General features: G+C 38.1%; 2 protein-coding genes and 1 pseudogene across 2 annotated transcripts; 2 read left to right on the top strand and 1 right to left on the bottom strand.

Annotated features, from left to right (window-relative positions):
* Nucleotides 1–52,343: 52,343 nt before the first annotated feature.
* Nucleotides 52,344–53,474, bottom strand: LOC127094244 (uncharacterized). Its single transcript, XM_051033102.1, has one exon. It carries the CDS (start codon nucleotides 53,472–53,474, stop codon nucleotides 52,344–52,346), a length of 1,131 nt encoding a protein of 376 aa, XP_050889059.1.
* A 14,263-nt stretch (nucleotides 53,475–67,737) lies between these two features.
* Nucleotides 67,738–69,363, top strand: LOC127094243 (uncharacterized). The gene is made up of 3 exons (XM_051033101.1): nucleotides 67,738–68,172; nucleotides 68,422–68,876; nucleotides 69,045–69,363. The coding sequence occupies exons 1-3, from the start codon at nucleotides 67,738–67,740 to the stop codon at nucleotides 69,361–69,363; spliced, it is 1,209 nt and encodes a 402-aa protein (XP_050889058.1).
* Nucleotides 69,364–94,395: 25,032 nt separating this feature from the next.
* Nucleotides 94,396–137,200, top strand: LOC127094242 (uncharacterized; annotated as a pseudogene).
* The last annotated feature ends 6,979 nt before the right edge of the window (nucleotides 137,201–144,179 follow it).

Here is a 144,179-nt window from a genome sequence, read left to right as displayed (position 1 = left end):
TTACCATAGCGGTTAATGTAAATCTTACCTTATCCTTAGTGAGTCGATTGTAAGACTTCCATACTGAAAACAGGGTTAACCCCTCTAGTACGTCGAAGCCGTCCTCGCATGGTGGATTGTTGATTCAGGTTGAGTTGTCTCCCATTGGTAATGAAAAGCCTTAATGCTTGTGTTTAAAAAATGAATTCACAAATGTTTGGAAATCTTTTAGCCGAACTACGGCGTTTTGATCCTTACCTTTGATGGAAGGTACGTAGGCAACGGGTTCATCCGTTCAAACACAAAAATAACTAACTTGTACATTCTTTTCTCATCATCCCATTCAGGTTTGCACAATATGTCAAAACAAATAAACATTTTTTATACAACAAGTGTGAAAAGGGCTCCCTAGGAGTACCTAGGACGTGATGGGTGCCTAACACCTTCCCATTGCGTAATTTATCCCTTACCCAGACTCTCTGATCTTTTATTGGTTTTCTATGTGTAAAACTTCTTAGGTTTTTGTTCTCTTTTTAACCAGTCCTTAGGATAAATAAAAGTGCGGTGGCGACTCGAATTCATTGTATACTTTGCTTATGGTTTAATCAATAAATCATATAGCGACGAATACACCGCTACAGGCTTGTACCCCAAACCTAAACGGTATTTCTTCATGCTAATGTTAATAACTTGTCCCCAACCTTCAGGACTCCCATCCTCAATAGTTGTCTTTGTACTTTTCACAGATGCGAACGACGGGATGACTTTCTCCACAAATTCCTTCACTTCCACAAAAGTGGCATTGGCTATCTCCAGAGCTTAGAAATATGTTTCTAAGTCATATTCATCAGCCGCGAAGTAACGGAAGTAGGAGAGGTGGCTAACCATGAGATCTTCTTCACTTGAGATGATTACAAGCTTGTTATTGATGAAAAACTTCATTTTCTGATGCAAAGTGGAAGTTACTTCCCCAACGGCATGTATCCAAGGTCTCCCCAATAGGCAACTATAGGCAGGATTGACATCCATGACCTGGAAAGTTATGTTAAATACACGTGGACCAATCAGAATTGGTAACTCCATTTCACTAATCATAGTCCTCTTAGACCTATCAAATGCTTTGACAATCAGTGCACTAGGCCTCATTCTGATCCTTGAAAAGCTAATTTGGCAAGTTTCCTCTTTGGTATAACATTGAGGGAGGACCTTGTATCCTCTAAAACTCTTTCTAGAGTATCCTCTTGGCACTTCACTGACACATGCAAGGCGCGATTGTGATGTTGTCCTTCCTTTGGCAACTCTCCACCATTGAAACTCAGGGTGTTACAAGTTGTGATATTGGAAACCACTCCATCAAATTGGCCAATCATTATATCTTGAGTGACATGGGCTTGCGCTAGTACTTTCAATAATGCATTCCGATGAGCCGGGGAACATATAAGTAAGGACAAAATGGAAATTTTTTATGGCGTCTGGTGCAGATAATCAACTACTTTATAATCACTATTTTTAATGATCTTCAAAAATTCAACATCTTCATTTGATTGAACCATATTTTTCTCCCTAACAGGGATTGTAGCTGTTGTTTCTTGGGTTGGTACTTGAGAGGTTACATTAAACTATGGAGGGTAAATTTGACCACTACGTGTCATTTGGCTCTTCCCTGCGATGTTTCTGACATTGGCACCATCAACCTTCAAACTCTTATCTTGTCTAACCTCTTCAGACTCTTTGTCAATGATAATTATATCACATTTCCATGGTACTGCCTTGGTACTTTCGTAGGGAAAAGGACTAGGCATGCATATAACCACGGGAGATGGGTGATTAATTGACTGAATAATATCTTTTCTTCGATAGGTTATCTCAACTGGCTTTGGTAAATTGAAAAATGGCTCAATTACAACTACTTCATCTCTTCTCACGAGGCTACTAACTTGTAACACTCCCTGGTTCATCAAGTCTTGAACATATTTTCGAACCATCTCACATCCTCTTGGATGAATGGCATATTCTTCATAATCCTTATGACAATCGCTAACCAAACCAGCTTCCACCAGTCTCGCATGGAACGCTAGCAAAGGAGTCTTGATATTTGCAACATCTTTGATCGCATCACCATCATACGTTTCTTCAACCGCATTAACAGTTCCATGTACCGGCAAAGGATTACTCTTGACATTAGGCCCCAAGTCTCTCAATGAAAGAATCTTATTTTCCACAAACTCTCACACTATATGCTTCAAATCGTAACATCCTTTTAAATCAAGCCCAGGTGCACCCTCATGGAAAGGGCAATAAGCATTTGGGTTATACCATATAGGCAAAGGATCAGGAGGTGGACCCAAAGGTCTAGGAACCACTAACCCCTTTTGTAATAGAGAAGGATATAACTCAGTATACATTATCGGAATTGGACTGCATGGAGGTTTAACACCTTGTCTTCTATTCTGAGTCAGTGCATTCTCACGAGGAGCTTGAGCTTTTGGTTGCTTATATGCTAGAGCTGCATGCGCTTGTTGATATGCAGGAGCAACCTGAGCGGGTTGATAAATTGGTGTTTGTTGAAATGGTTGATAAACAGGTACTTGTTGTTGGTTGAAATTTGGCCCAATTGTTGCCACATATGGTTATTGAACATACTGCATAGGGTATGTTGGTTATTCTTAAGTGAATTGTCGTTGTTGCTTTCTCCATGATTGACTCCTTCCTCGACTGGATGACACATCATTCGTCTCTCATTCCTTCTTTTTCTGAAGATTTCTGGGAAACTTCTTAGGATTGTTGGTTTTAGAAATTCCATCAGCATTGATCATCTTTGCGTTCTTCAAACCGAGATCAACTTTAATTCCTATAACTACCAAGTCGAAAAACCTTGCAGACACACTTCCCATCATCCTCTCATAGAACATTGGTTGTACGGTATCCATAAACCAATTGGCTAATTCTTTTTCTGCCAAAGGTGGTTCAACCTAAGAGGCCATCTCTCCCTAGTGTTACGCATACTCTTTGAATGTCTCGTTATCTTTCTGAGACATATTCAGCAGTTATCTTCTGTCCGGGACCATATCCATGTTTTATTTGTAATGCTTTATAAAAGCATCAGACAAGTCTTGGAAGCACCGGATACGACTCTGATCGAGGCTTAGGTACTACTTAGAGGGGGCACCCTTCAAGATGTCTTGAAATAAGTGGATCATGAGCTTATCGTCTTCAACATGGGCAGTAATTGTATCTATCAAAGTCAGGAGTCTTGAATTTCGCAGGAATTACAAGACCATATACTAGGCACATCTCCCTAGCGGCAACACCAAAAACTTGATCACCTTCCATTACCCTCAGCCTCTTCTCAAGAATCTGAAAATTCTCTTTAATACCCTTTATATCTTCATGCCTTTCTTCTTCTTCATCAGACATTTCTAGAGCATGTTGTTGATCTTTAAAGTAAAGTTGCACATGTGTATGAACGGTCGGAGGTGCAAATGTATGGACCATAGGGTGAGCCTCGGTGGATAATGGTAGAGGAACAGTATGTTGAGTAGATTGCACTACACTAGGGACTACTTCAGGTTGAGGTATGAAGCAATAAGGTTGACCAAAAGGAGGAAATGCAGAAGGTATCGTCCTTGTGGGTTGGGGTTCAAGCGTTGGACCAGTGATCTCTGAAATGACCATTTTTTGTGTGTCTATCTTGGCTCTGATGACTTGCAGCATCTCCATGATTTAATCCACGCTCCCTCGAAGGTCCTCGAGTTCTGAGTTGATTCTTTCTAACTCTTTTTCTTGTTTTTCCATTCTTTATCGAGTGTCGTCTCTGGTGTTGTAGTGGTGTTGACGAATCTATGTGGAACTAGAAGAAGACAACGGAATGAGCTTTTATTTGAATAATGACATGGATGCATGTATGGATGCATTTTTGTGCAAATCTCTTAGTTATCTTTGTTATTTATTTCAGCAATGTTAGGACATTTTATTTGCAAGAGTTTCGAATAAAAATAACAATGAATGAAATCCAAAATGACAACTTTCATTAATTCAAATTCAACATCAAATACAAGTGATTTAAATTCAACTTCAAGTACAAGTGATTCAAATTCAAGTATAAGTGATTCAAATTCAAGTACTAGTGAACTTAATCTCCATCTCAGCCCTTTTGATAGTAGCAAGATCGGTGGTGAGCTCTTTCACCATTCGCTTGCAAAACTTGACAAAGTTGAAAACTTGAGGAGGTGTATTTTATAGACACATGCTCCAATCGGATTCTTGGAGTTTCTCTGGAAGTTCCATCATGTTGAGGTTAGTGAATCTAGCCAAGTTGACGAACTTGCCATTACATGCAACATAGAGGTCTTGGAGCTTCTTAATGACACATTGATCTTTGTCTAGGGCCGCTCTATCCTCTCTATATAGCTCCCTCCAATACACACAATAATTCTTCAAGAGCATGTAAGTTGCATCACCCTCTTGGTTTTCCAAACCTGTAATCCTTCTATGATATTTGTTTATGTGTTATTTGACATATTTTTGTACAATTTGGGATAACTGTATTGATTGTAATGTTTGAATTGCTTGATATACAATTGCTGTTTGCTTTGGTGATCTCTGTGAGATGAGTTCTGTACCCGAACTCGAGTGCACTCTAGGATAGGAGAATGGCGTAGTCTTGTTGACTGGTGTGGAGTATTCCTTAGCCAGTTGACTTGCGAGTCCATTAACTTGGTGGAGGTCATGTTGGATTAATAATGTCACACAAGTTATTTGTGGTTAGGCATTATTCGTTCAATCATGTGCCTTAGAAGCCAAGGACCTTAGTTTACCAAACCCATCTTGGCCTATTTTTAGGACGTAGTGCGGAGGTCGTTCAGATGTAAGATCTGATGCGATTGTTACGCGATACTACACTCATAAGAGTCTCTCTTGAGAATATTTTTGGAATACGAGTATTCGTTCCTCCGATAATATCCGAGAGATGGGACGATGATTATGGGAACCTCTGGTAGAACATGTCTGGCAGGTTTAAACCCTAGTACACTCCCTTTGGGTGGTTCTTAACCAAGACTCCATGCTCGTGACTCTCAGCAAACCCGTGATTCGTGGTTGAGTCGTTCAAACATCGTTAATATCAATGGAACTTGGGCGTCGATAAGGTGTAAACCATAATTCGCCAAAATGGATGATTGATATTAAGGATGTTAGAGCCGGTTCATGTACCGTTAATATCAATGGAACTTGGGTGTAGATAAGTGTAGCGGTGTATTCGTCGCTATATGATTTATTGATTAAACCATAAGCAAAGCATACAATGAAATTTCGAGTCGCCACCGCACTTTTATTTATCCAAAGGATTGGCTAAAAAGCGAACAAAAGCCTAAGAAGTTTTACACGTAGAAAACTAATAAAAGATCAGAGAGTCTGGGTAAGGGGTAAATTACGCAATGGGAAGGTGTTAGGCACCCACTACGTCCTAGGTACTCCTAGGGAGCCCTTTTCACACTTGTTGTACTAAATTGTTATTTGTTATGACATAAACATTGTGCAAACATGATTGGGATGGTGAGAAAAGAATATACAATTTTATTGGGTTTGAACGGATGAACCCGTTGCCTACGTACCTTCCATCAAAGGTAAGGATCAAAACGCCGTAGTTCGGCTAAAAGATTTCCAAAAGTTGGTGGGTTCAATTTTAAACACAAGCACTGAGGCTTTTCATTATCAATGGGAGAAAACTCGACCAAGACCAACATCCACCATGTGAGGATAGCTTCGACGCACTAGAGGGGTTAACCCTGTTTTCAGTACGGAAGTCTTATAGTCGACTCACTAAAGATAAGGTGAGGTTTACATCAACCACAATGATAATTGAAACCTATGGCTAATGCATGAAAAGATTAACAATGGACAAAGCCAAAACAATTGAATGGGTGAAGTTAATTGATTGTGATTGTGAAAGTAGAGTCAAAGTATGATTAAGATTAATTCAAAAGAAGTATTAAGAAATGGATTTTGAAAAAAAGAGTCAAGGACTTGGGTCCAGGTTTTTAGTTTGGAAAACATGAAGATGTTTGCACAATATCTATGTTAAGTTTGAAATCAAAGTGTGAAAAGGTTTAGGACACAACGAGAGATGAATGGATGAAGATGGAAAGTAAAACTTCTCAGGAGGTTCACCTCTTGAAATCATATAGGAGATGATTCAAGTGTGTCCTTTGGAATGGGCAGTTAATAATAATAAAATAAACAAACAAATGATACCGGATGCCACTCAATGGTCTTACTCCAATCTCACAAAGAAAACGGATACCGAAGACCAATAGATGGATTTACACCAATCTCCTAAAACAGAAATGGATATCAGAGGCCACTCAATGGTCTTACACTAATCTCCTCAAAAGAAAACAAGAAAGAAATATGGAAATCAACTGCCAATCTATCTGGACTTAGGTTAACTCCACATATGATCATAGGAAAGCAAATGCCAACTTGCGGGACTTACAATTGCATCCTCTCATAAACAAAGAAAGCAAAACATGGATGTCAGATGCCAATCTGTCTGGGCTTACTCTGACATACACAGTATGATCCTAGGAAAACAAATGCCAACTTGTGGGGACTTACAATTGTATCCTCATATACAAACAATGCAACAAGCAAAGATAAGATGAGTGGCCTATGTGATGGTCTTATACTCACTTCCATATCATAGGAACAATGGCTAAAGCAATGGACTTACAATTGTCCTCAATGGGTAAACAACAATGATAATGTCACACAGACAAAGGAGATGATCATGCATTAATGGGCAATTAATGATGATAAATGCATAAAGCATACAAGCAAACATGTGCATATGAGATAAACAATCAATCAATGAATATCAAACAGCACACTCTATAGCCAAACAAGGAGGCTCACACAAGAGGATTAGGCACTAAGGCCAACTGGAATAGGGTCAAAGATTTGCTCTTAACCTTGCCATTGAGAGGCTAAGGTGAAGCAGATGAAAGGAGATGAGGGGTGTGCCTCATTGCTCTTATCCCTGATCAGGGAGAGCATATCAGAAAGTGTGGGAGCTCAGAAAGATGGAGCTCTTTCCACATTATTGACTCGATAGATCTTGGGTTTTGATCTCAATGCTACAACCATGTAATGGGAGCAAGGAGAAGACTCACTGAATAGTAGGGGATAGGTTGCTTATCCCTTTGATCTACCAATTGCCTTACTTGAAGGACTTTTCCTGCTTGGGACAAAATTAAACACACACAGGCATTGCCTCTTAAGGAGGACTTCAGACAGTTTGCCCAGCCAAATAACAGGCCGGGTCTCCAGACTACATGAAGAAAGAGGGATTACCTCAAAGCAAATTGCTAAATAGCAAAGCAAAGCAAGTCTAAGCAACTAAAGCAACTAAGGGTACCTGAAATAGTCACACAAATCAGTACACAGTTCAACAATTTAAACAAAAGGAAAGAAATCAACAGTTAAATCAACAAACAGAAGTGCAAAAGCACAAGACCCAAATCAGATGAGTCAAACCACCTACAAAACAAAGGTTAACTCATGCTAAACAAACAAACTCAATCAAATTGGCAATGGTTTCTTTGAGGCAAATGCTCATCCTGAAACAAATGAACTCAAACATAAGCCAAGAGACCACTAGGGCAAGCCTAAGGTCAAAATAAATGATAAAAACCAAGACAGCAAGCAATATCCAATCATAATCAAATTCAAACATTTAAAAAGCAAACCCAATTGGTTTCAAGTTCATATCATGCATCATCATCATTTCAAAGACAAAAGAAGTCAAAGCATGGCAAATGAGGGCACATAAAAGTCAACAGCAAGACTAAGCTCAAAAGCAAACACAATCAATTCCAAAAATCCCCAAATAATTCATACTCAATCACAATCCACATAATGACATGCATATAAAATTTCAGCTCAATTGGATCATGGGAAGAGGGTCAATTAAAATCAGGAAGTCAAAACAATTTCAAGCATGCACAAAGAAGTCAAATATACATGTATCAACTTCAAAAAATCATAACTTAATGCCAACAGATGAGAAATGGATGGGATCAACACCAATGCAAAGCTCAAGATGTCTAGTATGCACATGTAAAATTTCATGATCATACAATAAGATATGAGAATTTCCCAAATGAAATGGCAAGATGTGTCACATAAAGTCAACATCTGACTAGGCAGGGAAGAAAAACCTCAAACAAATAGGAAATGGCATAATTAAATCCAGGAAACTTCACACATAAACTAGACATATGAGAGAAGGTTCATGCAAAATTTCACATTAATTGGAAGCCAGGAAGCATGTCAACAAAAATCAAGAAATTGCATATCATTGGTGTGACACAAATTGTCACACCCTACTTCAAAAATTCATATCTCAACAACCACATATGATAAATTCAAGAACTCTACATCAAAACAAACATGAATGAGTGTAGGTTAACCACAAAAATTTTCAGGGGCATTGGATACATCATCACAATTTCACAAAAGAAATGGCAAAAGGTACAAAATGTGCATACATGTCAAGAAACCTAATACCATTTAAAATCCAGCCAACCAAAAAATCAATAAAAATCATGATAAAAAAGTAGACATTCATGTGAATATGATGGAAAAAATTTCATGAATTTTGGAATTGAAATGAGTGAAATGTGATTTTTAGAAGTTGAGTAACAATTTGGAATAAAATGAGCAAAAGAACATGATTCAATGGTCAAAGTGTTGACCGAGTGGCATTTTTGTGAATACCACACTCATTAGGCAAAACGCAGCATACAGGGGAGGCAGAACGAAATGTTCTGATTGGCCATCACCAATGAAACAGTAACATGAGCAAGCAATACACGTGAAAACACCAAGTTCTGGAAAATACCTAGGGTTTTGAACAGTAACAGCATTCTTCATCAACTCCAACAATCGTGGAATACAAACATGCCCAGAAATCGACAGCAAGCATATCAATCGATTCAGCAAACCAAGCACAAGCATAATCCAAACATGGTTTTCATGAAATCATCATCATCAAAGCAAATCGACTAAAAGCATATTTGAGCATACAAATGGAAATCCAGATTTCTCATGCATGACACAATCATTTTAAGTGAGACAAGTTGCAATGGATTCAGCATCAAAAGACCTACCAGAAACATCTCATGATTTTGGAAAAAAAGAGGGTCGAAATCTTACTTGGATTTGAAGCAAATGGCAAAACAGTGATGGATTGATGATGCAAGCTTGAAACAGGTCCCCCTTATGCTTTGAAATGATGAATACTTGAAGCTATTTGGCTCAGCAAGGCTTGGAATCTTTCAAATCGATTTTCACCATTGTTATGCTTTGGAGAAAACAGAGCTCGAAAGTGCTTTACAGTAGGAGAATGGAGCTTGAAATGGTATCCAAATGATGTCCAGATGATGAAACAAACAAGGTTGCTCGTGGTTCTTTGGAGTTTTTGCTAAGAAATTGCAAATCGTGAAAATGCAAATTGAGAGAGAATGAGAGTTTTTTTCTGTGTTAGGGGCTGCAGCTAGGGTTGCAATTTGCTGAAAATGAAGTTATATATGTCTGTTTAAGGTTGATTAATGATGTGCTAAGCTTGGTTAACTTAAATGAAGCTAAATGCTAATTTGCTAATTTTCAACATGGTTCATGGAGGGTGTAAGGTTCTGGCCAAGTTTGGGCCTTGAGCATGTTTTAAACAACATTCTAAACAGATCCCAAATGGCCAAATGTGTTAAAAATTGCTAAATCAAAAAGTCAACTTTTTTCACACTTGAATTCAAATAAGACAAGTCAAAAAATGCCATTTTGCATGGTGAGGTTTTGGTGAATGATGAATGCATTTTTGGAAATAGGGGAACAAATAGAGCTTGTAGGAAAAAACCCCACCAAAATTGGCTAAGTGGTTCATGAAATATGGCCTTTTGAAGTTCAAGATTTTGTGAAAATGATTTGATCATATCTTGACAACCATGCATGGGAATTGAGAGTTCTTGGACTTTTTGGAAATGGGAGAGCAAGATCTTCAACTTTCATGTTGGGCAAAAATTCATTTGAATCTTGTATCATGATGTAAGTTTAAGATCAAGAAGTTTCCATTTTTGGTAGTTAAAATTACAGGTCCAGTTTCCATTTTTGGAAATTTTCTGATTGGCTTCAAATTCTTCAATGATGTTGTTTGCCATGATACATGAGGCCTATTGGGACATGAATAAGCTCTCTCAAACCAAATCCATCCATCAAAACCACAAAATCAACCACAGTTGACCAAGTTTGACTTTCTAGGGTTTCTGACTGATTGTGCATGAACTGGTGACTTCTGAACATCCAACCCTTGACTTAAACACTTCAAAAGGACATCCAAGTCATGTGAACAAATTGGACCAACCCTAGGGCCTTGGCTCCTTGAGAATTGTGCTTGCTTGCTTGGTTGACTGATCTCCTGATCAATTTGACCTAATTCTCTTGATTTGCTTGCACTTGAGGCAACTGGGACAATGCAATGCTATGCAATGGACCATGATATGCTATGACCTAATATGAAAATGTATGTACAATGATAGGTGCAAATTTGAGGTGCTACAGCTGCCCCTATTCAATCAGCTGGGAACCCGAATGGATGAGAGCAACGGCTGTCAGACTTTCAGGGTAAACAGGGATTGAATACAAAAGAACCGTAGAAATTTGCACCGACTGGCTATAATACAAGAAGAACCACGTCATTTACCGATGACAACTGCATGACAACTTCAGAAAAGCGAAACCATTTACCGATGGTTGAACAACTAGAAACTTGATATTTACCGATATCAACTTCAGCAAGACCATTTACCGATGGCTGTTGGGAAAGCAAATTCTGAAAAATAAAACCATTTACCGATGGTTAAAACTGGGACCTTGATATTTACCGATATCAACTTCAGCACGACCATTTGCCGATGGCTGCTGGGAAACAAATTTGATGTAGAAAGGAAGTAAGACCATTTACCGATGGTGGGAAAGCTTGATATTTACCGATATCAACTTCAGCAAGACCATTTACCGATGGTTGCTGGGAAACAACTTTGATGTAAAAGGAAGCAAAACCATTTACCGATGGTGGCTTCAAAGAAACTTGACATTTACCGATGTCAACTTTAACAAGGCCATTTACCGATGGCTGCTGCGACTGGGAACTCGATATTTACCGATATCGAAGAAAACTGGGCCATTTACCGATGGCATCTCCGCTTGGGGAGGAACAAAATCTTTGTGGTGATACCAGACAAGACGTTTACCGACGACTTCTGGGGATTTTGATTTTATTAACAAGAGAACAAAGAATGACCAGACATTTACCGATGACTGGGATGAGACTCGATGTTTACCGACATCGAAAGATGATGTTTACCGACATCAAAAAGAAATGACCAGACATTTACCGATGACTGGGGTGAGACTCGATGTTTACCGACATCGAAAGATGATGTTTACCGACATCAAAAAGAAATGACCAGACATTTACCGATGACTGGGGTGAGACTCGATGTTTACCGACATCGAAAGATGATGTTTACCGACATCACAAAAAGAATGACCAGACATTTACCGATGACTGGGGATGAAAAATTTATTGGTGAGAGACAAACAAATATTTGCAACTGGAAACCAGATAGGACATTTACAGATGACTCTACTGGGGATTTCTGTTGGGGATTATCAGACATTTACCGATGACTGAAGGAAAGACTCGATGTTTACCGACACCGAAGCAATGGCGTTTACCGACACCAAAAAAAATGACCAGACATTTACCAATGACTGGGTGAGACTCGATGTTTACCGACACCGAAACAATGGTGTTTACCGACACCAAAAAGAAAGAAAACACACGCGGGTGCTGACATGACACTTACCGGTATCACCAGGAACGACATCTTAGATATGTCAAGGCAAGACTGATCACTTGCTGAGGGGGTCTCACTGGGGAGAAATAAACTTCTGTCACCATCGGGTGAGGAAATAAACCTCTGTGGGGATAGCAGTTCTGAATGCTGTTTGAGCAACTGTAGCTGATTTGCTGTGCTGATGTTGAACAAAACGATCCGCCTCTGTCGGGGATACAGTCTGATGGAGTTTCGAACACATGAATGCACATGTTTGAATTTTTTTATGGCGTAATGCTCCATATGGAATGGAAATGCTACGCAGTTTTGAAGATGCAATGATTACTATATGCAATGCGGTATGATGAGAACTCCGCTGGGGGAGTATACAGGACGACTGTGATGAGAAATCTTCAAGGCAATTCCGCTGGGGGAAAACGAAGCAAATGTTAGGGAACCAACAAAACCCAATCCACTAGGGGAAGCCAAGGCAACTTGCTGGGGAGTAATAAAGCAACTCTGCTAGGGGACAACAACGGTAAACTGCTGGGGATAGCCCAATAGATCCACAAAAATTCCGCTTGGGGAAATAAAAACTCTGCTGGGGAAGCTAAACCAGGCAACTCTCTGGGGATAAGGCTCATACAAACCTCAGATAAAAATAGACTCTGCTTTGGGGAATAACTGCTACTCCGCTGGGGATGACCCACAATATCCACAAGTAGCATCAAACTCAGTTGGGGATGCGGATATCAATCTGCTATGGACACTCGTCCAATCCACTGGTAGGATGAACTCTGCTGGAGAGATAACTGCTTCGCTGGGGAAGGCTTAAACAATCCATAGTTAGGGAAATAACTCTGTCTGGCGACTTTACTGGGGAAAATACTCATAGGCGACGACCTGCATAACGGAATAACAGATGCCCCGGGGAGTACATGGACAAGATACGCTCGAGTGTCCTCAACATTCAAAGTGATTTTCAAATATTTTAATCTTTCTGCACGTCATTATTGAGCCTTCATGTTTTTATATGCAATGTTTATCAAAAATTCGGACGTTTTTGCAAACAAAACAGTAAAAGTAAAAACAAGAGAGCAATTTATCTGAATAACGACTTTTATTGATTGAAAATGTGCCTGAAAAGGCAAATACATTGGGAAGCAATTCCTAGGAAGAGGTAATTGCGCACAAAAGGAAAATAAACTATCCTAATGGCAATGTGAACACGGCATCCACTGTTTCCCAACTCCGTTATAACTCATAGATCATCAGTTTCCTCCCAATTCCTCGCTTTCTGAGAAGACTGACTGGACCGATCACATCTGTCGAGATGGCAACTGACGAAGCATGATGAAGTACAGATAACTCAGACTGTAGTCTTCTCTTTAGTCCCTCTTTTGGCTGGATCGCCCTTTCGGGTTTTCAATCCACCGGGATACCCATTTTTGCCTAAGCCGCCCTTGCGGGTTTTCGACTTACCGGGTGTACAATTTTTCATTTTTTATCCCTAACTTTTGCCCGAACCTTTTCTTTCTATTTTTGGTTCGCCGGGATGCCCATTTTTGCCTGGACTCTTTTATTCTTTTTGTCCAGCGGGTCAATTTATGCGAAGTATTTTTTGACTACATCTGAGTTAACAGGGGAAGGAAAATCTTCACCATCCATAGTTGTAAGCATCAAGGCTCCACCGGAGAAGACCTTCTTCACAACATATGGACCTTCGTAATTAGGAGTCCACTTGCCCCTGTTATCTGTACCGGGAGGAAGGATCCTCTTCAAAACCAGATCGCCAATTTGAAATGTCCGAGGACGCACTTTCTGATCAAAGGCTCGCTTCATCCTTCTCTGATACAACTGCCCATGGCACACAGCTGCTAACCGTCTTTCTTCGATAAGGCTTAACTCGTTAAACCTTGTACGAATCCACTCGGCTTCGTCCAGCTTGACATCCAATAATACCCTCAGAGAAGGGATCTCCACTTCTACTGGTAGGACTGCTTCCATACCATACACAAGGGAGTAGGGGGTTGCCCCGGTCGACGTACGCACTGAGGTACGGTATCCATGTAAAGCGAAAGGCAACATCTCATGCCAATCCCTGTACGTTACGACCATCTTCTGCACAATCTTCTTGATGTTCTTGTTAGCTGCCTCTACAGCACCATTCATCTTTGGTCTGTAAGGAGAAGAATTGTGATGTTCGATCTTGAAATCTCTGCACAAGTCTTTCATCATTTTGTTATTGAGATTTGAACCATTGTCAGTGATGATTCTCTCAGGAACTCCATAACGACAGATAATTTCTTTCTTGATGAACCGGGCAACCACTTGTTTGGTGACGTTGGCATAAGAAGCTGCTTCTACCCATTTGGTGAAGTAATCGATCGCAACCAAGATGAAGCGATGTCCATTAGAAGCAGTAGGCTCGATCTTCCCAATCATATCAATGCCCCACATGGCAAACGGCCAAGGCGAGTTCATGACATTCAACGGGCTTGGTGGTACATGTACCTTATCAGCGTAGATTTGACACTTGTGGCATTTCCGAGCATATTTGAAGCAATCGGATTCCATAGTCATCCAGTAATATCCGGCTCTCAGCAATTTCTTCGACATTGCATGACCACCAGCGTGGGTACCAAACGAACCCTCGTGCACCTCTTGCATTAACATGTCTGCTTCGTGTCTATCCACGCATCTGAGCAGAACCATGTCAAAGTTCCTCTTGTATAGCACATCATCCCGATTCAGATAAAAGCTTCCAGCCAGCCTTCTCAGGGTCTTCTTATCATTCTTCGACGCACCCTCAGGATACTTTTGAGTCTTAAGGAAATTCTTGATGTCATAGTACCACGGTTTTTCATCAATCGCCACAACAGACTCGGCTGCAAACACATATGCAGGCCTCTCGAGTCGATTCACCGCAACATACGGCACATGATTCCACCAATGAACTTTTATCATGGAAGATAAAGTAGCCAATGCATCAGCCATCTGATTCTCATCTCGAGGGACATGATACAACTTCACCTTCTTGAAGAACGTCAGTATTCTTCTGGTGTAATCTCTATACGGAATGAAATGTGGCTGGTTTGTATTCCAATCTCCATTGACCTGATTGATCACTAGAGCCGAATCTCCAAAAATGTCAAGTGTTTTGATCCTCAGATCAATGGCTTCTTCTATCCCCATGATACAAGCCTCGTACTCAGCTTCATTGTTGGTGACGTCGAAAGTCAATCTGGCAGAGAAAGGTATATGAGCACCTTTGGGATTGATCAACACTGCCCCAACACCGTTACCGTTCATATTCACAGCCCCATCAAACATCAGTGTCCACTTGTCATCAGGATCTGGTCCTTCCTCGACAAGCGGCTCTTCACAGTCTTTCATCTTCAAATACATGATGTTTTCATCAGGGAATTCAAACATCATAGGCTGATAGTCGTCGATCGGTTGCTCGGCAAGATAGTCGGACAAAATACTACCTTTGATGGCCTTCTGTGACGTGTACTGAATGTCGTATTCCGTTAAGATCATCTGCCAACGGGCAACACGTCCGGTGAGAGCTGGCTTCTCAAAGATGTATTTTACTGGATCCATCCTAGAAATCAACAGAGTAGTATGGTTCAACATATACTGCCTTAGTCGGCGAGCAGCCCAGGCCAAAGCACAGCAAGTTTTCTCGAGCAGTGAATATCTTGTTTCACAGTCGGTAAACTTTTTGCTTAGGTAGTATATGGCATGCTCTTTTCGACCAGACTCGTCATGCTGCCCCAATACACACCCCATCGAAGTCTCGGTGACTGATAGGTACATTATCAATGGTCTCCCTGGAACTGGAGGAATCAGGATTGGAGGTTTCTGTAAGTACTCTTTGACTTTGTCAAATGCCTTCTGACAATCATCATTCCATTTGATCGCCTGATTCTTTCTGAGCAGTTTGAAAATTGGTTCACATGTGGCAGTTAGATGAGATATGAACCTTGCAATGTAGTTCAACCTCCCTAAAAACCCACGGACTTGCTTTTCCGTCTTCGGTTCAGGCATCTCTTGAATAGCTTTGACTTTTGCTGGATCCACCTCAATCCCTTTCTCACTGACAATGAAGCCTAGCAGCTTCCCGGATCTCACCCCAAACGTACACTTGTTCGGGTTCAGCCTCAGTTTGAATTTGACCAGTCTGTCAAACAACCTCTGCAAATTTACCAAGTGCTCCTCTTCTGTCTGCGACTTCGCAATCATATCATCCACGTACACTTCGATTTCGTTGTGCATCATGTCATGAAAGAGAGTCGTCATTGCCCTCTGATAGGTAGCACCGGCATTCTTCAGCCCGAATGGCATCACTTTGTAGCAGAACGTGCCCCAAGGTGTAATGAATGTCATCTTTTCCATGTCCTCTGGCGCCATCTTGATCTGGTTATAGCCTGAGAAACCGTCCATGAAAGAGAATACCGAGGATCGAGTCGTATTATCCACCAATACATCAATGTGAGGTAATGGGAAATCATCTTTCGGACTCGCCCTGTTCAAATCTCGGTAATCGACACACATTCTGACTTTGCCATCCTTCTTCGGTACGGGAACAATGTTGGCAACCCACGGTGGGTAACTGGTAACAGCCAAGAATCCTGCATCCCACTGCTTCTGAACCTCTTCCTTGATCTTGACAGCCATATCAGGACTAGTTCTGCGAAGCTTCTGCTTGACCGACGGGAACTCTTCTCTGAGAGGTAATCGATGCACCACAATGTCTGTATCCAACCCAGGCATGTCTTGGTATGACCAGGCGAATATTTCCACATATTCTTTCAGCATCTCAATCAGCCTCCTCTTGACAGAGTCTTCTAAAGCAGCCCCGATCTTGATCTCTCTTCTGGCGTCCTCAGTACCCAGATTAACAGTTTCCAACTCCTCCTGATGAGGTTGGATGACCCTTTCTTCTTGCTTCAGTAGTCTGACCAATTCTGCAGGGAGTTCACAGTCTTCCTCACTCTCCTCTTCAGCTTGGTAGATGGGATTGTCGAAATCATACTGAGCCATAACAGAGTCGTTCACAGTGGATGCCAAAAGATCACTTCTGCATGTTTAATGTTTTGTTTTTAGAAAAAGATTCCAATAAAGTCACGAAAAACAAAAACATTGCCATTTTTATTATTTTGAAAAAAGTGAAAAACCAAAAAAAAGAAAGACAAAGATCTCAAAATTTGATTGCAAAACGTCCTTTATTTATAAACATTGTAAACATGATGTGGCCCTACAATGTACCACTACGCCTTGGGCAGAACGTAGGGTTTTCATGCAAAAATGAAAAAACAAAAGAAAATTACTCTGTCAGTAGAGTAACTTGGACCACTTCTTCAGCCGTCCAATTGTTGATAGATTCGCCTGGTGCACAAGGGCGGACCCAGACATCCAAATCACAGTCACAATCTTCACCATCAGTAGCAAAGACATCCCCATGGTTCATCAGCCCAGCGCTGGTAAAGGTGCTCGGACCTACTTGTACGCTCTGCTCTGCTTGGAGAGGCTCATACCCAATGCCGAATTTGTCTTCTTTAACCGGCAAGTCAACCATCTTGCCCCAGCCCTCAGCTCTACCGGAGTCAACCACCTCCTTGGCTTGCTTGTACGATGTAATCGAAGCACCTGGCTTCCTCTGTTCAGCACAAGCTACCCCCTCAAGCGCCACAGTCTCAAATGCCTGGCACAGGGTTTCGTGGATCTCGCCATCTACCTCAACATACTTGAATGAGGAGAGATGACTCACCAGAATCTCTTCTTCGCCACACACGGTCACAATCTGACCGTTCCAGACATACTTGAGCTTTTGGTGGAGAGTCGACGAGACTGCCCCAGCCGCGTGTATCCACGGACGCCCCAACAAACAGCTATAGGCAGGCTGAATGTCCATCACATAGAAGATGACATCGAACACTTCCGGACCTATCTTTACCGGCAAGGTGACTTCACCAAACACAGACCGTTTGGATCCGTCGAAAGCACGCACAATAAGGTCACTGGGAGTGAGCACAACTCCCTCGACATCAATCTTCTTCAAGATCTGCTTGGGTAGGACATTCAGGGACGACCCGGTGTCTACCAGCACGTGAGATAAAACAGCACCTTTGCACTCCATAGTGATGTGCAAGGCTTTGTTATGATTACGTCCCTCAGGCGTTAGGTCTAGGTCAGTGAAACCTACACCGTGCCTGGTACTCACATTGGCTAGTACACCCTCCAACTGGTTGACGGATATCTCTTGCGGGACGTACGCCATGTTCAGCATCTTCAACAAAGCGTCCCGGTGTGCCTCAGAGCACATCAGCAAAGAGAGTATTGAAATCTTTGACGGAGTCTGGTTGAGCTGATCTACAATCTTGTAGTCACTCTTTTTGATAATCTTCATGAACTCCTCAACATCTTTTTCGAAAGAACCCTCAGCCTCCTTCTGAGCCGGTTCCTCGTCAACCACAGCTTGCTTGCCCTTAGCCCTTGCGGATGCCTCAGCAGTAGCATCCCTCAAAGGCTGAGGAGCAAACAGTCGTCCACTCCTAGTGAAACCTCCTGGCCCTCCGACATTGTCCACCACAGGGCTTGCAACCGCAGGAGTTCTCACAGGAGCACTGATAGTAACAGGTGCTTGCACAGCTGGTCTTGTCTGATTACCAGCCCTTCTATCATTGCGATAGGCGTTGTCATACCTCCAGGGAACTGCTCTGCTATTTTCAACTTGCCTTCTGCCAGGCGCAACAATAGTAGTTGGTGCACTGATGGTTACCGGAGCTGGAATGGTAACTGGAGTATTGCTCGTTGTAGGTGCACTGACAACCCCACGCCCTCGTCCTTCAGACGGCTTGAAATATATGGTGACAGTAGACACTGCCCCATTCTCTTTAACGGCCCGGCTGAACTGGAGACAGCCCTCATCAATTAATCTTTGAATACCAGCCTTCAGCTGGTCACAACCATTGGCAGCTTCTGAACAACTCACACAGCCCTCGTTACAACCCGGGTCAACACCCCCCTTCAGCAAACGGCCCTTTACTGTCAACAGAGAAGTCTGAATGTCTTCAACATTAACCACCAAGTCTTCAGCCTCTCCTTCTTCAACATTGTTAACCCTATGCCCACCATGCTGAGGCATAGGATTGTTCACCACGTTTGGCACTGGAGCGAAATTGATTGCTTTAGCATCAATCAAGTCTTGAACCTTATGTTGCAAAGCCCGACATCTTTCAGTATGGTGGCCTGGTGCCCCAGAGTGAAAATCACAACGGACATTTGCATCATAACCCGGAGGCAGCACTGTTGGAGGAGCCATTGTACGCAATTCCACAAACCCTAACCGGGGTAGTTCGGGTAACAATTCGGCGTACGTCATGGGCAACGGGTCAAATCTTCTATCAGGCTGCAACCTTTGCCTCTGCTGATAAGGACGTTGCTGCTGTTGCTGCTGTTGTTGCGGTTGTTGTTGAACTCTCTGTTGTTGTTGTGGACGAGGTTGAGGTGCAGGAATAGTCACTGCAGCCACTGGACGATACTGATCTCTGTTTGCATTGGCTCTGTACACACCCCCTCTGTGCTGTACAGCATTGGTCTCTCCTTCTCTACGGCGAGGTGCCCCAGAGAAGGGTTTCTTCGAGGACGACGAAGAACCTGCGTCATGAATCCTCCCAGCTTTGATTAAACTTTCTGTTCTCTCGCCACAGATGACGACGTCAGAAAAACTTCCGAATGGGCAGCTTCCCATCCGGTCCATATATACACCTTGCAGAGTACTGATGAACATGTCAGTCAACTCCCTTTCCAGCATAGGGGGTTGAACTCTCGCAGCTAGTTCACGCCACCTCTGGGCGTACTCCTTAAAGCTCTCGTTATTCTTCTGACAAAGACTCGGCAGCTGAGTCCTGGTCGGAGCCATGTCCATGTTGTGCTTATACTGTCTGAGGAACGCCTCACCCAGATCTCTCCAGCATCTAATGGAATCCCGCTTCAACTCCATATACCAATCCAAAGACGCCCCAGATAGGCTGTCTTGGAAGAAATACATCCACATCTTCTCATCATCAGTGTATGCGGATATCTTTCTGTAGTATGCTTGCACATGGGTGCGAGGGCAGGAGGTACCGCTGTATTTGTCAAATGACGGTGCCTTGAATTTGTGCGGGATTCTCAGTCCTTCTACCAATCCCATGTTTGTAACATCAAAACCGAGGGAGTTTTGACATTCCATTGCCCTGATCTTCTCAGCAAGGGCCTCAACTTTACGATCTCTCGCATCATTTCTGCCCAAAATGTCGTCGTCTTCGCTGAGCATAGTGAATAAATCCTCTTGTCTGTCAACAATCGGAATTCTGTTACGGACCGGAGCATGGATGACTCTGGCACTAGCAGCATCTGGAAGAATCGGTTGACCGTCGACTCGAATACCCCTCAACTCTTCACCTACGGCATAGTTGTTGACGGGAATAGCAGCAGCAGGAGTGTCAGGAACTGGATTTCCTTCTGGCAGAGCCTGGTTGGGTGGCGGAATTACAACTTCTTGCCTCTGAACCAGTGCTCGGAGTTCTTCTTGTCCTTGCGCAACCCCTTGCATCATGTGAATGAATTGGGCCATGTTAGCCCTCATCTCAGCTAACTCGGCTTGTACTTGGTCCATATTGCGTTGATGGTTGAGTCGCGTTGAGTAGCGGTGCGGCCTTTGATCAGCTATCCTGTCTGGACACAGGAATCAAGGTGAGAAGATGGCACGAGAACACCTGTTTATGCAAAGATGATGCATGCAATGCTTGTGCAAATGCTTTGTTTTCAAGGAACCCTTAGGGTATTATTTGCAGTATTTTGAATATTTAAACATCTTAATTGCTCATGGAAATATTTCATTCAATATATTGAGACAAAGAAATACAGCATTTTTGATTCATTACAAAGAGAAAAGGTAAATGACATCCTATGGATCCCTAGAAGCTCGGGATGCTGGAAGACGAGAAGTGCACAACTTCTTGATCTCTCTCTCATAGGCAGCCTCCATGTCAGCTTTCTCTTTTGCAAGTCGATCATACCTCCTCTTCCAGAATTTGGATGACTGAGGAAGCAGAGAAGTCCAAGTGTCGTTCAGATCGTCGATCACTCGGTGCTCGAGAAATTCAATCATAGCGTCCTTCTCCTTGAGCTGCTGCAGCAATTCCTCTCTTTCACGGATCCAAGCACGCAAAAGGTCTTCTTCTCTCAACTCCTCTACACGTTGGGTAGGGAGGGTTGAAGGCCCAGCCATATCCAACGGTGTAGGTCTTGGATGATCATACGGCATCAGGTAGGTAGCAGCCCTCTGTCTGACCCAAGAGGTGTATGGCTCCAAAGCAATGCAATTCTTTGGACCCAACTCATTCCTACTCTTCTTATGAATACTGCGCCATGCACGGACAAATCTGGCTTTCAGGCCTTGGGGATCTTTACCCTCCTGGAAGAACACACCTTCTAACAGAATGTTATTAGGTTTATCCTTTAGGGGGAACCCAAGCTGACGACGTGCAAGAATAGGATTGTAGGTAATCCCACCACATGTACCAAGAAGAGGCACGTTAGGGAATTCACCACAATAGTCGATGATCTGAACGGTATCATACACGCGACCATACCAGGTGATATCATCATTGGTGAGAGACATGAGTCTCTGAGACCACCGTAGACATCCCTTGTTCTCCTTGAAAGCAACTGTCTGCGGCAAGTGCGAAATAAACCACTTGTACAGCAGGGGTAAACAGCAGACAATAACTCCTCCATTCTTCATATTCCTTAGGTGCAAAGAGACATAAGCATCATCTAACAAAGTCGGAACTGGATTAAGAACTGAGAAGATCCTAATGGCGTTCATGTTCACGAACTTGTCGAAATTAGGAAACAATACCAATCCATAGATGAGCAGCACAAATAGAGCCTCAAAGGCATCCTCACTCATGGCCTTCCCATAAAAGGCGGCTTGGGCAATGAGGAACTCGGAAGGAAAACCCTGAATTCCACCTTTGGTAGTCAGGTTAGCTCTAATCAGATCTTCATCTATGTGCAACAAGCTAGCAATCTCTCGAGCAGATGGAATATCCTCTAAGCCACTGAACGGCACTTGATCCAGAATCGGAATCCCAATGAGGTGAGAATATTCCTCCAAGGTCGGCAATAGCTGGAAGTCTGGAAATAAGAAGCAATGATGCAACGGATCGTAGAACTGAGCCAAGGTACTCATCAACCCTTCGTCGACCTGAGTGGTGAGCAGAGGCAGAAGCTTCCCATAGCGAGCTTTGAAACCCAAGGGATCTAATACATATGATGTCAGATTCCTTAACTCTTTTACGTCGGGCTGCTTAAAGCTGTACTTCTTTGTATGCCTCTTTAGTCTTTCCATGTCTGAAAATTTTGCCAAATGACCTTTTAAGTTCCTTGAAAATTTTCTTTTTCTGATGACATGAATGCGAATGAATGCGTGAATGCATGAATGCAACAAACACACTCAAGGATCAAGCAAGGCACACCACACAAAGGTCGTGGGAAAGCTCTATGTATCCTTAATATCAATCATCCATTTTGGTGGATTTAGGTTTTCACCTTATCGACACCCAAGTTCCATTGATATTAACGGTACATGAACCGGCTCAAACATTCTTAATATCAACCAGCCGCTTTGATGGATTTTAGGTTTTACACCTGATCCGGGATCCATTGATATTAACAATGTTTGAACGACTCAACCACGAATCACGGGTTTGTTGAGAGTCACGAGCATGGAGTCTCGGTTAAAAACCACCCAAAGGGAGTGTACTAGGGTTTAAACCTGCCAGACATGTTCTATCAGAGGTTCCCATAATCATCGTTCCATCTCTCGAATATTATCGGAGGAACGAATACTCGTATTCCAAGAATATTCTCAAGAGAAACTCTTATGAGTGTAGTATCGCGTAACAATCGTATCAGAACTGACATCTGAACGACCTCCGCACTACGGTCCTAAAAATAGGCCAAGATGGGTTTGGTAAACTAAGGTCCTTGGCTTCTGCGGCACATGATTGAAAGAATAATGCCTAACCACAAATAACTTGTGTGACATTATTAGTCCAACATGACCTCCACCAAGTGAATGGACTCGCAAGTCAACTGGCTAAGGAATACTCCACACCAGTCAACAAGACTATGCCATTCTCCTATCCTAGAGTGCACTCGAGTTCGGGTACAGAACTCATCTCACAGATCACCAAAGCAAACAGTATTTGTATATCAAGCAATTCACACATTACAATCAATACAGTGATCCCAAATCGTACAAAAATATGTCAAATAACAAAAAGCAGTATAGCACAACAAAGGTGAAAAGTAGGCACTACCGCCAAGGATGTGTTAAATCCCCAGCAGAGTCGCCACTTTTCTGTAGCGGTGTATTCGTCGCTATATGATTTATTGATTAAACCATAAGCAAAGCATACAATGAAATTTCGAGTCGCCACCGCACTTTTATTTATCCAAAGGATTGGCTAAAAAGCGAACAAAAGCCTAAGAAGTTTTACACGTAGAAAACTAATAAAAGATCAGAGAGTCTGGGTAAGGGGTAAATTACGCAATGGGAAGGTGTTAGGCACCCACTACGTCCTAGGTACTCCTAGGGAGCCCTTTTCACACTTGTTGTACTAATTGTTATTTGTTATGACATAAACATTGTGCAAACATGATTGGGATGGTGAGAAAAGAATATACAATTTTATTGGGTTTGAACGGATGAACCCGTTGCCTACGTACCTTCCATCAAAGGTAAGGATCAAAACGCCGTAGTTCGGCTAAAAGATTTCCAAAAGTTGGTGGGTTCAATTTTAAACACAAGCACTGAGGCTTTTCATTATCAATGGGAGAAAACTCGACCAAGACCAACATCCACCATGTGAGGATAGCTTCGACGCACTAGAGGGGTTAACCCTGTTTTCAGTACGGAAGTCTTATAGTCGACTCACTAAAGATAAGGTGAGGTTTACATCAACCACAATGATAATTGAAACCTATGGCTAATGCATGAAAAGATTAACAATGGACAAAGCCAAAACAATTGAATGGGTGAAGTTAATTGATTGTGATTGTGAAAGTAGAGTCAAAGTATGATTAAGATTAATTCAAAAGAAGTATTAAGAAATGGATTTTGAAAAAAGAGTCAAGGACTTGGGTCCAGGTTTTTAGTTTGGAAAACATGAAGATGTTTGCACAATATCTATGTTAAGTTTGAAATCAAAGTGTGAAAAGGTTTAGGACACAACGAGAGATGAATGGATGAAGATGGAAAGTAAAACTTCTCAGGAGGTTCACCTCTTGAAATCATATAGGAGATGATTCAAGTGTGTCCTTTGGAATGGGCAGTTAATAATAATAAAATAAACAAACAAATGATACCGGATGCCACTCAATGGTCTTACTCCAATCTCACAAAGAAAACGGATACCGAAGACCAATAGATGGATTTACACCAATCTCCTAAAACAGAAATGGATATCAGAGGCCACTCAATGGTCTTACACTAATCTCCTCAAAAGAAAACAAGAAAGAAATATGGAAATCAACTGCCAATCTATCTGGACTTAGGTTAACTCCACATATGATCATAGGAAAGCAAATGCCAACTTGCGGGACTTACAATTGCATCCTCTCATAAACAAAGAAAGCAAAACATGGATGTCAGATGCCAATCTGTCTGGGCTTACTCTGACATACACAGTATGATCCTAGGAAAACAAATGCCAACTTGTGGGGACTTACAATTGTATCCTCATATACAAACAATGCAACAAGCAAAGATAAGATGAGTGGCCTATGTGATGGTCTTATACTCACTTCCATATCATAGGAACAATGGCCAAAGCAATGGACTTACAATTGTCCTCAATGGGTAAACAACAATGATAATGTCACACAGACAAAGGAGATGATCATGCATTAATGGGCAATTAATGATGATAAATGCATAAAGCATACAAGCAAACATGTGCATATGAGATAAACAATCAATCAATGAATATCAAACAGCACACTCTATAGCCAAACAAGGAGGCTCACACAAGAGGATTAGGCACTAAGGCCAACTGGAATAGGGTCAAAGATTTGCTCTTAACCTTGCCATTGAGAGGCTAAGGTGAAGCAGATGAAAGGAGATGAGGGGTGTGCCTCATTGCTCTTATCCCTGATCAGGGAGAGCATATCAGAAAGTGTGGGAGCTCAGAAAGATGGAGCTCTTTCCACATTATTGACTCGATAGATCTTGGGTTTTGATCTCAATGCTACAACCATGTAATGGGAGCAAGGAGAAGACTCACTGAATAGTAGGGGATAGGTTGCTTATCCCTTTGATCTACCAATTGCCTTACTTGAAGGACTTTTCCCGCTTGGGACAAAATTAAACACACACAGGCATTGCCTCTTAAGGAGGACTTCAGACAGTTTGCCCAGCCAAATAACAGGCCGGGTCTCCAGACTACATGAAGAAAGAGGGATTACCTCAAAGCAAATTGCTAAATAGCAAAGCAAAGCAAGTCTAAGCAACTAAAGCAACTAAGGGTACCTGAAATAGTCAAACAAATCAGTACACAGTTCAACAATTTAAACAAAAGGAAAGAAATCAACAGTTAAATCAACAAACAGAAGTGCAAAAGCACAAGACCCAAATCAGATGAGTCAAACCACCTACAAAACAAAGGTTAACTCATGCTAAACAAACAAACTCAATCAAATTGGCAATGGTTTCTTTGAGGCAAATGCTCATCCTGAAACAAATGAACTCAAACATAAGCCAAGAGACCACTAGGGCAAGCCTAAGGTCAAAATAAATGATAAAAACCAAGACAGCAAGCAATATCCAATCATAATCAAATTCAAACATTTAAAAAGCAAACCCAATTGGTTTCAAGTTCATATCATGCATCATCATCATTTCAAAGACAAAAGAAGTCAAAGCATGGCAAATGAGGGCACATAAAAGTCAACAGCAAGACTAAGCTCAAAAGCAAACACAATCAATTCCAAAAATCCCCAAATAATTCATACTCAATCACAATCCACATAATGACATGCATATAAAATTTCAGCTCAATTGGATCATGGGAAGAGGGTCAATTAAAATCAGGAAGTCAAAACAATTTCAAGCATGCACAAAGAAGTCAAATATACATGTATCAACTTCAAAAAATCATAACTTAATGCCAACAGATGAGAAATGGATGGGATCAACACCAATGCAAAGCTCAAGATGTCTAGTATGCACATGTAAAATTTCATGATCATACAATAAGATATGAGAATTTCCCAAATGAAATGGCAAGATGTGTCACATAAAGTCAACATCTGACTAGGCAGGGAAGAAAAACCTCAAACAAATAGGAAATGGCATAATTAAATCCAGGAAACTTCACACATAAACTAGACATATGAGAGAAGGTTCATGCAAAATTTCACATTAATTGGAAGCCAGGAAGCATGTCAACAAAAATCAAGAAATTACATATCATTGGTGTGACACAAATTGTCACGCCCTACTTCAAAAATTCATATCTCAACAACCACATATGATAAATTCAAGAACTCTACATCAAAACAAACGTGAATGAGTGTAGGTTAACCACAAAAATTTTCAGGGGCATTGGATACATCATCACAATTTCACAAAAGAAATGGCAAAAGGTACAAAATGTGCATACATGTCAAGAAACCTAATACCATTTAAAATCCAGCCAACCAAAAAATCAATAAAAATCATGATAAAAAAGTAGACATTCATGTGAATATGATGGAAAAAATTTCATGAATTTTGGAATTGAAATGAGTGAAATGTGATTTTTAGAAGTTGAGTAACAATTTGGAATAAAATGAGCAAAAGAACATGATTCAATGGTCAAAGTGTTGACCGAGTGGCATTTTTATGAATACCACACTCATTAGGCAAAACGCAGCGTACAGGGGAGGCAGAACGAAATGTTCTGATTGGCCATCACCAATGAAACAGTAACATGAGCAAGCAATACACGTGAAAACACCAAGTTCTGGAAAATACCTAGGGTTTTGAACAGTAACAGCATTCTTCATCAACTCCAACAATCGTGGAATACAAACATGCCCAGAAATCGACAGCAAGCATATCAATCGATTCAGCAAACCAAGCACAAGCATAATCCAAACATGGTTTTCATGAAATCATCATCATCAAAGCAAATCGACTAAAAGCATATTTGAGCATACAAATGGAAATCCAGATTTCTCATGCATGACACAATCATTTTAAGTGAGACAAGTTGCAATGGATTCAGCATCAAAAGACCTACCAGAAACATCTCATGATTTTGGAAAAAAAGAGGGTCGAAATCTTACTTGGATTTGAAGCAAATGGCAAAACAGTGATGGATTGATGATGCAAGCTTGAAACAGGTCCCCCTTATGCTTTGAAATGATGAATACTTGAAGCTATTTGGCTCAGCAAGGCTTGGAATCTTTCAAATCGATTTTCACCATTGTTATGCTTTGGAGAAAATAGAGCTCGAAAGTGCTTTACAGTAGGAGAATGGAGCTTGAAATGGTATCCAAATGATGTCCAGATGATGAAACAAACAAGGTTGCTCGTGGTTCTTTGGAGTTTTTGCTCAGAAATTGCAAATCGTGAAAATGCAAATTGAGAGAGAATGAGAGTTTTTTTCTGTGTTAGGGGCTGCAGCTAGGGTTGCAATTTGCTGAAAAATGAAGTTATATATGTCTGTTTAAGGTTGATTAATGATGTGCTAAGCTTGGTTAACTTAAATGAAGCTAAATGCTAATTTACTAATTTTCAACATGGTTCATGGAGGGTGTAAGGTTCTGGCCAAGTTTGGGCCTTGAGCATGTTTTAAACAACATTCTAAACAGATCCCAAATGGCCAAATGTGTTAAAAATTGCTAAATCAAAAAGTCAACTTTTTTCACACTTGAATTCAAATAAGACAAGTCAAAAAATGCCATTTTGCATGGTGAGGTTTTGGTGAATGATGAATGCATTTTTGGAAAGAGGGGAACAAATAGAGCTTGTAGGAAAAAACCCCACCAAAATTGGCTAAGTGGTTCATGAGATATGGCCTTTTGAAGTTCAAGATTTTGTGAAAATGATTTGATCATATCTTGACAACCATGCATGGGAATTGAGAGTTCTTGGACGTTTTAGAAATGGGAGAACAAGATCTTCAACTTTCATGTTGGGCAAAAATTCATTTGAAGCTTGTATCATGATGTAAGTTTAAGATCAAGAAGTTTCCATTTTTGGCAGTTAAAATTACAGGTCCAGTTTCCATTTTTGGAAATTTTCTGATTGGCTTCAAATTCTTCAATGATGTTGTTTGCCATGATACATGAGGCCTATTGGGACATGAATAAGCTCTCTCAAACCAAATCCATCCATCAAAACCACAAAATCAACCACAGTTGACCAAGTTTGACTTTCTAGGGTTTCTGACTGATTGTGCATGAACTGGTGACTTCTGAACATCCAACCCTTGACTTAAACACTTCAAAAGGACCTCCAAGTCATGTGAACAAATTGGACCAACCCTAGGGCCTTGGCTCCTTGAGAATTGTGCTTGCTTGCTTGGTTGACTGATCTCCTGATCAATTTGACCTAATTCTCTTGATTTGCTTGCACTTGAGGCAACTGGGACAATGCAATGCTATGCAATGGACCATGATATGCTATGACCTAATATGAAAATGTATGTACAATGATAGGTGCAAATTTGAGGTGCTACAATAAGGTGAAAACCTAAATCCACCAAAATGGATGATTGATATTAGGGATACAATGAACTTTCCCACGACCTTTGTTTGGTGTGACTTGCTTGATCCTTGAGTGTGATTGTTGCATTCATGCATTCATGCATTCATCTGCATTTCATGTCATCAGAAAAAAGAAAATTTTCAAGGAACTTAAAAGGGTTTATTTGCAAAATTTTCAAACATGGAAAGACGAAAAAGGCATACAAAGAAGTACAGCTTTAGACAACCTGATGTGAAGGAGTTAAGGAATCTGACATCTTATGTATTAGATCCCTTGGGTTTCAAGGCTCGGTATGGAAAGCTTCTGCCTCTGTTGACTACTCAGGTTGATGAGGGATTGATGAGTACTCTAGCTCAGTTTTATGATCCTCTGTACCACTGCTTCTCTTTCCCGGACTTCCAGTTGCTGCCTACTTTGGAGGAGTATTCTCATCTTATTGGGATTCCGATCCTGGATCAGGTGCCGTTCAGTGGCCTAGAGAGTGTCCCGACCGCTCGAGAGATTGCAGCCTTGTTGCACATAGATGAATCGCTGATTAAAGCTAATCTGACTACCAAAGGTGGAATTCAGGGTTTTCCTTCCGAGTTCCTCATCGCTCAAGCTACCATCTATGGGAAGGCCATGAGTGAGGATGCCTTTGAGGCTTTATTTGTGCTGCTCATCTATGGATTGGTGTTGTTTCCCAACTTCGACAAATTCGTGGACATGAACGCCATTAGGATCTTCTCGGTTCTTAATCCCGTTCCGACTTTGTTGGGTGATGCCTATTTCTCTTTGCACCTGAGGAATGCAAAAGGTGGAGGAGTTATTGTCTGCTGTCTACCTCTGCTGTACAAGTGGTTTATTTCGCACTTGCCGCAGACACTTGCTTTTAAGGAGAACAAGGGATGTCTACGGTGGTCTCAGAGACTTATGTCTCTCACTAATGATGATATCTCTTGGTATGATCGCGTGTATGATACTGTGCAGATCATCGATTATTGTGGTGAATTCCCTAATGTGCCTCTTCTTGGTACATGTGGTGGGATCAACTACAACCCTATTCTCGCACGTCGTCAGCTTGGGTTCCCCCTAAAGGATAAACCTCATAACATTCTGTTAGAAGGTGTGTTCTTCCAGGAGGGTAAAGATCCCCAAGGCCTGAAAGCCAGATTTGCCCGCACTTGGCGCAAGATCTGCAAGAAGAGCAGGAATGAATTGGGTCTGAAGAATTGCATTGCTTTGGAGCCCTATACCTCTTGGGTTAGACAGAGAGCTGCCGTGTACTTGATGCCATATGACCATCCGAGACCTACACCGTTGGATGTGGCTGGGCCTTCAACCCTCCCTACCCAACGTGTAGAGGAGTTGAGAGAAGAAGACCTTTCACGTGCTTGGATCCGTGAAAGAGAAGAATTGCTTCAGTAACTTAAGGAGAAGGACGCTCTGATTGAATTTCTCGAGCATCGAGTGATCGATGATCCGAACGACACTTGGACTTCTTTGCTTCCTCAGTCTTCCAAGTTCTGGAAGAGTAAGTATGATCAGCTTGCTAAGGAGAAAGCAGATATGGAAGCTGCTTATGAGAGAGAGATCAAGAAGCTGCGCAATTCTCGTCTTCCAGCATCCCGAGCTATTATGGATCCATAGGATGTTGTTTTCCTTTTCTCTTTGTAATATGATCAAAAATGTTGTACTTCTTTGTCTCGATTATATTGAATGAGATATTTTCCATGAGAAATTAAAATGCTTTAAAAATTCAAAATTTGCAAATAAATACCCTAAGGGTTCCTTGAAAATGAAATAAAGCATATGCACAAGCATTACATGCATCATTTTGCATAAGCAGGTACCTTGTTTCTGGTCTTCTTGTTCTAACTCTGTGTTCTTCATTTATTTTGAAGACAAGCTGACTCACCGGTACTATACTCGAGCCAATTCTGCAAGAGTTATGGATCAGCTAGAACAAGAGAACAGAGAATTGAAGGAATAGGTCGCCAGACTTGGCGCTTTGATGGAGCAACTTCTCGCTGCTCAGAATCAGCCTGCTCAACCGCCTGCAACTCCTGTCCAGAGGACAGTTATTTCTGAGATCGTTGTTCCGACTATGCCAGCCGCCAGTGCTCATTTCGCGTCTCACGCAATGCCAGCCGGGTTCCCTTGGGGTATGCCTCCGGGTTTTATGCCTGATCTACCTGCTCCAACCTTTGCTCACATGCCGGCATCTAGCCCGGTCCCTGTCGCTGCTCCTCCTGTCGTGCATACCATGCCGAGGGTAGACGACACCATCTATCATTCCGAGCCGTCTGAGGGCCCGGACGTTAATGAGAAGATGGACGCCATGAATGACCAATTCCTTGAGCTGAGGAAGGAATTGAAGACCCTCAGAGGTAAAGATTTGTTTGGCAAGTCTGCTGCCGAGTTGTGCCTTGTTCCCGGTGTCAAGATACCGATTAAATTCAAAGTACCTGACTTTGAAAAATATAAAGGGAACACATGCCCTCTTGCTCACCTGGTCATGTACGCCAGGAAGATGTCAACCCAAATAGATAATGATCAGCTTCTGATCCATTATTTCCAAGACAGTCTGTCCGGTGCTGCGCTCAGATGGTACATGAGTTTGGACAGTGCTAATATCCGATCCTTCAATGATCTTGGCGAAGCCTTCGTCAAGCAATATAAGTACAATATCGATATGGCGCCTGATCGTGATCAACTCAGGGCCATGTCTCAGAAGGACAAGGAAAATTTCAAGGAGTACGCCCAAAGGTGGCGAGAGCTGGCTGCTCAAATTACTCCCCCGCTAGAGGAGAAAGAGATGACTAAGATCTTTTTGAAGACTCTTAGCTCATTCTATTACGAGCGGATGGTAGCAAGCGCTCCCTCTGATTTCACCGAGATGGTGAACATGGGGATGCGACTTGAAGAAGGTGTCCGTGAAGGACGGTTAGACAAGGATGAGAGCTCTTCTTCTAAACGGTATGGGGCGTTTAAGAAGAAGGATGGGGAGGCACATGCTGTGCAATCCCATACCAAGCCCAGAAAACCCTCTGTTCCGAGGAAGCCAGCACGGCATAACAACAATCAGCATCAGGTGGCTCACATAGCACCTGTTTTTAGAGACAGTGCTCAGCAACAACAGCCTTACCAGCAACAATATCAGCAGCCTCAGCATCAGCAACAACAACATCAGTATCAGCAACAATCTCGTCCACAGCAGCAGGCCTACCAGCCTCGTGGTAGTACAACTAATCAAGCTAACATGAACTATGATAGGAAGAAGATCAGCTTCGATCCAATTCCTATGTCATATGCAGAGCTTTATCCTTCCTTGTTGGAAAGGAAATTGGTTAGTCCAAGAGATCCTCCGGCTATACCGGTCAACCCTCAGTGGTGGTATAAGCCTGACCTGCACTGTGTCTATCATTCTGGTGCTCCAGGCCATGATATAGAGAACTGCTTTCAGCTGAAAACCAAAGTGCAAGATCTGATGAGATGTGGTATTCTGAGTTTTGAGGACTCAAGCCCAAACATTACCAAGAACCCATTGCCCGCGCATGGGAAATCTGTTAATATGGTTCAGGGGTGCCCTGGGAAGTACAAGGTCAAATATGTAAGCCATATTAGACAATCGTTGGTCGAATTACATCGGTTGTTGTGTCAGTACAGCCACATGGAGTATGACCACGACAAATGCCGCATCTGCTCGGTCAACCGTTTGGGTTGCAATCAGGTACGCCGAGAACTTCAAGAGTTGTTGGACGAAGGTACCATTGAGATTCTCCAGAATCGCAATGTTGATGAGGATGAGCCGGAGGTGAACGTTATTTCACCAGTGTTCAAGTTGCCCGAGCCTGTTGTTATCCGATATGATAGCAGTAAGCCGAAGGTCTCTCCTTCATTGGTCATTAAGCCTGCAGGCCATGTGCCTTATGTTTTAGACAAAGCTGTGCCATTCAGATACAATCCCGTTGATATGCAAGATGGGGTAGAAATGCCTTTGCCCTCAACGTCCGTGACAAACATTGCTGATGTGAGCGGGCTGACCCGTAGTGGTCGCGTATTCTCTGCACCTCCCAAGGCTCCTGTTGTTTCTGATACTGCTGAGCGTCCGGTGGGGACTGCTGTGAATATTCAGAATCCGGCACTTGCTGTTGCCGAACAACCCTCCTCCTCTGTACAAAAGGCTCCTACTTCTTCAGTTGGCCCGAGTGGAATTATGAATGAAGAATCTGATGAGATGTTGAGGCTCATCAAAAAGAGTGAGTACAATGTTGTAGACCAGCTTCTACAAACGCCATCCAAGATTTCCGTGTTATCTCTACTGTTGAATTCAGAACCCCATAGGGAGGCTCTACAGAAGGTTTTAGATCTGGCGTATGTTGATCACGACGTCACTGTCGAGCAGTTCGATAGTATTGTTGCAAACATTACTGCTTGCAACACTTTGAGTTTTTGTGACGCTGATCTCCCTGAGGAGGGAAGAGACCACAACATGGCTTTACACATCTCCCTGAATTACAAATCTGATGCCATGTCCAACGTGCTGGTGGACACTGGATCATCTTTGAATGTATTGCCAAAAACCACACTCTCCAAGTTGTCATATCAAGGGCCTCCCATGAGGCAGAGTGGGGTTGTTGTGAAAGCATTCGATGGGTCGCGCAAAACTGTGATTGGGGAAGTTGATCTCCCAATCAAAATTGGACCAAGTGATTTCCAAGTTACCTTCCAGGTAATGGATATCCACCCATCTTATAGCTGTCTCTTAGGCAGACCATGGATTCACAAGGCTGGCGCCGTGACATCCACCCTACACCAGAAGCTGAAATTTGTGAAAAACAAGAAACTGGTTGTGGTAGGGGGAGAAAAGGCTCTCCTGGTTAGCCACTTGTCTTCTTTCTCGTATATTGACGCTGAGGATGAAGTTGGAACGCCGTTCTAAGCTTTATCTATTGATGAACCAATCGAGAAGAAGTCTCCTTCATTTGCTTCCTACAAAGATGCGAAACTGGGCATTGAATGTGGTGCAGTAGCTGGTTTAGGGAAGGTGATCGAGCTTGAAGACAATAGATCCCGGGCTGGCATTGGCTTCTGTTCTGGGGCATTTAATGAGCAAGGTTTGTTCAAGAGTGGAGGATTCATCCATGCTGATCAACCTGAGGAAGAAGCTGCTGCTATCTTGGAAGAGGATGCAGAGGATCTGAACAATTTCATCATACCTGGTGGTGTCTGCCACAATTGGGTCGCTGTAGATGTTCCTATAGTCATCCATAGATCAGAGTAATTGTTCATTTTGTTCAAAACCCTTCTCCCATGCCAAAAGGAGAAGTGATGATATTGTTGGCAGCATTTAATACAATGATGTTTCATTCAATTAATGCATTCTTAAACATTTGTTTTTCCATTTGTTTTCACTTTTTGCTTTTGCATGAAATCAGTGATCACAAAAAACCCTGAAAAACAAGAAAGCAATCTTTTCATCTGCATAAATGATTTGCTTGTTTAAAATTCAAAAGCTTTTCATTATCCAGAATTATTATGCAGGGATTTCTAAACCCATTGAACATAATGATCCAACGCCATCTCCCAATCTTGAATTCCTTGTATTCGAAGCAGAGGAAGATGATGTTGAAGGGGATTCCTGACGAGATTACCCGTCTTCTTGAGCACAAAGAGGCTCATTCAGCTGTATCACGAGAATCAGCAAAACAATCAAACTGGGGCATTACAAATGTAATGTAAACAAAAAAGAGAAGAGGGTGAAAAAGATGAAAAAATCAAAAATCAGAAAAAAAAATTCAAAAATTTTTTCAAAAGAAAAAAGAAATATTATACCCTCAAGTCCCAAGTTGACTAATGCTGAATGGATTCAGAGTCGTTATGACCAACTGAATTTGATCGAAGAGAAGCGACTGACTGCCATGTGCCATGGTCAGTTATATCAGCAGAGAATGAAGAAAGCATTCGATAAGAAGGTCAAGCCTCGTGTGTTCCGAGAAGGTGACCTCGTGCTCAAGAAAGTTTTGTCTTTCGCGCCCGATTCCAGGGGCAAGTGGACTCCAAACTACGAGGGTCCATATGTTGTTAAGAGAGCCTTTTCAGGCGGTGCTTTGATGCTTACAACAATGGATGGGGAGGATTTCACTCGTCCTGTGAATTCAGATGCAGTCAAGAAATACTTTGCCTAAAAAAAAGAGAGTATATGCAAATGAAAAACAGAATAGCTCGCTAAGTTGAAAACCCGAAAGGGCGGCTTAGGCAAAAATGAGCGTCTCGGTGGAGAACCCGCAAGGGTAATCCAGGCAAAAATTAGAGACATGAAAAAAGGTATATTTGCATCCCGCTAGATTGAGTACCTCACCCTGGGGCAATCTAGGCAAAAATTAGGGATTTGGCAAGTAACTGCATCCTGACAAGATTTTCTGTTCCACAGCTGTCTGTTCGTCAGAAGGTTCTCGAGTCGTCGTCAACCGAAGCTTCGCATACATCGAGGTTCAAATTGGTAGAGAAAGGATCATTATGTTCAATGTAGCCCTCTTCCAATATATATCACTAATTTCAAACTTGTACAGATCTATGGAGTCTTGCCATTTGCAGGCTACCATTCCATCAAATCAATTTGAGCTTTTTATCCAATTATTTGCATTCTAATTTGTTTCAATTCAACAAATGTTTTGCATGTTTTAATTGATAAAATGTCATTGTTTTAAACAAATGAATTTTCAAAATTGTTGTTTTAAACGAAGTGAACATTCACAATAACAAAAGGATACTCAAGAATCTCTCAGTGCTCTCCCGAGGGTGGCATGATTTCCAACAGGTAAGACATTCGTTCATATTCCTGGCATTGGTTGTATCCTCTTTCTCCTGCTTTATTGTTGGGGTTGTTCCCCAAACAGAGCTTTCGTTAGGGTTGTTCCCTAAGCAGAGTGTTGTTGAAGACTTCGTTTTCTTCTCCAGCAGTATTCTCCCCCCAGCATGGGTGTTCTCCGTTTGGAAGTTTCGGTAGTTGGTGGTTTGAGACCCCGGTACCCTGTCACTCTCCCCAATGCAATTGCCAGCGGAGTTGTGGTTCTTTCTCCTCAGCACGGATGCGTTCCATTTGAAGATTCAATGGTTGGTGGATTGATATCCCGGTGCTTTACCGCTTCCCCCGGCATTGTCGCAAGCTGAGTTGTTGCTTCTTTCCTCAGCACAGTCGCTAGTGGGATCTGTGATATATCCCCAGAATAGAGTGCTTGTGGAAGACGTCGTTTTCTCCAGTAGTACCTTCTTCCCCGGCCAAGTTTGCCAGCGGAATTGCTATCTCCCCATCAGTGCGCTTATTCCTTCAGCAGGGCAGTGATTGTGTTCCTCCTCAGCAGTTCTGGATTTTCTCCTCAAAAGAGTCAGTATTTGGTGGTTGATCCCCGGCTCTCTTCCATATTTCCCAGTGGGTTCCTCAGTGGACTTCCCCAGTGGATCTGCCTGTAAATTTGTGGTTTGGCGGATCGTGTGTGTGCAAAACCCCCAGTGGAATGGGTATTCCTCAACAGAGTCAGGATTGCATCTGTGATATTCCCCTCAGAATCTCCGCCAGGGTTGGAAACCTCTGTTTTCCCCAGTAGGGTTGGTTGGTGACCTATCATGCATAGATTTGGTTGATCTCCTGTTGCTTTTGATCCCCAGTAGAGTGGCTTGTCGCAGAATCTACTTGTGTGATCTTTTCTTCCTCCTCGGTGGGTTGTTCCCCAATTGATCTCCTGTTGCTTTTGATTCCCAGGTAGAGTTGCTTGTGCAGCCAGATTCTACGTGGATGATCTGTTCTCCCTTTGTGGGTTGTTCTCCAGTGGAGTTATTGCGGAGTTGCCTTCGTGGTAATTCTTGCTTGTGCAGCGAACTCTTGTGCTTCAGTTGATACTGAGAATCCCCTGCAAATGTTTTGGGATTTCTCCCATTCCCCAACAAATTTGTCTTTGTGGCCGTTGTTGCCTGTTGTGACTTTCTGTACTCCAGTTGGGATGATTGTTGATCCATCACTCAGAGATTTTGTGGTATCTCCGATCTCTTGCCTCCCCGCAGATCTTTGCTTTTCAGCTTGAAGATCTCCAGCAGATTGGCTTTCCAGTTGGACCTCCTTGGTTTTCCCCTGGAAATATAGTACCGGGCGTGTGATTCCTGGGCCTGTTTGTGTTAGAACTGTCTGTTTTGTCAGCATTCATCAAACATAAATCCCGCATATTCATGCATACTCATAAACATACAGATATTCATGTCGCATTTTTGCCATATATCTTTGTTTGTTGTTCCCTGCTATGGTGATATAGATCTCTTTATAGATCTCCCAAAGCGGATGTCGGGTGTTCAATCTCTCCAAATAGAGTCAGCCCTTAAGCAGAAAGTGTCTATCCTTTCCTGCCTTTCCCCACTGAGATATCTCCTCGTGGATGACGGTTTCTTCCGTTCCCTCCCAACATATATATCGGGATGGATGTTCCTATTTGAGTTATATCCTCATTAGGACAAGTCTTGATTCAGTCCGCCTTTTTGGTTCAATCCTAAATTGCCCTTTTTCAACTGTCTCTTGCGCTTCCCTGTGGTATAAATAAATAGTTGCTTACAAACCGGCGCTCATTCATCTTATCCTCAGTGGAATGTTTTTGGCCTCTGCCTACAAACCAGCAGTTGTAAGTCCTATCTTTGCGGTCTTCTACCTACTACCCGGTAGTTGTAAATCCTTTTTTCTCACTCTGTTCCTCAGCAGAACTTTTTGGCCTCTGCCTACAAACCAGCAGTTGTAAGTCCTATCTTGGCGGTTTTCTACCTACTACCCGGTAGTTTAAACCCTATTTTTCTCCCCTAACGAAGTTAACTTTGTTGTTCATCCCAACCGATGACAATTCCCTTTCTGTGGTTTTCTATCCAATCTCTGGTAGATGTAATCCCCTCTTTGTGGTTATCTTCATCTAGTATTCGATGTTGATTTTCCTTCGCTTGGATGAGTCGCTTGAATAAGCACTTATATCCCCAGCAAATCTTTTGTGGATAATTGCCGTATGCTAGCAATTTTATCCCCAGCAGGTCCCTTCACCGTTTGTCAGTGATTGTGTTCCCCGGATCATTGATTTTCATCAATGTATCCTCAGCAGATCGCCTTTCATTTACCCGTTTGCTTGGTAATGATTGTTGCTCCTTTGATTGGTCATCATTATATACCTAGTTTGGTATCCCGATGCCTTTCTTTTCGGATTTTTATCCTATAAACAACCTACAACCCGGTTCAGGATAATCTTCCTTTCGAGGTTATTATTCACGTTTTGACGGCTATGAATAATATATATCATGCACTCCTCAGTCGAAACCTTTCGTGTTTCCCCAGTCGAGTAAGATTCGTTATTTCCCTTTTGCGGAATCGAATGTTTGTTGTTGGATAATTGCCGGATGCTTGCAATTTATCCCTTTGAGTTGTCTTTCGTCTACCCGGATGCTTGGTATCGATTGTCTCTCTTTGGTTAGTCACCTATTATATACTTCGGTATCTCTGGTGTCTTTTCCTTTCGAGTATATTATTCACGGTCTGCCGGTAATGAATAATATGTCTCATGCACTCTTTGGTTGGAATCCTTTGTTGATCTTCCCCCAGTAGAGTAAGATTCGTATTCCTTGTGGAATCAAATATCCATCCTATAAACAAGTCTGTTGTTCTAGCTTTCTTCAGGATGATGAGTGTCTTGGAACACAAACCAATTCACATTTCCGGATCTTTATCCTATAAACAACCTACAACCCGGTTCAGGATAATCTTCCTTTTTGAGTGTACTATCCACGTTCTGACGGTAATGGATATTATGTCTATTTCGCTCGTGGGTTAATCTTTCGATTGTTTTCTCCGCAGAGTAAGATTCGTGTTCCTTGTGGAATTGAATGTTCATCCTATAAACAAGTCTGTTGTTCTAGCTTTCTTCAAGGTGATGAGTGTCTTGGAACACAAACCAATTCACATTTCCGGATTTTTATCCTATAAACAACCTACAACCCGGTTCAGGATAATCTTCCTTTGAGTATACTATCCATGTTCTGACGGTAATGGATATTATGTCTCTTTCGCTCTTGGGTCAATCTTTCGATTGTTTTCTCCGCAGAGTAAGATTCGTATTCCTTGTGGGATCGAATATCCATCCTATAAACAAGTCTGCTTTTCTAGCTTTCTTCAGGATGATGAGTGTTTTGGAACACAAACCAATTCACGTTTCCAGATCTTTATCCTATAAACAACCTACAACCCGGTTCAGGATAATCTTCCATGCGAGTATATTATCTACGTTTTGACGGCTATAGATAATATATCTCATGCGCTCTTTTGTCGGATCCTTTGTTTGTTTCCCCAACTGAGTAAGATTGGCATTCTTTACAGAATCAAATGTCCATCCTATAAACAAGTTTGCTTTCGCTTTCTTCAGGATGATGAGTGTTTTGGAACACACACCAATTCACGCTTTGGTCGGTCACCTGTTACATACCTACAACCCGGTATCTTTGGTGTTCCTTCCTTTCTGCTCCCTATTATGACCTTGGTCTCCTGTGGAGTCAGATTTTCCTGAGTTTATGTACCTTTTTCAGGTCTTTCTCAGATGTTTGGTTGATTGATATCTCTCACCCTTATACCGGTCTTAAATATTCATTCTTCCTGAGTTTGTTACTCACTAACCGGTAACATCTCATCCTTCGGTTTTCCCTGGAAAGTCTTTTCTGGATTTCCCCAGCGGATTTGTGTTCCTATTCGTGGTGCTGTATTGGTGTTATCCCCAGTACATGCATTTTGTGAGTCAGCTTGAGTCTTTCCAATGCAAATGTTTTCCTTTAGAATTTCTTTCTCTCCCCAGTTTGAGTCCTTTACTTCCCCGGTAAGGTCTCCAGTCCGATTTCTGTTATCCCCTAATCAGAGTCGTGTCTTGCGCACGTTGTGTTAGTTTTGTTTTCCCCAAATCAGAGTCGTGTCCTGCTCACGCTTTCTTTTTCTTTTTCTTATCCCCAATAAGAGTCCGCAAGAGTCTTGTTAGAGTCTCTGCTCCTGGTGAGTGTATTACTCCGATGGATCGTCTATTCTTCTGTGTGAATCATATTCCCCACAGAGTTTGTATCTTTTTGCACGCATACATTTGCATCATGAGGTCTCTTAGGGACCAAAATTTGTCTCATTACTGTTATTTAAGCCCATTCTACCGCGTCAAGATGAAGATTTCTAAACTTCACTTCTCCGGGTAGAATGACCTTAAATAGGGGCATCTGTAAGACCCCAATTTTTGCCCTAAGATCCCCATGGCATCATATCATATCATATCATTGCCTCAAGGATCACTGTACACCTTTGCCTCCTTTCTTGTGGGTAGGTTATCTTCTGAGTGTGGTTCTTGATCACCAAGCATGTATTGCATTTGTATATAATTGCTTTTCATTTGTTTACTAACCAAAAGTACAAAAATATTGTCATCTAACCTTGTTACTTGCAGCTGAAGCAATCAACAGTCAATCAGTCAAGCAAGTCATTGAGCAATAGATGGTGGCCATTCTTGAAGAATTTGGGTACCATGATCATGCATCAAGAGTTCACATGAGTTGTGGTATCATTTGGTATCTAGATCTCAAGAGAAAGAGGCTTGAAATTCATCAGAACATGGCTCAGTCAACCAAAACCCTAACAAAGTCAACTGTGGTCAACTGTGCATTTAATCAGGGATTTGAAGGTGTGAGATGGTTGGAAAGGTCTCATTCATGTCTATATAAGTCTAAATTAACATTTCAAACATCATCATTGAAGGATTTGAGGTCAGACAAGAAGTTTCCCAAAATAGCAAATGACCTGTAATTTTCAACTGCCAAAAATGGAAAGTTCTTCTCCTCAAAATTACATGTCCAAGCAAGCTTCAAATCAAATTTTGTCCAACATGAAAATTGAAGATCTTGCTCTCACCTTTCCAAAAAGTCCAAGAACACTCATTTCTCATGTGTGGTTGGCAAGTTATGATCAAATCATTTTCAAAAGTTTTGGAACTTCAAGGAGGCATAACTCTTGAACCATTTGGCCAAATTGTGTGATTCTTTTTTGAGCAAACTCCATTTGACATGCTCTATCATGATGCATCATCACATTTCATCAAAAAGCATCACATAAAAAGGTCATTTTTCAAGTGAACCAATTAAATTTTGGTGGGAAAAATAGTGATTTTCAAAAATACATGGAATTTTCATGCCAAGCCAATTCAAATTGCTTCTAAACATGATTTGTGATTTGCTTAAACTGGTTGTGCACTGTTCCATTGGTTCAAATTGAGAAAGGGCAATTTTGCCAAATTACATAACAAGCTTCATTCACTAATCCATTCCAATTGTGCTAATCATGTTTAAACAGGTGATTAACAAGGACTATATAGTCCTAATCATAACAGAAATTCCAAATCCACAATCACAATCTCAAAATCAAAACCAAAATTCTCTCAAATTCTCTTCACACTTTTTTCACTTTTTTGGATCGAAATTCTTCATTCTTTCTGTTTTCTTTGGTGCTAACCTTCATCTTTAGGATTCATTGAAGAACTGTTGAAGGCAATTGGTGGAAGAAGCTCGAAGAATTGGCACTGTTGAAGCACGGGATCTTCCATGGCAGTTTGAAAGTTCTTCATCATCGAGCACTGTTGAGCTAAAAGACTCACTCCATTCACCTTCCTAATCATCATTGGACTTCTGTTTTCCACTTCCAAGCCTCGAAATCACCAGAATCAAGAACTGCACATTCATAACATGAGATTTCAAAACCTTCGATTCTTGAAATTAACATGTGGCTTAGGTAGATCGTGGAACATAGGTTACACTGCAACTTAGATCATGAATTTTCATTAGGTATTGATAAATTTATGTGGATCTGAACATTTGAATGTGAAACTTATTTAGCTCGATCTGGTTAGCATGAGTAGATTTAGGTTAGATGCTTGCTGGATTGATGTTCTACATGATGAGACGTTTCGATTGGTATATGGCATGATAATTTTTGTGATGATTTGCTGTTGACCGGTATGAACATGAAGAACACGATGATGTGTTCAAAATTTTCGTTCCAGATCGCGTTCAGATCTTTTTCGCCTGGCCTTGTGTTCAAATTCTTGTTTCCCGCGCCATCTAGCCATTCGCACGCTGACACATCACTTAATGAAACGCAGAGTTTCATTAAGTGAACGGCTTAATTACAACATTGCCACTGCCAGCTTTTAAATTCATTTTAATTGATAAATGTTTATTTCATTTCATGATTAAACTTCAAAAATTCATAAATAATTCTTGGATGATCCAAATTGTCTGGGGATTTTTGCATTCATCTCCATTTTTCATCTAGTTTTTTATGAGCATGATAACACAAGTTGTGCATGGATGGTTTTTAGTTTGGTCTAATGTCTTTGTTCATGTGTGTTTTTTGCATATGTTTTGCCATTTCATTCATGAAATCTTGATGCTTGCTCCAAAATGCTTGAAATTTTATATGCATGATCTAGACTCATTCCTGGTAATTTTGGTATATGGTTTGCTAATTTTGCATTTCTGGATTGAGAGATATGATGTGATCTTCATGAGTGTGACAATGTATGTCACACTAGGTTTTGTCCAACTTCTTGATTTTTGTTTCCATGCTTAGGCTATGCCAATTGCTCTAAACTTTTGCATGTGATTACTTCTGTATGTCTAGTATGAGCATGATTTTTTGTAGATTTTTTAGATTCATTTCCTATTTGATTGGGATTTTTCTTTGCTGTTTGGTCATTTGTGAACTCTTTTTGAGTGTGGAACTTCCATGCTTTGTGAAATTCTCATGCCTTATCATATGAAGCTGGAATTTTGTGGATTGATTCTTAACATGTTTAACTTCATTTTGGATTTGGTGTGGTTCATTTATCTTATGCCATTTCTGTTTTACACTTGCCTAAAGTTGATACATGATTTGTGGCCTTGGTTGGGTTTGTTTTTGCATACCATGATTTGTTGATTTTAATTTCTATACTTCCTTTGGTCCAAATAGCATGAAATTTGGTATGTTGCTCATTGAATGTGTTCTGTTTAAGCTTGAATTTTCTGGGAATTTATTGAGCTATATTGGTATTGGTTTGATTGTGATCATTCTGTTTGCTCCAATGTGATTCCAAAATGCATAGTTTGACATGTTTAGCTTATGAAATGGATTTGGTGCTTAGTTTTGATGTGAGACCAACTGGAATTTGTTCTTATTTGATAAATCTTGATTTTGAGCAATTTTCACTTGCTGTTTTAAATTTTCTCCCCTCCTTTGACCCTAGGCTTTGGCCTAAGGGTTCACTTCTCACATTTGAGTTGTTTTTTCAGGTTAAAGAAGCAAATGCTTTAAGGAGATTAATTCAAGTTGATTGATTTTGGTTTATTTGATTATCATGAACTAACTTGGTTTGTTTTGTAGGATGCTTAGCTCACTTGCCTTGAGCTTGTGCTTTGCACATGTGATTGATTGTGTTGTCTGTCGGTTCTTATGCTGTTTGTTTTGACTTTGTGACTTGAATACTGATTATATTTGATTGATTTCAGGTACCATAGTTGCTTTAGTTCCTTTGAGAACTTGCTATTGCTTTGCTTTGCTTAAGCATTAAGGTAGACTCTCTTGTCTCCATGTAGTCTGGAAGACCTGGCTTGTTATTTAGCCAGGCAACTGTCTGAAGTCCTCCTTAAGAGGCAATGTTTGTGATTGTTTAACTTTGTCCCCAAGCAGGAAAAGACCTCACATGAGGCAATTGGTAGACAAAAGAGATATGTAGCCTATCTCCTACTATTTTGTGAGTCACTCACCTTGCTCACACCACATGTGTTGATGCATAGTGAGTAAAAACCCAAGATCTATCGAGTCTAACTTGTGGAGAGAGTTCCATCTTTATGAACTCCCACACCTTCTGATATTCAATGCTCTCCCTGACCAGGGATAAGAGTGATGAGGCACACCCCTCATATCCTTTCATCTGCTTCACCTTGGCTCTCAATGTCAAGGTTAAGAGCACCATTTACCCTATCCCAGTTGACTTTTTAAGTCTAACCCTTTGATTGAGCCTAATTGTTTGGTTATAGTGGGTGCTAAATGACTTTGTTTGATTGATTGCTTGTTGCATTTGTACATGCTTGCTTGCTTGCCTTGGTGCACTTATCATCATTGATTGTTCATTATTGCATGATCATCATTGCATATCTTATGGTTTGTTTGAGTTTACCCATTAAGGACAATTGTAAGACCATGTTCTTTGGCCTTTGTTCCTAGGATTTGGAAGGGATAGAGTGTAAGACCATTTCACTTGGCCACTCATGTCCATTGCTTAGTGCATTGTTTGTTTGTTGTATGTGAGGGTGCAAGTGTAAGACCATGTTGTTGGCTCTTGTATTCCCATGATCATCCTTTGGAGGTTGGTATAAGTCCAGATAAATTGGCATCTGACATCCAAGTTTTGTTTTACTTTAGGAGATTGGTGTAAATCCATTTATTGGTATCCGACATCCGCTTTTGCTTTTGTGAGATTGGAGTAAGACCATTGATGGCATCCGGTATCATTCTTTTGTTTTAGGAGATTGGTGTAAACCCATTTATTGGTATCCGGTATCCGCTTTTGTTTGTGAGATTGGTATAAGTCCATTGATGGCATCCGGTATCACCTTGCTTTTATTTGCTCGATTGTTTGTTGCTTATTCCTAAGGACACACTTGAATCATCTTCTATATGATCTCAAGAGGTGAACCTTTCTAAGAAGTTTTACATTCCATCATCCATACCCTCTTTGTCCTAAACCTTTTCACATGTTGTTTTTTCTAAAAACTTTGACTTGTTGTGCAAACATCTTCATGTCTTTTCAAATTAGAAACCTGGACCCTAAGTCCTTGACTTTTCAAACTCCATTTCATAACACTTCTTTGAATCAATCCTAATCATACCTTGACCATATTTTGTGAATAATCGTAATCAATTAACTTCACCCATTCAATTGTTTTGGCTTTGTCCATTGTTAATATGTTTTCATACATTAGCCATAGGTTTCAATTACCATAGCGGTTAATGTAAATCTTACCTTATCCTTAGTGAGTCGATTGTAAGACTTCCGTACTAAAAACAGGGTTAACCCCTCTAGTACGTCGAAGCCGTCCTCGCATGGTGGATTGTTGATTCAGGTTGAGTTTTCTCCCATTGGTAATGAAAAGCCTTAATGCTTGTGTTTAAAAAATGAATTCACAAATGTTTGGAAATCTTTTAGCCGAACTACGGCGTTTTGATCCTTACCTTTGATGGAAGGTACGTAGACAACGGGTTCATCCGTTCAAACACAAAAATAACTAACTTGTACATTCTTTTCTCATCATCCCATTCATGTTTGCACAATATGTCAAAACAAATAAACATTTTTTATACAACAAGTGTGAAAAGGGCTCCCTAGGAGTACCTAGGACGTGATGGGTGCCTAACACCTTCCCATTGCGTAATTTACCCCTTACCCAGACTCTCTGATCTTTTATTGGTTTTCTATGTGTAAAACTTATTAGGTTTTTGTTCGCTTTTTAACCAGTCCTTAGGATAAATAAAAGTGCGGTGGCAACTCGAATTCATTGTATACTTTGCTTATGGTTTAATCAATAAATCATATAGCGACGAATACACCGCTACAGGCTTGTACCCCAAACCTAAACGGTATTTCTTCATGCTAATGTTAATAACTTGTCCCCAACCTTCAGGACTACCATCCTCAATAGTTGTCTTTGTACTTTTCACAGATGCGAACGACGGGATGACTTTCTCCACAAATTCCTTCACTTCCACAAAAGTGGCATTGGCTATCTCCAGAGCTTAGAAATATGTTTCTAAGGCATATTCATCAGCCGCGAAGTAACGGAAGTAGGAGAGGTGGCTAACCATGAGATCTTCTTCACTTGAGATGATTACAAGCTTGTTATTGATGAAAAACTTCATTTTCTGATGCAAAGTGGAAGTTACTTCCCCAACGGCATGTATCCAAGGTCTCCCCAATAGGCAACTATAGGCAGGATTGACATCCATGACCTGGAAAGTTATGTTAAATACACGTGGACCAATCAGAATTGGTAACTCCATTTCACTAATCATAGTCCTCTTAGACCCATCAAATGCTTTGACAATCAGTGCACTAGGCCTCATTCTGATCCTTGAAAAGCTAATTTGGCAAGTTTCCTCTTTGGTATAACATTGAGGGAGGACCTTGTATCCTCTAAAACTCTTTCTAGAGTATCCTCTTGGCACTTCACTGACACATGCAAGGCGCGATTGTGATGTTGTCCTTCCTTTGGCAACTCTCCACCATTGAAACTCAGGGTGTTACAAGTTGTGATATTGGAAACCACTCCATCAAATTGGCCAATCATTATATCTTGAGTGACATGGGCTTGCGCTAGTACTTTCAATAATGCATTCCGATGAGCCGGGGAACATATAAGTAAGGACAAAATGGAAATTTTTTATGGCGTCTGGTGCAGATAATCAACTACTTTATAATCACTATTTTTAATGATCTTCAAAAATTCAACATCTTCATTTGATTGAACCATATTTTTCTCCCTAACAGGGATTGTAGTTGTTGTTTCTTGGGTTGGTACTTGAGAGGTTACATTAAACTATGGAGGGTAAATTTGACCACTACGGGTCATTTGGCTCTTCCCTGCGATGTTTCTGACATTGGCACCATCAACCTTCAAACTCTTATCTTGTCTAACCTCTTCAGACTCTTTGTCAATGATAATTATATCACATTTCCATGGTACTGCCTTGGTACTTTCGTAGGGAAAAGGACTAGGCATGCATATAACCACGGGAGATGGGTGATTAATTGACTGAATAATATCTTTTCTTCGATAGGTTATCTCAACTGGCTTTGGTAAATTGAAAAATGGCTCAATTACAACTACTTCATCTCTTCTCACGAGGCTACTAACTTGTAACACTCCCTGGTTCATCAAGTCTTGAACATATTTTCGTACCATCTCACATCCTCTTGGATGAATGGCATATTCTTCATAATCCTTATGACAATCGCTAACCAAACCAGCTTCCACCAGTCTCGCATGGAACGCTAGCAAAGGAGTCTTGATATTTGCAACATCTTTGATCGCATCACCATCATACGTTTCTTCAACCGTATTAATAGTTCCATGTACCGGCAAAGGATTACTCTTGACATTAGGCCCCAAGTCTCTCAATGAAAGAATCTTATTTTCCACAAACTCTCACACTATATGCTTCAAATCGTAACATCCTTTTAAATCAAGCCCAGGTGCACCCTCATGGAAAGGGCAATAAGCATTTGGGTTATACCATATAGGCAAAGGATCAGGAGGTGGACCCAAAGGTCTAGGAACCACTAACCCCTTTTGTAATAGAGAAGGATATAACTCAGTATACATTATCGGAATTGGACTGCATGGAGGTTTAACACCTTGTCTTCTATTCTGAGTCAGTGCATTCTCACGAGGAGCTTGAGCTTTTGGTTGCTTATATGCTAGAGCTGCATGCGCTTGTTGATATGCAGGAGCAACCTGAGCGGGTTGATAAATTGGTGTTTGTTGAAATGGTTGATAAACAGGTACTTGTTGTTGGTTGAAATTTGGCCCAATTGTTGCCACATATGGTTATTGAACATACTGCATAGGGTATGTTGGTTATTCTTAAGTGAATTGTCGTTGTTGCTTTCTCCATGATTGACTCCTTCCTCGACTGGATGACACATCATTCGTCTCTCATTCCTTCTTTTTCTGAAGATTTCTGGGAAACTTCTTAGGATTGTTGGTTTTAGAAATTCCATCAGCATTGATCATCTTTGCGTTCTTCAAACCGAGATCAACTTTAATTCCTATAACTACCAAGTCGAAAAACCTTGCAGACACACTTCCCACCATCCTCTCATAGAACATTGGTTGTACGGTATCCATAAACCAATTGGCTAATTCTTTTTCTGCCAAAGGTGGTTCAACCTAAGAGGCCATCTCTCCCTAGTGTTACGCATACTCTTTGAATGTCTCGTTATCTTTCTGAGACATATTCAGCAGTTATCTTCTGTCCGGGACCATATCCATGTTTTATTTGTAATGCTTTATAAAAGCATCAGACAAGTCTTGGAAGCACCGGATACGACTCTGATCGAGGCTTAGGTACTACTTAGAGGGGGCACCCTTCAAGATGTCTTGAAATAAGTGGATCATGAGCTTATCGTCTTCAACATGGGCAGTAATTGTATCTATCAAAGTCAGGAGTCTTGAATTTCGCAGGAATTACAAGACCATATACTAGGCACATCTCCCTAGCGGCAACACCAAAAACTTGATCACCTTCCATTACCCTCAGCCTCTTCTCAAGAATCTGAAAATTCTCTTTAATACCCTTTATATCTTCATGCCTTTCTTCTTCTTCATCAGACATTTCTAGAGCATGTTGTTGATCTTTAAAGTAAAGTTGCACATGTGTATGAACGGTCGGAGGTGCAAATGTATGGACCATAGGGTGAGCCTCAGTGGATAATGGTAGAGGAACAGTATGTTGAGTAGATTGCACTACACTAGGGACTACTTCAGGTTGAGGTATGAAGCAATAAGGTTGACCAAAAGGAGGAAATGCAGAAGGTATCGTCCTTGTGGGTTGGGGTTCAAGCGTTGGACCAGTGATCTCTGAAATGACCATTTTTTGTGTGTCTATCTTGGCTCTGATGACTTGCAGCATCTCCATGATTTAATCCACGCTCCCTCGAAGGTCCTCGAGTTCTGAGTTGATTCTTTCTAACTCTTTTTCTTGTTTTTCCATTCTTTATCGAGTGTCGTCTCTGGTGTTGTAGTGGTGTTGACGAATCTATGTGGAACTAGATGAAGACAACGGAATGAGCTTTTATTTGAATAATGACATGGATGCATGTATGGATGCATTTTTGTGCAAATCTCTAAGTTATCTTTGTTATTTATTTCAGCAATGTTAGGACATTTTATTTGCAAGAGTTTCGAATAAAAATAACAATGAATGAAATCCAAAATGACAACTTTCATTAATTCAAATTCAACATCAAATACAAGTGATTTAAATTCAACTTCAAGTACAAGTGATTCAAATTCAAGTATAAGTGATTCAAATTCAAGTACTAGTGAACTTAATCTCCATCTCAGCCCTTTTGATAGTAGCAAGATCGGTGGTGAGCTCTTTCACCATTCGCTTGCAAAACTTGACAAAGTTGAAAACTTGAGGAGGTGTGTTTTATAGACACATGCTCCAATCGGATTCTTGGAGTTTCTCTGGAAGTTCCATCATGTTGAGGTTAGTGAATCTAGCCAAGTTGACGAACTTGCCATTACATGCAACATAGAGGTCTTGGAGCTTCTTAATGACACATTGATCTTTGTCTAGGGCCGCTCTATCCTCTCTATATAGCTCCCTCCAATACACACAATAATTCTTCAAGAGCATGTAAGTTGCATCACCCTCTTGGTTTTCCAAACCTGTAATCCTTCTATGATATTTGTTTATGTGTTATTTGACATATTTTTGTACAATTTGGGATAACTGTATTGATTGTAATGTTTGAATTGCTTGATATACAATTGCTGTTTGCTTTGGTGATCTCTGTGAGATGAGTTCTGTACCCGAACTCGAGTGCACTCTAGGATAGGAGAATGGCGTAGTCTTGTTGACTGGTGTGGAGTATTCCTTAGCCAGTTGACTTGCGAGTCCATTCACTTGGTGGAGGTCATGTTGGATTAATAATGTCACACAAGTTATTTGTGGTTAGGCATTATTCGTTCAATCATGTGCCTTAGAAGCCAAGGACCTTAGTTTACCAAACCCATCTTGGCCTATTTTTAGGACGTAGTGCGGAGGTCGTTCAGATGTAAGATCTGATGCGATTGTTACGCGATACTACACTCATAAGAGTCTCTCTTGAGAATATTTTTGGAATACGAGTATTCGTTCCTCCGATAATATCCGAGAGATGGGACGATGATTATGGGAACCTCTGGTAGAACATGTCTGGCAGGTTTAAACCCTAGTACACTCCCTTTGGGTGGTTCTTAACCAAGACTCCATGCTCGTGACTCTCAGCAAACCCGTGATTCGTGGTTGAGTCGTTCAAACATCGTTAATATCAATGGAACTTGGGCGTCGATAAGGTGTAAACCATAATCCGCCAAAATGGATGATTGATATTAAGGATGTTAGAGCCGGTTCATGTACCGTTAATATCAATGGAACTTGGGTGTAGATAAGGTGAAAACCTAAATCCACCAAAATGGATGATTGATATTAGGGATACAATGAGCTTTCCCACGACCTTTGTTTGGTGTGACTTGCTTGATCCTTGAGTGTGATTGTTGCATTCATGCATTCATGCATTCATCTGCATTTCATGTCATCAGAAAAAAGAAAATTTTCAAGGAACTTAAAAGGGTTTATTTGCAAAATTTTCAGACATGGAAAGACCAAAAAGGCATACAAAGAAGTACAGCTTTAGACAACCTGATGTGAAGGAGTTAAGGAATTTGACATCTTATGTATTAGATCCCTTGGGTTTCAAGGCTCGGTATGGAAAGCTTCTGCCTCTGTTGACTACTCAGGTTGATGAGGGATTGATGAGTACTCTAGCTCAGTTTTATGATCCTCTGTACCACTGCTTCTCTTTCCCGGACTTCCAGTTGTTGCCTACTTTGGAGGAGTATTCTCATCTTATTGGGATTCCGATCCTGGATCAGGTGCCGTTCAGTGGCCTAGAGAGTGTCCCGACCGCTCGAGAGATTGCAGCCTTGTTGCACATAGATGAATCGCTGATTAAAGCTAATCTGACTACCAAAGGTGGAATTCAGGGTTTTCCTTCTGAGTTCCTCATCGCTCAAGCTACCATCTATGGGAAGGCCATGAGTGAGGATGCCTTTGAGGCTTTATTTGTGCTGCTCATCTATGGATTGGTGTTGTTTCCCAACTTCGACAAATTCGTGGACATGAACGCCATTAGGATCTTCTCGGTTCTTAATCTCGTTCCGACTTTGTTGGGTGATGCCTATTTCTCTTTGCACCTGAGGAATGCAAAAGGTGGAGGAGTTATTGTCTGCTGTCTACCTCTGCTGTACAAGTGGTTTATTTCGCACTTGCCGCAGACACTTGCTTTTAAGGAGAACAAGGGATGTCTACGGTGGTCTCAGAGACTTATGTCTCTCACTAATGATGATATCTCTTGGTATGATCGCGTGTATGATACTGTGCAGATCATCGATTATTGTGGTGAATTCCCTAATGTGCCTCTTCTTGGTACATGTGGTGGGATCAACTACAACCCTATTCTCGCACGTCGTCAGCTTGGGTTCCCCCTAAAGGATAAACCTCATAACATTCTGTTAGAAGGTTTGTTCTTCCAGGAGGGTAAAGATCCCCAAGGCCTGAAAGCCAGATTTGCCCGCGCTTGGCGCAAGATCTGCAAGAAGAGCAGGAATGAATTGGGTCCGAAGAATTGCATTGCTTTGGAGCCCTATACCTCTTGGGTTAGACAGAGAGCTGCCGTGTACTTGATGCCATATGACCATCCGAGACCTACACCGTTGGATGTGGCTGGGCCTTCAACCCTCCCTACCCAACGTGTAGAGGAGTTGAGAGAAGAAGACCTTTCACGTGCTTGGATCCGTGAAAGAGAAGAATTGCTTCAGTAACTTAAGGAGAAGGACGCTCTGATTGAATTTCTCGAGCATCGAGTGATCGATGATCCGAACGACACTTGGACTTCTTTGCTTCCTCAGTCTTCCAAGTTCTGGAAGAGGAAGTATGATCAGCTTGCTAAGGAGAAAGCAGATATGGAAGCTGCTTATGAGAGAGAGATCAAGAAGTTGCGCAATTCTCGTCTTCCAGCATCCCGAGCTATTATGGATCCATAGGATGTTGTTTTCCTTTTCTTTTTGTAATATGATCAAAAATGCTGTACTTCTTTGTCTCGATTATATTGAATGAGATATTTTCCATGAGAAATTAAAATGCTTTAAAAATTCAAAATTTGCAAATAAATACCCTAAGGGTTCCTTGAAAATGAAATAAAGCATATGCACAAGCATTACATGCATCATTTTGCATAAGCAGGTACCTTGTTTCTGGTCTTCTTGTTCTGACTCTGTGTTCTTCATTTATTTTGAAGACAAGCTGACTCACCGGTACTATACTCGAGCCAATTCTGCAAGAGTTATGGATCAGCTAGAACAAGAGAACAGAGAATTGAAGGAATAGGTCGCCAGACTTGGCGCTTTGATGGCGCTTTGAGTTCACGGATTTTAGCTTCATAATCGAGTATAGCTTCTCTCTTCCCCACAAAAGACCTCTCCAATAATTTGTCCAACTCTTGAATTTTGAGGTGGGCTTTTTTGAGCTCCTCATTCTTGGTTTTGAACATAGATTTCGTACCTATGAGAATATCATCAAGCTCATCCTTCTTGTCTTCAAATGTTCTTGCTCTCTTGTTGCTAGCTTCAAGATATCGGTCCGTGTCTTGACGTTCATCCTTCAGATTTTCATTTTCCAAAGTGGTTTGATTAAGCATAAGTCATAACTCAAAGTTTTCTAATTCAAGCTCCTTAATTTTGACATTGAGCTTCTCAACGTATTCAGGTAGTATAGGTTATGGCTCGGGAACTAGAGGAAAAATTGAGGGATCAAATGGAAATGGGATCTTAACCACTTGAACTCTCTCTCTTAGCCAACGAGTGTAAGGTTCTTTCACAAGGACATTCCTCTTCCCAAACTCCTTACCCCTTCTAACAATTGTTTTCCAGGATTTCTTAATCTTCTTCACAATTGGGTTGTCCGCATCAATGTCATGCAAAATGAAAGGCTCTAATGCTTCAGATTTTGGAGGACCGCTCATGGAGTAACCGTGTTGAATCATGGATAACATAGGGTTGTAGTTGATGCAACCCCTAGTCCCTTTCAAAAGTACATTGGGAAAGTCTCCAATGCTAACAATAATATTCGGGGTCTCCAAATATCTGATATACCATTTGACATAGTTGGTAGCAAGGGAAGCTAACTTTTGAGAGGGTTTAAGTGTTTTGGAGGTGTAGGGTCCTACTTCGGGCATGTGAGGTCTGAACCAAGCATGCAAAAACTGTTCGTAACATAAAAGGGTTCCCCATTTCTTCTCATGAAGCTTATGGAGGGTGTAGTAGATATCAGCTAGGAGATAAGGTACTGGATTACCAGAGAGGAAGATTCTTACAGCCACATGATCCACGAAACTGACAAGATTCAGAAATAGTACTATCCCATAAACCAATATGACTATCATGGCATGGAATGCTTTCCATTTTCCATCTTTCTCCAACTTCACAGCTTGTTCTTCTAAAAACCATATAGAAAAACCACTTAAGACTCCCTTCTTATCCCAATTACTTATAACCAATTGGACCTCCATACCCAAAACTGAAGTTATTCTTTTGGCAGTGATACCTTCACCAAACTTGGGAAATAGATCATGGTCCCTCAAATTCCGGCCCACAATTCTCTCAAACTCTTCCAAAGTAGGAGCTGAATGGAAGTCAGAAAAGGTGAAACAACACAGAGATGGGTCATAGAATTTAGCTATACTCACAGTTATCATTAGTTCCATCTTTTCATTCGAAATACTCAGGATCCTCCCATAATCGTCCATGAATTCAGTGAGCTTGATCACTTTGGCACTCAACTTCTTCAAACTGTCAAGGTTTACTTTCTTGTACTTGAATTGGAATGTGCTTCTTCTTTTAGGATTCATTTTCTCTTGCAAATGACTTAGATCCCTGAAACAAATGGAAAACGACTGAGAGCTTTGCTTTCTATGCATATGAAATGAACGTAGATGAAATGCAATGTTTTTTAATACAGGTTCAAAGATTCGAGGTAACGAATGAATCTGATTGCTTTCCAAAACAAGGTTCTTGTCGGGTATGATCTAAGGCTTTTACGAAGGACCCCAGAGTCACAGATCCACAAGAATGTTTGATGATTGCGGAAAATTATGTTCGCACATCAACTCTTTCAAGGGAATCTATTCTAGGTGAGATTTTCGTATTGATCCTAACGAGGTATTCACCTCACGAATCCATACTACGTAACCATCAACTTCGGTTCTAGACATGGTTCTCAGAGTCATAGATTCACAAGTATGTTTAACGCTTGCAACAAATTCTTGTCGCGTACCAACTCCTTCGTGAAAATATATTCTGAGTGAGGTTTTCATATCGATCCTAACGAGGTTTTCACCTTGTGAATCCATACTATGCAACCATCATTATTAGTTGGCCAAAAAGTTTCAATGTTCTAAAAAGTCCTTAGAGTCATGGACCCCTTTGAAAACATCGAAGCTAACAAGGCATCCACCCCGTTCAACAACACTTTCAAAAGGATCTTCTCTAAGTGAGGTTCTCATGCCGACCCTTACGAGGTATTCACCTCATGAGTACGCATTATTCAACCATCATCCTATCTTATGTTTCCACTCAAGACTTGGGTAGGAAGTCTTTACCTCAAGGTTTTACAATCAAATATCCAAGTACCAATGGTCCAATAGAGCCATATCACAATATAACAATAATGAAAGCAAAAGATAAAGAAAAGCCACACAACTAAACAAACATAAGCACACACAACAACCTAACTAGGCCTGACTCACTTAGGGATGAGAGAGTCCCCAGCAGAGTCTCCATCTATCGTACCTCGAAAAATGAGAACAACCTCACGAAGCGCAATTACACGCTCACGTGATGGACTTAACAGAGTCGCCATAGATCTCTATTTATTCCCATTGAGGGAAAGGGAAAATGTTGAATAAAACCCCTAAAATAAGGACAAGGATATGATCATCGCAACCAATATCAGAGTTCGGGAGTCGGTTACGCAAGGGGAAGGTATTAACACCCATCACATCTGTTGTACTCAATGGGAACCGTCTGGTTAGTTGCGTATGTTAGTGTTCGTTTAAAATTTAGGCTTCTCGATTTATTAAGAGGGTAAATAAGAGGACAAAAGGTTTATTTTTTATTAGTGGGTCTGACAAGATTTCGCAATCCTACTCCTACTTATCTCAAAAGAGAAGTCAAGGCAACATAGTTCTGGGTAAAAAAAAGTTTGTTTGCTGGTCAATTTTAGAGAAAGTTATCTTGTATTAATCAACGAAAAACATTATTTTACCCAAAATAGATGAGGAGCAGATGTTTGCACCACATTGAATGGATTTACAAATCACATTCACGCCACTTATCTCAACTCAACAGTTGTGGATGAAATATTATTTTGTATCATCTTAAGACAAAATATCTTTCATTTTTTAAAAGGTTTTCTTAGGTTGTGCCAAAAGTCAAAAAAAGTTTGAATGAGTTTGATATATTTTTGGTGATGGTGAGAGCTTGGATTAGCGAGATCTCCATCTCGATTCCTAGTCTCAGGAGCTCGTGGTATTCACCTCATTTCGTTTCCATCTTTATTAAAAAAATGTTATGAATTTTTTAAAAGTATTTTGAAGTTTGATTGAGAAAATGCACTAGATGTTGATTGAGGTTTGTTTATGGTTATGAAAAAGTTCAAGTGGTTTTATGGTTTGAAAAATGATTTGAATGTGGATGGTTGATAAATTGAGATAGTGGGAACGGTTTGAAAAGAAAAGTTTCAAATGGGTTAGTTTTGAGATAATTTTGAAAATAGCTTGACGTTGGATCAAGCTTTTCACTTGCCTTGCAAAATAGTTTTGAAAATCATTTTGGGTAAGTGATTAGAAATGAATTAAAATCGATGGTTAAATATGATGAATACAAATGGTAACGGGAAGGGCGCGAATTGGATCACAAAGGGATGCAAATTCAAATATAGTGACACAAACTCAAGCACAAGGCGTAAATCAAACGCCACAAGAACCGAACGTACATACAAGCATTTAACAATGATAAAAAATAATAAAAGATTAAAAAAAATACAAGAGCATACACAATATTTATAGCACATATTCATAACAAATGAATCGGAAAAAATAAGGTGGAAAGAAAAGTGCACAGATTAAAATCATGACGCAAAGACGCGAATCAAAGTCGCGTACGCGAAGACGTGCAAAGGCTACCACAAGAAACTTAATTCGATATAAATATAACGATGTTGGGTCATTGTTCTTAACACAAATCGAAACATGCGAATCGCTAACGCATAAGCGTCATTGCAAGTCGAATCAATAAATAATAACATAATAAAAAAACAAATTAAAACATAAAGTTACAAATCGAAACACGAATTTATAAGCACACAAAAAAGACGATCACCGTTATGTTAAACCATCGGACACGTGTACAAAATTGAAATACAATGATAATTAATTAAAAGCATCACACATAAACCGATAAAGTCAACCAATAGCTTGCTACACTTAACGTGATTATTGCAATATGGATCAAAATTGTGCGGATCTAAATTTATCAAAAAGAAACGTAAAGAAAAAGTAAATCTAACATGCTAAAAAAAACCAATAGTGTTGCTAGCGCAAGAATCCGATCATCGCAAATCACATTGAGAAACTATAATATAATAAAAGTTACAAACGAAACACGAATGGTAAGCGCACAAAAAAAGTGGATTGACATTTTTTTAAACCATTGGACACGTGTAAAATCAAAATACAACAATTAACAAATATAGAACCGCATATAAAGCAATAAAAATAAATCATTAGTTTGTTACACATAACATGATCATCGCAATATAGATCAAACTCGCGAGGATCTAAAGTTATCAAAAAGAAACACAAAGAAAAAAATGAAATAAAACGTGTTAAAACAAAAAAAAAATCTGGAAAATATTGCTAACGCAAGAATGTGATCATCGCAATCGAATTGAACCAACACAAATGTCACGCATCACGCACACTAATATGCAAACAGTGTATCGACATGATTCAATCTGAATAATCTAATAAAAACATAATTAACATAATATATATATATATATATATATATATATATATATATATATATATATATATATATATATATGTATATGTATATATATATATATATATATGTGTGTGTGTGTGTGTATGTGTGTATATAGCCTAAACTGATATGCATATAAATCTAATGAAAATAAAAAGTGAAAAATGAGTGTACGAACTGTCACCGTAAAATTTTCTCAGATTTCCTTTATTGTTCCTTTTTTTTCAAACGTTGTGTGACTCTAATTGAGTTGGTTTTCTCTCCTCCCTTCACTCTCAGCATCACCAATATATATACAAGTCAGTTTAGCATTTTTAATAATTTTGAAAATCCACAAATGTCTTCTTGTACTGGAAGACTCTTCATTTTCCCTTTCTCATCTCGAGCTTTTTGAGCTCTTGTCTTCTTTTCTTTAATCTTTTTTCTTTTCTAACTCTTCTTTTCAATTTTTCATTTTCAATTAAATCTCCCTCTTTATTTTCTTGTTCTACTCCCTTCTCACCTTCTTCAATCTTCTCTTCTTGTCTTTCTATCACAACTTTCTCTTTCTCAGTATTATCACCAATGCTTCTACAAATTTCTCTACTACTCCGAGTTATAATAGATTTGCAATGCTCCTTCATATTAGTTTGAGTGTTTGTAGTAAACGTACCTCCTTGTTAATCAGTTAATTGCTTAACTATTTGACCAACTTGGATTTCAAGGTTCTTGATGGCCGCATAAGTGCTCTTTTGATTTGCAATAGACATTTGCATAAATTGAGTTAGAGTGTCCCCTACCTTTGAATTTTTATCTTGTGGTTGAGGATTTTGATTATAATTCTAATAAGGATTTTGTTTATTGGATGGTCCCGCTTCTAGTTTCCATCCTTGGCCATAATATGCATTTTTCCCTTTTTGATAACCAGGATTACCTTGATATGGTGCTTGCCTCTGTTGATATTGATTTTGATTTCCCATATAATTCACCTTTTCATTCACCGGAGAACAATAACCTGTTGGATGATCTCCATTGCACAGTTCACAGTATGTTACCTGTTGATGTTTACTTGAGACTTCATGCGTCTCCTTGAGTTGTTGCGGAAGCTTCGACATTTGTTTTGTAAGTTCTTCCACTGTTTGAGTTAACACTTTGTTTAAAGCCAAAATTGCATCATTTGTTCCCAATTCAATGATTTCAACTTTCTTTTATGAATGGCCTCTATTGTGTTAAACTTGGTGATCATTGAGTGCCATTTTATCAATAATTGCAATTGCATCTTCAACACTCTTAGACATTAAAGAACCACTTGCAGTTGCATCCAAAATAAGTTTTGGTTGTGGTAGAAGTCCATTGCGAGAGATATGAATTTGAGTAAGCTCATCAAGGCCATGGTTGGGAAATCTTCTCAACATCGACTTGTATCGCTCCTATGCTTCACAAAGTGTTTCAGTTGAACCTTGAGAAAATACAACAATTGTCGTTTTGGCCTCCATAAATTTGTTGTCCGGAAAGTACCTATAAATAAATTTTTCCTCAAGAACATTCTAATATGTCATAGTCTGAGTTGGTTGGTCAAGGTACCATTCTTTTCCTTTTCCTATCAATGAATGAGGGAATAATCTCTTCAACACTTGTTCTTCTTTTGCTTCATGAGCTCCAACTGTACTGGAAATCTCATAAGATTTGGTAAGGTGGGTATATGGATCTTCATGATCAAGCCCAATAAAAGGGTTTGCATACAATACCTGAAGCAGACCAGTCTTCATCTCTGAGTTCCTTGCATTTAGTGTAGGTCTAGCAAAATGAGCATTACTTTTTGGGTTATTTTGACAAGGCCCTCGAACAACTTCTGGTTCAGCCATGACTTCTTCGATTTTTAGAGTTGTTGAAGAGGTAGAACTAAAAGTTTTTTCCTGCTGGTTCCTTTGTTTGGCTAGTTGCTTTCGCTTTTTGGCTAGTTGCTTTCTCTTTTTGTCCATGTTGTTGTTTCTACAAGTTGTTATTTCTATTTCAAGATAAAAAGAAGTTGATCTTTCGATGTACTTCCTCGCATACACGGAGTTCTAAATTCTAACCACACAAATGAACAAACATGAGGGATAACAAGTATAACAATATACAATTTATAAAAGTGCAAAGTTACTTAAAGTAATAGAAATTATTGATATGCTTATAATATATATATATATATATATATATATATATATATATATATATATATATATATATATATATATATATATATATATATATATATATATATATATATATATATATATATATATATATATATATATATATATATATATATATATATATATATATATATATACGCCAATCCCTAGTAATGGTGCCATTTTGATAATAACCACTTTTGAAGGGGAAAGTATTTTGTATCGTCTCCGTGGGGATTAGTGTGATATCATTGTTGTCCAACAGTTAGTACAATTTTAAGAAAGGTTCAAAAGAGTTTTTATTGCGGAAAGTCACGATTGGTAACAAGCTAAAGCAACAATAAACTCTACGAAACTAACAAGTAGAGAAAACATGTCAAGATTGGGTTTTATTAACCTTTTTCATATGTATTCAACTAATCTAGTATGTGAACATAGTTAATCATCTATATTATTACGTATCACTCTTCAACACCGTTTATGTCTAACTGATGATGTGAGTTTTACCGTATTGCTTAATCGATGTTATCTCTACCTATTAAGAAATATGATAACATTAAGACTTGATACAATTGAACATCAAACCCCAACTCCATCTCTAGACTTGGGTATTAGGGAGATTATGATCTTAGGTCCATATTTGAAAAATATTTCTCAATAATGATTCAAACCCATAAATTTAACATGAAAATAAAGATAACATCAATATTGATTCATAATCTGTTCACAAAATAATGATCAGAAGAAATACATACGATTACGGTTAATTACATCCGATCCTGACACAAGAGATTTAGCTACACAGCTTAATGGTAGCTTTCTCATAAGAAAATAGAAGAGATGAATATGCATCAACGTTGATTAATCGAAGATTATTGCGTATCCAACTCCAATTTGACTTGATTCTGAGTTTTCTCTCTTTGGTGATGTATTTCTCTCTCTAAAATAATGGAATGCCCTAAAATTATGAACTGAAAAGCTATTTATGTTGTACTACTAAAACCACTCACATTCAGCCCCAAAGGATATGCTTAGCACAACTACAAGCCAAAACAGGATAAAACGCAATAAATGGCGCTTAGCGCAACCAAATGGTGCTCAACGCGGATTCCTAGGCAAGATGGCTCTTAACCCACACAAATGGCACTCAGCGCAGAGCTCCCTGGAAATCATGCTTTGAATGCGCTTAGCACGATCCTGTTGACGTGGTTTTCTCCTAAGAATGTAGGTTGAGCCAATTCTATGTCTTTTATGACCAAAGCTCATTCCATGCAAGCATACCTACAAAAAAGGTTACAATTAAGAAAACTTCACATTATCTATATGATAAACTATTAAAGCTAGATATTTAGATCAAAGTTGAGGTTTTGCTACTAGAATCTTATGAAACAAGTTAATAAGTGTCAAGTTTTTATGTATAAATTCACCACAAATTGGCACTTATCAATGAGTTTAGTAAAAATGGAGATCATAAAAGTGTACATTGCATTTCAGATGTAATGGCTTTTAAACAGTGGGTCGTTTGGAGTGGATTTGCATTGGATTAGGGTAATACCCTAATTTATACCCCTAAGATCCCTTATCATTTGTATCATTTGCATAACATCAAGGTCATCAAATACTTTTGTGTATATCCTTATGCTTTGCTAACCCCACAAAAATACAAAAAAAATTATATGTCTTGCTTTGCTTTGTTTGCAAGTTAGGGTTTTGGCATCAATAAGTGCAAGGGATGGATCAATAAAGGCTTAGTGTGATCATAAATATCTCAAGGTGATCAAGAGTCTCCCTCCATCAACAATCAAAGTTTGTACTCACCTCAATTCAAGTTCATCAAGCCACAATTCATCTGACACTCCAAATTAGGGTTTTGGTCAAAGTCAGCTTAATGTTGACTCTTTGACCAAAGCATGATCCTATGGCTTGAGGCATGATCCAAGGACTTCAAATGTATCCTCATAACCCACTCATACAATTCAAATGGCTTAAGAGGTTAGATTCATGAACAGATGAAAGTTTGAACACAATTGATGAAAAGTCAACATATGCTTAAAGTCAAAGTTTGACTTTTAAGATTTTTGGTCAACTATGGACTTTTCAAGTCAAGGATTATGAAAATATGATCATTGAAGTCATTTGATCAAGTTTAGTCAAGTAAGTCAAGGTTACTTGCAAAAAGGACAAAGATGGAGAATTTGAAATTTTTACTAAATCCCTAAAAATCATGTCCAAGTACTCAACTTTCCAAGGCCAAAACTTGTGATTCAAGCCACCATTTTCTTTGCTTTAATGATCATATTAAAGGCCTTGCTTCATACTTCAACTTTGTCCTAGGTGATAAAACCTCAAAAAATGCACGGATAAGGATATATGGGGCCATGAAGTGGATGATTCATTTGTTTGTCAAGTGGAAAAACACTTGGTGAAATTTTCAGCATGCTGACCTAGTCAAGTGACCAACTTTATGCCAATTTTTCACCAATATCCCAACTGATAAGAGAAAAGTGATCAACATGAAACTTATAGATCATGATTCCATCTTTCCAAAATGTCCAAGATCAATAATTTACCATTCTTGAGCTAAGAGAATTGAATTTGGGACGACAGCTTCATGGAATGGTTCATAGGTCGAATTCCAAGCCAAAGTACATTACAAATCCATAAGTACATGTACTTCTTGCTTCCAAATCCCACCTTATCATAATATTTCACCCACTTTTGAGCTAGTATCCAAGTAACTAAACCAATACACAATGAACTATTTCATTTGTTGCATAAAATAGCTTTAATCCAACAAGAAGTACCATTGAGCTCCCAAATGCACTTGGATCTGATACATACCAACTCCAAACCTCAAGTAAACTCCTATGCTTCAGCAAGGACAGCATAAAAAACTTCGTAAACTCCTTTCTTTTGCCATGCTTCCCACTTGGATAATTGTGCAAAAACCAACCAAGCAAGCAATGAAGTATAAGCCACAATTATTTTATGATAGATGAGGCTTCTTGAACCCTCAAGGATGCCTATAAATAGAGGACAAAGCCTCATCTATCTACACACCAATATTACCAAGCAAAAATCCATTTTTGCAAGCTTTTGAACTTAACCTCCATTTCTCCCATTTGGCTTGAGCATTCTGCAAACCAAAGAGTCGAACCATCTCTTGGGAACTCATAGACATTGTGAGGGACATCAAACAGCAGTTGGAAGTGGTATTGAAGAGGCATTACACCTTGCTCCAATAAGTATATTCTTGCACTTCGAAACTCATTATACATGCGTCATTTCCATGTGATTTTTGAAGCAAACATGTAGCATTTATTGTGTTAAGGTTGATCACTAACTCACATGCCATTCATCTTGCTGTTTATGTGAATTTAAGTTGCATGAAACCTAAAGTTTCAGTTCTGGTTTTGGCCTTCGTGCATCTTCATCTTTGAGTATTAACTAAAACCTATTTTACCATTGTGTTCCTTACATTTTTCTAAGCGATTTTGATCTTTATTTCATGAAAAATGGTTGAGAAATGAGAGAGATATGTTTGTTTAAAAATATGGTAAAAAAATTGAAAAAAGAAAACAAAAAAAAGAATGAAAAGCGTGAGGTTGATGATGATATTGAGTTGGCATTGAAAAAGTCAAAGGAAACGTGTTATATAATATATACAATTGTTTGCATTTTAATTAACAGATGTATCGCCACCCTAGTTGTAGAAGAGCATGTCTTAAGTCACTTATAATCAAAAGGTTTGGGGTTCAAATCCCCTTCACCCCAGCCTTTGGTTTTTATTTTTCCAAACAGCGCATGTAGCCCTAACACCGTGGGTTCGAACTTGGCCAATCTAATGATTACTTCTCTCAGTTTGTTTAAATGTCCATTATTTTTACAAACTTTAAAAACCCATAACTTCATGATCCCTTAACCTTTTTGATCCATTATTTTTGCCATGTGTTCATAAGAATGTCTATTTTATGATGATACCAAAAAATCTCAAAAAAATATTATTTATTTCACCACTTTTTATTGGATGGAAAACATGTGCTTTTTTTAAGTGTTTTTAAGGATCCTAATCAATTCCTTTGATTCATCTCTTGGTTGTTCTTGTTGTTGAATGCTTGTATGATTATAGCACACTCTTTCTAGTGTTGATTGTTGTCCTTAACATGTTTAAACTTGATTATTTTCATATCATGTCTAAATTGATTCACCTTGAAAACATGCTTGAATGAATGGTTAGGAGATTATTAGAGTTTCCACTTGCTTGTTTCTTATCCATGCCATGATTAAGGTTTAGGTCTAAACTTGTTCCTAACATATTCTTGCCTCATGCTTAACTTTTATGCATAGTGATCCACTTAGGATTTTACTTTGTCCATACCATGTTCATATGATCCATGTTTGAATGTATTTTTTTTGTCACAACTTGACTTGACAGCCATATATCTTGATGGTGATACTTGTCTTATGTGGTTTGATACCCTTGTGTTGAGTAATGTACACTTGTTTAAATCATGTCTTATGATTCTATCCCAATTTTTGATGTTATATCCATATATTGTAATTGTTTATCACTCCATTCAAGTATTTCCTTTCATAAACTCCCATGATGATTGAATATGCATCTCATACTTGTTCATGTGCTATCTCTTGTGGTGTTATGAAAACCTTTGTAATGTCTTGTTTATGATCATCATACTTCAAAAACATGTAAGTAGCTTGTCCATGGATTACCAATTTATGCATATTTATGTATCTCAATCCAAGGGAAAGGATCTTATGTTGACTTTTTAGTCATATACTGTCTGTTTGTTTGTTGACTTTATTTGTCCATCCATGCATTAACCCTACCCTTTTTTCAAACTAAAACACCCATTCAAACCTTGACTTACTTTTAGTCAATGGATCTTTCAGCTACACTTCAAAATTCTTTATTACACATGAAGCATTTCAAACATAAACCTTGACTTACTTTTAGTCATTGGATCTTTCAATTACAAATTCGTTAGTACACATGAAGCATCTCAACTCAAACTTTGACTTACCTTCAGTCAAGTAACACTTTCCAAAACATTTTTTAAACTTTTATTCTCCCATCCAAAAAATGCAAACTCTTAAAAATATAGATAAAATCAAAAGGTTCATGTAAAGTACTACAAATGCTTAGGGTGCTAATACTTTCCCTTTGCATAACCAACCCCTGTACCTTTGATCTCTACTTGCTTTGCTCCTAGTTTTACTATTTTGTATGCATTTTTATTTTGGGTTTATTTTGAATCTTTTCCACTTCCTTTGGAAAAATAAAAGTTCGGTGGTGATATCAATATTTTGCGAGTCAAGTTAATCCAATAGCTTGGTCTCCGATTCTCACCGCGACAGAAATGACGACTTCACTGGGGACCACTTCCCAAGAGGGTTATACCTATTTTGTTTTCACTTATGTTTTATTATTATTTTTGTTTATATTTTCTTGGGTGATATTTGTGTTAAGATAAGTCTTAACCCAGACTTGAGTGCATATTAAGATAGGAGGGTGGTATAGTCAAGTTGGCTTGGGTGGAGTAATCCCGAACAAACTAACTTAAGAATCCCCCAATCAGTGGAGGCCCCTTTAGGGATGGTATTTGTTGAACGATCAATCGTAAAGACATTTTCTATCTTTAACCTAGGAGCCCAAGAAATTGATGACTTTAGTATCCCTTTATCCTACTAAGACTTGTTAAGACGTAGTGTGGTGACTATGAAGGTGTAAACCTAAATTAGTTAATACACGATACTATACTCGGATGAGTTTCTCTTGAGAATATTATTGGTTGACAAGTAATTGTCCAAACGGGTAATATCCGAAAGATGGGATTATGATTCTAGGAACTTTCTTAGAACCTTGGTTCCTATCTTGATGATAAACCCTTAGCACTTACCCTGTTGGGATGGTTAGACCCATGGCCTCATGCTCGTGAAGTCAAACCTATGAACCCCGTGTATTTGATATCTTAATCATGTTTGTTGATCTTGATGTATTTGTGCATTCATACATTCATGCATTCATTAACATCATCTTAATTAAAATCTTCAAGGAACTTAAAAGCATTTGTTGCAAATATCATAGGAATCTTTCACTATGGATTTTATAAGAAGAAGAACTCAAAAGTACACTTTCAAAAGTCCAAAATTGGAAGATTTAAGAGATCTAGGATCTTTGGTAATTAATCCTGAAAACTTCAAAGGCAGATATGGGAGACTTCTACCTCTTTTGAAGACCAATATGGTGGAGGGGATTCTTACTACATTGGTTCAATTCTATGATTCATTGTATTGGTGCTTCACCTTTCCAAATTATCAGCTTGTGCCTACCTTGGAGGAATTTTCTCACTTGATTGGCCTACCCATCCTTGATCAAGTTCCCTTTTCCGGTTTAGAAGAAATTCTAAAGCATCAAGATATTGCAGAAGCTACTCATTTAAAGATGTCTGAGATCAAAGCTAATATGACTACAAAAGGATGAATTCTTGGCTTGCCTGTTAAATTCTTGATAGAGGAAGCTCATTATTTTGATTGCATGAATAGTATGGATGATTTTGAGGCTATTCTTTCCTTGATCATCTATGGATTGTTACTCTTCCCTATAGTTATGGTGAGTTTCCTAATGTACCTCTTCTTGGTACAAAATGGGGCATTAACTACAACCCGATTTTGGCTCGCCGTCAGTTTGGATACCCAATAAAGGACAAGCCTAACACCATCTTCTTAGAGAGTTTCTTTTTCAAGGAAGGAGAAGACAACAAAGCGTTCAAAGAATAGATTATGCATGTCTGGCGCCACGTCCATAAGAAAATAAGAGAAGTTCTAGGAAAGCTAGATTGCGTCTCTTTTGAGCCTTATCTCCAATGGGTACAAACTAGGGTCGTCAGTTTGAAAATTCCTTATCCTCGACAAGAGCCTTTGTCTTTAACTGTTAAAGAACCTTCTTTTGTTTTCATGATTGACACGGAGAAACTCAAGATTGCTTTGACTAGGGTGCAACGAGAAAGGGATGCTTGGAAGAACAAGTATCAGATTATTCACGTAGAGAATGAAGAGCTTCAAAGACACTTGAAGCAGAGGAATGATGAAGAGCTTGCTAACAAGAAAAGAATTGTGCAAGAGGATTTATTTTCCTCTAGCATTAGGTCAATTCCTAGTTCAGATAATCCTCCTACTTCAGGCGCTTGGAAGGTGATTGTTGACAAGCTAGTGGTTGAAAAGGCTCAAATGAAGGATCAAATCAAGGAGCTTAATAGGAAGCTACAAAGAGGGATTGGATCTTCTTCTCAGCAACTTCCTTAGGATTCTAGCTATTTTCCTTATATCTTTTGAAAGTGTACTACAAAAAAATTATAATCTTTCTGATATTAATGAAAGGAGTTTTTAGCTATCAAAAGAGTAATGCTTATCTCCATGATGTTTGCAATAATTGTGTTTATTAAAGTTCCTTAAAATACATTTTCATTTTACATCATGCATCATTCTAAACATTGCATTTTTTGCATTCCCAAGACTTAATCATGTCTTTCACTCTAATAGACAAACTATTTCACCGGTACAACACTTGAGCTAGTCGTCAAAAAAGGATGGAACAACTTGAACAGGAAAACCATGATCTCGCAACAATGATGAAAACACTGGTGGCTTCTCATAATTATCCACCCCCAGAGACTATTCAAAGAACTATAATTTTAGAGGTCGTATCTATGCTCGTTTTTGTGGCACCTGTGGACGCTCCTCAATATCATATGCACCCCAACTTCCCTTGGGGCATGCCACCAAATTATATACCGGAAAGTTACCTCCCACAAGTTCTTGAAGCTCCCGTAGTGCCTGTTATCATGTATGTTCCACCTTCTGTGATACACACTACTTCATACCACGAAGAGCCCGTCTTTCACGCCACTCAAGTGAGAGTATGGGAGTATATGAGAAAATGGATTATTTCCAAGATCAATTCGCTGAGATGCAAAGAGAGATTAAAGCCCTTAGGGGAAAATATCTATTTGGGAAGAATTCCCATGCTCTCTGCCTTGTGCCAAATGTCAAAATGCCTTCCAAATTCAAAGTATCTGACTTTGAAAAGTACAAGAGGGATTCTTATCCGAGGATCCACTTAACTATGTATGCCCGAAAAATGTCCACTCAAACTGACAACCACCAGTTGTTAATTCACTACTTCCAAGATAGTCTGACTGGTGTTGCTCTCAAGTGGTACATGAACTTGGGTAGTGCCCATATCCGCACATTCAATGATCTAGGTGAAGCTTTCATTAGGAAATACAAGTACAATGTCGACATGACGCCAGACAGAGATCAACTCTTAGCTATGTACCAAAGAGACAAGGAAACTTTCAAGGAATATGCACAAAGATGGCGTGAGGTTGCTGCCCAGATTTTTCCTCCTCTGGAAGAAAGCGAAATGGGTAAGATTTACTCGAAGACTCTAAGTCCTTTCTACTATGAACGAATGATAGCAGGCTCACCGAGTGACTTCACCGACATGGTGAATATGGGGATGCGTATCGAGGAAGGTGTTTGTGAGGGATGATTGGTTAAAGAAGGTGGTTCATCTAGTGGTATCAGAAAGTTCGGAGTTGGGTTCCCTAAGAAGAAAGAGCAAGACGTCGGTGTGGTGGTACATAGAAGACCAAGGCAAAGATATCAACAACAACATATTACAGCAGTAGGTTCATCCTACCAACCATATTTCTTACGACAATCTCAACCACAAGTTCAACAACGACAACAACAACCACAATTTACACAACAACAACCTCAGTACATTCAGCATAATACCTCGCAACCGCAACAACGACCTTAACAACATGCCCATCCATAATACAATAATAACCAAGTTCAAAGAAGGCCACAATTTGATCCAATACTTATGACTTACACAGAACTATTCCCATCTTTGGTCGACAAGAAACACATTCAAACTAGACATCATCCCCCTGTTTCGGAGAAACTACCGTATTGGTACAAAGCTGGCCAATTTTGCGCTTACCACCAAGGGGCACCGGGACACAATCTAGAAGACTGTTATGGTTTGAAGTCTGACATCCAAAGATTGATCAAAAGCGGAATTCTTTATATTAGAGATGTCAATCCAAATTTACAAGTCAATTCACTACCTCAACATGGAGGAGCTTCTATCAACATGGTGGAAGGTTGTCCTGGTACTTTCAGAGATTATGATGTATGTTATCTAGAGGGAGATTTGGTTAAAATTCACCTTAAATTGGGTGAGCTCATCTATATGACGCCACATAACTATGCGGCTTGCGGACTTTGTCGTTCAACTCTTCATGGTTGTCGCATTGTAAGGGAAGACTTGCAAAAAGAAATAGAGAACGGGCTTATCTGAGTTGATAGAAACCGGAACTTCAATCAAGTTAATATGGTTGAGGACTGTCAGGGTAATTACCAAATCTACGATGTGAGATTTGTGAGAGGGTATTTGGTTGAGATGCACAAAATTTTGTTTCGGCTTGCTTTTGTTCCATCACATGATTATACCACCTGTGAAGTTTTTTCGATAAACCCACGTGCATGTTCCCTTGTATGACAGAATACCCAAGGATTGTTGGATGCAGGAACTATCACTGTTGTCCATCCCATAAATCTCGAGAACAATGTCAATGTTATAATCCCTCAGTTCAACATTCCTGAACCCTTGGAGATCACATTCGATAGTCACAACTATGCAAAGTCACCTTTGGTTATCTACTTATCAGGCCCAGCTCCGTACCAAACTGACAAAGTCGTACCCTACAAGTACCAAGCTACCATGATCAAAGATGGGAAGGAGGTTCCTCTTCCCTTTATGCCTTCTGTCGTCAACATTACCGATGTAAGTGGGGTCACAAGAAGCAGGCGTGTATTCACTACGGTATCACCAAGAAATGTTGAAGCTTCAGTTGGGAAGAAAATGCAAGTTGAGGCATCGACTGTGAGCAATAAGCCTGGTGTTATGGAAGAGTCCAGTAGGGCTAGTACCAATTCAGAATTTGGTGAGGTTTTGAGGTTAATCAAGAAAAGAGAATATAAAATTATGGATCATCTCCTATAAACCCCTTCCAAAATATCTATTTTATCCCTGCTGATGAGTTCTAAGGCTCATAGGGAGGATCTACAAACGGTTCTTGAGCAAGATTATGTCGACCATAATGTAACGATTGACTAATTTGACAGCATCGTCGCCAACGCAACTGCCTGCAACAATTTGAGCTTTAGTCATGAAGAACTCCCAATAGAAGGCAAGGATCACAACATGGCTTTGCATATTTCCATGAATTGCCTTACTGATTATCTATCCGGTGTACTGGTAGACACAGGTTCTTCACTCAACGTCATGCCAAAATCAACTTTGTCTAGATTGACTTTTCAAGGAGCTCCTATGAGATCTAGTGGGTTTATTGTCAAAGCTTTTGAAGGCTCCAAAAAGATTGTCATCGGCGAAGTGGATCTCCCCATGAACATTGGCCCACATACCTTTCAAATCACCTTTTAAGTGATGGATGTCCATGCTTCTTACAATTGTTTGTTGGTTCTCCCTTGGATCCATGAGGCAGTGGTTGTCACTTCAAATCTTCACTAGAGGCTCAAGTTTGTAAGAAAAGGGAAGCTAGTCACAGTATATGGAGAAGAAGCTTTAGTGGTGAGTCACTGTAGCGGTGTATTCGTCGCTATATGATCTATTGGTTAAATCATAAGCTATGAGATACATTGAAAATTTCGAGTCGCCACCGCACTTTTATTTATCCAAAGGATTGGCTAAAAAGCGAACAAAAGCCTAAGAAGTTTTACACGTAGAAAACTAATAAAAAGATCAGAGAGTCTGGGTAAGGGGTAAATTACGCAATGGGAAGGTGTTAGGCACCCACTACGTCCTAGGTACTCCTAGGGAGCCCTTTTCACACTTGTTGTAAAAATTGTTATTTGTTATGACATAAAGATTGTGCAAACATGATTGGGATGGTGAGAAAAGAATATACATTTTTTATTATTATTGGGTTATTGGGTTCGAACGGATGAACCCGTTGCCTACGTACCTTCCATCAAAGGTAAGGATCAGAACGCCGTAGTTCGGCTAAAAGATTTCCAAAAGTTGGTGGATTCAGTTTTAAACACAAGCACTGAGGCTTTTCATTATCAATGGGAGAACACTCGACCAAAAACAACATCCACCATGCGAGGATAGCTTCGACGTACTAGAGGGGTTAGCCCTGTTTGAAGTACGGAAGTCTTACTGTCGACTCACTAAGGATAGGCAAGATTTACATCAACCACAATGATAATTGAAACCTATGGCTAATGCATGAAAAGGTTAATGGACAAAGCCAAAACAAGTGAATGAGTGAAGTTGATTGATTGTGATTATGAAAACGAAGTCAAAGTATGATTAAGATCAATTTAAATAAGTATTATGAAATGGAGTTTTGAAAAAAAAGGTCAAGGACTTGAGTCCAGGTTTTTAGTTAGAAAACATGAAAATGTTTGCACAACACTTATGTCAAATTTAAAAGATATAGTGTGAAAAAGTCTAGGACATAATGAATGATGAATGGATGAGGATGGATAGTAAAACTTCTTAGGAGGTTCACTTCTTGAAACCATATGGGAGATGATTCAAGTGTGGCCTTTGGAATGAGCAATGGATAATAATAGACAAACAAAGCAAAGAAAGGCGGATACCGGATGCCAATCAATGGTCTTATACCAGTCTCCTAAAACAAAATGGGATGTCAGATGCCACTCAATGGTCTTACACTAATCTCCACAGGCGAAGAAATAAAAGGCGGATACCGGATACCAATAGATGGATTTACACCAGTCTCCTAAAACAGAACAGGATATCAGAAGCCACTCAATGGACTTACACTAATCTCCACAAAAGAAAAACAAAGAATGAAACATGGAAGTCAACTGCCAATCTATCTGGACTTAGGTTAACTCCACAGTATGGTCCTAGGAAATCCAATGCCACATCACAGGGACTTACAATGGATCCTTACATACAAGAACAAAAGCAACAATATGATCACAGGTATGCAAATGCCAACTTACAGGGACTTATAATTGCAACCTCTCACACAAACAGATAAAACAAACTATGATCACAGGAAAGCAGATGCCAACTTACAGGGACTTATAACTGCAACCTCACATACAAAACCACACAGGTCAAATTATGATCACAGGATAACAGATGCCAACTTACAGGGACTTATAACTGTATCCTCACATACAAACAGACAAACAGAAGATAAGATGAGTGGCCAAGATGATGGTCTTATACTCACTTCCATATCATAGGAGCAATGGCCAATGGATGGTCTTACAATTGTCCTCAATGGGCACACAACAAATGACAATATCACAAAGACAAACGAGATGATTATGCATTGATGAGCAATTAATGATGATGATAAATGCATAGCATACAGGCAAGCAAGTGCATATGAAGCAATCAATCAATCAATGAATATCAGACAGCACACTCTATAGCCAAACAAGGGGGGCTCACACAAGAGGGTTTGACTTTAAAAGTCCACTGTAATGGGTGACGGTCGCTCTTAACCTGGCCATTGAGGGACTCAGGTGAAGCAGATGAATAGGAGATGAGGGGTGTGCCTCATTGCTTCTATCTCAAATCAGAGAGAGCATCAAAGAAAGTGTGGGAGTTCAGAAAGTAGGAACTCTCTCCACATTATTGACTCGATCGGATCTTGGGTATTTATCTCAATGCTTCAACCAGGTACTGGGAGCAAAGAGAGGACACACTGAATAGTGGGGGATAGATTGCTTATCCCTACCTTCCACCAATTGCCTTACTTGAAGGACTTTTCCTGCTTAGGACAAATATAAACAAACACAGGCATTGCCTCTTAAGGAGGACTTCAGACAGTTTGCCCGGTCAAATAACAGACCGGGTCTCCAGACTACATGAAGAAGAAGTAATTATACCTCAAAGCAAATGCTAAATAGCAAAGCAAGCAAGTTCAAAGAACTTAAGCAACTAAAGTACCTGAAAAAGTCAAGCTCATTAGTAAACAAATCAACAATCAAAATCAAAGGAAATAAACCAAAAGTCAACCACAGAGGGACCAATTGTGCAAGGCACAAAGACTCAAGCATATGAGTCACCTACAAAACGAAGGTTAGCACATGATAAACAATTCAACTCAAACAAATTTGAATGATCCTCAAGGCATTGGTGCTTAACCTGAAACAGATGAACTCAACATAAGCTTAGAAGACCACTAGGACTAGCCTAGGGTCAAAGATGAAAGAAAAAGGTCAAGGCAGCAAGAAAAAGTCAACCCAAACCAAGTCTAAACATTCAAGAAGCATTTTCAATTGGATTCATAATCAAATCATGCATCATAGTCATTTCATATGCAAAATAATGCAAAGCATGGCAAGAGAAGCATACAAAAGTCAACAGCAAAGACTTCATTCAAAAGTCAACTCAAACAATCTCAAAAATCATGAAATAAATCACACTCAATCCTAACATCTAACATAGCAAGCATGTCAAATTTCATGGCATTTGGATGAGAGGAAGGCAGTCAAGTAAAATCATGAAGTCAAACCAAATTCAAGTAAGCATGGTGAAAGTCAACAAGCATGGGTCAACTTCAAAAAATCATATCAATTTGAAAACAGAAGAGAAATGAATGAGATTAACACCAATGCAAAGCTTAAGGAGTCTAGTTATCACCTATGAAATTTCATGATCATACAATAAGATATGAGAATTTCACAAAAGATTTGGCAAGGCATAGCACAAAAAGTCAACAAATGACCAAGCATGGAAGAAAATTCTCAATCAAATGGAAAACAGCAAGATTAATTCCAAGAAAATTCAAACACAAACTAGACATGTGGAGGATCATTCATGCAAAATTTGGAGTCATTTGGATGTAGGGAAGTGTGTGAACAAAAATCGTGAAAATGCATGATCATGGTGTGACACCAAATGCAACACACAACTTCAAAAAATCATAACTATCAATCCACAAATGATAAATGCACAAACTTTATATGGAAATGAAGGTCAATGTGTCTAGTTTCACCACAAAAAATCTCAAAGGCATTGGATATAACATGAGTATTTCACAATTGAAATGGCACAATGTATCATTTTGGCATACATGTCAAGAAAATAATTATCATTAAAAATCCAGCCAATGGAAAAATGATTAAAATTCATAATAAAATTCTAGACACATTCATGAGTATGAGGGAAAAATTTCACAATTTTTGGATAAAAATTGAATTGAAAATGAATTATGGAAGTTTGATGAATAATTGATGAAATATTGAACATGAAAGCATGGCAAATTGGTCAACTAGGAGTCAACCGATGGCAGACTAGTAATTTCTGCCAACTTAAATGAAACGACACAGCATAAGGCAAAGGTGATGAAATGTTCTGATTGGCCACTAGCCAACAGTAGCTCGGCCAATCCATTATTCATGTTCTGGGTTTCTAAAACCCTAGGGGTTTCTAACATGGCAAAGGCATCATGTTCGATGTCCATCATCATCATAAAACAAAACAACCAACAGCATGGCACTCAGTTTTTGATCACAACAGCAACAGACTAAAACAAATCATGAAAAAATTCTGCATGCTCATCATAACAGCATCATTCATCACTCAAACAAAATTCAAACCAAACATCATTCACAAGCAAGGTATGGGGATGTTCATGCTGCAACCTCAAACAACAGCCAACAACACAATTCAATATGGTTTTTTCTGGAAATTTTCGAAGGTCAAAACAAACAGCACACATTCATGTTCTTCATGCAAGCATCAACATGAAACAAATTTCGAATAACCATCACAACAGCATAGTATTGACAAATCACATGAGCACGACTCATGCACCAACAGACCAACAGCAAGAAAGAAAATACTGGACAGTTGAGGTTTAACAGCAGCAGGGTTCAGCAAATAGCAGCAATGGTATTCATCATCATGTGCTCATCATGAACAACAGCAAGTAAGGTTTCCAAGGAGTTTCAAAATTGGTTGCAAGGTTTTGTCAGCAATAGTATCATGTGTGCATTAACATCCAAACAAAACAGACAACAGCATGGTAGTAACAAAATTCAATAGCAGACCAAACACAATGTAATAGCATACCATTAACACTCAAATGGCATCCTAACACAAACAAAAGAGCACAATCCACGTGGATTTCTGAGCATGTTCAAGGTTCAAACAATGACAGCAGGGCAGCAACAGCATGGTTACATGTATTCATCACTAATCATCATTCAAATATCAATCATGAATAACAGCATACATCATATTCAAGAGATTTCCTGGGCGGCTTATGGTTTAATAGCAGCAAAGTTTATGTTGTCACCAACATCAAAACAAAATGTCTCGACCAAAACACTCAATCAGCATGGTAATGGTATAGCAACATCATTCAGCAACATTTATCAACCATGAACAAAATAAAGCTAACCAGCCTCAATGCTCATGCAATAACTAACATCAACTAACATCACTCAACAACAGCATAAGCACATATCATGAGATTTTCTGGGCAGGGCAAGGTTAACAGTAGCATGTAAACATTCAATTATCGTGCATTCGACCAAGAACAAAAATCCCAGAATCACCAATCAAGCATACAAATAGCATCACCAAACGTTCAGTATTACAAACATGGCATTGCTTTTCATCAAATCATTATAACCAAGCCAAATCGAGGGAATATGCATTTGTTCACCAAAATGAAAATCAAGATATCTCACAGCATAGTCATCTGTTTAATGTGATTCAAAGCTTAAATCAAACTACTAAGTGAGACCTACATGGAACATGGCATGGCTTAATGAATGATGAAGTTCGAAATATTACCAAACTTGAAGCACAATGGTGATGCAGTGGTGTTTTGAAGCTGTTGTGCTCGAACAGTCCCTCCTCGTGCTTGGCAATGAAGGATACTTGGTGTAGACAAACTCAAGAATGCTTGGAAGATCTCACAGCTCGATTTGCTATTTGTTGAGCTTTGAGAAAACAGAGTGGGAAAGCTGTTACAGCAAGGGAGTTGAGGTTGGGAAAGCTTCAAAATGTGGTTTGAATGACGAAGGGATGAAGGTGGTTCAAGGGTTTCCAAGGGTTTGGCAGAAAAATTCACTCGAGCCCAAAAACGCAAATGAGAGAGTATGTGTTTTTCTGTTGGTGGCTGCTAAAGACTAGGGTTGGAAATGCAGAAGAATGGCTTAAATATCATCTGTTAATCATCACTTAATCATGTGGTAAATTGGTTTAGCTTAATGAAGACCAAATGCACTTTTGCTAAGTGGAAGAATGTGGAATTGGAGGGGTAAGTTAGTGGTCGAAATGGGCCTGGACAGGCTGTACAAGACATTTGCAAAGGCTGTTTTTATTCTGCTGCAGAATGCTGTACTGCTTGTACTCTTATAAAGCCAAATGCACAATTTTGCCAACTTTGCATTTTGATCCAAAATGTAGTAGAATGATGGTGTAGACATGATTTAAGGCTTGAGACAAGTCACAAATGATATATGAAACATTTCCCAATTGGCAAAATCAAGAAAAAGTCAAAGAAGCCAAAAGTCAAAGTTTGGTCAAACTTTGATTTTAAATGCAAAAGGTCCAAAAATGCCATTTTGAATGGTAAGGTTTTAGGTCATGAAATTTATATTTTTGGAAAGAGGATGAAAAATGTGGCTTGTAGGAAAAAACCCCACCAAATTTGGCCTTATGGTTTGAGAGATATGGCTTGTTGAAGTTCAAAAATTGGTGAAAATGATTTGATCATATCTTGACAACCACACATGGGATTTTGATGTTCTTGGACTTTTTGAAAATGGGAGAACAAGATCTTCAACTTTCATGTTGGGCAAAAATTCATTTGAATCTTTTATCATGATGTAAGTTTAAGATCAAGAAGTTTCCATTTTTGGCAGTTGAAATTACAGGTCCACTTGCTATTTCTGGAAAATTTCTGATTCTACTTGATTTTCTTCCATGATGAGGTTGAACATGATAGATGAGGCTTATACAAGCATGAATGAGTTCCTTCAAATCAATTCTATCCATCAAATCACTGATTAAATCAACTGTTGACCAAGTTTGACTTTTCTAGGGTTTTGAGTGACTGGACCACTTCTGATGAATTCCAAACCCTAATTCCTTGAGAACTTGTTTTCAAATGATGTCCCAAGTTGTATGAACCTTTGATTATTGATCATGGTGCCCAAATTCTGCAAGAATGGCCACCATCCATTGCTTTGACTGATCAATGACTGACTTTGACCTAATTTCTGATGATTGCTTCAACTGCAAGCAACAAGGTTAGACAGACAATATTTTTGTACTTTTTGAATGATAAACATATGAAAGCAAAGATATACAAATGCAAAGTATGCTTGGTGATCAAGAAACAAACCCACAAGGCAATCTATCCACTAAGAGGAAAGCAAAGGCATGCAATGATCCTTGAGGTCATGATATGATATGATATGGGCCATGAGGGATCTTAGGGCCCAAAATTGGGGTCTTACAGATGCCCCTATTTAAGGTCATTCTAGCCGGAGAAGTGAAGTTTAGAAATCTTCATCTCGACGCGGTAGAATGGGCTTAAATAACAGTAATGAGACAAATTTTGGTCCCTAAGAGACCTCATGATGCAAATGTATGCATGCAAAAGACACAAACTCTGTGGGGAGTATGATTCACACAGAAGAAAAGACGATCCATCGGAGTAATATACTCACCAGGAACAGAGACTCTGACAGGACTCTAGTTGGGGATAATAAAAGAAAATGTGTGGACAATACACGACTCCAAACTGGGGAAAAATAAAACTGACATAATGTGATCAAAACACGACTCTGATTAAGGAAAACAGAAAAACAGACTGGAGAACTCACTGGGGAGTGAAGGACTCACACTGGGAAGAGGATTCCAAATGGAAAATAAATCCATTGGAAAGACACAAGCTGACTCCTGAGGAGAAGCAACAAAAAGTCCCATTGGGGAAGTAACAAAGCAAATGAGATGTTAACGGTATAAGGGAAACAAAAACAGGAAGGAACACCAAGGATACCGGGTTGTAGGTATGTAATAGGTGGCCGACCAAAGACGTGAATTGGTGTGTGTTCCAAAACACTCATCATCCTGAAGAGAGCGAAAGCAAACTTGTTTATAGGATGGATATTCAATTCCACAAGGAAAATGAATCTTACTCTGAGGGGAAAACAACAAATGATTGACCCAAGAGTGAACGAGACATATTATTCATTACCGGCAGACCGTGAATAATATACTCGAAAGGAAAATTATCCTGAACCGGTTACTGGGTTGTTTATAGGATAAGATCCGAAATCGTGAATTGGTTTGTGTTCCAAGACACTCATCATCCGAAAGAAAGCGAAGGCAAACTTGTTTAAAGGATGGCTGAAAAAACGTGAATTGGTGTGTGTTCCAAAACACTCATCATCCGAAAGAAAGCTAGAACAGCAGACTTGTTTAAAGGATGGACAAAAAAGCGTGAATTGGTGTGTGTTCCAAAACACTCATCATCCAAAACGCAAACTGGTTAAAGGATGGGCAAAAAACGTGAATTGGTGTGTGTTCCAAAACACTCATCATCCGAAAGAAAGCTAGAACAGCAGACTTGTTTAAAGGATGGACAAAAAAAGCGTGAATTGGTGTGTGTTCCAAAACACTCATCATCCAAAACGCAAACTGGTTAAAGGATGGGCAAAAAAAACGTGAATTGGTGTGTGTTCCAAGACACTCATCATCCGAAAGAAAGCTAGAACAGCAAACTTGTTTAAAGGATGGCTGAAAAAACGTGAATTGGTGTGTGTTCCAAAACACTCATCATCCGAAAGAAAGCTAGAACAGCAGACTTGTTTAAAGGATGGTCAAAAAACGTGAATTGGTGTGTGTTCCAAAACACTCATCATCCGAAAGAAAGCTAGAACAGCAGACTTGTTTAAAGGATGGACAAAAAAACGTGAATTGGTGTGTGTTCCAAGACACTCATCATCCGAAAGAAAGCTAGAACAGCAGTCTTGTTTAAAGGATGGACAAAAAAGCGTGAATTGGTGTGTGTTCCAAGACACTCATCATCCGAAAGAAAGCTAGAACAGCAGACTTGTTAAAAGGATGGGTATTCGATTCTACAAAGAATACGAATCTTACTCGACTGGGGAAGATCAACAAAGGATTCCAACTAAAGAGCGCATGAGACATATTATTCATTACCGGCAGACCGTGAATAATATACTCGCATGGAAGATTATCCTGAACCGGTTACTGGGTTGTTTAAGGATAAAAATCCGAAGACGTGAATTGGTTTTCACTTCCAAAACACTCATCATCCGAAACACAAACTGGTTAAAGGATGGATATTCGATTCTACAAAGAATGCGAATCTTGCTCAGTTGGGGAAAATCAACAAAGGATTCCAACTAAAGAGCGCATGAGACATATTATTCATTACCGGCAGACCGTGAATAATATACTCGCATGGAAGATTATCCTGAACCGGTTACTGGGTTGTTTAAGGATAAAAATCCGAAGACGTGAATTGGTTTTCACTTCCAAAACACTCATCATCCGAAACACAAACTGGTTAAAGGATGGATATTCGATTCTACAAAGAATGCGAATCTTGCTCAGTTGGGGAAAATCAACAAAGGATTCCAACTAAAGAGCGCATGAGACATATTATTCATTACCGGCAGACCGTGAATAATATACTCGGATGAGACATATTATTCATTACCGGCAGACCGTGAATAATATACTCGAAAGGAAAAGACACCAGAGATACCGGTTACTGGGTATATAATAGGTGACTATCCAAAAAGAGAGACAATCGATACCAAGCATACGGGTAAACGAAAGACAAATCAAAGGATAAATTGCAAGCATCCGGCAATTATCCAACAAGAAAATATTCGACTCCGCAAAGGGACATAACGAATCTTACTCGACCGGGGAAACACAAAAGGCTTCGACTGAAGAGTGCATGAGATATATTATTCATTACCGGCAGACCGTGAATAATATACTCGCATGGAAGATTATCCACAACCGGTTACTGGGTTGTTTAAGGATAAAAAACCGAAAAGAAAGGCATCGGGATACCAGAATAGGTATATAATGACAACTAATCAAAAGGAGCAACAGACATTACCAACAAAAGGGTAAATGAAAGGCGAACTGCTGAGGATAAATTGCAAGCATCCGGCAATTATCGACAGAAGACTAGCTGGGGATACACTGGTAAACAACCAATGATCCGGGGAACAAATCACTAGCATACGGTGAAAAGACCCACTGGGGATAAAATTGCTAGCATACGGCAATTATCCATAAAAGACTTGCTACGGATATAAGTGCTGATCTGAACAACTTATACAAGCAAAGGAAAATCATCATCAAAGACTAGATGAAGATAACCACAAAATTAGGGTTTACATCTACCGAATACGGGGTAGAAGACCAACAACTCCGCGTGGGGATAGAACAAATCACAAATCCGCACGAGAAATCAAAATAGGGTTTATAACAAACCACAAACTGCTGAAGAGCAGGAAAATAGGATTTACGACTACCGGGTATGAGGTAGAAAACCAAAAAACTCTGGCTGGAGAATAAAAGGTGTATAACCACAAATTCTGTTAAGAAAGCCAGGAAAGATAGGACTTACAACTACCGGTATGAGGGTAAAGGCCCAAAAACATTCCGCTGGGGAACAACCCACTGGGAAGCACAAGATATCTGACAAATAGCCGATTCGGGATCGATCCGAAAAGACAGACTGAATCAAGACACGTCCTAATGAGGATATAACTCAAATAGGAAAATCCATCCCAATATATGTGTTGGGAGGAAACGGAAGAAACCGTCATCCACGAGGATAATCTCAGTGGGGAACTGCAGAAGGAAAGACGACATGTTTCTGCTTATGGGGTTGACTCTATATGGAGAGATTTTAAACACCCAACATCTGCTTGGGGAGATCTGTAAAGAGATCTATATCACCATAGCAGGAGACACGACAAACAAAAGATATATGGCGAAAAATGCAACATGAATATCTGAATGTTTATGAATATGCATGAATATGCGTGATTTATGTTTGATGAATGCTGACAAAACAGACAATTCTAACACAAACAGGTTCAGGAACCAAAACGTCCGGTATTATACTTCCAGGGGAAAAACCAGCTGGAGAGCCAATCTGCGGAGATCCACATGCTGAAAAGCAAAGATCTGCAGGTACTGCTGAAGAAGCAGAGGATCGGAGATATCAGGAAACAACCCAATCAGGGTACAGAAAGTCACAACGGGCATAACAGCCACCAAGACAAATCTGTAAGGGAACAAGAGAAGTCCCAAAGTATATCTGCAGGGGATCCCAGTGTCAACTGAGAAACAAAGAGTGCACTGTACGAATTGCTGTAGAAGCAAATCCACACAACTCCGCTAGGGAACAACCCACTGAGGGAGAATGATATCATCCAGATAGAATCTAACTGCATAAGCAACTCTACTGGGGAAAACTGTCGGCTACTCTCTTGGGGAACAAACCACTGAGGGAGAATGATAACATCCAGATAGAATCTTACTGCATAAGCAACTCTACTGGGGAAAACTGTCGGCTACTCTCTTGGGGAACAATCCACTGAGGGGGACCGATCAGACAAGTAGATTCTGGACGAACCACTCCACTTGGGGAATATACAGCAAATTGATCACAACAAGTAGATTCTGCAACACAAGCCACTCTACTGGGGATCACAAACAGTCAGGAAAATAAATCCGTTCACTGGATGCTAGAGCCATCATCTGACCATATTGGGGATTGAAAGAGTATTCAACGAGCGAAACTGCCACAACAAACAAATCTGCAGACTATGCTGAGGAAAAAGATGGTTGAAATACGGGGACATCAACCCAAATCAACCACTGAGTAGGAAAATAAATCCATGCTCTGCTGAAGAGAAAAACTCTGATGGAGAGATAGCAAAACTTCCGCAGACGACTTCGCCGGGGAAAAGGTAAAGTACCGGGTATCAAACCACTGACTTACCAAGTCTTCAAAAGAAACAAACGCGCTGAGGAAACAGACAAATCCTGCTGGCACACTGCATGGGGAGAAGAGGTAACAACTCCACTTGCAACCCTGGTGGGGATATCAATATCAGCTCTACTCGCGACTCCGAGGGGAGTATCAATCAATCAGTTACACTCATGACTGTGCTGAGGAGACAAATAAAGTCTGGGGGTATACGACCCACTGGAGAAAGTGACGGGGCACCAAGATGACAAACCATCAACCGCCGAAACTTCACAATAAAACACCCATGCTGGGGGAAACTGCTGCTGGAGAAACGAAGCCTTCAACCACAAATCACTTGCGACTGTACTGGGGAACAGCTCCAACAACAAATCTGTTTGAGGAACAGCCCCAACAAAGATCTGGAGAAAGAAGATACAACCAAACCAGGAATATGAACCAATGTCTTACCTGTTGGGAATCATGCCACCCTCGGGAGAGCACTGAGATATTCTTGAGTATCCTTTCAATCTTGTGAGTGTTCACTTTGTTTAAAACAAAAATTTTGAAAAATTTGATTTGTTTAAAACAATGACACTTTATCAATTTAAAACATGCAAAACAATTGTTGACTTGAAACAAATAAGAGTGCAAATAATTGGATAAAAAGCTCAAATTGATTTGATGGAATGGTAGTCTGCAAATGGCAAGACTCCATAGATCTGTACAAATTTGAAATCAGTGATATATATTGGAAGAGGGCTACATTGAACATAATGATCCTTTCTCTACCAATTTGAATCTCGATGTATCCGCAGCTTCAGTTGACGACGAATCGAGAATCTTCTGACGAAATGACGACTGATGAACCAGAAAGTCTTGTCAGAATGCAGTTACTTGCCAAATCCCTAATTTTTGCCTAGATTGCCCCAGGGTGAGGTACTCAATCTAGCGGGATGCAAATATATCTTTTCTTTTTCAAGTCTCTAATTTTTTGCCTGGATTACCCTTGTGGGTTCTCCACCGAGACGCTCATTTTTGCCTAAGCCGCCCTTTCGGGTTTTCAACTTAGCGAGCTATTCTGTTTTTTTTCATTCTCTTTTTTTATTTGCATATACTTTTTTCTTTAGGCAAAGTATCTCTTGACTGCATCTGAATTCACAGGACGAGTGAAATCCTCCCCATCCATTGTTGTAAGCATCAAAGCACCGCCTGAAAAGGCTCTCTTAACAACATATGGATCCTCGTAGTTTGGAGTCCACTTGCCCCGGGAATCGGGCGCGAAAGACAAAACTTTCTTGAGCACAAGGTCACCTTCTCGGAACACACGAGGCTTGACCTTCTTGTCGAATGCTTTTTCATTCTCTGCTGATATAACTGACCATGGCACATGGCAGTTAAACGCTTCTCTTCGATCAAATTCAACTGGTCATAACGACTCTGAATCCATTCAGCATCAGTCAGCTAGGGACTTGAGGGTATAATTTTTCTTTTTTCTTTTGGAAAAATTTTGAAAAAATTTTCCTGGTTTTTTTGATTTTTTCTTATTTTTCACCCTCTTTTCATTTTTTTTTTTCTTTTTTTTTTTTTCTTTTTTTTTAAATCCCCAGTTTGACTGGTTTGCTGATTCTTGTGATACAGCTGAATGAGCTCTTCTCTTGTGCTCAAGAAGAATGGGTAATCTCGTCAGGAATCCCCTTCAACATCATCTTCCTCTGCCCCAGATACAAGGACTTCAAGATTAGGAGATGGCGTTGGATCATTATGTTCAATGGGTTTAGAAATCCCTGCATAATGATTCTGGATAATAAAAAAGCTTTTAAATTTAAACAAGCAAATCATTTATGCAGATGAAAAATGTTGTTTTTGTTTTTCAGGGTTTTTTGTGATCACTGATTTCATGCAAAAGCAAAAAGTGAAAACAAAGGAAAAACAAATGTCTGACAATGCATTAATTGAATGAAAACATCATTGTATTAAATGCTGCCAACAATGTCATCACTTCTCCTTTTGGCATGGGAGAAGGGTTTTAAACAAAAGTGAACAATTTACGCTGATTTATGAATGACCGTAGGAACATCCACAGCGACCCAATTGTGGCAGACACCACCAGGAATGATGAAATTGTTCAAGTCTTCTGCATATACTTCCAATGATAGCAGCAGCTTCTTCTTCTGCAGGTTGATCAGCATGGATGAATCCTCCACTTGTGAACAGACCTTGCTCATTGCATGCCCCAGAACAGTAGCCAATGCCAGCCCGGGATCGGTTAACCAGGAATAAATCCATCAACAGGAATAAATCCATCAACAGGAATAAATCCATCAAAAGGAATAAATCCATTAAAAGCACTTGGGCTGGCAAATTCCCCTTCTGAATTCACAATTCTCTTGCTCAGGATGATCCATCAATCTGGCAGAATTGGCTCTGGTATAATACCGGCGAGGTGCGTCTTCAAAATGAATGAAGATCGCAAAGGTCAGACCACAGGACGGGAGACCGGAACAAAACACCTGTTTATGCAAATGATGCATGAAGTGTTTATGCATATGCTTGTTTTTTATTCAAAGGAACCCGAGGGTTTTATTTGCAAACTTTGAAATTTTAAGCATTTTGATCTTACATGAGAATATCTCATCAGATATATCAGGTGAAAAAATTTTCCCGGTTTTTTCATGTTTTGAAAATTTTTGCAAATAAACTCCTTTGAGTTCCTTGAAAATTTTCTTTTTCTGATGATATGGATGCAGATGAATGCATGAATGTATGAATGCAACAATCACACTCAAGGATCAAGCAAAGCACACCAAACAAAGGTCGTGGGAAAGCTCATTGTATCCCTAATATCAATCATCCATTTTGGTGGATTTAGGTTTTCACCTTATCGACACCCAAGTTCCATTGATATTAACGGTACGTGAACCGGTTCTAACATTCTTAATATCAACCAGCCACTTTGATGGATTTTAGGTTTTACACCTGATCCGGGATCCATTGATATTAACAATGTTTGAACGACTCAACCACGAATCACGGGTTTGTTGAGAGTCACGAGCATGGAGTCTCGGTTGAGAACCACCCAAAGGGAGTGTACTAGGGTTTAAACCTGCCAGACATGTTCTACCAGAGGTTCCCATAATCATCGTTCCATCTTTCGAATATTATCGGAGGAACGAATACTCGTATTCCAAGAATATTCTCAAGAGAAACTCTTATGAGTGTAGTATCGCGTAACAATCGTATCAGAACTGACATCTGAACGACCTCCGCACTACGGTCCTAAAAATAGGCCAAGATGGGTTTGGTAAACTAAGGTCCTTGGCTTCTGCGGAACATGATTGAAAGAATAATGCCTAACCACAAATAACTTGTGTGACATTATTAGTTCAACATGACCTCCACCAAGTGAATGGGCTCGCAAGTCAACTGGCTAAGGACTACTCCACACCAGTCAACAAGACTATGCCATTCTCCTATCCTAGAGTGCACTCGAGTTCGGGTATAGAACTCATCTCACAGATCACCAAAGCAAACAGCAAATGTATATCAAGCAATTCACACATTACAATCAATACAGTGATCCCAAATTGTACAAAAATATGTCAGATAACAAATAATAGCATATATCACAACAAGGGTGAAAAGTAGGCAATACCACCAAGGATTCTGGTGAGGTTATCCCCAGCAGAGTCGCCACTTTTCTGTAGCGGTGTATTCGTCGCTATATGATCTATTGGTTAAATCATAAGCTATGAGATACATTGAAAATTTCGAGTCGCCACCGCACTTTTATTTATCCAAAGGATTGGCTAAAAAGCGAACAAAAGCCTAAGAAGTTTTACACGTAGAAAACTAATAAAAAGATCAGAGAGTCTGGGTAAGGGGTAAATTACGCAATGGGAAGGTGTTAGGCACCCACTACGTCCTAGGTACTCCTAGGGAGCCCTTTTCACACTTGTTGTAAAAATTGTTATTTGTTATGACATAAAGATTGTGCAAACATGATTGGGATGGTGAGAAAAGAATATACATTTTTTATTATTATTGGGTTATTGGGTTCGAACGGATGAACCCGTTGCCTACGTACCTTCCATCAAAGGTAAGGATCAGAACGCCGTAGTTCGGCTAAAAGATTTCCAAAAGTTGGTGGATTCAGTTTTAAACACAAGCACTGAGGCTTTTCATTATCAATGGGAGAACACTCGACCAAAAACAACATCCACCATGCGAGGATAGCTTCGACGTACTAGAGGGGTTAGCCCTGTTTGAAGTACGGAAGTCTTACTGTCGACTCACTAAGGATAGGCAAGATTTACATCAACCACAATGATAATTGAAACCTATGGCTAATGCATGAAAAGGTTAATGGACAAAGCCAAAACAAGTGAATGAGTGAAGTTGATTGATTGTGATTATGAAAACGAAGTCAAAGTATGATTAAGATCAATTTAAATAAGTATTATGAAATGGAGTTTTGAAAAAAAAGGTCAAGGACTTGAGTCCAGGTTTTTAGTTAGAAAACATGAAAATGTTTGCACAACACTTATGTCAAATTTAAAAGATATAGTGTGAAAAAGTCTAGGACATAATGAATGATGAATGGATGAGGATGGATAGTAAAACTTCTTAGGAGGTTCACTTCTTGAAACCATATGGGAGATGATTCAAGTGTGGCCTTTGGAATGAGCAATGGATAATAATAGACAAACAAAGCAAAGAAAGGCGGATACCGGATGCCAATCAATGGTCTTATACCAGTCTCCTAAAACAAAATGGGATGTCAGATGCCACTCAATGGTCTTACACTAATCTCCACAGGCGAAGAAATAAAAGGCGGATACCGGATACCAATAGATGGATTTACACCAGTCTCCTAAAACAGAACAGGATATCAGAAGCCACTCAATGGACTTACACTAATCTCCACAAAAGAAAAACAAAGAATGAAACATGGAAGTCAACTGCCAATCTATCTGGACTTAGGTTAACTCCACAGTATGGTCCTAGGAAATCCAATGCCACATCACAGGGACTTACAATGGATCCTTACATACAAGAACAAAAGCAACAATATGATCACAGGTATGCAAATGCCAACTTACAGGGACTTATAATTGCAACCTCTCACACAAACAGATAAAACAAACTATGATCACAGGAAAGCAGATGCCAACTTACAGGGACTTATAACTGCAACCTCACATACAAAACCACACAGGTCAAATTATGATCACAGGATAACAGATGCCAACTTACAGGGACTTATAACTGTATCCTCACATACAAACAGACAAACAGAAGATAAGATGAGTGGCCAAGATGATGGTCTTATACTCACTTCCATATCATAGGAGCAATGGCCAATGGATGGTCTTACAATTGTCCTCAATGGGCACACAACAAATGACAATATCACAAAGACAAACGAGATGATTATGCATTGATGAGCAATTAATGATGATGATAAATGCATAGCATACAGGCAAGCAAGTGCATATGAAGCAATCAATCAATCAATGAATATCAGACAGCACACTCTATAGCCAAACAAGGGGGGCTCACACAAGAGGGTTTGACTTTAAAAGTCCACTGTAATGGGTGACGGTCGCTCTTAACCTGGCCATTGAGGGACTCAGGTGAAGCAGATGAATAGGAGATGAGGGGTGTGCCTCATTGCTTCTATCTCAAATCAGAGAGAGCATCAAAGAAAGTGTGGGAGTTCAGAAAGTAGGAACTCTCTCCACATTATTGACTCGATCGGATCTTGGGTATTTATCTCAATGCTTCAACCAGGTACTGGGAGCAAAGAGAGGACACACTGAATAGTGGGGGATAGATTGCTTATCCCTACCTTCCACCAATTGCCTTACTTGAAGGACTTTTCCTGCTTAGGACAAATATAAACAAACACAGGCATTGCCTCTTAAGGAGGACTTCAGACAGTTTGCCCGGTCAAATAACAGACCGGGTCTCCAGACTACATGAAGAAGAAGTAATTATACCTCAAAGCAAATGCTAAATAGCAAAGCAAGCAAGTTCAAAGAACTTAAGCAACTAAAGTACCTGAAAAAGTCAAGCTCATTAGTAAACAAATCAACAATCAAAATCAAAGGAAATAAACCAAAAGTCAACCACAGAGGGACCAATTGTGCAAGGCACAAAGACTCAAGCATATGAGTCACCTACAAAACGAAGGTTAGCACATGATAAACAATTCAACTCAAACAAATTTGAATGATCCTCAAGGCATTGGTGCTTAACCTGAAACAGATGAACTCAACATAAGCTTAGAAGACCACTAGGACTAGCCTAGGGTCAAAGATGAAAGAAAAAGGTCAAGGCAGCAAGAAAAAGTCAACCCAAACCAAGTCTAAACATTCAAGAAGCATTTTCAATTGGATTCATAATCAAATCATGCATCATAGTCATTTCATATGCAAAATAATGCAAAGCATGGCAAGAGAAGCATACAAAAGTCAACAGCAAAGACTTCATTCAAAAGTCAACTCAAACAATCTCAAAAATCATGAAATAAATCACACTCAATCCTAACATCTAACATAGCAAGCATGTCAAATTTCATGGCATTTGGATGAGAGGAAGGCAGTCAAGTAAAATCATGAAGTCAAACCAAATTCAAGTAAGCATGGTGAAAGTCAACAAGCATGGGTCAACTTCAAAAAATCATATCAATTTGAAAACAGAAGAGAAATGAATGAGATTAACACCAATGCAAAGCTTAAGGAGTCTAGTTATCACCTATGAAATTTCATGATCATACAATAAGATATGAGAATTTCACAAAAGATTTGGCAAGGCATAGCACAAAAAGTCAACAAATGACCAAGCATGGAAGAAAATTCTCAATCAAATGGAAAACAGCAAGATTAATTCCAAGAAAATTCAAACACAAACTAGACATGTGGAGGATCATTCATGCAAAATTTGGAGTCATTTGGATGTAGGGAAGTGTGTGAACAAAAATCGTGAAAATGCATGATCATGGTGTGACACCAAATGCAACACACAACTTCAAAAAATCATAACTATCAATCCACAAATGATAAATGCACAAACTTTATATGGAAATGAAGGTCAATGTGTCTAGTTTCACCACAAAAAATCTCAAAGGCATTGGATATAACATGAGTATTTCACAATTGAAATGGCACAATGTATCATTTTGGCATACATGTCAAGAAAATAATTATCATTAAAAATCCAGCCAATGGAAAAATGATTAAAATTCATAATAAAATTCTAGACACATTCATGAGTATGAGGGAAAAATTTCACAATTTTTGGATAAAAATTGAATTGAAAATGAATTATGGAAGTTTGATGAATAATTGATGAAATATTGAACATGAAAGCATGGCAAATTGGTCAACTAGGAGTCAACCGATGGCAGACTAGTAATTTCTGCCAACTTAAATGAAACGACACAGCATAAGGCAAAGGTGATGAAATGTTCTGATTGGCCACTAGCCAACAGTAGCTCGGCCAATCCATTATTCATGTTCTGGGTTTCTAAAACCCTAGGGGTTTCTAACATGGCAAAGGCATCATGTTCGATGTCCATCATCATCATAAAACAAAACAACCAACAGCATGGCACTCAGTTTTTGATCACAACAGCAACAGACTAAAACAAATCATGAAAAAATTCTGCATGCTCATCATAACAGCATCATTCATCACTCAAACAAAATTCAAACCAAACATCATTCACAAGCAAGGTATGGGGATGTTCATGCTGCAACCTCAAACAACAGCCAACAACACAATTCAATATGGTTTTTTCTGGAAATTTTCGAAGGTCAAAACAAACAGCACACATTCATGTTCTTCATGCAAGCATCAACATGAAACAAATTTCGAATAACCATCACAACAGCATAGTATTGACAAATCACATGAGCACGACTCATGCACCAACAGACCAACAGCAAGAAAGAAAATACTGGACAGTTGAGGTTTAACAGCAGCAGGGTTCAGCAAATAGCAGCAATGGTATTCATCATCATGTGCTCATCATGAACAACAGCAAGTAAGGTTTCCAAGGAGTTTCAAAATTGGTTGCAAGGTTTTGTCAGCAATAGTATCATGTGTGCATTAACATCCAAACAAAACAGACAACAGCATGGTAGTAACAAAATTCAATAGCAGACCAAACACAATGTAATAGCATACCATTAACACTCAAATGGCATCCTAACACAAACAAAAGAGCACAATCCACGTGGATTTCTGAGCATGTTCAAGGTTCAAACAATGACAGCAGGGCAGCAACAGCATGGTTACATGTATTCATCACTAATCATCATTCAAATATCAATCATGAATAACAGCATACATCATATTCAAGAGATTTCCTGGGCGGCTTATGGTTTAATAGCAGCAAAGTTTATGTTGTCACCAACATCAAAACAAAATGTCTCGACCAAAACACTCAATCAGCATGGTAATGGTATAGCAACATCATTCAGCAACATTTATCAACCATGAACAAAATAAAGCTAACCAGCCTCAATGCTCATGCAATAACTAACATCAACTAACATCACTCAACAACAGCATAAGCACATATCATGAGATTTTCTGGGCAGGGCAAGGTTAACAGTAGCATGTAAACATTCAATTATCGTGCATTCGACCAAGAACAAAAATCCCAGAATCACCAATCAAGCATACAAATAGCATCACCAAACGTTCAGTATTACAAACATGGCATTGCTTTTCATCAAATCATTATAACCAAGCCAAATCGAGGGAATATGCATTTGTTCACCAAAATGAAAATCAAGATATCTCACAGCATAGTCATCTGTTTAATGTGATTCAAAGCTTAAATCAAACTACTAAGTGAGACCTACATGGAACATGGCATGGCTTAATGAATGATGAAGTTCGAAATATTACCAAACTTGAAGCACAATGGTGATGCAGTGGTGTTTTGAAGCTGTTGTGCTCGAACAGTCCCTCCTCGTGCTTGGCAATGAAGGATACTTGGTGTAGACAAACTCAAGAATGCTTGGAAGATCTCACAGCTCGATTTGCTATTTGTTGAGCTTTGAGAAAACAGAGTGGGAAAGCTGTTACAGCAAGGGAGTTGAGGTTGGGAAAGCTTCAAAATGTGGTTTGAATGACGAAGGGATGAAGGTGGTTCAAGGGTTTCCAAGGGTTTGGCAGAAAAATTCACTCGAGCCCAAAAACGCAAATGAGAGAGTATGTGTTTTTCTGTTGGTGGCTGCTAAAGACTAGGGTTGGAAATGCAGAAGAATGGCTTAAATATCATCTGTTAATCATCACTTAATCATGTGGTAAATTGGTTTAGCTTAATGAAGACCAAATGCACTTTTGCTAAGTGGAAGAATGTGGAATTGGAGGGGTAAGTTAGTGGTCGAAATGGGCCTGGACAGGCTGTACAAGACATTTGCAAAGGCTGTTTTTATTCTGCTGCAGAATGCTGTACTGCTTGTACTCTTATAAAGCCAAATGCACAATTTTGCCAACTTTGCATTTTGATCCAAATATGTAGTAGAATGATGGTGTAGACATGATTTAAGGCTTGAGACAAGTCACAAATGATATATGAAACATTTCCCAATTGGCAAAATCAAGAAAAAGTCAAAGAAGCCAAAAGTCAAAGTTTGGTCAAACTTTGATTTTAAATGCAAAAGGTCCAAAAATGCCATTTTGAATGGTAAGGTTTTAGGTCATGAAATTTATATTTTTGGAAAGAGGATGAAAAATGTGGCTTGTAGGAAAAAACCCCACCAAATTTGGCCTTATGGTTTGAGAGATATGGCTTGTTGAAGTTCAAAAATTGGTGAAAATGATTTGATCATATCTTGACAACCACACATGGGATTTTGATGTTCTTGGACTTTTTGAAAATGGGAGAACAAGATCTTCAACTTTCATGTTGGGCAAAAATTCATTTGAATCTTTTATCATGATGTAAGTTTAAGATCAAGAAGTTTCCATTTTTGGCAGTTGAAATTACAGGTCCACTTGCTATTTCTGGAAAATTTCTGATTCTACTTGATTTTCTTCCATGATGAGGTTGAACATGATAGATGAGGCTTATACAAGCATGAATGAGTTCCTTCAAATCAATTCTATCCATCAAATCACTGATTAAATCAACTGTTGACCAAGTTTGACTTTTCTAGGGTTTTGAGTGACTGGACCACTTCTGATGAATTCCAAACCCTAATTCCTTGAGAACTTGTTTTCAAATGATGTCCCAAGTTGTATGAACCTTTGATTATTGATCATGGTGCCCAAATTCTGCAAGAATGGCCACCATCCATTGCTTTGACTGATCAATGACTGACTTTGACCTAATTTCTGATGATTGCTTCAACTGCAAGCAACAAGGTTAGACAGACAATATTTTTGTACTTTTTGAATGATAAACATATGAAAGCAAAGATATACAAATGCAAAGTATGCTTGGTGATCAAGAAACAAACCCACAAGGCAATCTATCCACTAAGAGGAAAGCAAAGGCATGCAATGATCCTTGAGGTCATGATATGATATGATATGGGCCATGAGGGATCTTAGGGCCCAAAATTGGGGTCTTACAGTCACCTATCGTCTTTTTCTTTCGTCGATTCCGAGGACGATATTAGAACCCATATTCAAACTCTATATATTGTTGATAAGAATGTATGGAGCTTCCATTCGTTCCTTCAATGATGCATGCCAGTTAGTCAAAGATGGCTCAACGAGTAGATGGGGACAAGTTGTGAGTCTCTCCGAAAACAAATTTCATGAAGGCCTTGGCTTCTCACCTACATCTTTAAAGTTTTCTCAACAAGATGCGGTTCTCTGTCCTATTCAAGAAACTTTCCGAAGTGGAAGATTCATCAATCCTACTCAACCTGAAACAAATGTTATCATTAAAGAAGACCCCGAAGAGGATGCACAAAGCTTCGTGATGCATTGGATGGTCTGCCAAAATTGGATAGTTGTTGACATCCTATGATTTTTCATGTTTCTAAATTCATCAATGTCACACCCATTGAAAGCAATGACTATATGCCCTCTCCCAACTTTGATTTCCCTGTATTTGAGGCCGAAGAAAAAAGTGATGAAGAGATTCCAGATGGGATCTCCCGGCTACTTGAACAAGAATAAAAGGCCATTCGGCCTCATAAAGAGCCAATAGAAGTGATTAACTTGGGTTCTGATGAAGATAGAAAGGAGGTCAAGATTGGGGCATCGCTTATCCCGGATGTCAAGGAGAGAATGATAGATCTTATCAGAGAATATACAAATGTGTTTACTTGGTCTTATCAGGACATGCCAGATCTTGATACTGATATTGTGGAGCATCATTTGCCGTTGAAATCAGAATGTACGTCGGTCAAACAGAAATTAAGAAGAACACACCTAGACATGGCTCTCAAAATCAAAGAAGAGGTTCAGAAGCAGATTGATACTAGTTTTCTTTTTACATCTGAGTATCCTCAATGGTTGGCAAACATAGTGCTCGTTCCAAAGAAAGATGGTAAAGTTTGAATGTGTGCCGACTACAGAGATTTGAATAAGGCCAGTCCAAAAGATGATTTCCCTTTGCCTCATATTGATATGTTGGTCGATAGCACGGCCAAATTCAAGGTCTTTTCTTTCATGGATGGATTCTCTGGGTACAATCAAATCAGGATGGCACCCGAAGATAGGGAGAAAACATCATTTATTACACACTGGGGAACATTTTGCTACAGAGTGATGCCTTTCGGTTTGAAGAATGTCGGCACAACCTATCAACGAGCCATGACAACTCTCTTTCATGACATGATGCATAAGGAAATTGAGGTCTATGTGGACGACATGATTGCTAAGTCCAAGATTGAAGAAGAGCATGTTGATTATTTACCAAAGTTGTTTCAACGTCTGAGGAAGTACAAGCTCCGTCTGAATCCCAACAAATTTACTTTCGATGTCCGTTCAAGAAAGCTCCTAAGCTTCATCGTCAGTCATCAAGGTATTCAGGTAGACCCTGATAAATTCAGAGCCATTCAAGAAATGCATGTACCAATAATAGAGAAATAAGTCAAAGGATTCCTCGGACGTTTGAATTATATATCCCGATTTATATCTCACATGACTGCTACTTGTGGGCCAATTTTCAAGTTTCTTCGCAAAGATCAAGGTTATGTGTGGACTGAAGACTTCCATAAAGCTTTTGATAGTATCAAGGAGTATTTCCTGGAGCCTCCTATTCTGATTCCTCTAGTGGAAGGAAGACCTTTGATTATGTATTTGACCATATTAGAAGATTCCATGGGTTGTGTGCTCGGTCAACAAGATGAAACTGGAAGAAAGGAGCATGCCATTTACTATTTGAGTAAGAAATTCACAGATTATGAGTCTCGATGCTCTATGCTCGAAAAAACTTGTTGTGCTTTAACTTGGGATGCCCGCCGTCTCCGCCAATATATGCTCAATCATGCTACTTGGTTGATCTCCAAAATGGATCCAATCAAGTACATCTTTGAAAAGCCTGCTTTAACTAGAAGAATTGCTCGTTGATAGATGTTGTTGTAAGAATACGATATTGAGTACCATACCCAGAAGGAAATAAAAGGAAGTATCTTGGCTGACCATTTAGCTCACCAGCCAATTGACGACTATCAATCCACTCAATTTAACTTCCTTGATGAGGATGTAATGTACTTAAAAGCAAAAGATTGTGATGAACTATTGCCAAGTGATGGGCCAGATCTAGAATCCCGTTGGAGCTTGATATTTGATGGAGGTGTTAATGCTTATGGAAATGGAATTGGGGCAATCATTGTCACTCCTCAAGGTTCTCATACTCCATTTACCATAAGATTGACATTCACTTGTACGAACAACGTGGCAGAATATGAAGCGTGCATTATGGGTCTTGAAGAGGCTATCAACTTGAGAATCAAAATTCTTTATGTATATGGAGATTCAGCTTTGGTGATTAATCAGATCAAAGAAGACTAGGAAACCCGTCAGCCTGGTTTGATTCCTTAAAAGATTATGCGATGAGGCTGACAACTTTCTTCAACCAAATTGAAGTTCATCATATACCTCGTGAGGAGAGTCAGATAGGAGGTGCTCCGACAACTTTATCCTCCATGATTATTGTGAACCGGTGGAATGATCTGCCCATAATAAATGTTATACGCCTTGACAGACCTGCTCATGTGTTCGTTGCATAAGAGGTTGTTGATGACAAACCATGGTATCATGATATTAAATGCTTTATTCAAAGACAAGAGTACCCACATGGGGCATCAAACAAAGATAAGAAGACTCTTAGAAGGTCGGATGGTACCTTCTTTCTGAATGAAGACGTGTTGTACAAAAGAAACTTTGACATGGTCTTGCTCATATGCGTGGATAGACACGAAGCAGACATGCAGATGACGGAAATTCATGAAGGATCCTTTGGTACCCATGTCAATGGACATGCAATGGCTAAAAGGATGTTAAGGGAAGATTACTATTGGCTGACAATGGAATCTGATTGCTGCAAATATTTGAAGAAGTGCGATAAATGTCAGGTTTATGCTGATAAGATTCATGTGCCTCCAACTCTTCTCAATGTTATCTCTTATCCTTGGCCTTTCTCTATGTGTGGAATTGACATGATTGGTGTGATAGAACCTAAAGATTCGAACAGACATCGCTTCATTCTAGTGGCCATTGATTACTTTACCAAGTGGGTCGAGGTTGCATCGTACGCCAATGTGACCAACCAAGTGGTGCTCCGATTTATCAAGAATCAACTAATTTGTCATTATGGTGCTCCAAGTAAGATCATTACTGATAATGGATCAAACTTGAACAACAAGATGATGAAAGAAATGTGTGCATAGTTCAAGATTGAACACCATAACTCATCTCCTTACAAACTGAAGATGAATGGGGACGTTGAAGTTACGAACAAGAATATAAAAAAGATCATCCAGAAAATGGTTGTGACTTACAAGGACTGGCATGAGATGCTCCCTTTTTCTATACATGGGTATCATACATCCGTCCGCACTTCAACTGAGGCAACCCCTTTCTTCCTTGTATATGGCATGGAAGCAATGCTCCCTGTGGAAGTTGAGATCCTATCAATGAGAGTCTTGATGGAAGAAAATGTCTGAAGTTGAATGGTGTCAAAGCAGATTTGATCAGTTGAATTTAATTAAAGAAAAGAGGATGACAGCTTTATGCCATGGTCAATTGTATCACCAAAGGATGAAGAAAGCTTTTGATAAGAAGGTTTGACGTCGTGTGTTCAGAGAAGGAGACCTCGTGCTCAAGAAGATCTTGTCTTTCATTACTGATTCTAGGGGAAAGTGGACTCCTAATTATGAAGGATCATATGTTGTTAAGAGAGATTTCTCAAGTGGGACTTTAATCCTTACAACTATGGATGATGAGGAGCTCCCTCTTCTTGTGAATGCTGATACAGTCAAGAAATACTTCGCCTAAAAAATAAAATTAAAACAGCTCGCTAAGTTGAATACCCGAAAGGACAGCTTAGGCAAAAAAGAGCGTCTCGGTGGGCCAAAAACCCGAAAGGGCGGTCCAGGAAAAAGTTAGAGACATAAACAGAAAATGATTATCCTAGTAGATTGACACCCGCAAGGGACAATCTAGGAAAAAGTTAGGGATTATAGCAAGTAACTACATCAGGCCATACTTGATCAACTTAAAGCGACCTCGCCCATCAAAGTTTTCTCAATCAAATTACTCTCTCTAGAAGCTCGAACATGATGGATTTCAAAGTTGATAGGGAGAATAGTGGCCATTGCATTTTAATGTAGCCTTTTCCTGTATTTACCATTTTTTTCATCTTTGTAAATCTATGGAGTCCCACCAGTTGTGGACCACCATTCCTTCAATAAAATTTGAGACTTTATCCATTTGTTTGCAACTCTTATTTTACTTCCTTCACGCAAAATGACTTTTTACTTTTGATGAGAAAATTCTTGAAACAAAAGCTTAAAATATTTTGTTCTTGCTTTTAAGGAGAGTGTGTGTGTTTCTTTTAATTTATGAACACAATAAGAAATGTCAACAGTAATCCCATAAAAGGTTGGATCCTGATGTGCGGAGCTCAATGCTTTCTTAAACTAATGTCTTTATTATCCAATGGAATTGTAGAAGTGGATGATTTTTACTTCTTTAGGAGACCTTCCCTCCATTTGGAACCATTATGTTGGTATCCCCAGAGAAGATTGGGCTTGAAGGCAACTTTACTCCATTAACGACTTCTTGTTTTATCTCCAGTGAGGCTTCCATCCTGTTGAGATTAACTGAGTGTTCATTTGTACTGAGATGTTTATTTCATCTCCAGTTCATCTACTATTGCATGCTTTGTCAGCATAAACATGAAACGCATTCACGCATGCCTATATGTCATACGTAATTAAATTCATAGGTCATATTCATATTGCATCCCCTATGTTTCTTTACTTAACTTGGCTGCGTTTATCCCCCAAGTGATATATATTACCTCTCTTCACTAGAGTCGTCAATCTTAAGCATAAAGTGTATACCCTTTCTAAATCCCCGTTGAGTTTATTCCTCGTGGAAGATTTTGCTTTAGCTCTCCTTTCCATACTTGGATAGGATAAATCCTCAGTTTGAGATCATTCCTCACTGAGAAGAGTCTTGTTTGACTATCCCTCTCCAGTTTATTCCTGGATTGAACCTGATCTCTGACAGGTATGATATTGAATCTCTCCATACTATAAAAACCTAGATTAATGGTACATTTATTTTGTACCTTCAAATACTCCGATCTCCGGTGAATAAAACATGTTTATGGTTTCCCATCAAAGAATAATTTTGTTCCCCAACAGTGTTCTTGTAACACTCCCATTGAAATCCCTACCTAACAACAAGTGGCAGTCTCTTTATTTGAGAAGCTTGTTTTGTTCCCGAATTTTTGTTTCGAATGATAAATGGCAGTCTCTTTTCTGAGAACTTTGTCTCTTCCCAGTGAAGTTAGCACACATATCAACTTCCTTATTCTTCCATAAAATGGTTATCTCTCCGAAAAATTCTTGTCAAAGAAGTTTGTTGGAGCTCTTTCACCCTTTTCAAGTGGAATACTTGATTAAAGAAGAAACTGAGACCCGTTCGTGGAATACAACCCGAATCATTTGTTAAAGTTTATTTACCCTTTTCAAGTTGAATACTTGATTAAAGAATAAATTGAAACCCATTTGTGGTATACAACCCGAATCGTGTGGAAATTTATTCGACAACAAGTGGCGGTCTCTTTATTTGAGACGCTTGTTTCGTTTTGGATGACAAATAGAAGTATTTTCGAGAAGTTTGTCTATCCCCAGTGAGGTCCTTTCACCAAATGGTTATCTCTCTGGAAAGTTTATGTCAAAGAATTTTGTTGGAGCTCTTTCACCCTTTTCAAGAGGAAGTCTTGATTAAAGAAGAAACTGAGACTCGTTCGAGGCATACAACCAGAATAGTTTGTTGAAGTTTATTTATCCTTCTCAAGTGAAATACTTGATTAAAGAAGAAATGGAAACCCATTTTATAGCATACAACCCGAATCATGGTTGAAATTTATTATTCAACAACAGATGGCAGTCTCTTCTCCGAGAAGTTTGTCCATTCCCCAGTTGAAGTTTATCAACATATCAATTACTCTTCCGTCAAATGGCTATCTCTCCGAAAGAATTCCGTCAGAGAAGTTTGCCAAAAATTATCACTTTTGCTTCCCCAGAGTGAAGTTAAAAATGACTAATGGCAACTTCCCCAGTAAGCCCGTTATCAAAAATCATCCTCATTCAAATGGCTATCTCTCCGGAAAATTCCCGCTAGAGAAGTTTGACGAGATTCCTTTCAGATGATGCTATTTTCTCTTTACTTGAGAGATTTATTTTGAATATCCCCGGTTGAGTCATTGGTTCCCATCTCCCATCTAGTGATCACCCTTTTCTCAAATGAAAGTCTATTAAAGAATAAAATGGATCCTTTTTCCACTATTAGAAGTTGGTTCTCATTCAACTATCAGAACTTACTTTCTCGTTCCTCGGTGGAGTGTTAATTTTACCCCCAGTAATTTAAACACTTTCCCCAGTTTTTTAGACTTTGGTGATATTCCCTGGTGTTAGTCCCTCTTCTCTCTGCTTGGTTTCTCCAGCAGTAGTGTCTTTTGTGGCATCATAACCCACAGACTTCAGACTCTTGCATTCATATCATATCATAAGCATCATTACGGTATCTTAGGGTCAAAAATTGTGCATTTTAATATTCAAGTTCCTCCAATCTCGTCGAGACGAAGATTGTAACCTTCATATCTCCGAATGGAGGACACTTCAATAGGGGCATCTATAATACCCTAATTTTTACCCCTAAGATCCTTTATCATTTGTATCATTTTCATAACATCAAGATCATCAAATACTTTTGTGTATATCCTTATGCTTTGCTAACCCCACAAAAATAATATATATATATATATATATATATATATATATATATATGTGTGTGTGTGTGTGTGTGTGTGTGTGTGTGTGTGTGTGTGTGTGTGTGTGTATGTATGTGTGTGTGTATGGGTGTGTGTATGTGTGTGTGTGTGTGTGTGTGTGTGTGTGTGTCTTGCTTTGCTTTGTTTGCAAGTTAGGGTTTTGGCATCAAGAAGTACAACGGATGGATCGATCAAGGATTAGTGTGATCATAAATATATCAAGGTGATCAAGAGTCTCCCTCCATCAAGATCAAAGTTTGTACTCACCTCAATTCAAGTTCATCAAGCCACAATTCATCTGACACTCCGAATTAGGGTTTTGGTCAAAGTCAGCTTAATGTTGACTCTTTGACCAAAGCATGATCACATTGCTTGAGGAATGATCCAAGGTATTCAAATGTTTCCTCATAACCCACTCATACAATTCAAATGGCTCAAGAGGTTAGGTTCATGAATAGATGAAAGTTTGAACACAACTGATGAAAAGTCAACAAATACTTAAAGTCAAAGTTTGACTTTTAAGATTTTTGATTAACTATGGACTTTTCAAGTCAAGGATTATGAAAATATGATCATTGAAGTCATTTGATCAAGTTTAGTCAAGAAAATCAAGGTTAGTTGCAAAAAGAACAAAGATGGAGAATTTGAAATTTTTACCAAGTCCCTAACAATCATGTCCAAGTACCCAACTTTCCAAGGCCATAACTTGTGATCAATGCCACCGTTTTCTTTGCTCCAATGGTCATATTAAAGGCCTTGCTTCATACTTCAACTTTGTCCTAGGTGATGAAACCTCAAAAAATGCACGGATAACGAGATATGGGGCCATGAAGTGGATGATTCATTTATTTGTCAAGTGGTAAAACACTGTGAAATTTTCAGCATGCTGACCTACTCAAGTGACCAACTTTATGCCAATTTTTCACCAAGATCCCAACTAATTCTAGCAAAGTGATCAACATGAAAGTTGTAGATCATGATTCCATATTTCCAAAATGTCCAAGATCAAGAATTCCAAATGCTTGAGCTAAGAGAATCGAATTTGGGAAGACAACCTCATGAAATGGTTCATAGATTGAATTCCAAGCCAAAGTACATTACAAATCCAAACAAATCCACAAGTACATGTACTTATTGCTTCTAAATCCCCCCTAATCATAATATTTCACCCACTTTTGAACTATTATCCAAGTAACTAAACCAATACACAATGAATTATTCCAGTTGTTGCATAAATTAGCTTTAATACAATAAGAAGTACCATTGAGCTCCCAAATGGACTTGGATCTGATATATACCAACTCCAAACCTCAGGTCAACTCCTAAGCTTCAGCAAGGACAGCACAAAACACTCCATGAACTCCTTTCTTTTGCCATGCTTCCGACTTGGAGAATTGTGCAAAAAACCATCCAAGCAAGCAATGAAGTACAAGCCATAACTATTTTATGATATCTGAGGCTTCTTGAACCCTCAAGGATGCCTATAAATAAGCCTCATCTACCCACATACCAAGCAAAACTTCATTTTTGCAAGCTTTTGACCTTAACCTCCATTTCTCCCATTTGGCTCGAGCATTCTACAAACCAAAGAGTCCAACCATCTCTTAGGAACTCATAGACATTGTGAGTGACATCAAACAGCAGTTGGAAGTGGTATTGAAGAGGCATTGGACCTTTCTCCAATAGGTATAATCTTGCACTTCAAAACTCACTATACATGCATCATTTCCATGTGATTTCTGAAGCAAACATGTAGCATTTATTGTGTTAAGGTTGATCATTAACTCACATGTCATTCATCTTGTTGTTTATGTGAATTTAAGTTGCGTGAAACCTAAAGCTTCAGTTCTGGTTTTTGCCTTCGTGCTTCTTCATCTTTGAGTATTAGCTAAAACATATCGTACCATTGCGTTCCTTACATTTTTCTAAGCGATTTTGATCTTTATTTCAGGAAAAATGGTTGAGAAATGAGAGAGAGACGTTTGTTTGAAAATCTAAAAAAAAAGGATGAAAAAAAGAAAACAAAAAAAAAGAATGAAAAGAGTAAGGTTTATGATGATGCTGAGTTGGCATTGAAAAAGTCAAAGGAAATGTGTTATATAATATATACAATTGTTTGCATTTTAATTAATGGATATCGCCACTCTAGTGGTAGAAGCGTATGCCTTAAGTCACTTGTAACCAAAAGGTCTGGGTTTTGAATCCCCCTCGCCCCATCCTTTAGTTTTTATTTTACCCAACAGCACATGTAACCCCAAGAGTGTGGGTTCGAACCTGGCCAATATAATGTTTACTTATCTCATTTTGTTTAAATGTCCATTTCTTTTACAAAATTCAAAAACCCATAACTTCATGATCCCTTAACCTTTTTGACCCATTCATTTTGCCATGTGTTCATAAGAATGACTATTTTATGATGATACCAAAAAATCCAAAAAAAAATTATTTATTTCACCACTTTTGATTGGATGGAAAGCATGTGCTTTTTTTAAGTGTTTTTAAGGATCCTAATCAATTCCTTTGGTTCATCTCTTGGTTGTTCTTGTTGTTGAATGCTTGTATGATCATATCACACTTTTTCTTGTATGGATTGTTATCCTTAACATGTTTAAACTTGATTATTTTCATATCATGTCTAAATTGATTCACCTTGAAAACATGTTTGAATGAATGGTTAGGAGATGATTAGAGTTTCCACTTGTTTGTTTCTTATTCATGTAATGATTAGGGTTTAGGTCTAAACTTATTCCTAACATATTCTTGCCTCGTGCTTAACTTGTATGCATAGTGATCCACTTAGGATTTTACTTTGTCCATACCATGTTCATATGATCCATGTTTGAATATCTTTCATTTGTCACAACTTGACTTGACAACCATATATCTTGATGATGATGCTTGTCTTATGTGGTTTGATACCCTTGTGTTGAGTAATGTACACTATAAATCATGTCTTATGATTCTATCCCAATTTGTGATGTTATATCCATATATTGTAATTGTTTATCACTTCAATCAAGCATTTCCTTCATAAACTCCCATGATGATTGAATATGTATCTCATACTTGTTCATGTTCTATCTATTGTGGTGTTATGTAAACCTTTGTCATGTCTTGTTTATGATCATCATACTTTAAAAACATGTAAGTAGCTTGTCCATGGCTTACCAATTTATGCATCTTTATGTATCTCAATCCAAGGGAAACGATCTTATGTTGACTTGTTAGTCATATATTGTATGTTTGTTTGTTGACTTTATTTGTCCATTCATGCATTAACTCTACCCCTTTTTCAAACTAAAACACCCATTCAAACCCTGACTTACTTTTAGTCAATGGATATTTCAACTACACTTGAAAATGCTTTAGTACACATGAAGCATTTCAAACACAAACCTTGACTTACTTTTAGTCAATGGATCTTTCAATTACAAATTCTTTAGTATACATGAAGCATCTCAACTCAAACTTTGACTTAACTTTAGTCAAGTAACACATTCCAAAACATTTTTTTAACCCATTTTATTCTCCCATCCAAAAAATGCAAACAACTCTTAAAAACATAGATAAAATCAAAAGGTTCTTGTAGAGTACTACAGATGCTTAGGGTGTTAATACCTTCCCTTTGCATAACCAACCCCCATACCTTTAATCTCTACTTTCTTTGCTCCTAATTTTACTATTTGCTATGCATGTTTATTTTGGGTTTATTTTGAATCGTTTCCCTTTCCTTTGGAAAAATAAAAGTTCGGTGGTGATATCAATGTTTTGCGAGTCAAGTTAATCCAATAGCTTGATCTTCGATTCCAACTATGACAATTAGGCCTTAACGTTTTGGCCATTGGTCGATCTAGAACATAAGATTTGAAACTTGATTAAAAATTTAAAAAACCACAAGAGAAATTTGGCTAGCTACCAGAGTTGTTAAATAATGAGACAAAAAGATGGTTGAATAAGTTGTTCGTACTTCAGGTGACTTTAATGCATACAAATACATAATTAAAGGTAAAATGTGTATTAATTCATACAAAAATCTATAATTACACAAATAAAATGTTAAGACCATGAATTTAATGATCATTGTCATACAAAGACAAACATACTTGCAAACATTCATCGACGAATAAATCAAATAAATAGATTATTAGAAGGTCTTAATACAAGGGTTCATATCAACCATGACACTTTTATGATTTTATTTGGCGAGAAACTAAAAGTTGCACAAAATTATTAGCACATAAAATCATAGAGAATGAATGACTACTTATTCAAAGCAAGACGTATCTAAGATATATAATTTCCTACGAATCTTTAAAAGAGGTTTTGATGTGAGTTGTTTTGCAAACAAAAAAAAATAGCAAATTGACTTTCTTGTCAACATATTCAAAGATCACATCCCTTTTTTCTACATTACCCCTAAGGAAATTATGTTGTATTTCTATATGTTTAGTCTGCGAATGTATCACAAGATTTTTAGTCAAATTTATGATACCATTGTCATCACACTTAGGTTAAATGTAATATAATTTAAAGTCAAAGTCAAGAAGTTTTTCTGAACCAAATTATTTGCAACAACTCATGGCTACCACACACTCAACCTTGACAGTCGATAAAGTAATGCTAGTTTAATTTTCACCTAAGCCATGAGACCAAGCAATTTCCTAACAAGTGGAAAATGTCACTAGTGATTTTCCTATCTACTTCGCAACCCTCAAAATCGCAATTGAATTTTTTTACTAAACAGCATTCACTCTCCTTGAGGAACCATAAAATAAACTTAAGCGTAACTCTCAAATATCTAAGAATACACTTAAGGATTTTAAAGTCTGTCTCCTTAAAATAGGATTAAAACTTCGCACACATGTAGACACTAAACATTATATCAAGTTGACTTGCACTTAAATAAAGTTTAAAAAACGATCATCCCTTAGCATTTTTGTTATCTCAATATCACTCAAATGATTTGAATCATAGGAAACTTTATCTATCATATAAGAATAAAATATATTATGGAAAAGACCAGATTGCCCTTCTGCATTCTAAGCCCTTCACGTATGCTTCTTTTCCCCAACCCATGTGCCGTTTATAATTTTAAATCTCCCTTCTTACTTTCTCTCTCCAATGCCTACACGTCTTCTCTTTTCCCTAGCCCATGTTGCCACTATATCCCATTTAATGCTTTACTCCTATAGATTTTCCTTTTTGCATTAGGCACACTCCTACATCAATTTTTTTAATATTCCTTACATTAATTTTGGAAGATTTTCATTCTCATATGTCATTTAAGATGAAATTTTCTAATATCCAGTATAAAGGGTTATTTTGTTTTGAAATGTTTTGAAGGGTCCTTTTGAAATTTGTTGATGTTCACTACTTCCGCCATTTCGTTCTCCCTTTTTCACCAACCTGCATTCCCAACCCATTTTTGTCAACTATTCCTTCGTTTCATCTTTTCTTCCTCCATCCTTATCTGCTTAGATCTATGAAACACCGACAATTATGTTGTTGTTGATATTTTTTGTTGTTGTTGTAGGTTTCGATAAATTAGATCTTATTGATCTAAATTGTTTCATCAACGAGTTGTTAAGAAGCTACATGGGTTAGTTACACCGTAATAACATCCTTTTGGGTTTTGTTTTGTTTATGTTTCATGGTTTCGGATTATCTGAGAAGTTAGATATATAGTTTAATTATGTGAATCTAAGTTTTTGCTCTTATTTTGCATAAAGTATGTATGAGATTTGAAGCTGAAAAATACTGTAAAGGTTTGTTAAAGGTTATTGCCATTGTTTTCACAGTTTATGTGAGTTTATAACTTTCATAAACTATAAGTTGTCATGTGTTAGACTGTGTATGTTTGTCTGATTTAGAATTCCCACTAACTCTTTGATGAAATGCAAATCTTTTGTTTGAATGAATGTTGCACGACGAGGATGGTAAATTATTTGAGTGTTGGAACTAATATTTTTGTTCCAACCAGATTCATGTTTAAGTGTCTTCCATAATATGATGGCTCAATCCTCAATCACTATTTGAGGAGGTTCATGTCTTGCCCTTTTGCAATCCTATTTCTAATCCTCCAATGTTCGCTGATTGTTGGTGTAACTGCACTTCTGAAATATATTAAGAGTTTATGAACACAATTTTATAACTTTTAATATATTAATAATATTTTTTAACATAAACTTCAAGATCTCTTACAATTTTCTAATAATATATTAAGAATTAATGAACACATTTTTTCACTTTTAATGTCTTAAATCAACATTTTGATGTCTCTATTGTTGTTTTAACAATTTTCTTTCATGTCTTTATTCATATACAACAATAGGGTTTTGCTATTGGTAATGGATTGACCAACCCAAGAATTCAGGGCTTGTGGTACATAATTTGTTACACATCTATTTAGTACAAAGTATTGTCATCAAACTACTATTTTCTGTAATTTGAAGTTGACAATACTAAACTGAAATATATGAGTTTCATATGATATTATTTTTTTATAGTTTATGTTTGATTCCTAGAGAGTGAAGGTGGAAATAGTTGCAATACAACCTCAAACCAATGTGAAGAGATATTTTTCGACATTCTTTCCATTATAGGAAATACTAATCTAAGTGATCATAATAAACAAAACTTGTTGTATTTTAAGTAAATTTCAAGTTACATTTTAATGAAGTTGATACAACGTAAACTACATTATTATGACATCCGTAGTTGTGTTATGATTTTTCAAAGTTTGAGACACTTTTAAATAAGAAGACAGTTAGGGATGCTTTAGGTGTTGGGGACATATAGTTTGTTTCATGCAACAATGCATTGCATAGTGCATTGAATTAAGATTTGATGAGAAACTATGAAGTAGATATTCCAGCACGTCTTGAGTATGGAACCAAGGTTCTTATATATATTGGATAATTTGATCTTATTTGCAATTGGCTTGGTGAGTGATATATCCTAGAATTATAGGATATTTTATGCCATACATTATGATGCTAAATTGTTATCATATGACCTGAAATTCAAATTGGATTCATGTTGTAACACCCTAAACCCCGCACGTAATTTTAACATATAATTTAATTGAAAATACGACTACAAGGGTGTCACGCACATCAAAAATCAATTATGCTCCATAACATAGGTTACAAAACTTATCACACAACACATGTCATCGCCTACTCGCTTTCACTTAGGGTATCATTGCAGCGGAATCAATCAAATAATTTATAATTGCATTCAAGGTATAAAATCTCATAACTTTAAACTTCATAATGCAATAAAAAATATCATGATGTTCACATCATCACCATTTAAACCTCGTCGAAAACACAACGACAAAAGAAATTAAAACAAAATGTTCTTAGCCCGATGTTATATTGACCAGAGCAAGACCCTACTAAAAGAAACGACAACTATGGGAAGCCACTCCGAGAGCTACCTTCCACTTACTGTAGTAAAACTATTCATGAGTATCTACATGATGCCCATGTAAAGGCAACATTCAAACAGAAGGGGTGAGAATACACTTCAATAATCAACGGTGAAAAACAAGTGGAAGTAAATTATTATATAACATCAACATACACGGTGTTCAATCAACACCAACACACCAAGTATTCTCATCCAATAACACATCATCAACAATCAACATAATGCAACACTTATGCAATACACTTAACACCGACTCGACATGCATGTGGTACCAAATATGAACATTCTGGTTCATCTCACTCCATGATCCCCACCATAGGATCGATTCCCTTTTGGAACCAGAGCACACTAAAATTGATACCATCACCCTAGGTAACGCTTCACTAATCCCCCATAATGGGAATTAGCTAATCGCGCTCGATCCGTCACCATATGATTGAGGCTCACCAAAACTGGACAGAAGTTCGTACATCATGATACATGACTCTCAATTAACATGCATTAACACATCAAGGTTCACCACAAAGGATTTCCCTACACATATATCATCATTCATGTATCACATCATTCTTAATGCAATCATCAAGTCATGCTATAGTGTTATTAACATCAACAAACAGCAACAACTCATCACACATTATTACATGGCATTCATTCATATCACTTTACCCAAGAATGACAACACATAATCGCATTCTTTGTAACAATTCACTAATTAACCAAACAAATCATCATAAACCTCTCTACGGTTGACAATTGACTACTATGAGTGTAACTTAGCCTTAGGAAGCCTATAAGTCCTTTGAAATATGTTAGAAAAGGTTTCATGCTGAAAAAGTAAGTTTTTAAGCGAAAAAGTAGTCTATGTGTCGACACATATGATCCATAGGTCGACACATAGAAGAATTTTTTTTGTCTATGTGTTGACACATACGAGTTACAGGTCGGCACATGTGATACGTTTTTAAAGCATGTACATTCTGAGTCATGTATCGCTTGCATGTGTCGACTCATGACCTTCATAGATTGACACATGACATTCTATGTCAACACATGACCTTCATAGGTCGACACATACTGCAAAATTTTCCAAAAATCGGTTTTTTGACCACCTAAACACTCGCAAATGCATCAAAAACTCATACCACGAAAATCCACCGATTAAAACTCATTTTTCTATGGTTATAGACTCTTAATTTATCATTTTAGTCATAGTTTTCAAGATTCAACTTAATATTACATCACACATCATTATCTTTAAATCATCAAGAACACAATCAAGGTTAAAAACCTTCAAAACATCAATCAATGGCATATCATGATCAACAACATCAAAATAACATATTCAGACATATATTACATAGATTTCACCCTAATTCATCATACAATCAAAAGTGATAACACAATAATTTAAATCTACAATACCCAATCCTAAGGATGTTAATGGTTCATCCATCTACCCCACATGTTCTAACTGTGAGGGCAAATATGCCTAGTCCTTATTTTAATGATGTTAAACCTCTCTATTCGCCCACGTCGTGTCTTTGAATAATATCATCATAGCATAGAAAGCATTCATCCTTTAACATGTTCAAAATATAGGTTCCGGGTGTTCAAGCATATAGGAGCATATCTTATATGTGAATCATGCACTTAATCATAGTAAACATCCTAGGTTCATAAGATATCGGCTTAAATTGGCCATAATATGTTGCAAAACTCATTTTTGGAAGTTTAACCTCGATGAGTCGACTCATTACTCGGAGCAAAACCTTCGGGTCCGAACAGGTCGACTCATAGGTCAACTCACTTCTGGAAAACCTGAATGAGTTGGCTCATGCACTCTTTAGGTTGACTCATTTCCCATTCATATTGCCACGGGTCCGAAAAGGTCAACTCATAGGCCGACTCAACCATGTAATAAACTATGTTTGAGTCGACTCATCCCCTGTTTGAGTCGACTCGGCTCATGTTTCACTTAATTTTCTACTATGTAACTTTGTGAAATTTTTCTGTTATGTTAGTTATTATCCACACATCATATAAATATTCAAATGTCTCTTCTACAACATTTTAACAAGAAAAGTGAAAGATATACACCAAAGTGCTCATCATCTTCATTCTTCATTGCATTTCTCAATAATCACACATAATAATCTTTGTTGAGCATTTTGCATTGCAGCTGTGATAACGTCCAAATAAGACTAGATTATCTTAGTTTGGGTTGAGACTTTGTGTGGGTTTTTATTGAATAAAACCCTTGAGGTTTTGTCCTCCAAGATATGGGGTTTTCTGCACTAACCTTTGCTTCACAGATTCAGCCGAGTGAAAAGTTTAAAGAACGGAAGGTTCGGTCAAACAAGTAGCGGTAAACGGAGGATTGTGAAGAAAGCTTAGAGTTCAAGCAACTTGCGTTCGAAATCAGTTGATCTGAAGTTTTGTAGAACGAGGCGTTCTTCCAATAAGGTAGCGTTAAACGGAGGTTCATTCGAAGTGCTTGAAGAACTTGGTTCAACTCGAATCAAGAGGAGAGAATAGAATAGGATTTGCAACAACTCTAGGGGTTGATCGCCAGTGATCATTTGTTCTCTTGTATTGACTTTGTTGCAATGTGTTAATAAAAACATCTCAATTCTAGATTTAAAATTGAGGGCAGACGTACCCTAAGCAAGGACGATAGGGGAACTGCCTCAACAAATCCGGTTTTGTTCTCTATATCCCTTAACTCTTTAAATTCTTCATTAATTATTTTCTGTGTGAAATTAATCGTAAAATCAATATCGCTTGATTGATGTGCATATCAACTATTTGATAAATTGTTTGAGTAAAATTCTGCACATTCAACTTGAGTGAAATTGATACTTGGTGTGAAGTGCACACCAAGTGTTCGACAAAATTAATTTCGCACAAACTTAGTAATATTTTCCTTGATCTCTTATTGTGTTGAGCATTATTAAAGGTAACGATATCAAGGATCATATTAGTTAATTGATTGATTTATATAGGGTTTAATTTTCTCTATCTTAAGTAATTCCACTCGGTTCACGTATATCTAATCTTTCCATTAATGGGATCGTTTAGACGATTTCAATCTAGGGTGCTTCCGCAACCATTGAAAACATTTTTAAAAAGCGCTTAATTTCAAAACTGATCTATTCAACCCCCCTTCTAAATCGGTTCTATCGTCTAACAAGTGGTATCACGAGCGCCGGTTATTCTAGTGCTTCGCATATAACTTTTTAGAAAATGAGTAACGATCCTAAAGGGGCGTACAATAGGGCGCCTATTTTTACCGGTGAAAAATATAGTTATTGGAAAGATTGTATGCGTATCCATATCAACTCTATTAATAGGAAAGAATGGAAAGTCATCCAAGATGGTCCTATAGAAATAACCATGACCAATGCGGATGGCTTTGTTGTACCTAAATCGGAAGCACAATGGAATGAAGAAGATGAGAAAAGGTACAACTACGATTAGAAAGCTAGAAATATGCTCATTGCCGCTTTAGGTGTTGATAAGTACTATAGGGTTTCCCATTGTACTAGTGCTAAAGATATAAGGGACTCATTGCAAATTACCCATGAGGGAACCAATGATGTCAAACTAGCTAAAATCAACACCCTAACTCAAGAATTTGACCTTTTTCATATGGAAGATGGTGAAACCATTGCCGATATGCAAAAAAGATTTTCTCATCTAATCAATCGGTTAAATTCTCTTGGTAGAAATACCCCTAATGATGTTGCTACTAATAAAATCTTAAGATGTCTTAACAGGGATTGGCTACCAAAAGTCACCGTGATCAAGGAAGCCAGTGATCTAAGAACATTGGACATGACGACATTGTTCGGCAAGCTTCAAGAGCATGAGCAAGAGCTCGTGAATTTTGAGAAACATGAGAAGAATCAAAAGAAGGAGAAGAAGGAGAAAGACAAGAACACCGAAAGGAAGTCTTTTGCGTTAAAGGCTTCAAAATACAAGTCATCCACCAATGATGTGTGTGAAAGTGAGTAAAGTGATGATGACAAAGATTCGAATGAAGACATGGGGTTGTTCGTTAGGAGGTACAACCGATACCTTGAAAAAATGAAGTCCAACATTCGGACAAATCTTGTCAATTACAGAAGGCAATCAAAATTTCCAAATCGAGAGGAAAGCAAGACAAACAAGTCAAAAGGATCATGCTTCAATTGCGGAAAGACCTGTCACTATAAGCCGGAGTGTTCCTTATTGAAGAAAGACAAAGGAAAAGACAAACGCCATAATAAACCAAGCAAACCTGGAAGAGCATACATCGCATAGGAGAGCGATAGCGAGCCCTCAAGCGATGACAACTCAAGTGATGAAGAAGAAATTGTCAATCTTTATCTTACAGCTCATCAAAGGAAGAAAAAGAATGTAAGTCATTCCAAATATGATCATACTGATAAAATGTCTTATGCTGATTTGTAAAATTCCTTTAGTACTCTACATAATGAGGCCAAGGAAGCTTTTAAACGCTTGGCCTCTAATAAGAAAATTTTCAACCATTTAGAAAAGAAGATTTCTGATTCTGAAAAGGAATTAGAAACCCCCAAGAAATATATGATAGAGGCTACTAAAGGCAAAATGGAAGATGATAAGGGATTTTGGTTTAGATGGGGTGGATGTGAAACCTGTCATATTTGGCAAAGAGAGGTTAGAACTCTCCAAGCTAAATTAGACAAGGCTTTACAACCCAAAGTTACCTTTGTTATTGATCAATCACACTTTAGAAGCAATATGAATAATCCTTATCAAAAATACACTTATGTAGTTAAGGATCAAGCTAGCAAAAGCAACTTTCATTCGAACTTAAATTGTCTATATTGTTGCAAAAAGGGACATACTATTGTTAAATGTCGATTTAGGAGATTTCTAGTTCCTAAAGGAATTTTTAATAGTTGCCCAAATGCAACCAAAGTTTCACTCACACACTAGGACCCAATGAAAATTGGGTACCTCCTTCCCTTGTTTAAATTTGTAGGTGGAATGTCTTGAGGATACGGAGAGAACATGGGTTCTCGATACTGGATGCTCAAGACACATGACGGGTGACTCTTCCTTATTCTTTGACTTTGTGGCTAAGAAGAAAGGGTTTGTGACCTACGGTGACAATAAAAAGGGAGCTATACTCGGAAAAGGTAGTGTAGGTAATCCCTCATCTACTACTATCTCAGATGTCCTATTAGTTGAAGGCCTTAAGCACAATCTCATTAGCATTAGCCAATTATGTGAAAAAGGATATAAAGTCTCATTTTCAAAAGACTGTTGCATGATTGAACATAATGAAAATAAGAACGATGTGCTTAAGGGTTGGAGGGAAAACAATGTATACATGCTTAACTTGAATGAAGTATCCTCGACAAGCGCTAAATGTATCGTCTCCATGAGTGAAGACTCGTGGCTTTGGCATAGGCGATTAGCGCATGTCAACTTTGACTTGCTTAACAAAGTTGTATCAAAAGATCTAGTAGTTGGTCTTCCCAAAATCAAATTTTCAAAATATCACATATGTGATGTGTGCCAAATGGGAAAGCAAACAAGGTTATCGTTTAAATCTAAAAATGTTGTTTCCATAACGAGACCTCTTGAACTTCTCCATATGGACCTCTTTGGGCCATCTAGAATTAAAAGTCTAGGTGGAAACTACTATGGTTTTCTCATAGTGGACGACTACTCTAGATTTTGTTGGACTATATTCTTGGCAAGTAAAAGCGACATTTTTTCTACATTTGAAAATTTTGCCAAGATGTCTCAAAACAAATTGAACACTAGTATAGTTACCATTCGAAATGATCATGGAGGTGAATTTGAAAACCACCTCTTTGAGCAATTTTGTGAAACAAACGGAATTGATCATAATTTTTCTGCTCCAAGAACTCCACAACAAAATGGAGTTGTGGAACGTAAAAAACCGAATTTTAGAAGAACTTGGAAGAACTGTGATCAATGAAAACAACCTTCCTAAATATTTTTGGGTTGATGCCATAAACACGGCATGCTATGTACTGAATAGGATAGTCATTCGTCCTATTCTAAACAAAACCCCTTATGAATTGCTAAAGGGAAGGAAGCCAAATGTTTCACATCTTCATATCTTTGGATGTAAGTGCTTTGTGTTAAACAATGGTAAAGAAAACCTTGGTAAATTTGACTCAAAAGCTGATGAAGGTATCTTTCTCAGATACTCTCAATCTAGTAAATCATATATATATATATATATATATATATATATATATATATATATATATATATATATATATATATATATATACAACAAAAGATTACTTATTGTTGAAGAATCAGTGCATGTTTCCTTTGATGAGTCTTATCCAAAAACTATCGGAGAAGGTAGTTTTGTTAATGGTGTAGGTGTATCTTTGGAAGACATAATAAAAGACCACGAAGAAAATCGTGTTGACACCCATCCGGAAAAAGCTGAGGAGGAGCCGGATCTTAATTCCAAAAAGAAAGAGGAGGATCATTCCATCAATAACAATGACCTTCCTTTGGAATAGAAATCTTCCAAGGATCATCCCATTGATAATATTCTAGGAGATATCTCAAAGGGAGTTACAACACGGTCTAAGATAAGTAGCTTTTGTTATCACTTTGCTTTCGTCTCTCAAAATGAGCCTAAAAACTCCAAAGACGCAATACTCGATGAAAATTGGTTTCTAGCTATGCAAGAGGAACTTAATCAATTTAAAAGAAATGAGGTGTGGGATCTTGTTCCCCCTTAGCGAAACCATCGAGTAATCAACACTAAATGGGTGTTTAGGAACAATTTAGATGAAAACGGAGTCATAACTCGCAACAAGAATTGCCTTGTTGCTCAAGGGTATAACCAAGAGGAAGGCATAGACTATGAGGAAGCATATGCTCCGGTTGCCCGACTCGAGGTTATACGCCTTTTGCTTTCCTATGCTTGTTTTAAAATTTTCAAGTTATTTCAAATGGATGTCAAAAACGCTTTCCTTAACGGTCACATAAATGAAGAGGTCTATGTATCTCAACCTCCCGGATTTGAAAACCATGAGCATCCAAACTATGTTTATAAGCTCAAGCGGGCTTTGTACGGCCTCAAACAAGCCCACAGAGCATGGTATGAGTGTTGTAAGACCCCAATTTTTGACCCTAAGATCCCTCATGGCATCATATCATATCATTGCATAGCCTCAAGGATCATTGGACACCTTGCTTCCTTCCCTGTGGGTGGGATCTTTCCTGAGAGTGGTTTTGGATCACCAGGCATTGCTTGCATTATATATCATTGCTTTTCTTGTTTAATCACTAACCAAAAAGTACAAAAATATGTCATTAACCTTTGTTACTTGCAACTTAAGTAGTCAACAGGTCAAGGCATACCAAGTGAATCCTTTGTGCAAGATATGAGGGTTCCATTGAGATATGGATCATGTGATCATTATATTTGAGCTTATATAAGCTAGAGGTTCATTTTGGAGCAAATTTCCCAAGTGGTTGAAGCTCAAATTCATCAGGCATTGTCAGGTCATCTAAGGACGAATGCAAGTCAACTAAAAGTCAACTGAAGGCTTTGAGTGTGGGAATTGAATTTCTTCATCCCATTCATGTTCAAACAAGGCCTATTCATCATGTCAAACACCTACATTGAAGATTTTGAGGTCAAATCAAAAGTTTCCCAAAATGGAAGACCTATAATTTCAAGTTTCCAAAAATGGAAAGTTTTTGGACCAACTTCAACTCAACTTTCCAACATCAAAAAAGCTTCAAATGAATTTTTGTCCAACATGAAAGTTAAAGATATTTCTCTCCCATTTCCAAAAAGTCCAAGATCATGAGCATCTGATGAATGGTTGAGGAGATATGGTCAAATGATTGCCAAGTGTGCATGGAACTTCAACAAGCCATAACTTTTGCTCTAAAACTCCAAATTGAGTGCCTCTTTTTGTATTATGCTCCTCATGACCTCTAATTTCCAAATCCATTATCACATTGCATGAAATTTCATCACATGACCATTTGCTCATTCATGCTCATTTTGGAGGGAAATTTGCAAATTTGAATTTGGTGCATCATATGAACAAAATACCATTGCCATTATGCTTATGAGATGATTTTAAGTGAAATTGATCATGCATGTGGTACTGTTCACGTCCAATTCTCCATGCACCTCCACACTTTCCAATTTTGGTCATGCACCTTATTTTTGCTAATCTTTAATTAACCAATGCCTAATTACATTTTCGGTTGGATTAACACATGGTATAAATGCTAAATCATAACAGAATTGTTCATAACATCACATTCTAGATCCAAAATTTCTCTTCCCTCCAAATTTTTCTCTCCATTGAAATTTGAAATTCTTCCACATAACACTTTGATTTTATTGCATATTTGTGTTCTCTGATCATCATTGAGTGCAGATCAAGGTGTGGATCGAAGGTTTTGGTGAAGAATTAAGCACATGAAGCTCAAGAACATGAAGATGGAAACTGACTTTTGAGCTAGATCCAAGCATCTCCAAGCTTCAATTCATACATCAAACGTCATAACATCATCTCAGGACTGGATTTGGATACTTGCAAGGCCTGGATTCTGCAATTTTCAGTGACTGCTCTTCAAGAGGTTAGGTTTTCGAGTCTCTTAATTATCCTTTTTATGTGCATAATGTTGTAGAGCTTCTCATGCTAAGAATTCTGGTATAGATTTCATAAAATTTGGTTGAGAAATGGTTGAGTTATGTTGAGTAGAAGTTTGGTAGATCAAAATGTTTTTCTTCTATTCGCATTGATTAGGAGGAATTATGTTGATTTGAGCCTGGATTTGGAAAGTAGGATGCAAGAGCTTTCGATTGGTATACTTGTTTGTGAATTCTGGAAAAAAAATTGAACGCGTGCACTGTAGCTCCGTCGTCTTCGCGAAGAAGACGGTGGAAACCACCGCTAGCGCCTCCGTCTGCAATTTTGTGAGCTGGCTAGGGTTTTTACAGCGTGTGCATCCACGCAAGCGCTTGTTGGCCATTCTATTGGCCTATGTTCCTTTGACCGCTTCCACATGGCCTTTGACTCGCTGACTGTAAGCGCCACCTCATTAATAAAACTACTGCGTTTTGCCTTAGACCACCCTTCGATTCCTGGCTATTGCATTCTGTGGTTTTATTTTCATTTCAAGCGCATTTTAATTGCTACCGAGTTCAATTCTGGCCGGTTCCACATTTTCAAATTAATTCACATTTCTTCTTTCCCTCCGATTATCATGTACATATTTCACATTTATTTCAAATATTTTCATCACATTTAAAAAATCACCAAAAATAGAATATGCATCCAATTAATTCCAAAACTTTTGCTACATGTTCATATGGATGTCTATTATTTTGTGATGTTGATTTCATGATTTTATCATTTCTGGAATTTTGAATGTGATTGATTCTTTGGACATGTATGCAAATGTGATATGCTTCATTCATTCTATTGTGAAATGCTCAATAATTATCCAAATGCCATGAAATTTTACACACTGATTCCCAACATGTTGCATGATTTTTGAGGCTTGGTTGTGCATTTTTAGCATTTTTCATCTCTGTTTTAGACACATGATTGCATGGTGTGACAATCTGTGTCACACAATTTGATGTCATACTTGTGCATTTTCATTTCTAGTTCAAATGAACTCTGTTGATTCTAATTTTTGGCATGATGATTGTGTTTGATATATTGTATGCACATAAAAATTTCCATGATTGTTTGATTCATTTCTGTTTTAATATGGAATTTTGATTCTTGATGTCCAATTGTGTGCTTTGAAATTGTCTTTGCCATAGCTTGCTCATGAGATGACTTTGCTTGATGCTTTTGACTTGGTCCTTTTTAGGACATATTCTTACTTGTTTAAATGAGCTTTATGTTGAATATTGGTTGCTGTTTTGACTTTTTGATTTACCTTTGACCCTAGGCTTTGCCCTAGGGGTTTGTACTCACAATTTGAGCTTTGCCTTTCAGGTTCAAGCAATTAGTCCTAGTGGATGATGTGATCTTCTTGCTTGAGATACAATTTGCTTTGTTTAACTAATTTTGGTTGTGTTGTAGGTCCTTGGGTGGCTAACTCACTTGAATGAGTGCCTTTTCTGACTTGCATGTTGTGTATATTGGTTGTCTCACTGTTGACTGTCTGTTTAGTTTGTCTGAATGTGAATATTGACTTGTTTGATTTTCTTACAGGTACTTTAGTAGCTTTAAATCATTACTTGAGTTGCTTTGCTTTGCTTGTGGTTGGTTTACCACTTAGGTAATTTCTCTAACTCCATGTAGTCTGGAAGCCCTGTCGTTTCTGTTTGGCAGACATTTGGCTGAAGTCCTCCTTAAGAGGCAATGTCTGTGATTGTTTATATTTGTGCCATGTACTTCAAGTCCTCCTAAGTGAAGAGGCAATTGGCAGATAGAAGGGATGTGCAATCCATCCCCTGCTATTCAGTTGAGTCTTTCATCTTGCGTGCACTATGTGTTGATGCATTTTGAATAAATACCCAAAATCTTGTATATAGAGTCAGTCATTGTGGAATAGAGTTCCTCATTCTGGACTCCCACACCTTCTTTGATTCAAGCTCACCCAGGCCAGGGTTAAGAGCTATGAGGTCTAACCCTCATCTCCCATTTCATCTGCTCACCCTGACGGTCAATGTCAGTGGTTAAGAGTCTCAACACCCATAAACAGTATTGGCTTGTTTGTCAAGGTCGATATGACCCCTTGACTAATGCCCAACTTTGATTGAGCCTCTTGGTTGCGTATAGCGTGTGATAATTGATTGATGTGTTTGCTTGTTTACTTACTTGTGCATCCTTCATGTTGCTTTTGCATATTGTTTGCATTTTGTCTTTGCATTTGTTATTAGCTTTGTTTGAGGAGTCAGATGTAAGACCATTGATTGGCTATCTGTTTCCTATTCCTTTCGGGGAGCTGGATATAAGACCATTGATTGGCACTCCATTTCCTTTCTTATGTTGTTTTGAGGAGTCAGATGTAAGACCATTGATTGACTATCTGTTTCCTATTTCGTTTTATTTTGTGGAGTCAGATGTAAGACCATTGATTGGCTATCTGTTTCCTGTGTTATGTTTCTTTTGTGGAGTCAGATGTAAGACCATTGATTGGCTATCTATTTCCTATTTTGTTTTGTTTGAGGAGTCGGGTGTAAGACCATTGATTGGCTATCTGTTTCCCATGTTGCTTTGTGGAGTTGGACGTAAGACCATTTATTGGCACTCCGTTTCCCATTTGTTTTCGGAGTTGGATGTAAGACCATTTATTGGCAATCTATTTCCAGTTTTGTTGCTCTCTTATGAGACCTTGCTTATTTGCTTATTGCTTTGTGTTGCTTAATTCCAAAGGAACTTCCTTGAATCATTTCTATGATTTTGAGAAAGCAATCCTGCCTGTGGCTTTGTCCCTTAACCTTAACCCTCACCCTTTTGTGATTAACCTTGAACCTTGTTTTCATCTTTAACCCAAACCATAAAACTTTTGTGTAAATATTTTCACTTGTTTTCAAAACTAGAAACCTGGGCCTTAAGCCTCTGATTTTCAAACTTCATTTTCACTAATACTCATTGTGAATGAACTTTAATGTCAACTTTGACTTCATTTTTTGTGAATAATTCTAATTGGTTAACTCCACTCACTCAACTGCTTTTGTGGCCTTGTCCACTTTCTTAATCAAGTTTTCATACATTAGCCATAGATCTGAATTATCATAGTGGTTGATGTAAATCTCACCACATCCTTAGTGATTGAATTGTAAGACTTCCATGCTTATTATAGGGTTAACCCCTCACTAGCGTGTTGAAGCTGTTCTCGCATGGTGGATTGTTGGTTCAGGTTGAGTTTTCTCCCGTTGATAATGAAAGACCTTAAGGCTTTTGTTTAAAAATCAATCCATTCACTTTTTGGAAAATTTTTAGCCGAACTACGGCATTTTGATCCTTATCTTTCATGAAAAGGTACGTACGCAATGGGTTCATCCATTCAAACACAAAAATAATAAAAATTGTATATTCTTTTCTCATCCCTCCAATCAATGTTTGCACAAAATAATTTCATAAACAAATAATTTTACAACAAGTTGTGAAAAGGGTTCCCTAGGAGTACCTAGGATGCATTGGGTGCCTAACACCTTCCCTTTGCATAATTACCCCCTTACCCAGATCTCTGTACCCTTTTTATTAGTTTTCTTTGTAAAACTTCTTAGGCTTTTGTTCGCTTTCTAGCCATTCCTTTGGATAAATAGAAGTGCGGTGGCGACTCTATCTTTGTATGCTTTGCTTTTGATTTAGTCAATAAATCATTAAGTGACGAATACACCGCTACAGAAAAGTGGCGACTCCACTGGGGAATAAAATCGTTCCTAGTGGGTTTGCCTACTTTTCACACTTGTTGTATTATATTTGTTTATGACATATTTTTGTGCAATTTGGGATTACTGTATTGATTGTAATGCTTGAATTGCTTGATATATCAATTGCTTGCTTGCTTGGTGATCTCTGTGAGATGAGTTCTATACTCGAACTCGAGTGCACCTTATGATAGGAGAATGGCATAGTCTCGTCGACTTGTGTGGAGTTATTCCTTAGCAAGTTGACTTGCGAGTCCATTCACTTGGTGGAGGTCATGTTGGATTAATGATGTCACACAAGTCATTTGTGGTTAGGCATTATTCTTTCAATATGCGCCGTAGAAGCCAAGGACCTTAGTTTACCAAGCCCATCTTGGCCTATTTTTAGGACGTAGTGCGGAGGTCGTTCAAATGTCAGATTTGATGCGATTGTTACGCGATACTACACTCATAAGAGTCTCTCTTGAGAATATTTTTGGAATACGAGTATTCGTTCCTCCGATAATATTCGAAAGATGGGATGATGACTATGGGAACCTCTGGTAGAACATGTTCGGCAGGTTTAAACCATAGTACACTCCCTTTGGGTGGTTCTTAACCGAGACTCCATGTTCGTGACTCGCAACAAACCTGTGATTCATGGTTGATCCGTTCACACCTCCTTAATATCAATGGAACTTGTGTGTTGATAAGGTGTAAACCATAATCCACCAAAATGGATGATTGATATTAATGATGGTTGAACCGTTCATATATTGTTAATATCAATGGAACTTGGGTGTTGATAAGGTGAAAACCATAATCCACCAAAATGGATGATTGATATTAAGGATAATATGAGCCATCCCATGACCTTTGTCTGGTGTGCTTTGCTTGATCCTTGAGTGTGATTGTTGCATTCATGCATTCATGCATTCATCTGCATCCATATCATCAAAAAATAGGAATTTTTTTCCAAGGAACTTAAGGGGTTTCTTTGCAAAAAATTTCAGACATGGAAAGACAAAGAATTATCCAATGAGATATTTCCATATGCGATAAAATGATTAATATTTCAAAGTTTGCAAATAAAACCCTCGAGTTCCTTTGAAATAAAAACAAATCATGTGCACCAGCATTTCATGCATCATTTGCATAAGCAGGTGTCGTTCTCAGCCTCTGGTCCTGTGGTCTCAGTTGCTCTTCATTTATTTTGAAGACAAGCTGACTCATCGGTACTACACCAGAGCCAACTCTTCCGGATTAATGGATCATCTTGAGCAAGAGAACCGTGAGCTCAAAGAGGAATTTGACAGACTAATTGCTTTTGATGGATTTATTCCTGGTTAGCCACTTGTCTTCCTTCTCATACATTGATGCTGAGGATGAAGTTGGAACGCATTTCCAAGCTTTATCTATAACCGAGCCTGTTGAGAAGAAAACTCCTTCATTTGCTTCCTATCGAGATGCGAAACTGGCCATTGAATGTGGTGCAGTTGCCGGTCTAGGAAAAATGATTGAGCTTGAAGATAACAAATCCCGGGCTGGCATTGGCTATTCTTCTAGGGTCTTCAACGACAACGGATGGTTCAAGAGTGGAGGTTTCATCCACGTCAATCAAGCTGAGGAAGCTGCTGCTATTCTGGAAGAAGATGCAGAGGATACTGACAACTTTGTCATCCCTGGCGGGATCTGCCACAATTGGGTCGTTGTGGATGTTCCTACGGTCATTCATAAGTCAGCGTAATATGTTTGCTTTGTTTAAAAACCCTTCTCCCATGTCAAAAGGAGAAGTGATGACATTGTTGGCAACATTTAGTACAATGACATTTCATTCAATAAATGCATGTTAAACATTTGTTTTTCCAATTGTTTTCACTTTTTGCTTTTTGCATGAAATTGGTGATCACAAAAAACCCTAAAAACAAGAATAAAAACAATCTTTTCATCTGCATAATGGTTTGTTTGTTTAAATTCTAAAGTTTTTCATTATCCAAAATCATTATGCAGGTTAATTCTAAAACCCATTGAACATAATGATCCAACGCCATCTCCCAATTTTGAATTCCCTGTATTCGAAGCAGAGGAAGATGATGTTGAAGGGATTCCTGATGAGATTACCCGACTTCTTGAGCAATGAAAAATAGATCATTCAACTGCATCTCAAGAATCAACAGAACAGTCAAACTGGGGCATTACAAATGTAATCAAAAAAAAGAAGAGGGTGAAAAAACAAAATCAAAATCAAAATCAAAAAAATCAAAAAAAAAAAAAAATATTCAAAAACAAATAAAAGAAAAATGATACCCTCAAACCCCTAGTTGGCTGATGCTGAATGGATTCAGAGTCGTTACGACCAACTGAATTTAATTGAAGAGAAGCGATTGACTGCCATGTGCCATGGTCAGTTATATCAGCAAAGAATGAAGAAAGCATTCGATAAGAAGGTCAAGCCTCGTGTGTTCCGAGAAGGTGACCTTGTGCTCAAGAAAGTTTTGTCTTTCGCGCCCGATTCCAGGGGCAAGTGGACTCCAAACTATGAGGGTCCATATGTTGTCAAGAGAGCCTTTTCAGGCGGAGCTTTGATGCTTACAACAATGGATGGGGAGGATTTCACTCGTCCTGTGAATTCATATGCAGTCAAGAAATACTTTGCCTAAAAAGAAAAACAGAATAGCTTGCTAAGTTGAAAACCCGAAAGGGCGGCTTAGGCAAAAATGAGCGTCTCGGTGGAAAACCCGAAAGGGCGATCCAGGAAAAAATTAGAGACATGAAAAAAAAGTATATTTGCATCCCGCTAGATTGAGTACCTCACCCTGGGGCAATCTAGGCCAAAATTAGGGGTTTGGCAAGTAACTGCATCCTGACAAGACTTTCTGTTTCACAGTCGTCTTTTCGTCAGAGATTCTCGCTCAGTCATCGTCAACTGAAGCTTCAAATACATCGGATTCAATTTGGTAGAGAAATGGTCATTATGTTCAATGTAGCCCTCTTCCAATATATATCACCGATTTCAAATTTGTACAGATCTATGGAGTCTTGCCATTTGCAGACTACCATTCCATCAAATAAATTTGAGCTTTTAGCCAATTATTTGCACTCTTATTTGTTTCAATTCAACAAATGTTTTGCATGTTTTAATTGATAAAATGTCATTGTTTTAAACAAACAAAACTTTTCATAAAATTGTTATTAAACAAAGTGAACATTCACAATGATGAAAGGATACTTAAGAAACTCTCAGTGCTCTCCCAAGGGTGGCATGATTTCCAACAGGGTAAGACTTTTGTTCATATTCCTGGCATGGCTGTATCCTCTTTCTCCAGATTGTTGTTGGGGTTTTCTCCCCAAACAGAGCTTCTGTTGAGATTTTTCTCCCCCAAGCAGGGTATTTGTTGGGATTTCTCCCGAACGGATTTTTGTTGAGCAGAGCCTTTATTATGACTCCTCCTCATTCAGAGTGCTTATTGAAGACTTCAACTTTCCTCTCCAGCATTATTCTCTCCCCAGCATGGGTGCTTTTCTTTGGAAGATTCGGTAGTTGGTGGGTTGACATCCCAGTACTTCGTCATTTCCTCGGATAGATCCCCAGCGGAGTTGCTGGTATGATGAACTTCATCTATGCTACCTATCCCCATCAGAGATCTGGTTGCTTCCTGGTATCTCTGATTCCTAGCGTGAGTTGCTGTTGTGGCGTTTCTGCCTGTGCATTGAACTCTTTTCTCCGGTTGTGACTGACGATCCCTCCGGAAACCTCTTGAGGCCTTCCTCTCCTGCAGAGATTTGGTGATTTCCTCATATCTCCGATCCCTAATAGAGTTGCTTGTGTGGCAGGATCTATTTGTGTGATCTTTGCTCCCTCAGTGGGTTTCCCCCAGTGGAGTTGTTTGGAGTTGCTTTTCGTGGCAGTTTTCGCCAGTGCAGTGAGCTCCTCTTTCCCAGCTGAGACTGATGATTCATCCTTGCAGATGATCTTTGTTTTCCTGATCCCGTCAGAATTGTTTATTCTCTGGTGATCTTGGCTTTCTCTCCTGTGGTGTAGTACCGGGCGTTTGTTTCCTGGACCTGTTTGTGTTAGATATGTTTGTTTTGTCAGCATTCATCGAACATAAATCAAGCATATTCATGCATACTTTCAACATTCAGATATTCATGTTGCATCTTTTTGCCATATATCTTTTTGTTTGTTGTCTCCTGCTAATTGGTGATATAGATCTCTCCAGTAGATCTCTCCAAGCAGATATCGGGTGCCTAATCTCTCAATATAGAGTCAGCCCCTTAAGCAGAAAGTGTCTGTCTTTCCTTCTGCAGTTCCCCACTGAGTTATATCCTCGTGGATGACGGTTGTTTCCATTTCCTCCCAACACATATATTGGGATGGGTTTCCCTATTGAGCTATGTCCTCATTAGGATGAGTCTTGATTCAGTTTTCCTTTTTGGTTTGATCCTAAATTGGCCTTTTTTCAACTGTCTCTTGTGCTTCCCTGTGGAATAAATGAATATTTGCTCAGTAACCGGCAATCATTCACTTTATCCTCAGCGGATTTTGTGGCTTCTACCCGGTAACCGGTAGTTGTAAGTCCTATCCTTTGTGGCCTTCTACCCAGTAACCGGTAGTTGTAAGTCCTATCCTTTGTGGCCTTCTACCCAGTAACCGGTAGTTGTAAGTCCTATCCTTTGTGGTTTTCTACCCAGTAACTGGTAGTTGTAAATCCTATTTTCTTGCTCTTCAGTAGAGTTTGTGGTTTTCTACCCAGTAACTGGTAGTTATAAACCCTATTTGTTTTCCCCGTGCGGAGTTGTGATCCTTTCGCTCCCCACGCAGAGGCTTTGGTCTTCTACCCAGTATTCGGTAGTTGTAAACCCTACTTTTTATCCTCATCAGAGTCGTGGCTTCTACCCAGTATTCGGTAGTTATAAGTCCTTCCTTTTTGGTTTTCTACCCCGTATTCGGTAGTTATAAATCCTACTTTCATCCCCTAGCAGAGGTAACCTTTGTGGTTCATCCTGGTTGATGGCGGATTTTGCGGTTTTCTACCTAGTATTCGGTAGTTGTAAATCCTATGTTGTTGTTTTCTCCCTATCGGAGTCTGTGCTTTCCTGTGGAATAGATGGATAAATTGCTCAGTAATCGGCAATCATTCTCTTTATTCTTAGCTGAGTCTTTGGTCTTCTACCCAGTATTCGGTAGTTGTAAATCCTATTTTCTCCCCTTTGCAGAGTTAACCTTGTTGTTCATCCTAACCGATGACGGTTACTCGTCTGTGGTTTTCTACTCATTATTCGGTAGATGTAATCTCCTCTTTGTGGTTATCTTCATCCAGTATTCGATGTTGATCTTTCCTCACCCCCCTTCTGGGTAATTGCTCTGAGTAAGCAATTGTATCCCCAGCAGGTCTTTTCCCTCTTTCTTGTGGATAATTGTCGTATGCTAGCAATTTTATCCTCAGTGGGTCCTTTCACCGTTTGTCAGTGATTTGTTCCCCGGATCATTGATTTTTTATCAATGCATCCCCAGTGAGTCCTCTTTCATTTACCCTTTTGTTGGTAATGATTGTTGCTCCCTTTGATTGGTCATCATTATATACCTAGTTTTGGTATCCCGATGCCTTTCTTTTCGGATGATTTATCCTTTATTAACCCAGTAACCGGTTGTGGATAATCTTCCATGCGAGTGTATTATCTATGTTCTGACGGTAATAGATAATATATCTCATGCACTCTTCAGTCGAAGCCTGTTGTGTTTCCCCAGTCGAGTAAGATTCGTGTTCCCTTGCGGAATCGAATATTCATTTCCCCCTTTTTTTTTAGTATATCTCCCAGTAACCGGTGATATGTCTCTTGGATAATTGTCGTATGCTTGCAATTTATCCCTAGTGAGTCATCTTTCGTCTACCCTGTTGTTGTTGGTAACGATTGTTTCTCTTTTCGGTCGGTCACCTATTATATACCCAGTAACCGGTATCTCTGGTGCTCCTCCCATGCGAGTATATTATCTATGTTCTGACGGTAATAGATAATATATCTCATGCACTCCTTGGTCAAAATCTTTTGATTGTTTCTCCAGCGGAGTAAGATTCGTATTCTTTGTAGAATCGAATATCCATCCTTTAACAAGTTTGTGTTTTGCTCCTTCAGGATGATGAGTGTTTTGGCAGTAAAAACCAATTCACGTTTTCGGTCGGTCACCTATTATATACCCAGTAACCGGTATCCCTGGTGTTCCTTCCATGCGAGTATACTATCCACGTTCTGACGGTAATGGATAATATATCTCATGCACTCTTTGGTTGAAGCCTTCTGTCCTTCCCCATTTGAGTAAGATTCGTTTTCCCTTCGCGGAGTCGAATGTCCATCCTTTAAGTCGATTTGCTTTTTCAAGCCCTCCTTTCGGATGATGAGTGTTTTGGAAGTAAACCCCAATTCACGCTTTGGTTGGTCACCTATTATATACCCAGTAACTGGTATCCCTGGTGTTCCTCCCTTTCTGCTCCCTATTATGACCTTGGTCCCCTGTGGAGTCAGATTTTCCTGAGTTGATATACCTTTTTCAGGTCTTCCTCAGATGTTTTTGGTTGATTGATATCTCTCACCCTTATACCGGTCTTAGATATTCATTCTTCCTGAGCTTGTTACCCAGTAACCGGTAACGCCTCATCCTTTTGCTTCCTCTGGAGAGTCTTTGTTAGACATTTCCCCAGCGGAGTTTCTATTGTGATTCACCCTTTTGCTGTATTGGCGTTTTCCCCAATATATGCAATTTTCCCCCAGCAGGGAGGTTCTGTGTGAATCTTTCCCCAGCCTGAGTCCGGATTTTGATCTGAGGTATCCTTTGTGGATAGTTTTGTTGTATTGGCGTTTTCCCCAATACACGCATCTTTGAGTCAGCTTGAGTCTTTCCATTGGATTTGGTTTCCTTTGGAACTCTTTTCCCCAGTGTCAGTCCTTTACTCCCCAGTAAAGTCTCCAGTTTCAAGTCGTGTCCTGCTCACGCATTCTTTTCTTTTTTCTTATCCCCATAGGAGTCCCGTCAGAGTCTTTGTTCCATTAGGAAGTGCATCATTCCTGTGGATTTGTCTTTTCTCCTGATTTTTCTTTTCTTCTTTGTGGACCCATATTTCCCACAGAGTTGTTTGTTTTGCATTCATACACTTGCATCATGAGGTCTCTTAGAGACCAAAAATTTGTCTCTTTGTTATTATTTAAGCCCATTCTACCGCGTCGAGATGAAGATTTTAACCTTCACTTCTCCGGCTAGAATGACCTTAAATAGGGGCATCTGTAAGACCCCAATTTTTGACCCTAAGATCCCTCATGGCATCATATCATATCATTGCATAGCCTCAAGGATCATTGGACACCTTGCTTCCTTCCCTGTGGATGGGATCTTTCCTGAGAGTGGTTTTGGATCACTAGGCATTGCTTGCATTATATATCATTGCTTTTCTTGTTTAATCGCTAACCAAAAAGTACAAAAATATGTCATTAACCTTTGTTACTTGCAGCTTAAGCAGTCAACAGGTCAAGGCATACCAAGTGAATCCTTTGTGCAAGAGATGAGGGTTCCATTGAGATATGGATCATGTGATCATTATATTTGAGCTTATATAAGCTAGAGGTTCATTTTGGAGCAAATTTCCCAAGTGGTTGAAGCTCAAATTCATCAGGCATTGTCAGGTCATCTAAGGACCAATGCAAGTCAACTGAAAGTCAACTGAAGGCTTTGAGTGTGGGAATTGAATTTCTTCATCCCATTCATGTTCAAACAAGGCCTATTCATCATGTCAAACACCTACATTGAAGATTTTGAGGTCAAATCAAAAGTTTCCCAAAATGGAAAGTGACCTATAATTTCAAGTTTCCAAAAATGGAAAGTTTTTGGACCAACTTCAACTCACCTTTCCAACATCAAAGAAGCTTCAAATGAATTTTTGTCCAACATGAAAGTTGAAGATCTTTCTCTCCCATTTCCAAAAAGTCCAAGATCATGAGCATCTGATGAATGGTTGAGGAGATATGGTCAAATGATTGCCAAGTGTGCATGGAACTTCAACAAGCCATAACTTTTGCTCTAAAACTCCAAATTGAGTGCCTCTTTTTGTATTATGCTCCTCATGACCTCTAATTTCCAAATCCATCATCACATTGCATGAAATTTCATTACATGACCATTTGCTCATTCATGCTCATTTTGGAGGGAAATTTGCAAATTTGAATTTGGTGCGTCATATGAACAAAATACCATTGCCATTATGCTTATGAGATGATTTTAAGTGACATTGATCATGCATGTGGTACTGTTCACGTCCAATTCTCCATGCACCTCCACACTTTCCAATTTTGGTCATGCACCTTATTTTTGCTAATCTCTAATTAACCAATGCCTAATTACATTTTCAGTAGGATTAGCACATGGTATAAATGCTAAATCATAACAGAATTGTTCATAACATCACATTCTAGATCCAAAATTTCTCTTCCCTCCAAATTTTTCTCTCCATTGAAATTTGAAATTCTTCCACATAACACTTTGATTTTATTGCATATTTGTGTTCTCTGATCATCATTGAGTGCAGATCAAGGTGTGGATCGAAGGTTTTGGTGAAGAATTAAGCACATGAAGCTCAAGAACATGAAGATGGAAACTAACTTTTGAGATAGATCCAAGCATCTCCAAGCTTCAATTCATACATCAAACGTCATAACATCATCTCAGGACTGGATTTGGATACTTGCAAGGCCTGGATTCTGCAATTTTCAGTGACTGCTCTACAAGAGGTTAGGTTTTCGAGTCTCTTAATTCTCCTTTTTATGTGCATAATGTTGTAGAGCTTCTCATGCTAAGAATTCTGGTATAGATTTCATAAAATTTGGTTGAGAAATGGTTGAGTTATGTTGAGTAGAAGTTTGGTAGATCAAAATGTTTTTCTTCGATTCGCATTGATTAGGAGGAATTATGTTGATTTGAGCCTGGGTTTGGAAAGTAGGATGCAAGAGCTTTCGATTGGTATACTTGTTTGTGAATTCTGAAAAAAAAATTAAACGCGTGCACTGTAGCTCCGCCGTCTTCGCGAAGAAGACGGTGGAAACCACCGCTAGCGCCTCCGTATGCAATTTTGTGAGCTGGCTAGGGTTTTGACAGCGTGTGCATCCACGCAAGCGCTCGTTGGTCATTCTATTGGCCTATGTTCCTTTGACCGCTTCCACATGGCCTTTGACTCGCTGACTGTAAGCGCCACCTCATTAATGAAACTACTGCGTTTTGCCTTAGACCACCCTTGGATTCCTGGCTATTGCATTCTGTGGTTTTATTTTCATTTCAAGCGCATTTTAATTGCTACCGAGTTCGATTCTGGCCGGTTCCACATTTTCAAATTAATTCACATTTCTTCTTTCCCTCCGATTATCATGTACATATTTCACATTTATTTCAATATTTTCATCACATTTAAAAAATCACCAAAAATAGAATATGCATCTAATTAATTCCAAATTTTTTGCTACATGTTCATATGGATGTCTATTATTTTGTGATGTTGATTTCATGATTTTATCATTTCTGGAATTTTGAATGTGATTGATTCTTTGGACATGTATGCAAATGTGATATGCTTCATTCATTCTATTGTGAAATGCTCAATAATTGTCCAAATGCCATGAAATTTTACACACTGATTCCCAATATGTTGCATGATTTTTGAGGCTTGGTTGTGCATTTTTAGCATTTTTCATCTCTGTTTTAGACACATGATTGCATGGTGTGACAATGTGTGTCACACAATTTGATGTCATACTTGTGCATTTTCATTTCTAGTTCAAATGAACTCTGTTGATTCTAATTTTTGGCATGATGATTGTGTTTGATATATTGTATGCACATAAAAATTTCCATGATTGTTTGATTCATTTCTGTTTTAATATGGAATTTTGATTCTTGATGTCCAATTGTGTGCTTTGAAATTGTCTTTGCCATAGCTTGCTCATGAGATGACTTTGCTTGATGCTTTTGACTTGGTCCTTTTTAGGACATATTCTTACTTGTTTAAATGAGCTTTATGTTGAATATTGGTTGCTGTTTTGACTTTTTGATTTACCTTTGACCCTAGGCTTTGCCCTAGGGGTTTGTACTCACAATTTGAGCTTTGCCTTTCAGGTTCAAGCAATTAGTCCTAGTGGATGATGTGATCTTCTTGCTTGAGATACAATTTGCTTTGTTTAACTAATTTTGGTTGTGTTGTAGGTCCTTGGGTGGCTAACTCACTTGAATGAGTGCCTTTTCTGACTTGCATGTTGTGTATATTGGTTGTCTCACTGTTGACTGTCTGTTTAGTTTGTCTGAATGTGAATATTGACTTGTTTGATTTTCTTACAGGTACTTTAGTAGCTTTAAATCATTACTTGAGTTGCTTTGCTTTGCTTGTGGTTGGTTTACCACTTAGGTAATTTCTCTAACTCCATGTAGTCTGGAAGCCCTGTCGTTTCTGTTTGGCAGACATTTGGCTGAAGTCCTCCTTAAGAGGCAATGTCTGTGATTGTTTATATTTGTGCCATGTACTTCAAGTCCTCCTAAGTGAAGAGGCAATTGGCAGATAGAAGGGATGTGCAATCCATCCCCTGCTATTCAGTTGAGTCTTTCATCTTGCGCGCACTATGTGTTGATGCATTTTGAATAAATACCCAAAATCTTGTATATAGAGTCAGTCATTGTGGAATAGAGTTCCTCATTCTGGACTCCCACACCTTCTTTGATTCAAGCTCACCCAGGCCAGGGTTAAGAGCTATGAGGTCTAACCCTCATCTGCCATTTCATCTGCTCACCCTGACGGTCAATGTCAGTGGTTAAGAGTCTCAACACCCATAAACAGTATTGGCTTGTTTGTCAAGGTCGATATGACCCCTTGACTAATGCCCAACTTTGATTGAGCCTCTTGGTTGCGTATAGCGTGTGATAATTGATTGATGTGTTTGCTTGTTTGCTTACTTGTGCATCCTTCATGTTGCTTTTGCATATTGTTTGCATTTTGTCTTTGCATTTGTTATTAGCTTTGTTTGAGGAGTCAGATGTAAGACCATTGATTGGCTATCTGTTTCCTGTTCCTTTCGGGGAGCTGGATATAAGACCATTGATTGGCACTCCATTTCCTTTCTTATGTTGTTTTGAGGAGTCAGATGTAAGACCATTGATTGGCTATCTGTTTCCTATTTCGTTTTATTTTGTGGAGTCAGATGTAAGACCATTGATTGGCTATCTGTTTCCTGTGTTATGTTTCTTTTGTGGAGTCAGATGTAAGACGGTTGATTGGCTATCTATTTCCTATTTTGTTTTGTTTGAGGAGTCGGGTGTAAGACCATTGATTGGCTATCTGTTTCCCATGTTGCTTTGTGGAGTTGGACGTAAGACCATTTATTGGCACTCTGTTTCCCATTTGTTTTCGGAGTTGGATGTAAGACCATTTATTGGCAATCCATTTCCAGTTTTGTTGCTCTCTTATGAGACCTTGCTTATTTGCTTATTGCTTTGTGTTGCTTAATTCCAAAGGAACTTCCTTGAATCATTTCTATGATTTTGAGAAAGCAATCCTGCCTGTGGCTTTGTCCCTTAACCTTAACCCTCACCCTTTTGTGATTAACCTTGAACCTTGTTTTCATCTTTAACCCAAACCATAAAACTTTTGTGTAAATATTTTCACTTGTTTTCAAAACTAGAAACCTGGGCCTTAAGCCTCTGATTTTCAAACTTCATTTTCACTAATACTCATTGTGAATGAACTTTAATGTCAACTTTGACTTCATTTTTTGTGAATAATTCTAATTGGTTAACTCCACTCACTCAACTGCTTTTGTGGCCTTGTCCACTTTCTTAATCAAGTTTTCATACATTAGCCATAGATCTGAATTATCATAGTGGTTGATGTAAATCTCACCACATCCTTAGTGATTGAATTGTAAGACTTCCATGCTTATTATAGGGTTAACCCCTCACTAGCGTGTTGAAGCTGTTCTCGCATGGTGGATTGTTGGTTCAAGTTGAGTTTTCTCCCGTTGATAATGAAAGACCTTAAGGCTTTTGTTTAAAAATCAATCCATTCACTTTTTGGAAAAATTTTAGCCGAACTACGGCGTTTTGATCCTTATCTTTCATGAAAAGGTACGTAGGCAATGAGTTCATCCATTCAAACACAAAAATAATAAAAATTGTATATTCTTTTCTCATCCCTTCAATCAATGTTTGCACAAAATAATTTCATAAACAAATAATTTTACAACAAGTTGTGAAAAGGGTTCCCTAGGAGTACCTAGGATGCATTGGGTGCCTAACACCTTCCCTTTGCATAATTACCCCCTTGCCCAGATCTCTGTACCCTTTTTATTAGTTTTCTTTGTAAAACTTCTTAGGCTTTTGTTCGCTTTCTAGCCATTCCTTTGGATAAATAGAAGTGAGGTGGCGACTCTATCTTTGTATGCTTTGCTTTTGATTTAGTCAATAAATCATAAAGTGACGAATACACCGCTACAAGTGTCTTAGCAAATTCCTACTAGAGCAAGGACTCTCAAGAGGGAAGGTTGATACTACCCTTTTTATTAGGCATCAAGGAAAACACTCAATCTTAGTTCAAGTCTATGTAGATGACATTATCTTTGGATCTACTAACATTAATTTGGTCAAGGAGTTCTCTAAGTTAATGTAGGGAGAATTCGAAATGAGCATGATAGGGGAGCTAAATTACTTCCTCGGACTTCAAATCAAGCAACTTGAAGAAGGAACCTTCGTGAGCCAAACAAATTATTGTAATGAGCGACTTAAACGCTTCGATATGGTAAACTCCAAAGTGATCGGCACCCCAATGCCTATCGCTGTCAACATGGATCGGGATGAAAATGGTAAGGCCGTAGATATCAAAAGGTATAAAGGTATGATCGAATCTCTCCTCTATCTTACCGCATCCCGACCAGATATTATGTTTAGTGTATATATGTGTGCTAGGTATCAATCATGTCCCAAAGAATCACATTTAAAATCCGCCAAGCACATACTTAGATACCTCTGTGGTACTTCAAAGTATGGGCTTTGGTTATCTAAGGGAAGTGATTGCTCTTTGGTTGGTTAATCCGATTCCGACTTTGCCGGATGCAAATCGGATAGGAAAAGCACCAGTGGCACTTGTCATTTTTATTCAAATTCCTTGGTAAGTTGACACAGCAAAAAGCAAGTTTCAATTGCTTTGTTAACCGCCCAGGCGGAATACGTTGTTGCGGGTAATTGTTACGCTCAAATTTTGTGGCTCAAACAACAATTACTCGACTTTGATGTTCAACTTGAACGTATTCCCATCTTTTGTGACAACACAAGCGCCATAAATCTAACCAAAAACCCTATACTACATTCGCGCACTAAACATATTGAAATTCGGCATCACTTCCTTAGGGATCATGTTGAGAAAGGTGATGTTGTCTTCGAGCATGTTGATAGCAAAAATCAACTTGTCGATATTTTCATAAAACCACTTGCGACAGAGCCTTTCTTACACATCCGTAGGGAACTTGGTGTTCTCGATATCTCGGATCGCGTTTAAATATATATATATATATATATATATATATATATATATATATATATATATATATATATATATATATATATATATATATATATATATATATATATATATATATATCATGCCTATCCATTCCATGATTCATGTGTGAGGGCTACATGAAGGCACTTGTCGTCTATCACAATTGGAGGTAATATCATTCCTATCTAGTTGACCTATATTGATCAATTATGTATGTATACATACTTGTTAAACTTTGATAGTCATGATTGATTGGTTTGAACTAAGTATGATCCATGTCTATGCTTGAAATATGCTTAAACTTGCTTAGGTATATTATTTATCATGCATTTTGCATTAAGAAAATTGGTTTGAACCTCATATCATCAAACTAGTAACATAGGTCCCAACAAGTCGACTCATCAATATCTGCGTTTTCCTAGGGTCCCAACATGTCGACCTGTAACTCGACTCATCAATCTAGGTGTTCTCCTCGAGTCCCAATAGGTCGACCAATGTGTCAACTCATAAATCTCTGGGTCCCAACAGGTCGACCTATGCGTCGACTCATCGCTTCCCATATCTACTTTTTTGGGGATTTCAAACGTCAATGTGTCGACTCATCACACGTGTGAGTCGACTCTTCGCTGCCCAGTACTGGGATTTGCATTTATTTCAGGTCCCACTATGTCGACCCATGAGTCGACTCTTCGTTGCTTAGGTCAGCGCAGATACTCTTGAAATTTGGTCGACTCAGTTCTCAAGAAACCTTTTTTCCTGCATAATTGATTATATTGGTCACTCTATCTTCTACTTCTCTCCACCACTCTCCTTCACACAAAAACCCTAATAACCTCTCATCAACAACACTCCAATGGCATCAAGAGCTTCCGACAAGAGATCTGCTAGAGGACCCTCTTCTCACACCGGGAATGGACCAACTCGATCACATGTTCCGGTAACCGCTTTATCCTTACTCTCTGATGATCTTGCTGAAATCTATGATCAGAAGTTCAAAAATAGAATTGTCATAAAGCAATACGTTTACTCACCATTAGTGGCTGGACGCATGCGTATTCCAGAAGTTCTTGAACGTATTAGTTTTCAAGGCATTGATTTATTCTTAAACTGCATCACTGAGTACAATGAGGATTTAGTTAAATTGTTCTATACTGGCGTGGCTGAAAAATTCAAGGGCTTTAGGTTTTTCTGCAACATTGGTAATCATACTGTTGAAGTGAACGATGACGTATGGAAATATCTCTTTGAGATCTCTCCACTATCGTCTCCAACTTATCTCAAGATTACCGACAGTGTATACGCACCCGACTATGATTTTAGGACTGAGTTAAACAAAATGCTGAGGAAACCGTTTGCTCTAGAAGTTGTTCAGAGCACTCTATTACCTACTAATGTGACTACCGGGAAGTTGAAGCCTCTTGACAAAATTTTGCACTGGATTGTGACGCATGTTCTGCGTCCTAAACAAGGTGGTTACTCCCGTGTCGACAAGGCCGAAGTACACCTGGTGTATGTACTGAAACACAAAATAAAGGTAAATTGGTCGTACTACATCGAAAGTAGGATCTTTGCACTGAAAGAGTCAGGAAGAGGAAATGATCTTTGTTATCCTTCATTCATTCAAAGCATACTTCATAGAGTAAATGTTTCTGTTTAAGTAATTCCTTACAAATCCATAATTGTACATCAAGAATTTTTTCAGAAGACTTTAAGTTTAATGGGTTACACTTGGGATCGCTCTGCGCGAATATACAAAACCCGTCAACCAGTCCCAAGCACCAATGCTCGGCATGTGGAAGACATTAAGGATGATGATGATGATGATGATGATGAATATGAAGAAGGTGAATAAGAGGAAGCAAATAATGAAGTCCACTCTCAACCAATGGAGCATGACCATCAAGTCACTGACCACGGTGATTGGCTTGGTCCTACTCCCGGACAACATCCGTCCGATAATCAAGGATGGGGTGAATGGCAACACACAGGATGGACCAGCAATTGTTCATCCTATATTCCCACACCCTTTTCTCCATCCGAAAACTCTGAAGTAATGGAAATGTTAAGAACCATGCAAATCTAGCAGCAAAACTTCGCTACACTTTAAGAGGAGAGGTTCACAGCCTTGCAGGAACAAATTCAGAGTCAAGGTGACAATTTTTCCTCCTTCGCTTCCATCCAAGAGGAACGGCATGCGGAACTAAGGATCCAAATCCAAACTCACAATGACAATTTCAACTCATTTTCCTTTACCATCCTACAAAGGATTGAAGGATCATATTGCATTCTCGCGGGCTCCATAAACACGTTGAACACGAACGTCATTGAATCAACCAATCTCTATGAAGAAGAAAGACTTGTGCGTCCACCTTCCAATTATAGAGGCAGACACGAATCGTTCCATGGACGACGACCTTAGATGATTGTTCAAACTCAACGCATTTCAATTTTCCCTATGTGTGCATGTTATTCTAGATACTTATTTGTCTTAATGTATTAATTGAACACCTATTGTAATGTTATTTATGTATTGGTTCTTTCACCGTGTGTTAATTATGCTGGTACTTCTATTATTAACTACATGATTTGTGCATTATTGTTAATGACCATGTGTTGCAAAGTCGCTGACTAAGTGATTCTGAATATTTTTTACTACATGTTAATTGTTTCCTTGCCTATTTTTGATGTTGTCAAAGGGGGAGAAAGCAATGGAAACAAACATTAGCAGATGGATAATATAGCAGGAACAAACATTAGTAGATGGATAATATAGCAGGATGTTCAAAGGAATGCATAAAATCAGGGGGGGATTTCCATCAAAGTACGCGTTTGTGCCACGGTTTGCCATCATCAAAAAGGGGGAGTATGTGAGGGCAAATATGCCTAGTCCTTATTTTAATGATTTCAAACCTCTCTATTCGCCCACGTCGTGTCTTTGAATAATATCATCATAGCATAGAAAGCATTCATCCTTTAACATGTTCAAAATATAGGTTCCGTGTGTTCAAGCATATAGGAGCATATCTTATATGTGAATCATGCACTTAATCATAGTAAACATCATAGGTTCATAAGAGATCGACTTAAATTGGTCATAATATGTTGCAAAACTCATTTTTGGAAGTTTAACCTCTGTGAGTCGACTCATGACTCAGAGCAAAACCTTTGGGTCCGAACAGGTCGACTCATTCCTGGAAAACCTGAATGAGTCGACTCATGCACTCTTTATGTCGGCTCATTTCCCAATCATATTGACACGGGTGCGAACAGGTAGACTCATAGGTTGACTCAACCATGTAATAAACTTTGTTTGAGTCGACTCATCCCCTGTTTGAGTCGACTCATCGCATGTTTCACTTAATTTTCTGATGTGTAACTTTGTGAAATTTTTCTGTTATGCTAGTTATTTGTCCACACATCATAGAAGTATTCAAATGTCTCTTCTTTAACATTTTAACAAGAAAAGTGAAAGATATACACCAATGTGCTCATCATCTTCATTCTTCATTGCATTTCTCAATAATCACACATAATAATCTTTGTTGAGCATTGTGCATTGCAGATGTGATAACGTCCAAATAAGATTGGATTATCTTAGTTTGGGTTGAGACTTTGTGTGGGTTTTTCTTGAATAAAACCCTTGAGATTTTGTCCTCCAAGAATTAGGGGTTTTTGCACTAACCTTTGCTTCGCAGATTCAGCCAAGTGAAAAGTTTGAATAACAGAAGGTTCGGTCAAACAAGTAGCGGTAAACGGAGGATTGTGAAGAAAGCTTAGGGTTCAAGCAACTTGCATTTGAAATCAACCGAGTTGAAGTTTTGGAGAATGAGGCGTTCTTCCAATAAGGTGGCGGTAAACAGAGGTTTGTTCGAAGTGCTTGAAGAACTTGGTTCAACTCGAATCAAGGGGAGAGAATAGAATATGATCTGCAACAACTCTAGGGGTTGATCACCAGTGATCATTTGTTCTCTTGTATTGACTTTGCAACGTGTTAATAAAAACATCTCAATTCTAGATTTAGAATTGAGGGCAGACGTACCCTAAGTGAGGACGATAGGGGAACTGCCTCAACAAATCCGGTTTTGTTCTCTCTATCCCTTAAGTCTTTAAATTCTGCATTAATTACTTTGTGTGTGAAATTAATCGTAAAATCAATATCGCTTGATTGGTGTGCATATCAATTGTTCAATAAATTGTTTGAGTAAAATTTTGCACATTCAACTTGAGTGAAATTGATACTTGGTGTGAAGTGCACATCAAGTGTTCGACAAAATTAACTTCGCACAAACTTAGTAATATTTTCCTTGATCTCTTATTGTGTTGAGCATTATTAGAGGTAACGATATCAAGGATCATAGTAGTTAATTGATTGATTTAGATAGGGGTTAATTTTCTCTATCTTAAGTAATTTCATTCGGTTCACGTATATCTGATCTTTCCATTAACGGGATCGTTTAGATGATTTCAATCTAGGGTACTTCCGCAACCATTGAAAATATTTTTAAAAAGCGCTTGATTTCAAAACTGATTTATTTCATCCCCCTTCTAGATCGGTATTATCGTCTAACACTAACACCAATTAAAGAAACACATATCCCCCCTTACTTGATTTCCAGCCAAAGGCCCATTTAATTTTCTAGAGTTCTTCAACCTTAAGCCTTTGCTCTTTCTCTTTTCCTCTTTTGATCCAACTCCCAAAAACATGTTCTGACTCTCTACGTTCCCAATTCTCTATTTTGTTCCAAGACTTATTTCCTTCCAAAATATAATCTTCCTATAATACCCTCCAACTTACCATTGTATTTCCCATTCTATCCTTCATATCTTCCTTATTTCCAACCTTGCCCCCACTTCTTCTACACGTTTAATTTTTCTCATTATTTTAATTATTAAATAAATATAAATACTATTCTAAAAATTCATTAAAACTCTTAATAATTCTAAACACCAATGCATAGTCCATACTCTCTCTATATCTTTATTTCAATGACACTTATCTCACACTACATCATAAACAATTTAACAGGACAATCAATTTGAATAAAATCTTAAACAATTCGATTAAATCAAATAGATGAACTCGGGGTGTTATACATGTCATAAAGTGGTCGGGTCAAAAACAGTTTGATGCATCCAAAACAGCTCAGTTTGGGTTGATGGCACACAAGCATGATTGTTGAATAGTTTTGAACCTCTATCTTTTCTAAAGGTTAATTTATAGTTTGTATTTTACTTGGTCTGGAAATTGTTGTTGATTTCATTTTGGTTAGTTATATTTATATATTATGTAACATGTGAATGGTGCTGAACATTCGGTTCCTATGGATCAACCAAAAGCAGCACTTCAGATATTGGTTAACTGGATGCAAGGGAACCTGAACGAGACAAGCATTTAATCTGTTTTTTTTATGTAAAATTTGGTGGATGAAATTTATATTCTTGCCCTCAAATTATGATTCTACGTTTAATTGTTTACAAAATTCTTATTCCACAAATTCTTATTCCTGTTCACAAATAATTATAAGTCATTTAGTAAAATAATAATTATAAGTTATTTTGTTACTGTACTTTAACAAAATAATAATTATAATTTAAAATATCTTTAGACAAAGAAATTCAATTATATTTATTTCTATTTAAGTTTTATTTATTAATTAAAATTAAAATGTTTTTATATTAATTATTTGATTGTATGTTATCAATTTTGAATATTTTAATTAGTTAAATTCAAATCTTTCCAATATTTTTTATTCTACTGTTTTTGAATGGATGATAATATTAAATTATGGTTTAAATATAGGATACTTCTCTATGTTTTTGAATTGAATTCCCTTTAAAATATTAAAATTATGTGTCTTTTGACTCTTAGTACAAAAATTACTCCTATAATATATATATTTTATTTATCTCTAAATTCAGTATTCAAATGATACGTTTAGGAGAAAAAAATTATTACAAGAGAATAAAAAAAATTCTAGATCATAATGATAAAATTTATTTGAATAGTTAATAAATTATAATAATATCAAATCTTTCCATTACTTTACATTTTACCATTATATAATTTTTCATTCTATTATTTTATGATAGCTAATAAGTGTCAATTTGATAGATTTCATTGCTATTTTATTTTTTACTATTCACTATCATAATAGTTGTTTAATAATTTCGATAGTAAATAATTGTAAGGCTAATAATTGACTTAGTCAACATTCTTATTTAAGAAAACAATTTTATGATTGATAACTTTTAATAAATAGTTTCTAAAATCTCTTGTTTTTATAATTAAAATAATATATAAGGAAATTCTTGCTTTTAAAATGAAATTAATGCTTTTTTGGGAGTTAATTTTAGTCTATAAAAGATCATTAAAAAAACTATTTTCGAAACCTTATATTTAATATAAATATTTAATAATGATAGTTTATAATTTAGTTTATTATGGTTTTCACACATGTGTTAATTATAAATATTTTTTATATATACATAAGAAAAAAATACTAATAAATCTTATCATATTTTTTTGGTATAAGTGTAAATAAAAGGGCATGGATGTAAGTAAATACTATTTGATATTATTTTATAGAATTATCAATTATATTAAATAGTTTTTTTATTTAAGTATATGATTTAATAATAGTATATGATAAAATTAAAATATATGTTTAATCTTCTAAATATAACTTAAATCGTGCAAAGAATTAAACATGTAAGACAAACAAATTAAAATATTAGAAACCAATCTACCATTAATCCAAACATTATGGTCTGGAGGAAGAAAATGACATTGATAAATCGGTTGGTTAATCAATTTTATTTTATTTTTCTTTTCATTTTTATTATATTTTAGAAATAAATATACATAACACACGTAAGTATTTGTTCGAACGCACATGATATTACGATTTTTGTACAATTAAAGAACATAAAAATAAATATATTTTAAATAATTTATGGATTCAAACACGGACAAAATATATTTATTTATTTTACTAATAATTATTTTTACAATTAAAAAATATATTTACAAGTATTATTAATTGATATTTATAAAATTCAATGATTGCATAAATATTTTTGTAAGTAATGTCAAAACAAAATTAATATTTATATATGAAAAAATATAAGGTTGACCCAAATATTTGTATATATGGGAAAACTATATTTGTGCTCCAAATATAAATAAAAAATATATTTTTCTTTTAAAAATAATAAATTTTTTAGTTAAATAATTTTCCTTGTCTGTTCTTTACATTTTTATTATATTTTAAAAATAAATATGTGTAATACATCAGTCGCCGCCGTGTGAACGCATAGATATCAATATCAGTACCGTGCGAACGCACAAATTATTACATTTTTTTTACAGTTAAAGAAAACAAAAGTAAAATATATTTAAAATAATATATGAATCCAAACACGAAAAAAGTACGTTGTTTTTAAATTATTTATGTTATTTTTATTTTGAAATTATTTTTAATTTAAAATAAAATATTTTTTAAAATAATATATAAAAAGTTGAATTATATATTATTGATGTAATCATTTCAGTACTACTAATGACAAATATTATTTTAAATGAGTGAATTTAATATATTTTTGTTAATGAGAATAAATTATCTTTTGATTTAAATATTTTTATAAATAATGTCAAAATAAAATAATATTATACAGAAAAATATACTATTCATCCAAATATTATATATATGAACAAATTATATTTATGATCCATATATAAATCAAAACATGGGTTTCTTTTAAAAATAATAATCTTTATGATAAAACAATTTTGTTTTTCTTTTTTACATTCTCATTTTATTTAAAAAAGTAAATTCGCAAAACACAACTCCGTACAACGCACGAGTATCCCGTTAATTTATATAAATCAAATGAAAAAAAAATTATTCGAAACGTGTGACTCAATTCATACTAAATATGATCTGATTGAACATTTAACATTATTCAAATTACGTTCTAAAGTAGAGTCAAACCATTGACTTGATTTGAATCAACCAACCTATATTTAAATTCAAACATCATAAAGTTGGAATCTAAAAATTTACTATTCATGTAATTTGATTAAAATAAAATTTAATTAGATTCGTGTATTATTTAATTAAAATACATGTGATCAATGAACCTCATTTGAATTATATTGTTTCTTTCGGTCAATAAAATATTTACATTGAAGTTAAACAAAATATTATTATTTTAAAATGAGTCATAAAAATTGGTTTCAACTTATGTGAGAAACTATTTTCTTAAAAAAAACTTATAATTGGTATTAATATAATTTGTTAAATATATCTGAAAATTATTTAAAAATCTGAAACAAAATCTAAAATCGACAGAGAGGTTATGTACCTTGACAGAGAATATATAAAAGGAAAATAGTCACAGAATGGGAATAGCAACTAAATTGAGTTCAGGATTTGTTTGACAGCTAAGAAAATCTATGCATGCATTTTGAACAATTGAAATATTAATATTAAATTAAATATAATCAGAAATGACAGATAACAGCATTATGCTTCTTTTATTGTCAAAAAAGCGATATTCTTGATTAAGATTATTATTTTTCTGCCCCCACATAAAGCGGAAAATCGTGAAATCTTTAATTGCATATCTTTAATAATAGAGTTAGGTTGTAAATGGCTAATAGACGAATAGAGTGGGGAAAATGGCAATATTTTTTATTATAGAATTTAAACATGACTTTTTTTTTCTTCTAATAATTTAATAATTAAAATTTCATTTTTTAAAGGTGATAATTTTTTTTTTGAATTTGTATCTATGCAATTTAAGGATTAGTCATCATATAATTTTTTATGATTTTATTTCATCGTATAATCTTTTATAATTTTATTTCATCGTATAGTCTTTTATGATTTTATTTTATCGTATAGGTGACATGTATGAGTTAGGCGTCCTCTTTGCTTTGACGTCTCTAGGGACCCTACTCTGCCAAAGGTCGGTTCTTTTTATCTGACCTAGGTGAGAACCTGGCTTGAGGTCGATGTATCCAGGGTTCCATTGCCTGTGCTCTAGAGTGGCTGGCTACCAAGAGGAAGGTGTGTCAGCGCCGGCTTTGTTCGTCTTGTTAATCATATATCTTTGCTAGACAATCGTTTTCGATTCAAGTTTGTACAACCCGAGGACTTTGCTAAAATATAACTTGATCTTGGTAGCATTCCACGTCCTTGGGATTGACTCTCTGTGTAGGGTCTTTAAGGTGTACCCTTTGTTTCCTATGCCAACATCGATCTTATATGATCCTTCCCAATTGGTCGTGAGCTTCTAGTCTCTAGCAATTTTTCCACCAACTTCGATCTATCTTAACACAAGATCGTCGGACTGGAACTCCCGAGGTAGGACTACCGGGTCACATTTATCTGTTTCTCGACTCCGCTCATGAGGACCATTGAGTTTTTTTTCTTCTAGAAAGTTTACATCTTCCCATATGGCTTGTGCATTATCTTCCACTAATAAGGGATGTGTCGTCCTCCAATTAATCAGATCCCCTATCTCGACTGGGATGGCAACTTCAGTCCCTCAAGTGAGCCGAAATAGTGTCTCACTAGTTGTTGATTAGGGCATGGTTGTATAGGCCCAAAAAACACGTGGAAGTTCCTTTTCCCAATTCCCCTTAGTTTCTTTGAGCCTTATCTTCAACCCCCTTAGCATAACACATTTTGTTGCTTCTACTTACTCATTCATCTAGGGGTGTTCAACTCATGTGAAGTATTGGTTGACCTTTAGATCCTCCAGTAAATTTTTTGAATTCTTGCATGTGAGTTGCATCCTATTATCTATTATGATAGCTTTGAGGATCCCATGTTTGGCCAAAACATGTATTTGAAAGAATTTTAGTAATGTTGGGTGTGGTGATCTTAGCTAAGGCCTCTACTTCAACTCAATTTGAAAAATAATCAACGGCTACAATCACAAATTTCAATAGGCTCGAATCCAGACAGAATGGACTAACGATGTCCATGCCCCATTGTGAGAAAGGCCATTGTGATGTCAAAACATGTAATTCAGATGAGCGAGCATTGTGAATATCCTCGTGCTTCTAGTATTGTTTGAATTTTTTCACACACTCCTTGGCATCTTGGACCATGAATGACTGATAATATCATATCCTAAGGATCTTTTCAACTAGAATGATCATGATTTTGATACCCAGTGTCAGCATTCTGGATGATTAATACATTTGATAACGGTTATAAGTTTTAACCGTAGTGAAACAATTAGCACATAAGAATATTTCACCACGATTGTATATTCCAACTGTGATGATATATACGTTTGAGTAATTATTATAACTTATGTGGAATGCTTGTTTTACCAACCGATCACTAAACATATACCCTTTCAATTTGATTTAGAAAATAACAATATGAAAAATTAGGTTATATTTGAAGAACAACTTACACTAATCAATATTTTTTCTAGATTTTGCAACTCATTATCCATATCTCGCTCTTTAACAGTTAAAATTTGGTTTAATGTTTCTAATTCTTTAATAAACATTTCCTTCTCTTTTAGTTTATTTTGCAAAGTAACAAATTTATTGAGAAATTTTGATTAATCATCGTCATCATTATTATCATGATGATGATGATGAATCATAATTTTCCCACAAATTCGATGTTTTGCAAAATGAACTAGTGGAGAAGAAGTATTGATTGAAGAACATGAAGTATCGAACTAAATTCTAAATATTAAAGAGCGATATATGGATAATGGGCTGCAAAAAGATCGAAAACGTTAATTATTGTAAGTTGTTATTAAAATATAACTTAATATTTTATATTATTATTTTCTAATTCAATTTGACAGTTTATATATTTAGTGATGGATTGGTAAAACACTCAATCCACATACGGTATAATAAACTCAATTGTATCTTCTATCACTTTACCGCTAGACATGCTTGGTTACACAAGGAATTACATTTTTAACAACAACATAAGGCAACAACAACAACAATAACATAATATTTTACCTATACCAACTAAAAACAACAACATAACTAACAAAAACCACAACAGTAACATATATAACTCAACAAAAACAACATATATAACTCGACAAAAACACCAACATTAACAAAAACCTTTTATGTATCAACAAAAAGAACAATGTAACTCAACAAAAACAACAACATAACTAACAAAAACCAAAACAATAACATAAACCTTTTACTTATCTCAATAAAAACAACATATACAACTCAACAAAAACATCATCATTAACAAAAACCTTTTACTTGTATCAACAAAAACAAAAATATAACTCAACAAAAACTACAACATAATTAACAAAAACCACAGCTATAGCATAAACTTTTTACTTATCTTTAAAAAAACATAAAATCTTTAATCCCATCTTAACAACAAGAACAATAACTGTAAATCGTTATTAACTCAACAAAAATAAGAAAATAACTCAAAAAAAAAAATTCAACATATATGATTTAGTGTCTCAACAACAAGAAAAATAACAAACCATAAAAGACAAATAGTTTTTATAACAACAACACAACTTCAAAAATGAACGGTGAAAAATATTTCATGTATGTAACATAAATGTGAAGAGGGAGACAAAGAAAATAGTGTCATGTTTCCATCTTGCAAAGATTTGTGACATATTTCATTGATGCATACTAGTTGAAGAAATTATGTTGGAGTTTTGTGAATATATGTTTGAGTTTTGTGAGATTGGGATAAGGCGTGAGAAGTTAGAATTTAACTTATGGAGGTAGTCTGTTTTGAAGTGAATTAAGTTAGCTAATATAGGTAAAACATCTCACCACGGTTGATAAAAAATCATGATGAAATGTCTCTGACACTTAATCACGCTTGTTAATATGAACTGTTGTGAGAAATAGTTTAATTTTTATTAAAAAATAGAATTAAGGTAACACACCATTTTTCTAATGAAAAAACATAAAATTGTAGGTGTTAGGATTCAAAGCGTATCACTTTTTTGAAGTTGCGTGTCCCTAATACACTCATGGGGAGAACCATAATACCGTTTTGTTGCCTGTCTTGTGGCTTTTGTTTCGTTTATTATTATTTATTGAGTCTCCTTCATGATTGCACATCTCTGAATCAAGTTGTGAATTGATTTATTTTTTAGCATGCATAATTCAATTATTTTATTTAAGTTTGATCGTCATGTTTTTAGTTAATTGGTTGAGTTAGTGGAACAAGAACCATATGTATTGTTGGTTCAAGTTAGGTGGAAAAAAAATCTCAAAGTATTTTAAAAAACATGAAAATTGAGATTTCATGTGCATGACTTGAATCATGTACACATCCTGTCTCGAATTAAATTGAACAGGGACAAATAAAAGATTTTCAAACTCTA

The sequence above is a fragment of the Lathyrus oleraceus genome, chromosome 6 (genome assembly GCF_024323335.1).
Source record: "Lathyrus oleraceus cultivar Zhongwan6 chromosome 6, CAAS_Psat_ZW6_1.0, whole genome shotgun sequence".
NCBI lineage: Eukaryota > Viridiplantae > Streptophyta > Magnoliopsida > Fabales > Fabaceae > Lathyrus > Lathyrus oleraceus.
Note: the sequence above shows the minus strand (reverse complement) of the source record. Positions and strands in the feature narration are given on the sequence as shown.

Bases quoted from the DNA above. Each gene is read 5' to 3' on its own strand.
- LOC127094243 (XM_051033101.1), top strand. From the start codon at position 67,738: ATGACTTACACAGAACTATTCCCATCTTTGGTCGACAAGAAACACATT. The intron at 68,173-68,421 runs GTAAGGGAAGAC...CTTGTATGACAG, and splicing joins CTCTTCATGGTTGTCGCATT to AATACCCAAGGATTGTTGGA. The intron at 68,877-69,044 runs GTTAATCAAGAA...CTAATTTGACAG, and splicing joins GAATTTGGTGAGGTTTTGAG to CATCGTCGCCAACGCAACTG.
- LOC127094244 (XM_051033102.1), bottom strand. From the start codon at position 53,474: ATGAATCCTAAAAGAAGAAGCACATTCCAATTCAAGTACAAGAAAGTA.